General features: G+C 37.0%; 9 protein-coding genes across 15 annotated transcripts; 4 read left to right on the forward strand and 5 right to left on the reverse strand.

Annotated features, from left to right (window-relative positions):
- The first annotated feature begins 12165 nt into the window (after nt 1-12165).
- On the forward strand, nt 12166-30876 carry c19h14orf180 (chromosome 19 C14orf180 homolog). 2 transcript variants are annotated; one of them, XM_028000626.1, is made up of 10 exons: nt 12166-12606; nt 14001-14031; nt 19258-19344; nt 21296-21416; nt 24174-24204; nt 24686-24794; nt 27737-27900; nt 28005-28134; nt 28439-28462; nt 29610-30876. In XM_028000626.1, the coding sequence occupies exons 1-10, from the start codon at nt 12454-12456 to the stop codon at nt 29813-29815; spliced, it is 1056 nt and encodes a 351-aa protein (XP_027856427.1). In that variant the 5' UTR covers nt 12166-12453; the 3' UTR covers nt 29816-30876. The 2 variants fall into 2 exon arrangements, with proteins under 2 accessions (XP_027856427.1, XP_027856428.1); XM_028000627.1 differs by lacking the exon at nt 28439-28462 and having other exon boundaries at nt 12171-12606.
- Nucleotides 30877-31450: 574 nt separating this feature from the next.
- tmem179ab (transmembrane protein 179a, genome duplicate B) lies at nt 31451-35627 on the reverse strand. 2 transcript variants are annotated; one of them, XM_028000629.1, is made up of 4 exons: nt 35112-35627; nt 33749-33886; nt 33589-33667; nt 31451-33512 (listed from the first exon to the last, which is right to left on the reverse strand). In XM_028000629.1, exons 1-4 carry the CDS (start codon nt 35495-35497, stop codon nt 33339-33341), a joined length of 777 nt encoding a protein of 258 aa, XP_027856430.1. In that variant the 5' UTR covers nt 35498-35627; the 3' UTR covers nt 31451-33338. The 2 variants fall into 2 exon arrangements, with proteins under 2 accessions (XP_027856430.1, XP_027856429.1); XM_028000628.1 differs by having other exon boundaries at nt 33749-33889.
- Nucleotides 35628-37873: 2246 nt separating this feature from the next.
- LOC114133864 (uncharacterized) lies at nt 37874-43114 on the reverse strand. Of its 2 annotated transcripts, XM_027999986.1 has the most exons (7): nt 42807-43114; nt 42597-42735; nt 41959-42133; nt 41404-41871; nt 41184-41331; nt 40049-40143; nt 37874-38727 (listed from the first exon to the last, which is right to left on the reverse strand). In XM_027999986.1, the coding sequence occupies exons 2-7, from the start codon at nt 42719-42721 to the stop codon at nt 38623-38625; spliced, it is 1116 nt and encodes a 371-aa protein (XP_027855787.1). In that variant the 5' UTR covers nt 42722-42735; nt 42807-43114; the 3' UTR covers nt 37874-38622. The 2 variants fall into 2 exon arrangements, with proteins under 2 accessions (XP_027855787.1, XP_027855785.1); XM_027999984.1 differs by having other exon boundaries at nt 41404-42133.
- Nucleotides 43115-47639: 4525 nt separating this feature from the next.
- LOC114133844 (photoreceptor outer segment membrane glycoprotein 2-like) lies at nt 47640-51105 on the forward strand. Its single transcript, XM_027999940.1, has 4 exons — nt 47640-48151; nt 48438-49239; nt 49851-50097; nt 50812-51105. Exons 2-4 carry the CDS (start codon nt 48659-48661, stop codon nt 51082-51084), a joined length of 1101 nt encoding a protein of 366 aa, XP_027855741.1. The 5' UTR covers nt 47640-48151; nt 48438-48658; the 3' UTR covers nt 51085-51105.
- Nucleotides 51106-52021: 916 nt separating this feature from the next.
- Nucleotides 52022-57092, reverse strand: rrh (retinal pigment epithelium-derived rhodopsin homolog). The gene is made up of 7 exons (XM_027999939.1): nt 56859-57092; nt 55689-55879; nt 54672-54771; nt 53836-53989; nt 53584-53752; nt 52235-52413; nt 52022-52159 (listed from the first exon to the last, which is right to left on the reverse strand). Exons 1-7 carry the CDS (start codon nt 56968-56970, stop codon nt 52054-52056), a joined length of 1011 nt encoding a protein of 336 aa, XP_027855740.1. The 5' UTR covers nt 56971-57092; the 3' UTR covers nt 52022-52053.
- Nucleotides 57093-58259: 1167 nt separating this feature from the next.
- cox8a (cytochrome c oxidase subunit 8A) lies at nt 58260-60427 on the forward strand. Its single transcript, XM_028001111.1, has 2 exons — nt 58260-58483; nt 60105-60427. The coding sequence occupies exons 1-2, from the start codon at nt 58367-58369 to the stop codon at nt 60198-60200; spliced, it is 213 nt and encodes a 70-aa protein (XP_027856912.1). The 5' UTR covers nt 58260-58366; the 3' UTR covers nt 60201-60427.
- Nucleotides 60428-61651: 1224 nt separating this feature from the next.
- On the forward strand, nt 61652-66030 carry LOC114134481 (glucosamine-6-phosphate isomerase 2). Of its 3 annotated transcripts, none has more exons than XM_028001108.1 (7): nt 61652-61783; nt 61975-62114; nt 62206-62307; nt 63797-63979; nt 64556-64740; nt 64818-64992; nt 65512-66030. In XM_028001108.1, the coding sequence occupies exons 2-7, from the start codon at nt 61991-61993 to the stop codon at nt 65568-65570; spliced, it is 828 nt and encodes a 275-aa protein (XP_027856909.1). In that variant the 5' UTR covers nt 61652-61783; nt 61975-61990; the 3' UTR covers nt 65571-66030. The 3 variants fall into 3 exon arrangements, with proteins under 3 accessions (XP_027856909.1, XP_027856910.1, XP_027856911.1); XM_028001109.1 differs by having other exon boundaries at nt 61662-61783; nt 61990-62114; XM_028001110.1 differs by having other exon boundaries at nt 61672-61783; nt 61987-62114.
- A 16185-nt stretch (nt 66031-82215) lies between these two features.
- gabrg1 (gamma-aminobutyric acid type A receptor subunit gamma1) lies at nt 82216-100663 on the reverse strand. Of its 2 annotated transcripts, none has more exons than XM_028001512.1 (9): nt 100343-100663; nt 94367-94527; nt 94094-94161; nt 92871-93091; nt 92550-92632; nt 89735-89872; nt 89493-89645; nt 87959-88161; nt 82216-87873 (listed from the first exon to the last, which is right to left on the reverse strand). In XM_028001512.1, exons 1-9 carry the CDS (start codon nt 100417-100419, stop codon nt 87595-87597), a joined length of 1383 nt encoding a protein of 460 aa, XP_027857313.1. In that variant the 5' UTR covers nt 100420-100663; the 3' UTR covers nt 82216-87594. The 2 variants fall into 2 exon arrangements, with proteins under 2 accessions (XP_027857313.1, XP_027857311.1); XM_028001510.1 differs by having other exon boundaries at nt 82216-87876; nt 100343-100661.
- Nucleotides 100664-104215: 3552 nt separating this feature from the next.
- gabra2a (gamma-aminobutyric acid type A receptor subunit alpha2a) lies at nt 104216-123269 on the reverse strand. The gene is given in 11 exon segments (XM_028001490.1): nt 104216-110562; nt 111409-111611; nt 112890-113042; nt 113738-113881; nt 114033-114115; nt 115366-115586; nt 118028-118095; nt 120391-120503; nt 122847-122923; nt 123032-123083; nt 123085-123269. Coding segments are annotated over 11 exon segments (1584 nt in total). The 3' UTR covers nt 104216-110277.
- Between the last annotated feature and the right edge of the window lie 6116 nt (nt 123270-129385).

The raw sequence follows: 129385 nt of genomic DNA on the forward strand, positions 1-129385 counted from the left end.
TTACTGAGATTTCTTAAGAAAGTACCAAATAACTGTCAATTGAAAAAAAACTTGGATTTATTTTGGAACTAAAGTTCTTTCAGACTAGATAAAAAGCGTCTGTAAACATCAGCTCTTAGGATTTAGATCTGGACTTTGACTTGGACATTTAAAACAGGATTTTTTTTCTCTCCCTGTGTTGGTATTGCCACCTGAAGAAACGCACCGCCAGAAGTAGCGTCGTAGCACTGTCAGTCAACCTTGTGAACGTGATGCTAAATGTTACACTGCTACAGGAAAAATACTAAGGAAAAATGCTAATGCCAACTAGCTGTAGTGTTCACGGGAGGCTCTGTTGATGGGGAGAAGCTGTAGCGTTGTAGAGGGAGGACAGGTGATCAGAGCGCACATGGGCATGATTGACAGAGGTAAGACTCTCCTCCTGGCTCTGATTGGCTGTTTCTAGTTAGCACTGGGAACACTGGAAGAAGGCAGAGGAGCTTGATGTAGTCACACTTTATAGTTTACCGATTTATGTTTAAAAAAATCTTTGTCTTTACATTTGTTCACTGCTTTGTGTTCATTTGTAGATTGAGGTTTGTAGTTGTAATGTGACAAAATGAGAAATTTTTAAAAGCTTGTGTGTAGTGAGACCAGAATAAGAGTCAGTTTACACATTCATATTAGGTTACATTTTATCCTCAGCAGAGTTATAAAATATAAATTAGCTATAGGGCAACTATGGGTGTGTATTTCACATTTATAGCAAGCAAAAATCCACTAAAAGTGATCTCCAAGCCACCAGATGTTTTTCCACCAAACAGTTTACCGTTTTTATGGTGTTTCTCCAGTTTTAATACATTTTGCGTGTGTATTGTATAACAAAAGAGCAGTAGTCCATCTCGATACTTACAGGCTCAGCATGCTCTCAGGTGCCTGTCAGAATGAGCCATGGCTGAGCAGGTGGGATTGTCCCACCTCAGAGATGTATGCATCAGGAAGCTGTAAATCCTGCACTGCCTTCCATTTGTTTACGCCTCCTGTTTCCTGCCAAACAAACTCCTAGATTTCCCATGAGAGCTGTCGACCCCACACGTGACATCCTCAGCGGACATGCTTTACTGGCGTCACAGCTAGATGAAAACAGTTAAAACCCCATTTTTACAAAGGTTTGCGTGCTGTTCGACGGGGAGCACGGCTTAGATTCAGCTCAATTATCAGCAAAAACGAGAAGACGTGCCATAAATCAGCATACCAATTATTGCTGCCTTACTCTTGTGAATAAAGATCTTGATTTATTTCACCAAAAAACAATTATGCTGTAATTGTGTTTTAATTTATTTACTTATTCATGCATCCAAAGATTTTACACAGTAAGAAGTTAGTTCAGGGTAAAAAAAAAAAAAAAGCTATTTATATAATTCTGATGCTTTATAAATTAAATCTATCCTTTGTCACAATAAAATGTTTGCTTTATTTAGTTTTTATTCAATTTAAAAAGCAAGATTTGTCTTTTTCATACTAGACTCTAATATTAATCTTTGCTCCTTCAGATCTTACAACAAATCAGAGCTCTTTGTGTACAGAATGTGTCCTTTGAGAGTTCCAATTTCACATCAAACAAATGAAAATCTAAATTGTGTCAGAGCCACAATCCCCTGTTGGATTCTATTAATTAGGTGAACTGCAATGTCACAATAAGCTTCTCATTTTGTCGGTTTATCTGGAGCCAAATCTGGTCTAAAACCTTGTTAGAGCGTTTTTGTGCACGCGTGTACACCTAATACTTGAGTTTTATGCCCCTCTGCCAGGATGTTTTATTAACGTGCCACCTCACAGACAAGACAGCATATTTCACGAGTGAAGGACGTGACCCTGATAGTTTATTTCCCATGATGAAATTGTCCGCAGGTTGATGACTTCGTAAATAAACAGTTTATGGAGCAGCAGTTCTTGGCTGGCGGTGACAACAGCAATTATTATTGTGTAATCATCACTGCGGAAGCTTGCTCAGATGTACAACCTTTTCGTTTTTCTTTTGAAGTAGTAACAAATCAGAGAGAGTTGAGAATAAATGTTTTGTAAAATGTCTTTTACTTTAAAAATGTGCAATTATTACACTCCATATACATGTTTTTACCTTTAAAAACATAAACACAACACCAAGTGTTGACCATAGTTACTTGCACCCTAGGTAAAGATGTGTTAAAAGCCTTACTGCACTGAATATTTAAGAAAAATCTGTCTTTTAGTTTAAAATTTCTACAGGTCTCAGTAGGACTCCTGGGAAGAGGTAGATGAGGTGGATTTTTTATTTTATTTTTTTTCCCACAGGTTCCTTATCTCATGTTACATTGCCATGATATAGTGGCAATTTTAAGAAATATGCAAATAAAACATTTCTTAAAAGTTGCCTTCTGCAGCTTTAAGATGCTTTGGCAGATCAGTAACACCTTCTAATCCTTTATGATCTAGTACAGCTCTATCGCTGTTTCAGGTCAAAGATATAATCAGGTGCTTGATAATTTAGAGTCCTGAAAGATAATACCAAGATTTTAAAATGTAAAGGTCAATATAATTCAGATTTTACTTGCACATGGTTTCCAAGTCCCAGTAGTGCTTAGCAAACTCCACGTGTTGTTGTTTGTGATGGTAGGACAGAACAATAGTTTTTTTGGCATCACTCCCAAACAACCAGTTGGCAAGTAGATGCTCCGTAATGGTTGTTATGGAAACTTGGGACCCCCAGATGTCACAGTTTGATGCCACCCTGTCTCTAACATCCGTCCATCCATCTATTTTCTGTTCACCCTTTGTTCCTTATGGGGTTGGGAGGGTTGCCGGTGCTTATCTCCAGCTACGTTCCGGGTGAGAGGCGGGGCACGCCCTGGACAGGTCGCCAGTCTGTCGCAGAGACATACAGGACAAACAACCATGCACACACACTCACACCTAGGGAGAATTTAGAGAGACAGTCATGTTTTTGGACTGTGGGAGGAAGCCGGAGTACCTGGAGAGAACCCACGCATGCACAGGGAGAACATGCAAACTCCATGCAGAAAGACCCCGGCCGGGAATCGAACCCAGGACCTACAAGGCAACAGCGCTACCAACTGCGCCACTGTGCAGCCCCTGTCTCTAACAGTTAGCTTTAAAGATATTTTTGCCATCATGCTCATCCAGTTTGGTGAAAACGAACCCCTATACCATGTAAAATTTTTATCCTAGGGAAACCGGAATTCATAGATTACTTTTCAGAAAAAATATACACAAATTAAACATTGGATATTTTGAAAATGTTCAATGTTTGATTAAGCAACTGCAACACGAAACCTTTTACACACGTTTTCCAACAAATTTGTCCACATCTGTATTTCAGGGACATTTTCTTCTTATATTAAATCATTTATGTAAGTCAGTGCAGTTGCTTTAAGTCGTGTCGTGTCAATGAACAAAGCTGTCGTTTGTTTGTCTGCTCCCAAGACACCAAGTTTACACTTCAGAACAATAAGACAGAGAGGTCATGAAACATTTACAAATTTTGTACCATAGAAAAAGCATTTATTTGTCAATGTCTTGCAACTAAAATACATTCTATAAGTAGACTTGGTCAACAAAGGTTGAATCAGATGCACATAATTTATGGACATCGCAATACCTGCTTGAAAACGACACTGAACAGGAAGTCATGCTGCAACAGTTACCTCCTGTTTCTTCATAAATTCATAAATTCATTTATATGATGCACAGTTTATTTGATTATTTGAAAATATTTTCATTTGTAAATTTATTTAAAGCTCTAAAATTGAGAGTTTCTTTTTAAATTATAATTTATTTATTTAAATTTAGTTAAAGTAGTTTTTTGTTCTGTAAGTCAATATGAGATGCAGTTTTCCATATCAGTCACTTTAATATGCATTGTCAGCACAATTTACTGCCTATAGATTCCCTGTGTAGCTAATCCATAAAGTCCACCATCCACACCCCCATGCCTATATTAGAAACTGTGTTGCAAAGGGAGAAATTAAAAGGTCCAGAAAGCAGGGATCTATAAACATATTATATCCTGTTGTTAATGGAAATGTCATCAACAGAGGTCTCACAGCTCTTATTGAGTGATGAGCCAATTTCCTTGACGCTCTCTAAACCACTCACATGTAAAACGACTAGAAATCCCCAGAATTGAGTGCATTAGCAGCAAACTGCCATGCCACAAAAAACAAAACGACCAAATTTTCCAACCAATTAAATTTTAATGCTCCCCTTTTTTTTTCAATTTTGAACGAACCACAATAAAAAAGCATTTGAGAAAAGCTCCTCTTGGGGTACGATTAATGTCGTAAACATTTTTAGTGTGTGGTCACTCCCTGCTGATCATGGGAGTAATCTAAACACGTTAAGTAATCGTGAGCTGTGTGTCTGTGAAGCCCAGATCAGTGGTTGAATGACCGTGACGCTGACCATAAGTTCTCCTGAGGCTGTGGAATCAAGAAAGAGTCATGATCAAATCAGCGGGTCAGTCAACATGAGACGACTTAACCTTTTATTTAACCACAGGTACACCTTCAAACCCATTAGATGTTTGTGCGTTTTTCTTAGAATAGAAGACATCGGATAATCATTTAGTGCAACAAATTGAAATTCAAAAGCATTTCATCTCTACAAATCTCTCATTTGTATATTTCTTTTGACAAATTATGGATATCCAGATATCCCTTTACAGTGTGTTGCGAAGTTGTATGTTTCCCTTCAACAATTCCACATTTTGTCACATTACAACCACAAAATTTAGTGTTTTCTTTCTATATGTAGGTAAATCCTAGAAGAAAACTAAGGATTCTAAAAGACTTGAGACAAGCATGAAGGTTCACCTCCAACAGGACAATAACCTTAAACATACAGCCAAACCTAAAATGGAATGGCCTATTTAAAGTACAAAGACCTAAATACAATTGTGAATCTGTGTCAAAACTTAAATTGATATTTGTGGATGTTTTCTATTCACTTTGGTTATTTTGCAAAGAAGAATGAGCAAAGATTTAGGCCTGTAGATGTTTGAATCCAAGCGACTTGCATCTTTTATTGCAAAAGAAGTTTGATCTCATTTAATTGATGTTTTTCATATTGATGTTTGTGGATGCAACATACTTTATAGCAGGAAGAGGTTCTGTTTGCTGTCTTCATATATTATAACATTGACTTGGAATTTAACAGTTAAGTTTTGCAGCTGATGGTTACAATGACAAATCAAATTTAAATTAGACAACACCACACTTTAAATGAAAGCTTCAACTCCAAGCAAACCACGAACAGTAAATGAAACTTGGCTGGGGCATATAAGCTGAGTTGAACTATATCGTCAGTGGCTAAATTATGTTGTAGTTTTTTTTAAAGATATCACAAAGGGATGATAGCTTCCCAGAGAACTGCTAATAGAGTTGCTAGGGCGACAAATTAAAACGCTCCTCTCACTACAAAGACCCCTTAGAAGCAGCAACAGACACTGAAGTGCCAATATGATTTTCTACTGCTTACCAAAGACTGCACAGATATAGAAGTAATTTGCACAAAACTGTGCCTTCCTCTCTCATCCACTTTTACATACCTGATGCTATAAAGAGCTGACATATAAGAAGTCTACCAAAGCGTAATGAGCCTGAACACAAACTAAAATTCCTCAAACAGGAACAGAGAGATAAACTAAGTAATTGTCATGTTGGTGTTTGATTTCTTAATGCTATGCTGCTGAGCAGAACCAAATGCACACGTCTTTGTTTAATGTAACTCCTGTGGAGTAAAATATTTTATGACTTAATAAGAATACAATTTGAGTGTAATTTTTCTGAAAGTTGCAAGGTAATTTCAAACTTGTTTTTCCAGCTACAGAAACTTGTAAAAATATTGAGTTTTAGGTATTCAGCTACTGACACAAAATGATGAAAGCATCTTGGGATTATGTCAAGAATTTTTTTTTTTATGTTCAAGTGCCTTATTATGTGAACTTTTTTTTGCCTAAGTGTTTTGCAAATTATAAGATGTAAAAACACAGAAGATAAAACAGGAGGAGAGATAAATCAGCATATACATGTGATATAAAATAAAAGAAACTAATTAAAATCTGAATAAATGTGTCTTTTATACCAAACTGTTATTCCTTGTGATTTGAAGCTTATGGAAATCTTATGAGGGTTTGAAGCTGTTTGTTCCACATATTTCACAATTAGATAAACTAATTTAAACAAGCTCTGTTTTATTAAACAGCTGACTGCAGGCACATTTACTATTTCATATTAACTAAATGCTTAGGCTATTTTACAACATAGTGACAAAAAATATATATACACAATTTAGAAGATGTTCACACATTGTTTTTCTAAAGTTTAATAAAATAAACATTTTACAAAACAAAAATGTTACATTGATTAGTACCTGCAACAGAGATCCACCCTGTGTCTTTTACAGCCTGTCTTTTCAAAGTTGCAAGGATGTTTTTTTTCTGATGGTTCTATTTTGATAGGCCACACTGATCCATGCATAATTTCAAGTTACATTATTTTTCTGAGATCCAAAAAAGGGAAACATGAAGTCACAGTTTATTAAGAGTTATTTCACCTCACAGAAAGTCTGTACTTCTAAGCTGAGTTTTTGCTATTCTGTCCTTTCAGTAACTTGCATAAGAAACATCTGAGGTCTTGGAGCTGCCGTGAAGGACTCAAAGGGGTAAAACTGGTTCTCATCATTAGCGTTCAGGTGTAGGAAACCCTGCACAGATTGTCAGATCATCACTTTTCTCACAAAATCTCCTTCATGTGCTTGAGAGCAGCTAATCGGCTGACAACATTTTGAATGTTGTCAGCACACACATATACAGTGGAACATACAAATACCTCGTTTTGAAGCAACATTATGAACAATTGCCCCCAATGATAAACTAACAACAAAACTGGCCATCAAGACTGCAGGTTTCCCTTTCTTTGTTCTTTTTCTCTTGTCTGTTTTGAATTTCACTCAGGTATTAGTTCAGTGGCCTGTTGAACAACTAGAAAACCCCTTGAATGGGCTGATGCTAGTTGGCATGGTAACCTCATGTGTGCTGATTTTCACTTTGTGTCCTCCAAATGAGAAACAGGGAGCTCAGCATGACTCTGAATATGTTCAGAGTTGTATCGAACAAAAAAATCAAGCTCCTACTGTTCATGATGCTGTAAGCAGCTCGACCTCTCAGCCTAAATGAATGTGCTTTAAAACCAAGATGTGTGTGAGAAGGGACAGATATTCTGTCTGACTCATTATATCTTAGGATGAGTAAGCTGCATCACTGTTAGCACTCCTGTCTCATGCTCTGACATCATGGCTTAAAGAGCAGTAATGCTGAAAACTGACTTTGAAAGTTTCATCAAATAGAAGAAGTAGGAGTTAGACAATCTCAGCCAGCAGTCGCATCCGATTTAATGTTAGATTGGTCAAATTAATGAAGTGAGAGGAAAAAAAAAACTGTTTTCCGACACCGCTGTTTTCTGTCAATTTACCTCCCACAAAGAGACAACAAACCTTCACATTATTTTCTGCTAACAGATGGCTCTGAACTCTCTAAATTGAAAAAAAGAGTGAGCTCTAAAATGTGAGCTTGAACCTCCAACACTATTTAATATTCAGTTAGATGTTTTGGAAAAACGTCTTGCTTGTTAAAAATAATACATATATTCAAGCTATTTGTATATGATGCGGTTATACAACTATGCAGTTATGACATTTAAACATAAATTATAGATGAAGTGAACTGGAATAGCCTTTAACTATGAATCAGCTTACTTTGGGAATCCAATGTTTTTTCAAGTTATTGTTATTATTACCTAACTCTGACATGTTACGAACACAAACTTCAATATTTTATTAGGACTGTGTGTGAGACCAACACAAAGTTGTGTGGAACTGTGAACTGAAGGAAAACAATACATGGTTTTCAGGACTTTTGCCAGATAAAGTGCAATACTTTGTCTTTATTTGCATTCACTCTCCTTACCAAGGATATACATATCCTAGAAGAATTGGATCGGTAACTACAGCAAAAGGTGGTTCTTGAAAGTATAGACTTGGGGAGGTTAGTTCAGATTTCTGGTTTTGAAAAAAAAAAAAAAAAACTTGAAAACCGTGCAGCATTTTCATTATTTCACATTTATCTTCACAGATTTTACGGGAAATATTTCCTGTAAAATCTCAGTCGAAGACAGTGACTGCAACATCAGGAATGTGGAAAAGTTTAAGGTGGTTTTACCACTACAGTGAAAACAAAGCTTTGGTCAAACCCTTTTTGTTAACATCCTTCAATCAGCCACTAGGAGGTGCAAGAGTAGAGCAAAAGATACCGAGCTGTACAAGAATGGTGTGTGAAGCTTTCCGTTTAAGTAACATTTTTTAACACATTGCTTTTAACTCCGAATGACTGAGATGAATCCTCATAAATCCATATAAGTGGACATTTCCATAAAGCTCTGATGTGTTATGATTCAGCCTCTTCTGGACTCTTTATGTCTCTTCTTTAACAGTGGTGAGAATAAAAGAATATATTCTAAGGTCTTTGAATGTGCTGCTCATAGATAAAAGATGCTGAAATTTGACTGGACCATCAAGAGAACCTGGGGATTCAGAAGACTTATAGGGGTGTCAAAATTTTGGCTGAGGGCTTTGCAGTTCTGTGTTTACCTGGACAGCATTTGTCAGTAAAAGTCAGTGGGTCAGATAATTGAATGAAAAGAGACAGATGGCAGCAGCATTTACTGCTGATTACATGGAGGCTGTAAACTTGCTCTCAGTAGCTGGGAGGGGTGCCAAGACCAAGCCTATTAAACCACCAGAGCTTGAATCTTAGAGGGTTGCTGCTGTTCAAGGAAGAGATTGCAACTTAAAAAAGAGAAGAAAAACGGCATCAAAACCGGGAGAGTATTCATAAAATAACTATGTAGTTTAAAGCAATATCTGGCATTGCATTTTGTGAACTTTCTTACCTGTAGGTCCTCCAGGAAGATTTATGACAAAAAGAAAAATCTGTGATTTTTCCTTCTGTGATGACATTTGGAATTCAGCTGCTGTCACTCACACAGAATAAAGCGTACCGATCAGAGACCTCTCGGCTGTAGAAATATTGCACAGAGTGGCCATATATCTGCACAGTGCAGTAAATATAAATAGTATATGCTGATGTAGGGCCATGCGCAGTGTCATAGGACGACTCTGCACAGAAGAGCAAATGTTTCTCTACAAAACCTGCTGGGAAATGTGTTTTAACAAATTTTTCATGAGATATAAAATTTAGCCTTGTAACTAGGTAAGGCACAAACATGTAAACACATCAGAGTCTTAGAGCTGATACCTCATAATAAAATTCTAATATTTATCATCATGCCGAGAATGTATTGTTATATTTACAGCAACTTGATAGGTACACCACAGTAAATGGATTTTACACAACACGTCAACAGTGATTTAATATAATAAAATTTACAGCTCGGCAATAACCGGGTGTGAATGACACACTTTCTCTCCTCTGCATTCTCTCACTGACTCTGCTCCTTATTCATTTACATTAGTCTGATGTATTGGCTCCTCCATGTGAATGTGTGATATGTTTACTGATTATTCTGATGCATTTTTCCAGCAACTCCACAGGACAGACGATCAATATTCCAATTACAGGTAGGTTTCCCTTCTTGACCCGCAGAACAGTGAGCATCACTCAGTATCATTGTCAGAAAGATTCCCTGCACAAGGACGTAAAATTAGTGTAAAGCAAGATGTAAGCAAATTGCTTTTTACAGAGAATGGAGCTCTGTAAAAATAAAGCTCTGTGCCAGACTTTTTTGTAGAACTTTGTAGAAACTCACTTAATTTGTCACCCAAAGAAAAACACATTGTGATGAGTTAATGTATTTGTTTTGCTGTTTTGTTGGAAAGTATAATTTAATCAAGATAAAATAATGAAAAGAAACTTACATTCACACGCCTCTGGTGACATCTGGTAGGCTTCTTAGTTTTTTTGATCTTCTAATTGAGATGTTATTAGTGAACTTCCTCCATATATTCCAACTTCTGCTAAAATGATCCTCCAAGGGCCCCGGTCCTTTAAGCTTGACATGTCTGCAATCATTTTCACCATTAGAGTTGAGCACTGAGAGTTCTTCAGAGAGCTTCCAACTGCATTACATTGAAAGGTTTATTTTCCCTCTCGCTGCATTCTGACTCAACTGCATTGAGCGGACAGTAAAGTGAGTACAATAAACTGTCTGGGGGGAATGAGCTGGCCTGCATCAGCATAATCAATTTCCTCTGCTGGTGCTGTTCCTCCAAAATAAGAACTGTTCACAAATCACAGTGCTTGACCCTAAAGTTCAGATCTAATGCCCTGTAACCTCCCATCTACCATCATCTTTTTTTCGCTCTTTCTGTGTATTGGACACTAATGGAGACAGACTCTTCTCATTTGCTTTGTGTTACCTCGTTTATAGCTTCCAAAATAAGTAGCTTGTTTCTGAATGGAGCAGGAAAGGTTGCTCTCACAGTTAAGACCCATTCATGAAAATCTGGATTACTTAGCAGACCAGGTGTAATAATTTGATTTCCTCTCCAAACTTCCTCTGTTTTCTGTTCTGCTGTTTTCTGAATACATAATGGACCCACAACAATGGTGATAACCATAAAAGACAGTGAGCAAACATCCTGAGGAGGCAAGCCTCTTGAATAAATATTTGCTTTTGTTGTTTGACCTGAGTTTATTTTCTTGCACACATGCAGAAAAGAGACTGTTTAATTACCCCATGTTTGCAGCTGCTGCTTTAATCTTATGTTGAAAATGATGGTGTACATACTTGCATGCGTTCAAATCCTTATTCCACTCCCGTTTATAAATTATTGAAAAGGCAGTGAGATTTCAAATGCACAGAGCAGACGCTTTGTGGGAGGATGGAGCAGTTTGAGCTTTTTGCAAAGCTTACTTAGATCCTGTATCTCGCTAATACCCCTATAGATTTTATCACATATACTTTCACATATCTCCATAGTTTTACTTGAACTCTAGATGATAATTTACCACAAAGTAGTGTGTGATGGTGAAAATAAATTAAAACAATTATTTATTTATTTTTTTTTTTTAAATCAGTACTTTCCTCCACCCTTCTCATGCTGTGTGGATTGGTTAAGGAATGAAAAGCATCTCAATTACTCTGATATCTGGGCTTTAACTGAGTCATTCTAATAAATATGTTCTGATTCCCTTATATCTCTGGCTGTATGTTTTGGATTATTGTTTTAATTGGTTATTTTTGCTAATAGATAAATATTTGCCCTAGTTTCAGGTCTTTTGCAGCCCTAACAGGTTTTCCTTCTGGATTGTCCTGTATTTATTTCCTCCTTCATGTCAACTCCCAGCAGCTTCCCCATTCATACAAAAAAAAGAGAAAAAAAATAGCATTTGCACAGCATGATGCTGCCACCACCATGTAGGTGATGGGTTAATTTTGTGTGACAGAATGCATTTTAAGTCAAGGTGAAAAAGTTGATCTCATCTGAAGAGGACACGTTTTATGTGTCCCCTTTAAGTATTGTGGCTAACTGCAAATGAAACATTTAGTGACTTTCTTTCTTTTTACTACTCTTCCATGAAGCTGATTATGTGGATTGCTCAGCTCACCTGTTTTCTGTAGCTTCTCTTGCAACTATTCTTACTGATCTCCAAGCAAAGTCTGTCAGGTTGGTGGCCTTGTAGGATTGCGGTTGTACCAGACTATTGCTTTTTTCAGATGTTAGACCCTTTTTTAAATTTCCATGCTGCTTTTTCTCTGATCTGTATTCTGTGCTCATCGGTTTTTTGTGCATCTGTTTGGTCTGTTCTGAGATGACATCAACCCAGAATGCACAGCTTTGTGTTTGTCTACCACATAAAAAAACTCCAGAGAAGAAAAAAAGTTTGTTCTTTCACAACATGTGACAAGGTTACAGAGGAATGAAGACTTCCCTTAGGCACTTTGTTCATCTTTCTATCCCCTGGTCATGGATTGGAGAAACACTCGGCACACTGGTGGGGCTACTGCGACAAATCAGAGCAGAGATTGGCTCAGAGCGCTGCCACTCACACAGCAAATACTCTCCAACTTCCTCTGTCCTCCTTTCCTGGTGCAGCCTGAGAGGAGGGAGGGGAATGGATCTTTTCTGTGTGAGACGCCGGCACTATCTCACACTGCTCCTTACCACCTGTCCTTGACTTAGTGAGCACGGGCGGCACAGACAGCAGGCTTCCTTCAACAGCTTTCCTGTTTGTTTGTCTGCCACCAGTCTTTTTTTTTTTTTTTTTAAACAAAAACATTTCCCCCCTGTGGCTGTGCTCTTCTACCTGTGGTGCTTCGCTGCAGAAGTGAAAGACGTTCATCGTCGGCCAGTGAGAGCTCTGATGGGAGGCAGCTTTGACTCTGCCTGGGACTGGGGATGCTGAACGGAGGGAGGGAGGGTCTGTTTGAGCTGGGACAGCAGCTCCAGCAGCAGGGGGAGTACCAGGCCGCCCTCCACTGCTTCCTCAGCTGTCTTTTGGGACTGACCCATGTACAGAGCTTCACCTCTCTGCCCAACTGCCTGCACCAGGTGAGCTGGATGGGAGTGGGACACATACAAGTACAGCTTTCTCCACGCAGGATCATATGTTTGCTCAGCTGTTCAAACACATTTGCATGACTTTATGTATAGATAATGTTATCTTGCACCACAGTAATGGCCATATTTAACCTTGATATCTTTAGCACCAATGTCGAGTTTAACAGAGCAGGCTGTTATGTGCTTACTTGCTGACTCTGGAAGATCCTTTTCATCCCATCTGGAATGCTGCTGAATGATAGCAGGTGTCCAGTGACGGTCTTCTTTTTATGTTAGGAGACTTATGTTTTTGTACTTTATCAACTTTTAGCTGATTACATTTCAGGGTGTTTTACAGGGGATTTTTTGTTTGTTTGTTTGTTTCACAATAGCAAAGCTGTAATTTCTTCCCCTCTCGTAGTGCATAAAGGAATGTGCCTAAAGTCAAAACACTGCCTTCATTCCAGAACTTTACAACACACAGCATGATGTTGACCAGACCTGCCTGTCAACATCTCGTCTGTGACGAGAGCAATATCACTAGCTATAACCTTGCATTTCCCACCTCCAAGCTTGAATATTTTACTATATATATAAAATATAATCCAATAGTGATGACCAAAACAACTAAAACAAATAGAATCTAAAGATCAAAATAAATGAACAAAAAAGTCTGAAGCATCCACCTCTGTATTCATCTTACTAAATAGAAAATAATTCCAAACGAACCTGCCAAAAATTGTCTTATTTGATTTTTCTGAGCCATCCCTGCTCCACGCTTAGATTTTGTTATATTGATTCTTATTGCATTTAGAAATAGATTTAAATTTTATTTATGCTGTACAATCTTTCTTTTCACTATTGAAACTTAAGCATAAATTCTCAGAAATGCAGTGTAGGCTATTTTGCTTATATCTATTGCCTTCTCTGGTCCTTATTTTCTCTTTTTCAAGCAATACTTGAATATTTCCAAGTCATAAACTATGTTTTTTTCCATACATAATTTCAAATCTTTAAAATCCCACTAAGATCTCCTGCTTTGTTGTTGTTAAAAACATGTTTCAAAAGTTTGAATTTTGAGTTAGACTAGAAGGACCAAGAACAAGAAACTTTGTTTTACTTCACATAAAGTAAATTTATATAACCACCAGATTGTCCTATTGTTTGGGGCAATGGTGGGGACAAGGATAGTGTAGGATGTAGTGAGAAGCTCTTTGGGGTTTTCTGGACTTTAAGTTAATAGTAAGTTACGTGTGGTAATTTACCATTTACCATAATTAATTTAAACCCTTCTTTTACAACAAAATATAACTCTGTTGTCTGCAAAAGGCATAAATCGTAAAATTGTTGAAAATTGAATATTCAATACTTAACCATGTTTGTTCATTGTTTTTTATACTTCACAGATTGCTGAACTGTTCATCACTGAAAAGAACTGTATCCTTCCTAAAAGTCTGTCTTGCTTGTCATGTTTTTTAAAATCAAAACTTGTCGCAGAAAGCAAACTAAAATACTATTTTTTACTTTGTGAGGCAAACATGCAGCAGGCATAGCAAATTCCAGGACAATGGAAGATGTAGACCATATATAGAAGGTAATTTAAGCAGAATGGGATGAGCGGATGTCTTTGGACAAGTTCATAATAACCCATTTGTCCCAGAATGCCACATGCTTTGTGTGTCACTCAGAAGGTGTGTTTGTCTCTTAAGAGGATTTGTGGGCTCTTATCTCAGTACAACAGAATGGGAGAGCACTAATTAACCTGCATTTGCGCCGAGAAGCGCATGCATGGATTTCCACTTCACTGCCACTATAAACTACAGCAGTACAGGACACTGAGATAATAGAAAGGTGTTCTGTTTCAGGATATATTACCCTCGCGGCTCGTCTCCTTGTAACTGAGATACTTCTGTGCTTAATTTAGCCAGCTCAGGTTATCCACCTCAGCATGGCTTTACCTATCTCTGTCTAAAACAGGTTCATTTGCAGAGTTTCAGTCTATCAGTGGCTACTGTACTGCAACCTCCCAGCCTGCTCAGGACACCATGACAGAGTTAAATCTTTTGAGTTACAGAAGCTCATTAATAGTAATGGGTTTTGTCAGGTCAGATTGGGGTGTTTCATGTACAGTACAGTAAGGATAGTGTGAACATTCATGAAACTCATGGCTAGATGCAAGTTCAAATCCAAACCAACAATCAAAAATAACACACAAAACATGATAAATCCAGCTTTTTTTTTTTCTGTCTTTCTGCGTAAAGACAGAAAGACATAAGAGAGTAGAGTAACACTCTCTTATTTTTAGTGTAACATTACAGCCATAAGAATGTCCTGTTGTATTAATAATAACAGTTGAAATAATAATAATTATTAAAACCAAGCTACAATGACTTTAAATATAGTGTTAATAATCCTATAGTAGCAACCTGAATCATCTGTGTATTTTACTGAGATTTTATGTTATAGACCAATGCAAAGTGGCAATAACTTCTTCAAAATCTTTGTAAAATAGCTGAAGCTCTGTACAATTGGATAGAGAGCACATTTAAGCAACATTTTTCAATATTGACACAGATTTCCAATAGGATTATGTCTGAACTTTGATTAAAAAAAAATCATGGATACGCTTAGATCTAAACCATTCCATTATATACCCTGGCTTTATGTTCAGGGTTGTTGTCGTGCTGGAGAGTAAACCTTCAGTTTTATCTATAGTATTTATGCAGATTTTAAATGTTTTCTTTAAATTTTTTTCTGGATTTTTCATCTCTGACCACTGTCCGTGTTCTCCACTACGCACCACTGTTTATATGTTGGCCCAAACGTTTGATATTGATCTCATCTGACCGCACCGTCTTTCACAAGTTCGTTGTGCCCCATTAATGGCTTGTGCAAATGAAACTGTTCATCACTTTCCTAAAAAAATCAAAACATTTTTCATTTTTCAGTGTCATGAAAACTAGAACTGTGAATGACCAATGAATGACCTGTCAAGTCAATTTTATTTATACAACATATTTCCTAAAACAAATAAGGCTTAAAAAGAAATGTACAAATAAAAGATGAAAATGATTAAAACCAATAAGTCATCAGAAACTTGGATTTAAAACGGTACAAAGACACAAAACATTCACTCTAATTAAAAACTTGAGATAATTCTTAAATTTTAAGACATGATTCTGCAGTTCCAGCTCTTTGGTTTTGGGAGCAAACACAGGAAAACAGGACCATAATGAAATAAAGAACCAAAAGCTCATTTAAAGTTGATTCTAGGAACTAAAATACATGTGTTTGAGCTTGGGGAACGATGTGTGCTGATATTCCAACCTGAGATGTAGATCTGTGCAGCTTCTCTAGAGTTACCATGTGGCACACTCCTATTCCTACATGATTGATTGAACGGGGCTGAAAAGCTTCTTTAAACTTCACAATTGTATCCCTCCTTTATAGTCATGTTTGTTCTTTAATGTTCTCCAACAAACCTGTTAGTTTTGCTGTATTTATAGAACTGTTGTATTACCTACGTGGACTCTTTTGTAAAAAAAATTATATCACTTTAAAAAGCAACTGTCTACACAAGATTTTCAGAGTAAATGGAGCTGGTTAAATGCATGTCACACTTTTTAGAATGTTGTCTTTAAAAGAAATTGAAAACCATGTACGACTTCCGTTCTGCTTCAAAATCAAGCGCTACTTGAGGTTTATGGTTGTACTGAGAAGAAAAGTGCAAGACATTCAGTTGTCGTGAATAATTTGGAAGGCACTGTAGTAATTTTCACATCCATCACATGAGCAGAAGTAGTAGAGCTGTGCTCTTTTTGCAGCTGCATTCTGGGGAAGAAGGTTATAGGTCAGTTTGCCCAAACAGGAACTAGGATGTGGGAACTTCATAGTTTCACACAAATGTTTTATGAGAGCAAAAATACCAGCTTCTTCTCTCATGTTTCTCTATGCAGGATATACATACATGACTTGGGAAAAAAAGAATTTAAATATTCAAATAACCTAATTCCCTGCTGATGTGAAAGACCAATCTGCACACAAAAATGGGCCACAAATTGTAGCCACTGTGTTGTATTAGAGACGAAAATAAAAATAATCTACATCATTCTTTAGGAATGATTTTTAGTATTAGTGAAATCCAATTTAAAAATCTCTTTATGTCAACTTTTGTTGGAAAACATTGAAATTTGATGGCAAAATCAATCACACTCAGTATATAATACTGTATACAATATTTCCTGTTTAAATTTAGTTTAAAAACTGTTATTTTGTGAATGTGTGAATGTTAAGCATATCTCTACCTTGCAGAGCTGCTGAAGTCAGTTCAGTCTAAAGTTGAGTTCATGAAACTGCCAAATAATTATTATTTTTATTTTAACTTGAAATAATTTCTTTTCTCCACGATGCAACATGGTTTGCATTTTGCCCTATTTATTTAGATTTAAAGGTTGTTTATTTTGTTTTGTTTAAACAATGTTTGGTATGATTTATGCCTCAGTTATAAACCTACTCCTGTTTTTTAGAATTCAATCAAATTTGTTGAGTGTCTTTTAGTTACTAAACCTACATAATTTATGTTCAGAATAATTTTTTTAAATTGTTTCTTAGTTTAAAGTTTAGTTGTTTCCCCAGGAGGTCATTTCAGTTTACACCTGGGTCTCGTGGCACGTGTGAGCGGATTTGCCTTTGAAGTTCCCAGTGTTAATGCAAGCTGTTGTTTTATTTTTTTTTTATTGGTGTCCAATTACCAGTTCAGAGCAGAGGCTGTTCCCAGGAAAGAATTGTGCATGGTTCCTGTTGATGGATTGTTGTGCTTCAGGGAAGTTAAATATAGCAGTCAGAAGAAGTGCGCCAACCTTGGGCAATGCCTCATCCCCTTTATTCTCCTGCACAGATGGCTCACCTTATAGCTGCTGAAGGCCCAACTGCTTGCTCAGGTTGAACAGTACTTCTCCTGGGTCAGAGCTACTGTTTTTCTTACACACCTCACCATATTTCGGCTTTATAACTGTATTTGGATTCTAATTAGGCAGGAAACCTTTGCTTGTACCTCTGATTCATTTTTACTTGATTGTGGTATTGACAGCATATGTGATCTGTTTGCTTAATGTGCTCTTCTTAAGTTTGTTGGTTGTCACAGCGATGAACCACAAGCATAAATTTAAACCCTAGGTCGACCTTGAACCTCTCCAGAACAGTATCTCTGAGGTGTCTGCTGAGTTACATGGTCATCATAATACTGTTCTTTCATGAACGTCTGAGGTCTTCACAAATCGGCCCTATTTATACTGAGACTGAATTATTGTACTAATTAGGTGATTTCTGAAAGCTGTTAACAGGTTTGAAGAAGAGGTATCAAAGTAATGTGGCAAAATGTCAAAATGTTCAAGGATTGTGAATAGTTTTGAACAGCAACGTGTCTTCCATTTTGTCCATTTATAGGCTTGTAGATAAGTTTTGTTGTTTGGATTGTAAAGTTTTATGGTTATTGTTAGAAAAATTATCCTCCTGTTCATTTACTCATGAGTTTATTTTGCAAGTTATGTTTTCATATTATTCTTTTCATATTATTACTCTCATATTATTCTTCTTTTTATATTTACTTGACTTCTCTTTCTTTTGTAGTATATTATTAACTTTGTTTAGGATGGTTGCTTGGAAGCTAAAAACGTTAAACATTCATGTGTTATTAGTTCCATATGTAACTGATTAGTTGTGGTCAGTCACATGCCCTTGTAAGGGCATGTCCATAGGAGGTTCCAGAATGTAAAGACGGTTGGTCAATTCTCTGTGTGACTGTGTGAAGAAGCCCAACCTCCTTTTTCTATACAATAAAGAGAAATGCAAAGAAAGAACTGGCAGAATTGAGTCCAGACAGTGTTTGACAGCGATTCGTCGCGTCTGTTCTCAATTCTCCTATTCTGCAGAAAAGAAATTAAAAGAAACCTAATCTCTGTCTCTGGCTGATTCTTTGCAGGTTATGACAAAATAAACCTATCAGTTATTGTGCATGTAACAAAATCCGACAAGAGAAAATCTATTGTTTGTATTCTTAACCTTGTTGATGTTTTGGTGTAATTTTGATGTGGAGTCACAGAACTGATACAAACTGAGATGTTTTGGTTGTAATTTTTACTCATGGGAAATCTGACATTAAGTAGGACACCTAAAAAGAGACTGGTAGATTTATTTTAAGCACTCTCTATTCCATTGGTCGTCATAATAATCTGATGTGCATCAATGGTGTCTCTTTTCAGTGACAAGTACACTAAGTGCCCTGAATGCTTTTGCAACGTGAGCTATTTTTAGGATGTTATTCATAGTCTTTTTATGGGAACAAAAACTCCTGTCGAAATCTTTTACAAAGAATTTGTACTGAAATTAGAAACTTAAGAGATTAAAACTGGCTTCAAAAAAAGGATATAATGCAGTAAAAGATTTGTTTACTCTTGAAGACAATGTGTGATTCAGACACTAAATCTGAACTTTAAGATCCACATGATGAGATTAACAGCCTGCTTTGGATTGCTACACCTTCTGTTTGGCCTGAATGGCTGTTGTCCAGCGGGACGGAAAAAAGAAACGTGACGGTTGTTTTTAACTCCCACAACTGACTAATCCTGTTGTCATCTGAGACCAGTCCTTTACCTATATAAACAGATGGGAAGGCCCTCCAGTTCATCCAGGCTGAAAAGATGTTCTACGAAGTGGCATTGATCGAGCTCACCGCTCTTCAGGGGAGCCCAGGTGAGTATTTTTTTTAAAGTTCCACCTTTTAGGGAAGATTTCTAGGAAAATGAGTGCACACAGCCTGCGTCCACACAAAGTCCACTGTGCAATAATGGACTTTGATTTTGTGGTGTTTGGCTCTGGCTTCCAAGAATTTCCAATGACCTACATTTCCAAGTAATATGTATGACATTTGGCAGCTCATATATGGAAAACAACACTTTAAAAAGTAGCTTTAAAATGTTTGCTGAATAATAATAATATCATAGAAATTTAGTATTTTGGTGAGTGTAAAAGTGTAAGGATCCACAAGTAACAGATGTGGCTGATTTCTGACATGCCGGTATCAATTTTAGTTGATTCTGATTTCTTTCTTTTAAGAGCGTTCATTTACATAAAAATAAGTTAAAGGTACATTTCACAAAATAGTTTTCATACAAGATCTTATCAAAATCAATAACATAAGATTTAATTTATGTTGTGTGATTTATTGTTAAATCATTCATTCACTGTAACTATATAGGAGCCTTACTAAGCTTTTTTTTTGGTCATAATCTATAGCAGAGGCAACGTCACAGGGAAGAGAAGTTGCTGTTACATAACTCTGCAATTAAAATGTTTTTACTAATATTAGATTCTTTAAAAGGTTAAGACAGAACAGGTTTAGGTTCCTGTTCTAGTGCTGATGTCTTACACTGTTTGTGTTTTGGAAGTTGGAGCTTAAATCTGGGAATGACCTCACATCTGAATAGTACTTGGTCATATCGGATTTCTTAACTATTGTCGTGCTTACTGCTATTAGCTACCAGATGATAACAAAAGACATAGTACAGTATAATGTGTGCTTCTAGTCTCAGCTTTCGAAAACATTCTTCAAATTTCTGACTGAGAGCTGGGAAAATCCAGATTCTAACTACAAACCGAAAAACAAATGTCTGTTCAGCCTGTGATAACAGCCTCCATAGAAAATACAGCTTCATTTCTAGTTTCCTACAGCTTTTGTTCTTCATCTGAAGACTATTTTCAACACCTCACAAAAAACTGAAGCTGGTCAACTTTGTGTTAGTATTTTGGTGAGTATAAAAGTGTAAGGATCCACCATGACATCAGCCATTTTTGATGTCATGGTGGGTATAAACTAGTTTGCTAAAATAAGGTGTGTGATACTACATGTAATTTTCAAAAGTCAACAAGACATTTAAATATTTTAAAGTTGACAGCTTTATCTTTTTTAAGATAAACTTGGGGGTGCCTTGTGTCCAGCATTCAGAGCTAGGCCAGTCATTCATCACCTGCTTCGTTTGCCGCTCCAGACGGCTGCCTGTTCCCCTCCGTCTGCTGCTGAGGCAGCAGACCGGTGTTGTGTGGGATTGGTGGAGGAGGTCAGGGACAGGCGTAGTGGGAGACAAATGGTCAAATTTTTTCATTAGGAACTGTGTCACTTCAGCTAACCAAAGCACCTGAATCAGCACTGACTCAGGTTGGACGGTAGACTTCTCCCGGGTCAGAGAAGCCATTTTTCTTATCCACCTCAGTGTATTTCCTTTCTGACTGCTGACATATTTATCACTGTATTTGGATTCAAATTGAGTAGGAAGTCTTCGCCTGTACCACTGATTTGTTTTCATTCACTTGTGCTATTGATGGCGTATGTGTTTTGTGTGCTTAATGTGCTCTCCTTCTGTTTGTGGTTCGTCACTGTGTGCTTCTCATCGTGGGCGTGGAAACCGTGTTGTTTGACGCCCTTATCTGCTCTGTCCTGTTCTTATCTCTGCTCTCTTGTCTCCGGCTCTCAGTTGGATCCTCGTCACATTTCAAGCTTATAGTTTGCAGCAGTGTCAGACAGGCTGATAGTTGGTTGCTGAAATGTATCTTTTGCACTCTGTGTGGATTGGGAAGACTGAAAAACACAGGGGGGAAATTGCTCATTATTGACTGACTTACTCCATGCCCTGTGTTTCGGTAACAGGGCCTCAGGAGGAGGCAACCCTGGGCTCTGCAGGATGGACAAACCCAGAGGAGCTTTCAGAGCAGGCCTCTCAAGCGCAACACCTCGAACGGCTGGCTCAGCTCTGCATCATGAGCAAACAGTAGGTAAAACTATGTCCTGCTGAGGCCTCAATGTAAAGCAGTTAATGGGGTGTAAGACGTTTTGCAGGTTTAACGACTCAAAAGGCTCATTGTGGGTGGATTTACTGTCACAAACTATATAATTTTATTGTGATACTTAGATTTTTATTTTCTAAATAATGCTAACATCATATGGGAGGCTGGATGGTTCTGTTGCCTTTTCTTATTTGCCTCACAAAACCAATGTAGAACTAGGCCATAAAAATTCAAGATATAAATAATTAGATTTTGCTGTGTGTGTTGTGTGGGGGTTACTGAATTTTAAGATTCACTGCCTTGCAAAAAAGAAAAAATATATATTTCAAGAATTTATATCAATACTCATGCTCATAGTTTAATATTTTAGGAAATTAGCCGAAATAATTCCTAAAAAATTTGAAATTACAAATAGATATAGTAGGCTTTTTATATAATATATTTTCCACTTATGGAGAACTCTCACTTTAATGAGTTGAACGTTTTTGTATATACCGAGGAAAAAGACACTGCTCTCTCTCCCTGTATCTGGTGTCTCCTGTCGCGTCGGTACTTTGTTCAGGCCGTACCATACACCTTATTTTCTCTGCCTCTGTTGTCGTTGCTGAGAAAAGGCCATTTAACCTGATTGCTGTGGAGGGTAACAGAGGGTGGAATGTTTGCACAGTGATCTGCTGGTCACTGTGTTTAATTAATGCAAGCAGCATACAGTAGTTAAACATAAATGAGATGGTAATGACTGAGCATGGCTATACTCCGTCATGGCTCGGGTTTCCACCTAAATAAGGACGCAGGAATTTGATTCTCCTCTTACACTGCTCCTCTGGGCTTTAGAAATGTAACCCAAAAAAGGCTGGAAAACTTGAAAAACATGTAAACTCTCTTTGGCCTCTGCATGTATGAAAATGATCCCTCGATGCTCTGACTAGGTCTAATACAAGTCTCAGGAATTCTTCCTTGTAAATAGAAATCTGTAACTGATCCCTAATATTTTAGAGTAAGGAGGTCTTTGAACAGAGATTTTCTCATGGAAAGGATAAACTAAGTATGGAACACAACATTTGAACATATTTATATTCAGGTAACAACTCAAGTAATTTACACATACGAAGAAATGGGAGCTATATTGAGGTGATTATTATCAAAAACAGGCTTTTATTCAGTATTTAATTATTTATGTAAGCCTATTCTATACTTATTTTTATGTAATTTTTATGTCACTACTTGGCATCCAATTTATGGATTTATATGCACTGGTTTCCTTGTGTTGCTTGGGTTGTTACTGACATCTGGTGAGGATTTCATATCAATCGGCTCATTAGAAACTAATTTGGCTAATTACAATTTTATTAAAGCAGAACTGACCTAAATTAACCAATATGCAAAACAGAAACATAATCATGAAAGATTTGACTGTTATGTAGTTTTATGATTCTTGGACCATAGAAACAAAATAAAAATATTATAATCACTACACATTTGTAGTATAAAGCTTTTGCACTCAGATTTACAGAACATTTGAAGACCGGTGGGAAAAGTATGACATTTTTGAAATGATGAATTTGTATGAACCTGGCATCTGGTTCCTACAAGCTGAACACTAAACACAGCTTGCTCTATATCTACAGGGACATGCTTGGCTATGAGGGCCACAAATGCCCTTGGTTGACTTTTTCAGGGCAGTTATGCATGGAACGACTGGCAGGTCTTCAATGAAACACATCACGTTCACTTAGCTTAGCACTTGACAGGATACCGACAGGGAAGCATGAGACAGTAAACCAACCTGTAAGCAGCATTCCTTCCATAATTCTCCCTGGAGGATAGAAGGCAGCAGCGTTGGCAGAAATGAAAGGTCTCCACGTCCTCAACGAGGCGCCTGCATGCTTACAGCTGTGTTGTCCACTCACAGCGTGCACATGTTTAAATGTCCTGCTGTTATGATCCAACCTGTGAAACTCAAGTGCCCTGCCAGTTGTGAATAACAGCTTTTACATTGTAGGTCACATTTAATTATTGGTCAAACATCAGTGAGTTAACAATATTCTATCTTTATCACTCTAAAGAAGCACAAAGACATCTCTCTATTACTTAAAGATTTTTTTTTTTTTAAACCAATGTAAAAGAAGCACTTAAAATAGAAATCTAAAAACTGATCAGACAAATTATAAACTCAAGAGTCACATGTTTCCTAATTACTAAATATCTGCTCTCTCCTGGTTAACTAAATCAACATCTAAACAGAAGGGAAACAAAACAGAAACGTGACTCTGAAACATTTATGGATTCACTGGAATATATGTGCTGTTTACACAGCTTAATGTGTCGCAATGATCTGCTCAAACAATGTTAGATGATAATAAAATAATCAAGTTTAAGATAAGAGGCAGTGAGCTCAAGTTAAACTAATACCGATCCTACCTGTTGTGCATAATGAAGCTCTTTGTTTTGACTGTTTTTGTCTTAAATGAGACTCAAAACAAATTATTATATCTATTAAGTATTAAACACAGGCTTAACAATGTTTATTGACGCCTGAGTTTGCTGCAGTGGAAACAGGAATAGCTGATACTAAGTAAGCGGTTGCACTGGTTTAGCACTAGAACTGATTTGGTGGTGAAGTTCCTATTGGTAGTGTCTCTGCAAATACTTATTTTATAACAATTTCTTACTGTTATTACAAACAGAAAAAAGATATTGGCATTTTTGTGTAATGGCAATTCTCTCTCTTCTCTTCTTAGACCACATCTTGCCCTAGAATACAGCGGTAAGGTATGTTTGGGATTTTCATTACTGCTTTTTCTGCCTGTGCATATATAAAGAATATTGTTTATTTGGACAAAATCTTTCTTAAAATTATTCTGATACCTCTAAATTAAATCAAGTGACATCAAGTGAGAATGCGACTTTGGAATAGCAATAGATATACATTTTTTTTTAATTTGAGAAGTTCATTAGCTCCATTGCAAAAGAAGGTTTTTTCCAATTGAAACTTTTAGCTAAGGTAGAGTCATTTCTCTCTCCCAAAGATCTCAAAAAAGTTATTCACTTTTCATATCCACTCACTTGTATTAGTGGCACTTTTTGCATATTGATTTAGATCAATTCTCCATTTTCAAAATGCTGCTACTCGTCTAATTACTGGAGTGAAAAAGTATGGATATGTTACATGTTTTGGCTTGTCTACATTGTTTTCTTGTTTGCTACAACATCCATTTTAAAAATTAAACATGCCTTTATTTGTATGATTTAGGCTACAAAGATTAATCAGAGGACCTTTGGTAATGACCATCCAATAACAGCCAGAAGCCTGGAGCTCATGGCAACCGTCTATGCTGAGATCGGCAAGACTGAATATTCAGGTAAACAGTCAAATTTTGCAGAAGAGCAAAGTAAACACAAGTCTCTTTCCAAAGAAATGTTACAACAGAGATGCTTAAAATACACAACTTAATAGCTGCTGTAAATCAAACATGGGTGTGTAACTAGTGGAAGGCGCCTGTTAACATAGTTCAGTGGCACTGCCTGTGAAAATGCACAGCTGATCTGAAGTGCTTCTGCAGAGAATGTCAACCAGTGAAAATGTTAAATTAATAAACACTTGCAGTTGTGTTGAACACAGAAATGGTTTTATGCAGAACAACAAGCAGATATATGGCTCTGTGACAGTTTGAGGCCACGATTTGTTGCGTCGTGAGTATGCTTCTCTTGCACTTGCAAAGCCAAAGACTCTCTCCCTCTCTTTCTGCCTTCCAACTTCTTAACTCTGCATTTTTGTGAGGACTGCTGTGTTGTAAAAAGAGTAATACATTACAATCACCCAGGCTGCTAAGTCAGCTTTCTGTGGGGCCAAATGGTAGCTGTACTTTGTACAGCGTCAAAAGAGACACAGCAATATACATGTAATACCAGAAAGCTTGTCAGAATCCTTTATTGCTCAGAGAAGATTATAAACAAGGTCTTGCTTCACCGAAATGTTGTCTGGTGTTGACGAAAGCACATATTTAGATGAAATAAATAGATGTTTGTTCTATTTTTTTGTTACTGCTTGTTGTCAAAAAGTATTTAATCTTTTATAAATAACCCAAAGATAACCCAAGTTAATACAGCATTAAGTTTTTAGGTCATTATTTGATTAGTTAAAGGGGAAAAAAGTTGTCCAAACCAACTTGTGTCATTCATTTCAACAACTGCTTTTAAGTGTTTGCTAATTTGCAATGATTTTTCCCCACTGTCTGTGCATAGTTATTTTAATTCAACCACATAGAAGAGTGTCTAAACAAACCAGAGTATCTCTATTCTGTTTAAGTCCAGACTTTGACTTGGCCATGCTAAAGCCTTTTATAAGTGGAATCATCATTCTGTTGCATAACTCGTGTGCACTTGAGATTAAAATAATAATAAATAAAAAAAAACATCAATCACCACCATGTTTTCTGCTTGGTGCGCTTTAGCTTTGTTTTTGGTCAGCAGCTGTTTTTACCATGGAACATTACCATTCCATGGTAATGTTCCATGGAATGGATGTTACCATTCCGTTTATCAATTTACCATTGATAAACGGTAAATTCCAAATGCACATGAAGTTGTATACTTCATCATGTTTGTATCCCCATCACATATTAATGTTGGACAACGGTTAACTCCTTTAAAACACAATACGTTGTATTTTTTGGATAATTTATAACGAATCTACATAAATGGGCCCAAAATGGATAAGAAGCTAAAATATGTTTTATTTCTTAATCAATCTATTTTACTATTTTTTTTAACACAAACAGGCTGTTTCCGTAATCTGATTATCTATCTGTAAAAATAAAAGACAACTTCAATTATCATTTTAATTTACAAAAAAAAGAATGATGTTTTCTTTGATCACCTTTGTGTATTTTAAACTGCTCTGTGAATGTAAAGCTGCTGCAAAGTGGTGTAGTTCAAAACTGCCAACTGTAGAGACTGCCACAAGGCTCTTTGATCGATTCAGATTTGTTTCACTCATAAATAGAAACCAGACTCATGTTGCCGAAGTGCCTGTAGCAACATGCAGACTCATTCCAAGCTAAGCTTTCTAGATCATCTACAGGATTTATCATTGCTTGTTTTGGCTTCTGATGCAAGTTTGTCCTTAGTTTCCCTCTGTTATTTTTAGGCTTATTCATCCTAATAGACCTTAGATACAAGTTAACCTAAAGCATTTTGTCAGATTAATTGTGTTTTTATTTTTTTTAACTTACTGTTTTTATTTAAATAAAAATGTGAAGTCTATATGTTTTAGTATAGGCATCACACCAAGTAAATTCCACAAATCAGTACAATTCGTTCTCTAGTTCACTTTGGATAAGCTAAATTCTCATTGATTTATAAAACAAACAATTTAGTCAATTTAGTGCCCAACACTGACCCCTGTTGGGTGCCACAAACAATAAGGAATTGTTATCTGCCAGTTAATTAAATAAATCAACAGAACTTAAAGCTATCCTTCTGATGCAATGACTTCAGTTCTTTTAATCAATGTAACATGACCTCTTGAATCATTTGCATTTTTCAGTCAATAAACAACCCATGGTATGTATTAACTAACACTACATGGTTACCATTAAAGGCGATGTTATAACGGCTCAACATGGAGTGAGAGCTGTTGAAAAGAAAACACAAGCTTTTATTATTCACTGGAAAAAATGAAACATTAAAGCTGCCTCACAATCAGGATAGAGGCACCTAAATACTATAAGGGCTCCTGAGCTGTTAAGATTTCAGTCTGCATCAGTGGATGAAGTATCAGCTAAGAAAATATTATACACCAGCAAGAAAACAACCATAAACATTATGAGGAGTTTTTTAATGGATGGCAATGGTCACTACATCCTAGAAAGTAAAATATTGTGAGATTAAGTTTCTAACACACATTGCACATTGTTTTTTGTTGAAAAATATAGATAAAACTAATTTGCTGCTCAGGTATTTAACAACATTATTAAAGAGTAATAATTGTTTAGAAAATCAGATAAGCTGCTTTTACAATCTTTATCTATAGTTGCATTTTCATTGTTTGTTGATCACTTCCCAAATGTTGAATTGAATTGAACACAATATACTTTATCAATCCCAGAGGAAAATTCACACTTTAATGATGAACAATAGCAGAACAATAGCAGCATGCAAGGGTTAACATCCTGGCTCCTGTGTTGGAACACATTTGCATGTTCCACATTTACCTTCGGTTCACTCTCTCCGTCTTTACCTCAGACAGAAACATTAATCAGTTCCCTGCTCATGCACTGTGTGATCATGGTTTTCTCTCTAGACTCTCTGGGCCAGTGCGTGTCGGCGCTGTCCAAACGCTTCGCTGCTGCAGAGTCCCTCAGAGACACTGTCAACTGTCTTCCTCATTCCCACCGTGAGAAGGTTTGCGAGGTGCGTCACAGAAAAGACGCCCACCACCAACAGGAAGACACGCCAAATCCTAAGGTAAGGGTGGGGACTTGTTCACAAAATACGTGTTATTTCTTGTTTATTTGTCCATTGAACTGTTATCTGTGCAAAATATTCATGTTGAGTTAATTTTAATGTAGGCAACCAGTGGCAAAGTCCCTACCTCCATTCTGAAGAGGCCAAGTCCCTATGGGTCAGACGCAGAAACCAACCACAGACGGAAGGGCGAGCGCAGGGTTCGATTCAGGGAACCAGAGATCACAGTACATGGTGAGAACATTGAACTTATAACCCTTTGCAGAGTTCAGTTGTGTGACTTTTAAAAGTTTTTTCCCTGATGTTTGTCACTGTCAGCTGTACATTCACAGGAATTTAATTAAGTAAATGCACTCAAGTGTAGGAATGCATAAGTGACCAAACATGAAAGAGCAAATAAATCTTGCAATGCAAATGACAGTACATTAAGTCCTGAGTGAAAGTGGACTGTCAGACCACAATAACTGATTTGTAGCTGGTGTAAATCATTGAAGTTGGCTTCTGTTGACTCAAAATCTATTCTCTGTTGGTTTCACAGATATTTACTGTGAGCCTTTAGGTGGTAAGTTTATTCAAAAGGAGCACTGAGTTGCATGGGGTAGCACCAACACTGCAATATTTTTGTCAATATCTACAGAAAATCATTACAAAATTTACCTTTCATAATTTGTTACAAGCTACTTTTGCTTAATATGCACAGTGTGGTCACACTAATCACTGATATTCTCTTGCTTTTAAGAATTGAAGGCACATAAATATCACAAATTGTACTAAAATGGTTAATTTGTAATCAAAGGGCCTGTAACATCATTTTTCAGATTTGGAGGTCATGACAGTTTTGTTCCTTACCCTGACTGATGTCGGTTCAATTCAGAGAAGAAAATTAATTGTACAGAAATAAGCAGTAAATTAAATTTATACAAAATCAATCATACACATAGAAGATTGGATCCCAAAAATTACTTCAACCTTTGAGTCAAGCATTGGGAGAAATTATAACCTGAAGCTCATAATTGTTGTTTTCTAAACATATTGCAGGAGACAGCAATTCATGATTTAATGCAATCTGCAGACATCACCCGATGTTTTGATAGAGAATACGCAGACTAAAAGCCTGTTGTAAAATAAAGTGTTTTCTTACCTGGTAAACAATATTTTTGCAAACAACAGCTGCAGTTGATTTGGCAGCTGTTGATTTCCAGCTTCATGGGTTTGTGTTGTTCATTCCCTTAACAGATAGGGAACATAGGGAAGATTGTTTTTGTTGCATGAGGAGAAATACATCCTCTTCACTTATGTACTTTCATTTAAATTATCAATATAATCTATAGGCAGTCTTCATAATTATCCCACTGTTTTTCTGTCACCAAAAAGTGACATTTAGAAAGCCCATTTTCATAAAGAAAACTGTCTGTGTACTGCAATAACCCATTAATCACTTCCTGTTTTTGAGAAAAGACTTTCTTAAAATTACTTATCCACTCTGAAAATTAGTGGAAAGGTTAATTATGACATAATTAAATTTCATGCTTTTAATATTTATAGGTTTATGGCTCTAAAATGTGATGTTACTTGCCTTTTGATTGCAGACAATCAGCTTTTTTCTATTCTGTGCTTCTTGGATCCAAAAAGAAAGTCTTTTGCACACTTTCATTTAAATGCTAGTCATTTACAAGCCAAAACACTTACAAAGTGCTCTCATTTTTCAGCCTATGAGACAACGCCGGCCCGGCCCCATCTTGCCCTGTTCACCTGCCTCTTCCTACTCATGTCATTCCTCGGTGTTGCGATGTACTGCACCGACCGCAGGCGGCCACAGAGAGCATGCGAGGAGCTGGAGGCTGCTTTGGCTGTCTACCTGGTTCACATGAAGCAGCTCCTGTGGGGCTGCTGGATATGGCTGACCATGCAGTGACTGTGGCAGACCATAGATGGAGACATGGAGCGTTTCTTTTTTTATATATTTGGAGGTGCCTAAAGCCTACAAACAGCTCAGCCATGTTGCAAGGCTCTGCAATGGTAAATCTGCACCTCTTCCCCACTGAAAAGGGAATATGTTTAATCCCAGAAACATGTAGCTTCCATCTCTGTATGTATGTATCTATGTATGCACTACAGTTTGGATATGCCACTCCATATGTAAGTTGTGAAAATATTTTGCACATTTGCAACTATAATGCTCCCATAATCCCCACAATGATTTCATCCTTCAGTTCAGGTAAAAGTCTTTTGCCTGTGAGTGGATGTTTCCAAGGAATGCAAATATTTATTTTATTACAGAACACAATTTGTGTATCTAATATATCCCAAACAAATGAATGTGTATATATGGCTCAAAATAATAAGGTCTATCACTATCAGTATTTAGCCTTGTAATTCCATATTAATGAATGTAGAGCTGTTGGAAAATGCTTCAGAAGTGCCCGTCTGCAGGGCAAAGAATTGGGTGTTTGGTGTTGATCCATTAGAAGGTGAATACAGGGCTACATCACCTCATACTACGGGGTTAAATGAGAAGGAAAACACTTTATTCTTTCTTGTCTGTCTGTTCCTTCCGGGGTGTAACATGTGTAGCACATTCTAGTTAATCGAAGAGAATATACTTAAACTACAGTGCCTTGCAAAAAGCCTTTACATGCTCTTTTCTGTTATGCTTTATCTGTTTATTGAGATTTTAAGTGACAGCAACACTAGATTGTGAAGTGGAACGAGAATAATCAATGATTTCTACATTCCTTTGGATATAAACTTAGAGAGTGTAAGGTACTTTGGTTGCACTTGATTTAATTTAGAGGTATCAAAGTAATAAGGGCTAGATGAGGTCAGATTTATGTCACATCTTGGTTTGTACTAAACTTGTTTTTCTCTGATACTCCTGGCGTTCTTTATGAATATCAGAGTAAAAGGAGCCAATCACGGATTTGCAAGTACTCACCTCCTCTGGTTCTCTCTCAATTAAACTCATCTGCAAACTGACCCTTAGTTTTTCTACTTCTACTTGTATAGAATATTGGAAACCATGCATCGTTTCCTATCCTTTTCACAATACTCTATATTTTGTCGGTCCGCCACATAAAATCCCAACAAAAAACATTAAAGTTTCTGGCTATACAGTTGCAAAATGTCATGGTGAGGGTCAATAGTTTTGCAAGGCACTGTATATGAAAGATTATAGTTTTAACAAATTTCCCCCTCTATACTGCCTGATGCTCCTCACCCTTGAATCTCACCTGTTATGTATATGTCTGCCTACTGTGTGTCTGTATTAATTCAAAAATCCATCCATCCATCCATCCATTTTCTGTTCACCCTTGTCCCTAATGGGGTCGGGAGGGTTTCTGGTGCCCATCTCCAGCCACGTTCCGGGCGAGAGGCGGGGTTCACCCCGGACAGGTCGCCAGTCTGTCGCAGGGCTCAAAAATCCCAAAATATAATTTTATTTTTATTGTTTTCTATTTTCTCACCTGATATTGGTGTAACTCCGATTCCAAACTCCTGTTTATATTTGGACGAGAAGAAAACCCTGAAACAATTGAGGCCAAACTCAGAATTATATCAGAACCAGATACTGAATTTATTGTAGATATGAGTTATATATGAGTTCCTTTATCGAATGTAGCAAAGAAATTCAAAAAAGCAGCCAAACTTGCACACAAATGGATTATACAGGAATCAAAGGGTACAGTGATGCACATCCAACATACCTCTTGTTATGAGCAATAAGACAGTGACAGAACAGTGCTCTCTGTATGACAGGTTTCAGGGAAATCATCATGATCCTGTTTGATTGTGGAGATCTCACATTTGAATTTTGAAGCAATATGGCAAATCAACGCCTGCACAGAAGAAATAAACAAAAAACAAACAAAAAAAATAACACCCGCAGCTCCGTACTGTCAAACTAAATTGTCATTAGCAATAAAAGGATTCCCAGTAAACTCACGTCCTGTATATGCACACTTAGCTGCTTTTTATCTGAACATTTATGGTCACTTTGGAAAAAGTGCCTTTATGGAGGGTTTTCTTAGTTCCTTTTGTTTTATGTTTTCAATTGTTTTGAATAAAACTGTCATTGCCTATCAAAATCAGATAGCTTGCTTGTGCTCTTCCTGACCAATATAGGATGTGATGTAATAGCCACGGGAATGCATGCAGCTATACATACATATGTCACAGCAGTAAAATATATTGTTTTTGTAGCCTATTAAGTGAGAAGAAGCCTCAGTCACTAAACAGCACATCATAAAATATGTTTGTTTCTTTTATATCTCACTGATGCTAAAAGCTTTTTTGGACTAGCTGCTAAATATATTAATGCTTTGAGATGCAATTTGTCATACACAACTCTTGGTAGCTGCTGTGTAAACACACTGCAAAAGCACAGATTGATCTACTTTGCTTAAGCATGCAAATGAGCCTCAGTTCACCAAGATGTGCCTTTTCACAACAAAAGCCTACCTAAGGAGAACGTTTATCTAGAGACCAGAAAACAATAACTACACCTCTTTATATCTAAAACCACCTGCTCAGCTTGTCATGCACTGGGTACCATGCAAAATCTTTACAAAGAAATATGATTTACAAATAAACAAATTTCTCCAAACTCATAAATACTCAGTGGCTAGAAAATTAAGAGTTGAAGAAAACTCAAGTTTATGTTTCAGGTAAATAGTTGGCTTGGTTTGTACTCAATAAGCAATGGTTAAAACCTGCAGATTTTTGTCTGACTATGACTTTCATCCAAGGAAGAAAATGATCCATTTGATTTGATTCTATGACAATGTAAAGCAGAAGCCAATTCATTTTGATTGTCTCCACAGGCAAACGTTGGTGAATCTTATGGCAGATGAGAACCTACAGTTCTGGTCACAAGTAGGTTTACATAAACTCACAACTACTTTCATATTTATTTGGGTTTTTAGTTGTGCATTTCAACAGTTTTTTATGCTAAACTGGTGTTACAACAACTCACTATACTGAATTTTAAAACAAGAATTCTGACAGACAGTCTCTCCACTGTCTTGTCCTTGGGAGAAAAAAAGAAAAGAAAAGAAAAAACATATGTGGTGACTGTTTGATGGAGCTTTTATGAGAGCTTCATTTTTTCTTGTTTTTGTGCAGCACATAAATAAACCTAATTTAGGGATTTAAACTAAAATTGCCTGGCAAATAATTTTTTTTTCCACAACAGTAGTGAAAAATTAAGGCCAGAATTTAACATCTCTACAACCTAACTTGACATTTTGACCAATAGATTAGAGATAACCTGTGGATGTAATTGTTCATGAAATTCTGTGAAGTTGCTTGTTGTATTATCAGTCCACCCTAAAAAACGGTTCAAATGCATCATCAATATCTAAAACGAGATCCATGTGGATGTCGAGCGTATGTGAACTTGTGACGAGCACTGTAGGGCAGAGATGAGAGATTTGTAGTTTCTAGATCAGGCCAGTTTTGAGGTCAGAGCCGCAGCGTGAAGAGCGGCTGAGCAGCAGTTCCTTCTCGTGGATCAGGGAGTCGAGCAGATCCTCCTGTCTGTAGTTATGGTAGACCTTCAGGAAGGCTAACACTGTGATCCCAAGCCAGGACAGCCAGGCAGCCCAAAGGCCAAACTGAAACAAGGACATCCTCCATTTATGACTGCATTTCAAGAAATATCAGATTGATCTAGGAAACAAAAACTATTACCTGAGCTATTACGAACTGGTCATAGAAGGCAGAATTGTCCAGGCCAAGTTCAAGGTCCGTGTCCTGCAGCTCCTCACAACTAAACAAATTAACCGGATGTTAAAAGGGACTATGCGATGCTTTTTGTCTGAAAGTCAGTTATTGTGTGCAACTATTTCACCTGTTAGGCATGGTCCCACTCTCAGTGACGGCATCGCACCACAGGTTGAAACCCACGCTGACAATGGTGCTGGACAGGAAGATGGTGAACATCACCAGGGAGCTTATCATCAGGTTGAGGAAGGCATTGAAAAATGAGCTGCTGGGAGAAAGAAGAAACATACAAAATCGGTCTATGCTGCTCTTGAAGCTATAATACAGCTAATATAAACCCATAATTTTCTTTCTTGGAAAATGTTAATATTGCAGAAGACCAACAGAAAAAAGATTTTTATACAGAAATGTTGTGTAAGAACACTTCTATGGGACAGTTATCCAGAAGACAGTTATTGACACCCCACACAATGAGAATATGCCACAAAAGACAATTGCTAATGAAGCTGAAGGTTATATGAAAGCATATTAGTAATGTATAGTTTAAAGGAAGGAAAAAGTATGTTAGAAAAAGGTGCACCAACAACAGGAAAAGAACACATCATTGAATTGACAGGTAAAATGGTAAATAGTTTTAATTTGTATGGCGTTTTATCAAGTCTGGGGATAGCAAAGCGTTGAACACTACAGTCATTTACATCATTCACACACTGATGGGGGTAAGCTACATTGTAACAAGAGCTGCTCTAAAGCAGACTGACAGAAATGAGGCTGCCATCCAATTGTCTTTGAAAATTCTGAAATGGACGTTGTTTAACAAATCCCTCATGGCTGTATTATTTCTTTTGTAGGTGGACTTTTATCTACCACACTTTTTCCTTCCTCCAAACTTTCCATTTTACATCAGCCTTTTTCGTATCCTCCTTGTGCAGGGTGTCAATGACTGCATGATGGACAGCTGTATTATCCACGATGGCCCAGGCCATAACATGGCTGCAACATAAAATTTCAGTGTGAGATACTTTTTTAAATTGATGTTACATGATATGATGCTTTTCTGAGATAATGAATTTTAGTTTGTTTTTTTTATGAAGTGAAAGCCATAACCATCAAGGTTAGCAGAAATAAACACTTTATACTAAGGCCTAATAGACTTCATAGAATGATTCAACATGGCCTAATTTTGGTGATAATTATGCACTTTATCACACATCCAGACTTAAAAAAATGTTTATTATTGTGGTATACGTTAGAGACTAAGGCGGATTTTTCATATTCTGAAGAGGTACTGCGTAATTTTCCAGTTGCAGCGTAAGATGACTGCGCGTTTTAATAGATGCGGAAAACATTTTGAAATTGTGACACAACATCATAGGCGTTGGATGTAGCCTTTTAAGCAAATTGTTAAACATATAAGTGATGCTTCCATTAAGCTTTGCATCATTTTTCCTACGTAGCTGCTCAAGGGGAACATGTGAACTGCCACTCACTCGTCATGTCCTTTGCACAAAAAGAACAGCAGCCTCCATGCCTGCACTGCGGATAGGATGAGGGATGCAATCCCGATAAAAGTGATGAAGCTGCAGGAGCACTCGGGTCCCCACTCCTCCACGATGAAACGCTGCTTCGACACGGTGATGTTTTCGTTTTGCCACATTCCACGGGTGAACAGCAGACATTTCCCCCCGAAGTCCTCCGAGTTCTCCGACAGCGGCACCACGGCGATGAAGCCGAACACGAAGGCCAGAAAGTAGAGGATGCACTGCGCGAAGATCAGATTGTCGAGGGCCATTTTCCCGTCTGACGCCTCTGCCTTCTGCCCGCCGGAGAAAGTGCGGCTGCGCAGTGGGAGCAGAGACGAGCGGAGGCGCAGCATCCGAGGACGAACTGTGCAGCAAATTAATGAGTGGGCAGAGGCCTTCAGGGCTCTCCATCTGCATCCAGACCGTATGCGATGAACCGCTCCACTGCTGCTCCGGTCTTAAACTGCTGAGAAGGATTTAAGAGCTGCCACGTTTTAGAGCGCAACTACTACAGTTGGAGTGGATTTGACCAAAACTGATTTGCACGGTTCCTTGTGGTGGCTATGTTGGGTTTAACACAATGTACTTGTATCTAATAATAATAATAATAATAATAATAATAATAATAATAAAATTGTATTTTATTTTCATATCTCCCGAAAGAAGTTACAAACTGCATTTTGATAAATATTTCATGCAAGAGAAATAAATAAGCAAAATATAAAAACCAAATAGTTTTATCACCACAGTATGAACTAAATTGGGGAGTTCATGATCTCTTAGACTTTTTTGGGACACATCTGGTGCTCCATACTTTATATTTTTTTTATCATAAAATTCCTTCTAGATTATCTTCTGTACTTTAAGAACTTCAAGTATTTTATACAATTCTGATTGTAGTTTTAGCTTTTCATTGGAAAGACCCTGTTGAGTTCTGTTTTTCAGTGCAGATCTTTATTTTGCCTTCTATCATTTAGTATCCAGTTTTTGTCTTCAACACGTTTTCTCGAATGCTGCCCTACTCTGGCCCAATAATGTGGTCCTAGGACGTACTCCAAATATGATTATAATAATAACATATTAATGATAATTTTGGCATTAAACAATATTTTTATTTAAACAAACCTTGACATGTTTATTATGGCTACCAACACATTTCATCAACTGCAGTAAAATGTTTTAACTACAATGAATACAAATAGACAATTATCAAGTAGAAAAATAATAAAATATCAAATTCTAATTAAAAAATCATGTTTTTCAAAGTACTGATGTTTTACATGAGATATTGTATTCTAATAATATGAGATGTAACATATCCTTATTGCACTGATTATATTTGACTACATTTTGCTATGCATACTCAAAAATAAGAGTAATGGTTTGGGTATACATGGTGACAGTCTTAAGGGAAGGGCAGGTAGCGGCCTGTCGCAGCCATCTGACATGCTCCAATGAGCCCATCTGCCGAGCTGAGCAAGGTGTCTCTGTCCCCTTGGTGGGACGTTGCCTTCTCACAGCGCCCTCCGGTGGGCAAAAATCCCAGCTTCTAGTCTGCAGACACGTTATGAACACCAGCTTTAATCGTAAACCTTTTTGTTGCAAAATGTCAAAAGATTCAAGTTTTACATTCTGCAACAAAAGGGTTTACAAATACAGAGTTATTTTAATTAATATGCCATTAATGTGAACCTATAGCTTTTTCATCATCAGGGGTCTTTTAAAACCAGGATCCATTACTATCATTCTTGTAGTTTGCCTTGCAATATTCAATACAACATAAAGACAAGTATTTATATGTGTGTTTTAGAGATAACAGGAAGCTATTTGTATCCATCATACGAACTGCAGTATTTTGCATTATCTCTCTGGTGTGTGATTTAGGCCTTGTCATTTTGCTGCAGCTCTGCACTCTGATTTTCATGATCTTATCAGCTCACAGATTAGCTTGAGTTATGTTTGTGTGTGAGAGGTTTAGGTTTTAAAGTTGATTTGATTCCAAAGAACTGAGGCAGTTTTATGGTATTGTCATATCATTTTAAAGGCTTCTGAAAAGTATATAACAGAAAAGTGTGGGATGGAGATTTTCTTTTACAGTTTAATTTAAAAAATAAAAATAAAAACAACAAATGTACACCAATACTATGCACTGTACACACCCCATACAAAATTCATCTTTCAGCTGCAGAAGTTGTTTTTTTCCCAAAATGTAACTTTTAATGGATGCTCTGGACTTTAGATTTAGTCAAAACAAAATATGGTTGGTTTTGACGCACCTGGGTCCAATGATGGCTCACTAGAAGGCTTAAGAAGAACATTGACATGCTGAAAAGGTTGTTGCTACCACCAGCGAGACAACTAAAACATGCAGGATGCCGGCCCTCCAGGACCGACTTTGGACACCAGTTGAACGGTCCTTAGAGGAGTCATTCCAACATCTGAACCTCTGATTGTCTTTCCTGTTTACTCCAATTAACCTTCAAGGCTGCTTATTAATTTACTAATATTAAATTTCATTCAACTGGAAAGCAATCCCCATTGATTGTTCATATCATCTTAAATTGATATAGTGACATTTTTGTAATAAAAAATCAAAATCCTGGGAAATATGCATAAATCTGTTTTGACTTTTTAATTATGTAATAGTATCGCTAATTTAGAAAGAGAAGGATTCATCCTTTTTAAAAAATTAATTAAATCGACACAAAAAATAAATATAAATAAATTAAATCAACACAAAATTAACTAAATGTAGTCGAGCTGATGTCTTATCTGATTAGACCTTGGACAACCTCTGGTATCAGAAGTGCTACAACAACCGCAAGGGCAAAGTCTTAAATTTAAAAAAAGCCCGAAGAGCAAATTACATGAGCAGAATTCCAAAGCCCATTTTTAAATAATACAACGTGTGGGCTCGTGAACTGGGCGCCCAGGGGAGATCCGCAGGAGAAGTGTGTCAACCTGAAATATGTGTTAAGTTATTCACTCACCCGAACAAGAGAGGGATAAGGGGAGGGATGCTAACCCAAATGCATTCCCTGGACTCTGAGTAAATATAGAGGGGAATGGGCTGAAGAAAGCATTGGGAGGTCATCCATTTTTCATGAGATACTATGGTTGCAAAGCAAACATCACATTTTTTTCCATGCATGGGGGAAGCCAGCAAAGAATGTAAAGAGTGGAATCACTTCCAAAGATAACATCAGTGGATTTTTAATGTGGTGTATTTGTGTTATTATCTGGAACAGCATGTATCATTTTAATATTGAACAGACAATGGTGAAAATATATATATATATATAATAATGTTTGTGACACTTTCAGATATAGTTCTGAGAAACATTCAAGAAAATATGTACTGCATGTTGCTGGTATGTCCAATGTTTAGTTGATCGGTCAGTGTTACAGAGTGTGAGTTCATGATATATAAACGAGATTCATGTCTTCAAAAAACTCTTTTTTTCATACATTATTTTCATCATGTTCTCTTCACTCGTTTGCCTTTTCTGGATTGTGTTCTTCCACTCATGACTCTTTGTTGTGGAGCCTTCCCTTTCCAACCTGCAAGCTCCTTTCCTTCTGCCTGTAACAGAAAGCAAGAGTGAAAAACAGACACAATTACAGCCTCATATCCTGAGCAGTGATGTGAAGGGCTTAATGAAATATCCTGTACCCATTAATCTTTCCCCTTGAGGGGTGCAGTAGAAAGGATGCACTGGGCCAACCACTGATTAAATGCCCCTAATAGAGACCATTCATCTCACCTTAAACCTTGAATATTTTAACTTGTAGCAGTGGCCAGCACTACATTGCTGCATGTTTCTTTAAGCAAGCAGTGCAGTTTCAATCCAGATTTTTAAATTTTTATTTTGCACTTCTACATTTACTAATTTAAATATCCTTCTTTTGGGTTTTCCAAACCAACAGAAAGTTTAGTTTCCACATTAGCTTACATAAAATCCATTGCAACAAATCTTTTGTAAAGGTCATCTAATCAGTGCAGTCCACTTGCATGTTCATTAATCTCAGTATAAATACAACTGTTTTGTCTAGGCCTTAGAGGTTTGTTAGATAACATTAGTAAGCCCAAGGAATCCAGCAGACAGGTTAAGGACAACATTGTGGAGAAGTTAAAGCAGAGTTAAGTTCAAACATGTCTTTTAAGTCAGTTCAATCTTCACCACATGTTTCAGAATTTTAATTTGTAGTGTATTGTGTATTGTGTGTGTATTGTTTTACTGTGTATTGTTTTACTTCAGCTTAAATATTATGCATTACTTGCAAACAAAATACTGAAAAGATATAATGAAGTTCTTCGATGACAAAATGTAAATTTCAACATATTTTGCAGGGCACCACAGTTAGGTTAATAATCTGTAGTTATTTTTTATTAACCATACAGTTTAATGAACTACAGCTTTGTGTGGACATACTTCTGGTCTCATAATAATACAACATCCCTAATAATTCATTACCCAATCAGCATAAAAATTGAGGTCCACACATCTTAATCCACCAGTGAGTCCTTTAGTCCTCTAGGTCAAAGAAAAAGCACAAAATCCATATGAAACTAGTCAGACTGGGCAGGACACATCTATTTTTTAACAAATGTACAAAAGCAACAATGTGACCTGCACTTCTGTTTGAAAAATGACATCATTGTGGGGGGAGATCTTAAAAGCAGTGATGTTTATGCTGGAGGACAGAAGAACAACGGATGAAGGGGAGTAAAGAGGACACCTGCTGGGCTGTGATGAGGAGAAATCCCAAGGGCCTAAAAATGAGCTCATCCCAGCAACACCAAGTAGCTAACTAGAACAATAGTGCCCCCTAAAGGTCGGATAATGTTTCGCATCGTTGATGACAACGTCTCTGTATATGAAGATCTGAAAAAAATAAAGTACCTGTTTGTCATCTGTTTGCTTTGCAGAGAAATCGGTGACGTTGGCCAGTCTGTTGGTGAATGAGGGGCCAAGCAGACAGGAAGACGTGGTGTTATCTGTGAGCAAGTAGAAGGAAAACTATGAATTGGGAAAGGTAAATGTTGAAGATATTGCTTTTATGCCAGCATTGTGTGAGCATAAAAGTTCCTTTTAAAAGAAACCATCACATAAGATGAACCATTGGGTAAAAAAAAAAAATTCTCATAATTTTTAACCAGTCTCATGTCTTTAAGCTTTGACTTAGCTATTAAGATGTGCATGAGTGAGGGACAACAAGCCCAGCTGTGATCAAAAGAGGTGCATCTGCAGAGCTGTAAGGTACTCCCCCATACACACACACACACACACACACACACACACACACCCACACACACGCATAGAATATGGGGTGGGGGAAATGCAGTGGAGAAATAGGGGGTGTTTTATGGATGAATGGCTGCCGCAGCAAGGTTAAGGAAACCAATCTCTCCCCAGTCCCCATCCTTTTGGTGCTGCTACCTGTATTTCTAACCCTTGAGCAGCATAACAATTTCTCTGTGATTCAGTCATCTCTCAAAAGAACTAATTAGCATTCCCTCAAAGTAATTTATTTTCCTGCAATATATGATTTCACAGTTAAATATGTGTTCAAGCTAGAAGACCTTAAATCTTGAAAGCATGAAACAGATAAATTATAACCAATTTTGGTTTCATTGGACAAAAAAATCTTTTGAGAAGAAATATAATGGTAGAACAGAACAGTGATGGAATGAGCCCTTTGGCTACTTGAGAACCTGTGTATGATAAAGTGGAGGTAGATGGGTACAGACTTTCTGGTGGAAATACTTTTTTCACCCAGGACTATGAAACAATTGGAATTGTTGATTAAAGAGAAGTTCATCATGAGAAACAGTTCATCTGGCAGTGTGGATGAAACTTGAGAAGGGGAAATACAATCAGACTACTTGGTGTTGTTAGAAAAAGGTATAGCAATCTAAAAAAATTATTTATTTTCCAGAGACACTTAAATTCAGAGGAATTCTCAGCAGTCAAGAGAGTAGAAGTGATATGATGCTGTAGGGTGGCTCGGAGCTACAACCTGAGATGTCCTGCTTACCAATTGTTGGTGGGCCACTGTTGTCCTCTGAAACCAACCTTTGGTTTAGGTCAGTCACTGGATCTTGGAGGGTTGTTGATGGTGTACTGGAGAAGTCTTGAATGCCACATCCCAGAGCTTCCTTTTGCTGGTGGTGCTCATCCCCTTTCTGATCATAAAATGTGCAGTAAAAGACAGACAACAGAACATATGCAGTTTCATATTTGTGAGTTGTGCCCACCTGGTCTGCTGATATCACCAGAAAACCATCTGACTGGTCTTCCCTTTTGTGGGAGCCTGAAGTGGCCATTTTGGGAGAATCATCAGCAACTTGCTCTCCTGGTGTGTACTTCCTGTCATCTTCTCCACCTTGCAAAGCATAAGCTGTTACTTTATCTTGGGACTTTAAACTTTTATCTAAGTCACAGAGGGAAAGTTGTTCTGTGGCGCCATCTGGTGACAGTTTTGGCTCCCAGCATTGTGGCAAAGAATCATCCACTGAGGTGAAATTGTCCTCATCGTCTTCATCATCTTCTTTAGTTTGGATCTCCTGATCAGTGAGAAAAGCTGAAATCCTCTGCAAAGTTATGGTGCTGTCAAAGAAGTGAGGATGTTTCAACAGAGGTGCTGATGAGGCAGAGGAGAAAGAAAGAGCAGACAAAGACCTTTGATTCTCAGAAGTCAGAATATCCGGTGTTTCAGATTGATTCTGTAACAGAGACACAAAGATCTGTGACTGTTTCACTTGAAAATACATATGCATTAAAAAAAAACTATGGGGACTTAAACTACATACAGAATGGAGAGCATAGTGTTCCCCTTGGCCATCCTGTGTATTTGCTGTTTGTTCGGTTTCTTTCACAGCTTCCATTGAGAATGGGCTTGGAGTGAGGCGGCGCATAGCCTGCACTGACAGAAATATTTCTCTGCTGTTTGATTTTCTCTTTGGTTTCTTTGGCCACACAACCTCACTGTAATAAGGAACACAAAGCTTTAGTGCTGATCAGAAATTACATAAACTCATGATGGACATGGACGTTATACTAGATGCACCCTAAATTGAGTAAATTGAGTTTTGTTATTTTCATTATCCCATCCTCTTAATGCAGTGCACCACTGAAACCTTTTGACAATGTTACTACCACTATGTCTGGAAGGAGGTTTTGTGTTCTTAGATTTGCAATGCTCTCTTTTATGTCTCCAAGTTATCCGCTTTTCATTTCAACAGAGGATTTGTGCAAATGTTTCCTCACCTAATGTTGTAGTACTCAACCCCATCACAAATAATTCTTGGTTTTGGAGTCAGAGCCATCTGTTTCTGTCACCGTTTGTTGTTTTTTTCTCCTAGCTTCCCCGAGTTTATTATTACATTAGTTATTGACATGCTCCCGTGTCACTGATGTGTGGTTTACGATAATTTAGAAGCCCCAGTACCTTATGCTGGGATTTGGTTTTCTCATTTCTGTCACAGCCTTCATGACCAGTTTGACCAGTTCCTCTGAAGACGTTCTCTCCGCCTGATTCTGATACAGTGTAGCAGACAGTGGGCTGGGTATCATTTCACTAAAACAATCTGAAGAAAACAAGACTTACATGCAATTCACCTTTTTCGACATCTGATGCATTTTTTAAATGTCTTTTTACCTTTATTCTTCTGCTGCAAGATACATACTTCAACTTTGCTGCAGTCTTCTTCACCCTGATCAAGAGTTAGAAAAGCTGTTTTAGCAGTGTGCCTTAGCAGTGTGAAGTAAAGTAGTATTTATGAGTTAATGTAGATTAACCCACGTGGCATCCATGGCAAATGTATTTTACAGCTTCAACATGTAGATTCACACCTTTACAGGCCTGGAGGAAGTACATGACCATATCCTCATTTTCTGTGTGGCTTCTTTTCAACAAAGCCCAAGCATCAGACAGACAACTGTGTAGGTGAAGAAACAGAATGACTAAACAGCCAAGCAATAATTCAAGACATTACTCAGTTGGTAAAGAAGCTAAGAGAGCACCTGCTTAGAAGAAACACTTCTGCACAAAGTTTTGCATCCTCTATGGTTTCTATGAGAGGTTTTGTCCACTGGAGATACTTCAGTGCCATGTGGTGCTGCTTGCTTTTCAGCAGAGAGATGATAATGCATCGATATTGCCAGGAGAATTGAGGGACAGCAGCTTTGGGACTCAACAAGAGCTCCATGGAGGCCTAGGAACAAAGTTTATTGGGCTTTATTTAGCAAATCAAGTTATTTTTAAATATAAATGAAAGAACCCAAAGAGAAATGCATCTTTATTTGTTTCTATTTTAACAAATTCATTGTTCTTGAATGAGTACCGTTGTGCGCCCATGATCAAACATCCAGAAGGCTTTGATTTGATGGGAAAATCTGTGAGGGATTGTGAAAGCATGGCAAAAAGACTGCAGAAGGTTGTCTTTGCACTGTAGGAAGTTAGCCACATCCAGGATGAAGTATAATAGCTGGGATGAGTTTATTAAGGACCATAATCCGTGGTGACTGCACTAATTATTTGCAACATTATGCCAAGCTACAACCACAAACTTCGATGTATTTCATTTTGATTTTAAATGATAGACCAATACAAAGTAGTCCATCATAATAACTAATTGTTTTTCCACATATCCCGCTGTTTCTGTGAAGTCAGTAGAGGTTTATTAGGGAACATCAATGAACCAACAGCATCATAAAGGCCATACTAATCTGAAATAATGGCACATCTGCAAACCAAGATATGACTGTCCGAGGACTGGAATTTCAAACCCTTGACCTATAAGCTGTAATATTTTAGGTCTAAACTCCAGGATTGGATTCCACTAGTTTATTAAATCTAATCTAATCAAAATGCTTTGAGATTTGAGGTTGTAGCATGACAAAATGTGAAAATGTTAAAGTTTTGCAAAGGAATGTACATTTAAATGCCATGTAATGAGTTCTTAGACATATTGCTGACTGGATACAATACCCTGGACCAACATGTTGTCAATACAAGGAACCAAGACAAGCTTCAGAAGTGAGTGAAGAGAAGGTGGAGGGTAGCATTGATCTGTGCAGTCTTCAGAAGTCCATATACACCCATGTCTTTTGGACAGCTGCATCACCATGCCCTTGATCAAAAAGCCACATCTTTCCATCTCTCTCTTATTCCACCTAAATTCAAATAGGGGAAAAAAGAAAGGATACCAAAATTTAAGGATAAATTTAAAGATATTAGTAGAATTAGAATATTTGTAATCTCTACAGGAAAAGAGCAGTGGTGTTACCCAGCAGTTTTAAGACACATTTCCTGATGGCTGAGTTCCATTTCCTTCCACATCTGAGAGATACGTTTCAGTTCTTGGGCTTCTGACAGCAACAACAGGGAACACAAAAGTCTTTAGCGATGTGATTGCTTTCTATCATGTCAATTCATCCATTTACAAATACATCAGTACCAGGTAACCTGGGCAGAAGCCCCATAATGCCCCACCACTGAACCAGCCGACCCAGCCAGATGTGTTGTTTCAGAGTGCAGAGCTCTTGGTTCCAACAGGCATGTCTGCCATTCGATGAGTGCTGTGCGTCCCTGCAGATCATACATGGAGCCTTCAAACCTAATTGGAAATTAGTCAAAAAAGATTACATTAGTGCTGGAATGATTAGAATATGTCAAGCTGATCCGTCTTGTTGCTGAATGGACCTCGTTGTTTTCTCAACCACTGAACCAAGATGAGGAGGTTCTGTAGCCTCTGAAGCAAGATGTGTACTTCAGTGAAGGAGCTCCGATCCAGGAACATCCACAAACCCTGACAACGACTGAAACCTATTGGGTGAAAAAAGAAACTATGAATGTTTTGGATTTATGGGATTTTTTTTTCAGAACTGACATTTGATAAAGTGGCAGTGCCCAGTTACATAACTTGAAATAAATAAAATGGAGCCTTGGCGAAAATTCAAACTGGGAGACTAGACCAGCTTCACCACATCATCTAATCACTACGCCCGACCGCAGCCAATCCGGACCGGAGCTTCACGCTGCTCCAGCCAATCATCGTCCAAAGACACCTTCAAAAGTCCGAGCTACCCTGGGGTCTTCCTGCTCGTCAGCCGTGCTTCGACCCACCTCCTCCTCTTCTCCACCTTCACCATGAGGGTCGTCGTCCAGGATCCCTTGTGCTCTTCCTCTCCAAGCTCCGCTCCACCACCAGTTTCGGTCCCGGGGGGAAGACTATCCCGAGCTCGCCGAGCAGACCGCCTGCTCACGGCGATCCTCGGCTCACGGTCTTCTGCCGGGTCCGAGCGCCAAAGAATTGTACCATTAAATCTTTTTAACTGCTATTTTCTTCTCTGTGTGAGTCTCTCCAGATTGAAATAGGTTTAACACAAAATATTCAATTTAAAGTACTTTTTACTCATTAATTTGGAGGAAGAGAGCAGATTTTTTTTTTACCTTTCCAATCCACAAAATAAGAAAAACATCTTGCCCAAATAAGAGAAACAATAGACATTAATTTGTTTGGAAAGGGTTATAAACATGGAACAGTTGTGAAGCTTCCAAAAGCTGTTGGGCCAAGCAAAATAATCAACTTATCCATGAGAGCACATTAGAACTCATCAAAACCTGAAACACTGTCTGCCTTATTTCCCTTAGTTAAGGTTAGTGTTTATTATTTAACAGTAAAGAAAGAGATTGGGAGAAAATAGTGGGCAGCAGCACACAGACGACTGTCTCACATTTGTCAATAAGTATCTTGATATATTGAAAGCCATGTCTTTCAACATATCTACCATTGAAAATCACATATAAATTGCCAAATACAAAATACTTACACAAGGTTAACAATTCCTTTTTTGTGAATTCTGATGTCCTCTGTAGCCAGGAGCCAAAGGTTTGTAGATGTTCCTCCAAACATGCATCACCTTTGTAAAGTTTAATGAAACAACACACCTTCTACCATAAAATATTTCACAAAGTATATAGAGATCAGAGGTTTCTTCTATTCTTTATGTACCTTTAATATTCAGGTTCTTCAGCCAGTGAAAGATAGTTCTGATTTTGTTAGCACGCAAAGCTTCAGACCATTGACCCTCCAACATGATCTTAAATGTCAGATCTTGGGTTCTACAGCAGGATAAGGAATTTCACATGGTGATTTACAGGCAAAATTAACCCTGAAATAGCCAAACTGACACTGGTCAGACATTTTGATGGCCATAATAATCGGTGACCTTACTATACAGGCCTGTAAATTTTGTCGGAGTTTAAAACAACAATTTTTCAGAGTTCTGCCATCTCTTCACCACTATCTGAGTGTATTTATTACAAAATTTAAGGTTAAACAATGGTCATATGCAATCCTCAAAGACCGAGAAAGTAGAAGGAGATTTATAATACAATTCAGGCACAAGTCCTTCAGGTGTTACAAACCTATAACATGTAATGTTCTTAGACTATCTTAAACATAATTAGATCAATGGCTTGTTCAAGAGCAGATTAAAGCATGGAGGTTGTGAGAATTGTTCTGAAATCTAAAAATGTTATATATTCAGTACTTACTCAGCAATAGAGGAGGTTATTTGTCTACTGAATGTTGATGGAATTTCCTCGGTCTGAGCAGAGCAGTGAGTGCTCTAAGTTGTGTCATGTGAATTTTCAAACAACCGCAGTGGCTGCAGCAATGTTTTCCTTCACCCAAGCTACTTTCTTAGATGTTAATCCACTAATCTCTCTCTGTTAACATTTCATTGGCTGAGTCGCGCCATCTCCGGACTAGTAGTCAGGAGTACTGCAAACGAAGAATCCAATAGTTATAAAGGGAAGGAAGTATTCCTGTTTGACTTTGTGTTTGCCTCTGTGTACTATTTCTCAAAATCTCAACGCACCAAATAGTCGCACAGTCATTCAAAGTACTCTGTTAACTTCCTTCTAGAATATGTCATTAATTTACAAGCAGAATATAAAAAATACTTACCCACAGTACCATAAAAATGCATTGATATTCTTTTGACTTTTTCACATTTGTCATATTTTACCCAAAAACTTCCATGCAGTTTAGTGGCACTTCTTCATAGCTGAAGAAATGCATCCCCACAGAATACTGCTGTCACTATCATCCATCACATAAGATTGAGTACAGGATTATGTACAGTTCTAGGAATTTTAGTTTTGTGTAACAAGAGTACCTTCGCCATGTTTGAGACTGTTTACTATTTAAAGTAGAGGACTTCTGAAGGCAAATCTTCAGGTTAGCAGATTGATCTGTCTATCCATCTGTCTGTCCATCCATCCGTCGCTTATTCTTGTAAAGTCGTGGAGGACCCATCAAGGATTGCCTTTCTCCAGCAATCATCAAGTGATTGCTGAGGTACACCATGGAGAGTCACTGGTGCGCCACAGGGCAACATACAGTAGACACAGTATATTGATATATAATTTCTTTAAATTAATATGAATTAATTAAATATTCAAATATTCAATTACATTTAGATGACATTTGGTGTATTTTACTGTGTCAATTTGGAAATATTCAACATTCAGTGCTTTAGCGCTTAACTATGTCTAACTGAAACTCTCGACCACACTTTTCACCTTCATAAGAATATTAGGAATGAGTAAATACAACATGCTTATTATTTAGCACAAAGTATGTCTTGGAAACAGAAAGACAAGTGTTCAATCTGTTCTTGAATTTTAATCTACATGCTTACCCGCTACTTGTTATTACTTTCACAGAACTGAGACTGTCAGATTTGCATAGGTGGCAGAAGGTGGGTGCAAATCCCTAGAGGGGCCCAGGGCCGATTAATGATTAAAAGGAGATTATGTGGAGAGTCAGGTGTTGGCTGCCGGTCTCATTCAGATGCTCCCGTAGCTGCCTTGTGATACCTGTGTCAGTATGACCACTCGGCTCCCTCAACAAAGAATGAGGACATCATGGAGAAAATAGGCAAACATGAGGATGCCATCAAGTGTTACTGACAAAAGCAGAGAACATGAAGGTGAGCATAGCTGTAGATCTTTTTAAATATTTTTAAAATATTTCCTAAATAAGAGTTTGTGTATAATATTTAAGTAAGCATAATGGGAATGATTTGTTTTTACACATTTAATAGAATTAAGAGATACTGATCTTATGTTTATGTCTTATGTTTATCATAGTTATGGTTGTTATGTTGATAATCCATGCTTATAAAAACCTTGTCAATTGTCATTCTGCTTATTGATCACTATTTTCCTTTCTGAGACAGTATACTTATTTGATAATCTATATGTTTTTTACTATAGCCTTCTTCAGTATGACCATAATGCAGCGTCTACACTATATCAATTACGACGACTGGAGTAAGCTGCTTATGAAAGGACCGACAGAGAACCTACAACCAAACCCCCTCCCCTCAGTCCACTGCCCCCTCTGGAGGATAAACTGTTCCTTTTCCAAGATCTACTTACATCCCACAATTAATCCCACCTTCACCTTTAAGGAATAACTACAAAATATAGAAACAATGGCAGTTTTAAAGGTAAAGTTTACTAAGACCAGGAGGGATAAGTTGGCCCAGATCCTGTGGATCCTCAACTGGATCTCAGTGGTTACAGGGGTCATCCTGTTCAGCCTGGGGCTCTTCCTCAAGGTGGAGCTCAAAAAGCGTGAAGAGCTGATGGCAGAGAAGGACATCCAGTATGTCCCCAACATGTTGATAGCTGTAGGCCTCATTGCTTGTATAATCAATTTCCTGGGTGGGAAGATCTGTTATGACTGTGTGGACTCCACCAAGTTCTTGCGCTGGAAGCTGATCATGCTGCCCTACATTGTGTGCACCTTCTTTTTCACCCTGTGCGTGCTTGTGGGGGCTCTGATGTGTTACAGCATGCACTGGGAGCTGGAGGAGGCTCTGAACCTGGGCCTGATGCAGGCTATGAGGTTCTATAAAGACACAGACATGCCAGGACGCTGCTTCCTGAAACACACTGTGGACACACTGCAGATACAGTTCCAATGCTGTGGGAACAGCGGCTACAAAGACTGGTTTCAAATTCAGTGGATAAGCAACCGTTACCTGGACATGTCCAAAAAGGAAGTCATAGAGTAAGTAAAGTATGTCGTTGCAACATTTTAAAAACTTGACAAAAAAGACAGCAATACAGAGCTGTTCTTCAGAATAAATGACAGATTAATGTTGACATTTTACAGTTGAACCATACCATTCTTTTTTCAATAGTTGAAGATTGATAGAAGAAACAACTTCATTTTTAACAGTTGCATTTAATTCTAGTGTTCTCTAAACTACATATGAATTCAGACTAAATATTTTCTAGATTAATATTTAAACCCTTCTTCTGGAAGAATTGAGAACTCATGGTTTGTTTCCTGACAAAAATCTGGCTCTTAGGCATAGTATCTGTTTAGTAAGGCAAAAGTTGAGACTATTTCTTACATTGATACTCTATCCTCACCACCTGTTTTATTCTTTTTCCAAAACCAGCTGTTTATTAAACATGTGTGTTTGAGCCCTTCGACTTGTCGTAGCACCCCAACTGTCTTAATCACAGTTTATTCATAATTAAACAAGGAGGCTTTTTTGTTCACACAAGTTCAGGTTAGTTTGCATGGCTTTTTTTTGGCTGCATAAACAATCCGAGAAAAATGCACCAAATTGACCAATAAAAACTGAACTTTATCCCTTTCCTGCTCTCAAGTCGACTGAGAAGTAATGTAGAGGGGAAGTACCTGATGGATGGAGTCCCATTCAGCTGCTGCAATATCGACTCACCTCGGCCCTGCATCCAGCAGCAGATTACCAACAACTCGGCCCATTTCAACTATGAGCATCAGACCGAGGACCAAAACTTGTGGATGAAGGGCTGCCGACAGGCACTGCTGGAGTACTACACCCACATTATGCAGTCCATTGGCCTTACAGTCCTCATTACCTGGCTCTTTGAGGCAAGGAAACACTATATAGCTACCTTACCTTGAAAATATATTTGTCCCTCTTGAACTTGTCACATATCAAAATCAAACATTAAGCATTTTATTGGGATTTTAAGAAACAGGCAAATGAAAGTTGTGCATAGTTGTTTGTAGAACCAGATTTTGCTGCCATTACTCAACATAGAAGTCTTTTTGAATTTGTCTGCACATCTAAATACTGAAATGTTGCCCATTCTTCTTTGCAAAATTTCTTTAGCTCATTTAGTCTGCATGAAGAGCATCTGAACTTTTCAAAATTTGCCACTTATACTGAGTAATAGATTTGTGTCCTAAATATAACAGGCTGACAGGAACACTTTTGAATGTGCTTTGAAAGTGTTTCCATATGCCCCAGTCTCATGGCTTTTGTAGCCTCTAACTGGCTCTTTTTAAATTAATGCCTGATTACAAATCTCATTACCTCTGTTCCTGTAGAAAACAGATACAGATTGATACAGATACAAAAAAATAAACTCTTTGGGACTGTAATGTGACAAAATGTAAAAAAAAACAATAAACAAAAGTTCAACATGGAGTAAATATACTTTCCCTGTACCCACAGTTGTTTTAGAGAAATCTTTACATTTAGACAATCTTAGCTTCTTCTAGAAATAATTAAAGCATACCATATCCAAATTTTATCTTTATTTCATTTTTGTTACTAATTGTATTTCTGTTTTGTTTTAGCTGTCAGTGCTGACAGGTGTTCGTTACCTCCAGACCTCCCTGGAAAACATGCTGAGGCAAGGAGACCCTGACTCTGAATCTGACGGTTGGCTGCTGGAAAACAGCTTCATGGAAACGGCCCGCACCAACCTGAGCATCATAAAGAGCCTCGGCAAGAGCAACCAAATAAACACAGCCAACAATGGTGACCCCAACATTGATGTCCCATCCACCTCGAAGGCACATTATGGGCCAGACAATGTTCCCCCAAAGGAGAAGATGGAAACAAGCTAAACAGATCAGACTTATAGACCGTACTGAAAAATATCTCCAATACTCTGAGCTGTTGTTCCGCTGTCAGCAGAGGTCTTAAGATAACATATTGTCTACTTTTCTTTAAGATCTGTTAATGGTGTTATATATTATATTATTTATATTAGAATATGATCCATTTTACTAGTCAACTACAATTCATGGACTAATTTACTTGTTGCCATGTTGGATTATTTTGGTGACAAAACATAGAGTGAAAAGGTTTGCCATAGCCAAAGACTGACACAATGTCAACTTAACAGAATAACTTGTCAGCGAAAGGGGCCTTGCCATTAATAATGTTTAATCATGCATGTTTTATAAAAATCCAAACTTTTGGATGCAATGGTGAAGTAAAGTATTAAATCTGTAAACATGCCTAATAGTTTTGCTACAGGGAATTTTTAGTTGTTTACTTTTTACATGCTTAGTGTTAAACCAATGTTTGGGTAGAAGATTTGTTCTATGCGTTCTATTGATGACTTTAGTCATCTATAGTCATATAGTCACTTTTTGTTGACAAAATGCAAGGCGCCAATCTACAGGAGGTTTTGGTTGTCACTTCAGATTTAGATTCTTGAGCCACATTTATCTTTATTCTATTTGTGCTGGTCACCATACATAAAATTTATAAAAATCCTCATGTAACAGAAAAGCAAAGTTATATACACTGCAAATGAGTATAAAATCTATGAATTGATTTAAATGGGACAAAACAGCAAATAATAATGGTGATAATGGTAATAATTGTAAAATTTCTATTTTATAAGTGAAAATAGAAAGTGTATTTGAATACAATGTATCCAAATACAGTGTATTTGGTTATCCACCAAGAGAAACAGCTGCAATAGTCAAATACTGTTAAATGGATTACATAAATGTTTATTTTAAGGTTTTAATGTAGGTACATTTAAATAGCTATATAGTTAGATTAGGTATATAGGCCTTAAATTACTGGGTCAGAGGCTGCTGGGAGATTGTCATTGGAACCTGTGTACTGATTGTAATCCTTTGCCTTGTTTGACATCGAATCATCCCAGTGATGGCTCTCCTGAACCTGCAGGAAAAAAATATTTTACAGTGCCAGAACACACCCTCAAATATAATCTTGTTCAGTCAAGAAAAGACTCACTTTTTGTTGGCGATAACATAGATGCAGGGGTTGTAAAACGTTGAGGACTTTGCGAAGAGAGGAGCAATAATGGCCATCGGGGCAGGAATGGTCTTTGGGTCACCAAATGATGCCCAGAGGCAAACCAAGGAGTAGGGAGACCAGGCAACCAGAAACATGATGATCATTATAATAGACATCTATAGGCAGGAACACAGATAACAAAAGTCTTAACTTTAACACTGATTTGGTTTCCATGTGAATAAATGCCTGTTTTTACCAATTGAAACATACTATGACTTGTTATAGAAAATAATTGTGATTAAAATCACTCTTAATAAACATTTTTCACACAAAAAAAACATGTCTAAGTGCTACATATTAAAAAAAAAAACTAAGTGTAGCATAGTTTGCTAGGAAGAGGGAGTGTCAGGATCTTTTTTAGTTGCTGTAGTTACTGAACTGCAATGAATTTGTTGAATTCAAAACCTCATAAATTAAATTCTTAGGAGTTGCTTTTTTAGTTCACAAGTTTATGACAGTGACTCAAATGATGGTCTGCATAATTTTATTAGTTATTATTTAGTCTTCTACTTATAGAGGTAAAAGTTCCAGCAACAAAACACAGGCATTTGTTTTACCAGACGCCTCCACTTTGGGAACCCCTTGACACTTGACCCTCCAGTGTGTTGTAGGTCTGCCAGGGGCATCCAGATCAGTTTTCCAAACCACCTTGACTCTGAGAGCCCATCCAGCCTATGCAGTGAATATTTCATTTGGTTGTGTCTGGGGTCTTTTCCTTTTACTCTTTTACACAGGGCTGGAATGTAGCTAATTTAGTAAATCTAGAGCTTAATCTTTCTGCCCAGCTTCTTATACAACATGACACACCAGAACAAAACCAAACTACTAATATGGATGAATCACAAATCCATTCTTCTGCTCCATCCTACCATTTAAAAAAAAAAAAAAAAAATATATATATATATATATATATATATATATATATATACACCAAGACACTTTATTTCATTACCAGCGGAAAATTTTCCATCTTTTCCTTGTTGATAACCATGAGTTCAGACTCAGACAAGTTGACTTTCTTTTGGCTTACTTCTCCCCAATCCATCTTGAAATTCATTGATTTAACAAGAACAGAGCAGCACAGACTCTGAACTTCAGTTTCCTTTAGTTGATTTGGGATAAACTGAACAGAAAGGTAAAAAGACCACCACACATTTGTGGAAACATGTCTGAAATTCTAAAATAATGTCTGCTCACAAGTGATTCATCACCTTCAATACTCACACAAAATAGTGTCCATGTTGTGTATTTAAAACAGGCTGTTAGGAAAAGCAAAGCTGATTTACCTTGGTAACGTCCATCTGGTCAGACCAGTCGATGTTGATGCTTTCCAGGCAGTTACTGGTTTTGTACCTCTTCACGGTGACAGACACATTGTAGTAGCAGTAAAACATGACAGACAGAGGAACCACAAAGTTTACTGCAATCACTGCCATCGTGAAGGAGATGAAGGAGCTGTGAAGGAAAAGTAGAGGTGTGTTATAGAGAAATAAATCTATGTTACACAAAAAACAAGATATGCACTTCTGAAAACTCACGCATCGTTTTGTCTCCAGTTGATTGTGCACGTTGCTCCAGTGGGGTCAGGGGCATAACTTGCCCAGCCTACTATAGGCATGGAGGACCAGAACACAGCATTCAGCCAGGCAGCCAGAATAAGGATGTTGTAAGACCTAGCAGTCATTTTCTGACCTTTAGAGACAAAATCAAAGAACTTCAACAAGAGCGAGAGGGAAGAATATAAAATCTGGATTGTTTATTAATTTCAAATCTTCCTTTCTATTTTGAAACTTTTTGAAAGTGGGATTTTTGTTTTGATTAATTATTTTGACTGATTTTGTCTACAATACCAATTCTGTCGACAACTTCCAGTTTGGCTTTTGACATGATGTAAAAACATAAATTAGTGTAGATCTCTCTGATTTTAAAGAGAGACCAACTTTGAAAAGATTTAATCGACATGCATACTTTTGCAAGGCTGCAGATAGGCTGCAGAGTAACACTAGTTGGAGTTGCCACTGCCATCACTTAACATGTTCTATGGCATCAAATACATTCAACAGGAACCAGAATGTCCAAAAGCTTTGTTATGGACATTTTGCCTATTATAGGCATGGAGGACCATGCCTAAAGTACTAAGAAAACAGTACAGTAAAAGCTGTCCCTAACTGTAATGTGGAATGGTAAGGACATTCTTGGCTTTATTGGTTTTAGTTGTATAACAGTAAAATGTATTTTGCCCTTCAAATCATATAATTTGACATCTTACTATTTTTTTTGTTAGGTTTGGATGCTGACAAAGGGAGTTTCTTCCTTCTACATGGCTCAACTAAAGGTAAAAGTAACAGTTGGAGAGGAAAAAGTGGGCTCGTACTGATGTCTGGTCTGCAGATGGTGAGGTAGCGGTCAATAGCAACCACAGTCAGTAGGCCGATGCTGGCCATGCCGAAGAAGATGTTGAGGGCTGCATATATCTAAAATCAGAAGCAAAATAAAAAGTTCAAACTCGGATTTTCTACGTTGATGCTTATTAGGACATTTTTACTGAATCTGTTTAGCATCACTTAACAGTTCATAAGCTTGTTTACTAAAAATACACACAAACTAGTTTTAGCTCTTCATATGGCAAAGCATGCTTGCATCTTATGGCATGTGTGTTCCTGAAAGGAATAAAACATAAGTTTGACTAAATCTGCACAAAAACAAACATAATCTGCAGAAAGAAAGTCCAAACACGTGACCTGAGCTGACCAGCTGAGGTGACAGTCTGCTCACTGTTCGGAGTCTTGGTAGCTTAGAATAAACCCAGTTAACCATTCTAATTTTACATGACGAGACAGAAAAAAAGGGCTGCACAGTGGCGCAGTTGGTAGCACTGTTGCCTTGCAGCAAGAAGGTCCTGGGTTCGATTCCCGGCCGGGGTCTTTCTGCATGGAGTTTGCATGTTCTGCATGCGTGGGTTCTCTCCGGGTACTCCGGCTTCCTCCCATAGTCCAAAAACATGACTGTCAGGTCAATTGGTTTCTCTAAATTCTCCCTAGGTGTGAGTGTGTGTGTGCATGGTTGTTTGTCTTGTGTGTCTCTGTGTTGCCCTGCGACAGACTGGCGACCTGTCCAGGGTGTACCCCGCCTCTCGCCCGGAACGTAGCTGGAGATGGGCACCAGCAACCCTCCTGACCCCATTAGGGACAAGGGTGACCAGAAAATGGATGGATGGAGACAGAAAAAAAACATAAAAAAATAATTTTTGTCCAAAAGAAAAATCTGAAATAAAAAACCAACAAAAATCCAGAGAAACCCTTGATCAAAACCACATCAAAAGATTACAGAAAAGTAAAGTAGAAGAAACTGTGTGTGATGTGTGGGTGAATTTCTGGTTTTGTTTCCTCACCTGGCATCCGGTGTAGCCGAACTTCCAGCTTCCATGAATATCTGAGGCAGCAGACATAGGATAACCAATACCAGCCACTCCAATGTCAGTGAAGGCCAGGTTGATGATGATGAAGTTAGTGGCTGTGCGGAGCTCCCTGAACTTTACAAACATCAGCAGAACTACGATGTTACTGGCCAAACTGATGACACCTGAGAGTGGAGGAGGCAAAAGCTTTCTATGAAGGTAGTTTTCAGCATACTGAATTTTTAGGTGACATTTTTGAGCTCCGAATTACAAAGCTTGACAAGTGTTGCCTAAAGTGATCCTTTCGTAATGTGGTTTTGTCTGTTGTAATTGAATTATGGTTCTTTATGCATGGCCATGTAGGCTTCCTTCAGATTTGTGTTTCATAATGTCTAACATTTCAAACATTCAAATACAAAGTAATACTCCTTCAGTTGGCCTTTATAATCTGTATGTTTGTTAAATCATGTAACGAGACAATGGTGGTTTTCTAAACAAGTTCAGATATGATAATTGACAGATAAAAAATCTAAATGAAATTCAAATCAATGCAAGAATCATCCTACTGTTTTGAGATTCTTCTTAAAACTTTCTTCTTAAATTGAAGGAATAAAATCTTAATTTTCAAAAGTTTTTCCCATACCCCAGTTTCTTTCTCCATTCTATCTAGAGTTAATAAAAGCACACTTGCTACTTTTCCAGAGGTTTTGTGACTATGTAGGAACCATGGCTTTCTGAAGGGCTAGAGATCAGTTATCCAGCTTGGCTTGAGTCCTAAAATTCCTCCACATAGCTTAATAATATTCTACACTGTATAAAGAGAATGTTCCAGTCGTTTTTTGAGGAACCTTATTTTTAATCAGTTTAATTATTTTTGTCATAAATTTGTTAAAGGGGAGAATCAATTTTTTCACAAAGAGTCGATCTGGCATGTATTTAACATTTAGACCATAGGAGAATAATAAACTTTAGTTTCATGTTATGTGGAAACCATAGATATTCAACTTAACTTTTTCTTTGTTTTTCCAATGACATGACCGTTTTCCATATTGTTGAATAAACTCATTGCCTTCACACAACATATTGTTTTCTCTGTTTCTGCCAGCTGTTCAGTTTATCTAGCATTATATCTATGAAATTCCACAGATGATGTCCATTTCCTACCTGCAGTTATCAGATATCCAGCCACGATGTTGTGCTCCATTTGGCTGAAAGCACTTTTTCCTCCGTATGGTGCAACATCACCAGAACTGTTCACCTCTGAGTCCATCCCCATCTTTTGACTTGTTTTAAAAAAATCAAAACCAGAACTAATAGTACAATCTAAAGAGCAGAACAGTAAAAACTCTTGAGATCCTGTTTGAACAGAATAAAGAATCAGAGAGCTGATGTTGGGAAACTAAAGCCTGTTTCTCGGTGGATTATTACATTCCAGCTCTGTTCTCTGCTGGGAGCCAGTATTTCGTACAAAAGTAAGGATTACTGCTCATGTGGCCTGAAATCTGGGTTCTGACACTGACATTTCAACAAAAAAATAACATTTTAATTGCGTCACACCCCAAACATTACAGATACTATTGCAACACCTGACATTCTTATACCTCAGTCAGAGATTACATGTGTTGTCGTCCCACACAAGTTTTTTCATCACAAAGCAAATGTATATGACCAAGAAGACATAACATGAGTGCAGATTAAAAATTCCTATGCTGAATGAGGTAAAGAGGCATTTTAGATCTAGGAGATATGGCTCACCCACCAGGATGCTACTTGGTGTTAGACATCACAAGCAGTCTTTTCAGCATCATAGACAATTCTCATTTGTTATTCACAATCTAATTACTACAGGAAGTGTTTCCGTACACTAAAGTTTATAAAGGACATTGAAAATGCTACTTGGTGTGTTTTCAAGAAATCTGGATTTCATTTGAACGTATAATTTAAAATCTCAAATAATTAGACCTGTTTAATCTGAAGTAGATCGTCCTGCACTGGACATGGATTCTTCAAAACCCATTGTAAGAAGTCTCACATTAACATAAACTGTTGGTGTGTTAATGTGAGACATAAAACATTTTTCATAAGACAAAAAATTTATTATTTAATTTAATTTTATTTTATACTATTATATTCTAAATAAGTTACTCAAGTAAATGTAATTGAGTAAATGTAGCAATATACCACCTACTTTTTCTAATTAGAGATTATTCGGTGCAAATCAGAAAGTGCTAATTCCCTCCCCAAATTACATTATTTAATCAAAAAGGTAGGGATGAATCCCACTTTGGTTCTTTCCCAACATGACTGGTCCATAAAGCAATGAATGACTGTTTAAAATGGAGAAACTTGATTTACTTGATTTTCTGGTACTGAATCCTTACATAAATCCTAAAGGAGGCCTTTGGAGTGAATAAAAAATAATTGCTCTATTGTATATTTATTTTAATTGTTGAAAAAGTACATTGTGACCAGTTCTGTCTTAGATGCTCTTTTTATGGTAGCTCAGTCCTGAAAAAATACAATACGTCATCCAAGACAGCAGGTGGCGCCGTAAGCATTACTCTTCTTGTAATATATTAGGTAAGACCGAATGAGCATTTCCTCACATTGACTCGCCACCTTCTCTCTGTTACGGAAGATACTTGACATCGTGTCAAATAATAATAAAAAAAATGCCGGGGATCTTGCGGACCGTTGCCAGCCGCGTCGCACCCGTCCTGCGGGGACACACTTTCTCCCAGACGGCGAATTTGTACACCAGGCCGCCAAAAGAGAAAATCAGCTTCGTTGTGAGTGTCTGAGCTAATGGCTAACTGCTAGCCGCTAACGATTGTCCTTTTGGAGGTCATAGTCTGTGCTCTCTCTAGCTATAGATTATAAATTTTTTTCAAAAACCAACTTGATTTTGGTGACTGATGGTGGATTCGCACACTCTTGTTTAGTGAAAATTTTTTTCGATTTATTTTTCCGAGTTTGGCATGAAGGGATTTGGAGACCTGATCCCTATCAGATTAAGAAACTGTTCAGAATAGTTGTTTTGCCTCTTCTAATCAATTATATAGTCACTTTAAAGGTCAACTAGTTTAAACAAAACTACTTTTAATGACCTAATACTACACTGAATCTTAATGAGATTCAGTTTTAAAATAACTTCATTTTAAGTCATTTAAAATGTTTAACTGATTCTGAACGTCAAAGTAAACTCCCTGAACAAATCCAAGTAGTAAAAACCAAAGAACCAACACATATTACTATTATTAAGGTACCGCTATTTTACTGTTCTTCTCTGACTAGCAGGTTTCTCTTTAGCAGCTTGTTTATTTTAAATAAATCCCTCCATCTTTAGTATGAACAGCAGGACATGTATGACACAATGTGCAGATACTTCTGAGACTTGTTCAGAGCGCTCTGTCGGGGGGAATTATCTGGAATAGAGAGAGCAGTTTAAACTTTATTACAACTACAGAGGAGCAACATAAAACAAGTTTACATGTAAAGGTTTCTGATGAGAGCTTTGTTTGCAGCTCAAAGGTGGCTCTGTTTTCTAACTATAGAATCACTAGGAAAAACAACTAACCTATTTTGATCTTTATTTCAGGATTGGATTTGTTAACTTTATGGATTTTATTTATTTAGTTTACTTCAGTTTGGCTAGAAAGATCAATATGTAGGTAATTCCTTATCCAGAGTAGGTATGGACAAGATGTGCTTAAAAATAATCTCTATCTTCAGAAATTTGCTGTGATATTGAATAAAAGCTCAGTTTGCTATAAATATCCAACAGAGCCTCGATGACAGAACTGGATAGTTTGCCTCACCAACTATGGGTTTGATGCTGATTGTCTATTGCATCTAAACTGTCCATATGTTTAGTGTTCAAAGATATAAGTTGGATAGATTTACATGTTTGGTAAATTGAAATGCAGACTGAAAGCAGTGCTGATAGACAGTTCTATCACTACCACTGAAATTACTTTTATGTTCTGTCAACTCCTCACATCTCAGTTGTCTCAGGTTTGTGTTTCTTTACGACATATTCTCCTTCCTGAGATTAATTCCTTGTTTTCTTTTTGTTCAAACCGGGAAATATCCCTACATGATTGTCAGGCTTAAGAAAAGTCAGTGCCATATATTTTTGCCTCAGTTTCACTGAATTCAATTCAAAACACTCCTTACTGTTTCGTCTATAAGATAAATTATAGTTCCAAAGATTTATTCAGTGTCTGTCTGAAGATAAATGACAAACCCTTCTTTGCTCCTTTAGCTTGAGGATTGTATTTACTCTTTTATCAGTCACTTGTTTGTAGACCAGGAGGTGATATCTGCTCTCCTGCCTGTTAGCTCAGTTTGATTGTATTGTTCTGCACTCATCTGCTGACTCATCAATCCATCTCTCTGTCTTTTGTCCAGGAATCATCAATTGCGTGGGTTGTGTTGTCTGCAACGGTCCTTGGACCCTCTGGATGGATCCTTTCTCACCTGGAGGACTACAAGAAGAGGGACTAAAGTGGAAACTCTGTCAGATGTGGCGCATCCAGCCTCCGTCTTATCCTGGGATAATCATCTTAATCTAATTCTGCAGAGATGTTTTATTGACCACTCTACCTCTGTTTCTTGTCCCTGTTACAACTTCACTTAAAATAATGGCTCTGACACGTCAATTATGCTACAATTTTGTTGTCAATCTTTCCTCATAAGGAGTGTTACAGAATTAAATTTTAACCTTAAATGATGCTGTTTGTCTATCATTTTTGTCAAGGTTTTACAGATTTCTGTCACAAATCTCAGGAACCTCAGATGACCCTGAAGAAAAAACAAGTACTCTAAAACCTGCTGGTGTTTAGAACAGGTTCAGTTAGTTTCTGAACATCTTTGGCTGATCACATGACTAGCGTAAGGCATTCCTACACCAAAGTAGAGTCAAAAACCTTATATAAACTAGCATGGCTAGTTGATATAAGCTTGGCTAGCTTACATCAAGGTTTTTGACTCTACTTTGGTGTAGTCAACACCAAAGTAGAGGTTTTGGTGTAGACTAGTATCAACTAGTCCTTGATATAAGGATTAGTTGACACTCCAGTAAGTGAGAGCAGCAACAATATCAGTACCAGTCCAGTTTATTGATGTTTATACTTATTTCATAATGTTTAATTTTGAATATTTTGGTCTTCCATATATTCGGATCTCAATGCGATTTTGAATACAGTTACATTTCTGTGTGAGAGAATAGCAGGAATGACCAATTAATATGCCTGCTTAATACAAATTATGTGCGAGGGAAATGCGTAAGTCAGGTAAAGAAGTGAAGTAATGTTTTTTTTTTATTAAAATTGACTCATGTGGATTTCATCTTTATCTTTACTCTGTGAGATGAGAGCTAAGGTCTTTGTCAGATAAACTGAGCCTGAATAAACAGTGCTCAGGAATTTAGATATATTGATCACTAGCTGTTGCATTAAAGGTAAATTACAAAAGTTAGATAAAGTCATGTTATTGGACTAAGAATCAGTGTTTTAAGATGAAAAAATCCATATTGAGATTTTTTTTCTAAAAATGAAAAATATGTAATTCATTCTGACTGTTTCATTAAATGACTAGTGATTCTTACATTTAATCTTAAACAATTGACAGCCTATAAGGAAGAACAATAAATGATTAAGCAGATAATAAAAGGAATCTGTATACAGCATATTGTTTTCCAGTGACAATTTTAAAGAGATTATTAACCAACCATCTCCCTCAATGTAGTCATATAGAAGCAGAAAAAATGGGTAAAGTCTGTATAGAGTCCATAAAGAAATGCAGCATTGGAATCTTTCCCTGACCAGATGTAAAAACCCAAAATTCACACATCCACCTTAAAATAAACTTGCAATGTTGTGGAGCTTTTTTTTAAACACAGTAAAAGTCTATACTTCATTCTTTTTTTCTAATGTGCGTTTTTTTGTTTTTTTTTGCTTCAGATTTTTGACACTAGCGGACTTCCATAGGTTCCGCTTTAAACTCACTTAACCCGCTGTTGGTCATGTGAGTTAGGAGGCTGCAGTCTGCTGTGTACAGTTTGATTAGAACCAGCGGGATTTTAGCAGGTAACGCTGCTCTGTTTTATTATTCTGGTGTTGAAAACAACTAGTAGCTGCAGAATAATGACGGGATAATTAACAACAGAGAATAAGTTAACGTTGAACAACTGCAGGAGTTTCCGTACATACTAGCGTTAGCTCCAATATCTGTTCTTGTTTATGGTTGTGATATAAGTGTATTCCCTTTGTTCACTGAGGGCTCTTATCAGCAGCATGAGGCTGGTGATTCTGGACGATTATGAACTGGCCAGTGAGTGGGCAGCTAAATACATCCGAAACAGGATCGTCGAGTTCAAACCTTCTGCAGACAGATACTTTACTTTGGGTTTACCCACAGGTAAACAGACTCTCTTTTACTGTATTTCTCTCCGAAGCCTTATTTGTGATTTCACTGGCTCTAATGCGCCATGATTCTGGCTTTGTTTCAGGCAGCACTCCGTACGGCTGTTACCAGAAGTTAATAGAGTTCCACAGAAGTGGAGACCTTTCCTTTAAGTATGTGAAAACCTTCAATATGGATGAGTACGTAGGTGAGTGCAATTTACTGCGCCTGTCCGAACACAACCAGTAGAGCTGGAAGTACAGGAAAATGTGCTGTTTTTTTCTGTACATGGCTATTCTAGTTCACTAAAATAACGGAATGCACAGCCTGTATGAAATGGTCGTGTTTGATTCAACCTAAACTCTCCAGAAAACATGGACTGCACATAAACACACCATCTCCTTTTGTGATATATGCCTATGGCAACATCATGCTGTGGGGATACTTGTTCATCAGTTGGAAAATAGGCAGTGTCCTAGAAGAAAATTGGTTTAAGCAAAAACACTTGAGGCTTGGGTGGAGATCTGCATTCCAACAGGGCAATATCTCTAAACATACAGCGTGAGCTATAAAAGAACTGTTTAAATTAAAGCATGTTTATGTGTTAGAATGACACTATCAGGGCTCAGAGGATATGACCTGAAAATTGATGTTCACGGTAATACTGCACGATTTTGGGGGAAAAAAAGAACGGTGATGTATGATGATGTTGGCAACAGCTCCGGCACACATAAATACTGTAGAATCTAAATAGAGAATGGTGGTTTGGGATTCTGGGAGGAAACACGACATGCTATAACTGTATCTCAGTAACATGGTTTTTACTGACCATGTTGCATCTGGAAAGATTTGCTTTTTCAGCAAAAAAATAAACAACTTTGTTGTAGCTTCCTAATATATGAACCAGAACATTTTAAAACAATTTCTTCTTCAATAAGCAATAAGGAACACATATAATAATATCAAAGAGCACCTGAAATCTACTTAAATGCTTATCTAATGTTTTTTGCAGTTCAAGCAGTTTTTTGCATCATTGATATTTAGTATTTTGCAACAATGATACATTTGCGAAACATTGTACCGCCCTTGCTCAGGCTCTTTCCTACTTTACTCTCTTACTACTTTGAGGGTATTTTGCAGAGAAAAATGGGCAGAAATCTCAGTCTCAGTTTGTAAATGGAAACTTCTAAACAAATTGTATTATCTATATCATTAAACTTTTAGTAAAAAGTGGTTGGCAAAACATGTAAATTGAAGTTATTTCAGCCATTCTGATTTTTCATTTTTCCCCCTCATGTCTGTTTTGTTGCTTGGATTAAATCTGTTGTCTGAATAAAACCTTTCAGTAGGGTTTTGTTTTTATCTTTCTCTACCTCCCCTCAGGCTGACGTTTCTCTGCTGACAGAGACAAGAATTCTGCCGTCTGTGCAGCTGAATCGATTAGATCAAATTTCAGTCACAAAAGTTAGTGGGGAAAAAAACAAAATACAGGCGGTTTGAAGCAAAATTACCTGATGCTTGCAAAATTTTCTTAACACCCTGTTAATTTCTAAAATTTATTTGCAAAAACGCCAGATTTTTATGTGACCATAACAAGATAATTCCTGGAAGAAATCAAACGTGTATTCCTCGAGTGTTCACCAGCTGGAGACTGTTGGTCGTCTTCTCTTATTGACACAAACGTTTTCGTCCTGCAGGTCTGCCTCGTGTTCATCCGGAGAGCTACCACTCCTACATGTGGAACAACTTCTTTAAGCACATCGACATCGATCCGGCCAACGCTCACATCCTGGATGGGAATGCAGAGGACCTAGAGGCTGAGTGCAATGCTTATGAACAGAAGATCGCTGCGGCTGGAGGGATCGAGCTGTTTGTTGGAGGTGAAAATTAAAGATTTTTTATTCATGGTTGTGCAGCTAATTTTCATTTTGATACAGATTTTAACTGATTACAATTTCTCTACTAAAAGCTGTAATTTAAAATAAAATGGATCATGAAAATATTTTTTACAGTCTCTTAGGTAAATTAGGAGCATAGGAGAATACTCACATTTTGTATGACAGCAGTTGTTGAAAAACAAGATTTTTCAGCTTCAAAACAAAGCTGATAAGACTTCAGTTAACATTCAAAACTGTTCTTAAAACATTATATTAGCTGCCAGTGCAACTAAACAGTAGTCTTCTTCTATAAACCTTAAAGATCTAGATACTTGGATACTTAGCAGGGATTTCAACAAGATTTCCAAGTCCAGGATATTTAACTGGCTGGCCATAGTTGAAACATCTGAAAATGGTTGACTTTGATTCTTCACTCAGTAACAATGTCCACACCAAAGAGTGGCGCTTAGATGATGTTTAGTGGCTTGGTATGTCTTAGTCTCTTGCATTTCCTGATGTGTTTTTGAAAGTTTTCATGTTGACATGCGGTGTCTTGAATCTCTCATCCCCTCCTCACAGGAATTGGCCCTGATGGCCACATTGCCTTCAACGAACCCGGCTCCAGCCTCGTTTCCAGGACCAGAGTTAAAACTCTGGCGAAGGACACCATCGTGGCGAACGCTCGTTTCTTTGGCAACGACCTCTCCAAGGTTCCTACCATGGCTCTGACAGTGGGAGTGGGAACCGTAATGGACGCCAAGGAGGTCAGCCCACCCTGTCCCCCCAGACATGGAAGCCCTGCCTCCACCTCATTGGGTTTTAATCTCCTGTTCTCCTTCAGGTAATGATTCTGATCACAGGAGCTCACAAAGCGTTTGCTCTGTACAAGGCCATCGAAGAGGGGGTGAACCACATGTGGACGGTGTCGGCCTTCCAGCAGCACCCGCACACTATCTTTGTGTGCGACGAGGACGCCACGCTGGAACTACGTGTCAAAACTGTGAAATACTTCAAAGGTACTGGCACATCCTGTTTATGTAAATGGGATGGACGATGTCTCTATATTGGATTTTTTCTGGGTTCTTGGAGAGCTTTGTATACAAGAAGAAACATTTCAGACTTCATTTTGAGTTTAGAGAAGCTAAAATTAGATTATCTGATCTCTCCTTGTAATTCTCACCAGAACTGTTTTTGCAGTTTTAGATTAGCTAAAGGCTTTAGATTTAAATTATTCAGTTTTATGATTTCAAATAATCCCAACACACCAGCCTTAATGTAACAAATGCAATGGGGTAGTTTTTCTATATCACTCTAGAATAGAATATTTAATATTTTAACAATATTGCAGAAGTGAAAGATTTTTTGGATACATTTTTAATGAGATTTAAACAGCATGTGCTGGTCAATAAGTTTACAGTTTTCCTGTAAAGTTATCCTGTAAAGAAACATGTCAACCATGTTTCCAGATTCAGTAACATTTTTTCATCTCTGCTACAGAACTATGCATCTAATATTTGTGGTTTTTTTTACTGTAGGTTTAATGCATGTTCACAATCGACTGGTGGATCCAGTTCTCAGCATAAAGGACCAGTGAAATAAAGAGAAGATGTTGCTGGATGATTTATACTGGTAGAGTTCCACAACCAAGGAGCTTTTATTGTTACTGCCAAATAGCTACAGGATGTTACTGAGAGCCAGCAGGTCAAGTGTGTTTGAAATCCAATTATGAAACTAGTTTTGTTCTGTAATTGAGGAACTAGAGAATTTTAAAATCAAACACTCCCTCTTTTGTGAGTTATCAACTTCTATAAAGACTTTTCTATTTATCGTTCCAGCATTCCTTTCATGTTTTTCTCCTTAAGTTACCTTCCCACTTGGGCTTTTTGCACACACTAGTACTGTAGTCACTTCATATTTTACAATAGGAAAAAAAACAAGTTTGTTAATTAGGATTTTACTCATTTTTGTCTTTCAGAAATGCAAAATAAAAGATGTCTTTATTAAATCAAGAGAAATGTATTTCTTGTAATAAAATGCTTTGGCATCTCTCTCTATATGTTGAGGGGCATTTAGAGTTTTTCCACAGGGGGCAGTAATCTGAAAGCTTTGAGAACATTTAATTTGTTTCGTTAACTCAACCACTAAGCAAAACCCATAGAGTTTAGTTACACAGTGATGTTTTTAAGCCTTTTTTTTAATAATTAATTTAGATTTTCTGCTTACAGCTAATAAAAACATAATGTTTAAGATAAAAATTTATCATACATATTTTATATATGTGGGCTTAATTAAAAGTTTAATACTTGCTAAAAGCTTATTTTCAGAAGGTTTGTTAATAAGCTTGACAGGAGCCTGCAATTCCTTTTACTGAGATGAAACTGCATGTCTTGTGTGATTTTGTGTGGCAGATTTTGTTTTACACACTTATACATCACAAACTCTCAGTAACAGGTTTCAGAGGAACAAAATGAAACATTAAAGCAGAGTTGGATTTATGCCTAATTTATTTCCATAAGTTTTTATACTTTAGTTTAATATAATTGTATAAAATCCTTTTTAAAATGACTTGGCAGAAACATAAAACTGCAAAGGAGGGAGAGGTGATTTGTTTTAATGAACATTATGGTATTTCAAATACAAAAACAAATATTGAACATCAGCAAAGTTATTTTCATTTAGTTGAGTATTAGTTGAGTATATTAATGACATTAATATTATTAAAGTATTACATTTAGTTGAGTACTTAAATTTCTTCTCACAAAACAAATCTGATATCAAGACTGAACTGCCTGAAATCTGGCAAGGCATAGAGTTAAAGATCAGATGGCTAAGCAGAATGTGATGCAATTGTTCTAACAGTCTGTGTGAGTGACGAGCACGTTTACAGATTGATGATCTATCTGCTACAATGGTGCTGTTCATTTCAGCAGCTTGTATCCAGAATACTGTTTGCTCTTTAGTGTCTAATTCAAGATTTATATTGTATGACCATAGAGTTTTGATAAAAGTGTATGTCAAATCGCCAAGTGGGTTTTAAATCTGGAAATATCTTTAGATATCAATGTGGCCAGTGAACACGGTGCAACAATGAGCCATCCTCAAACACTATTATACACACCTCAGTGACTCAAACACTTTGTAATCAGAAATATTGTATTCTGTGTTGTAGACTGAATATAATTTATGCAAATTAAAGACACCACAATGAGCATCTGTACTCATTAGTGTTGCACTGATAAATCATTATGTTCACTAAGCTGAGCCCATAGAAAGAGTCTGTTTTCACTGACTGTGTTAATTATCAGCTGCAGCTTCATCAGGACAGAGACGTCACATCAATAGCTGGCATCAACACCTGTTGAATTCAACACAAAGCAAAGCACAGCTGAACTCGTTGCAGCGGAAAATGACTTATGTAGTCATCTTAAATGCAAAAATGCCAGAAAAAAGTTATTTGTAATGATCTTTGATGGGGTTTTTTTTGCTGTTGTTTTTTTTAAGAAAAATCCAGCAGAGATTTTATATTAATGTATACTGCCACAAAGACCACATCTATTTACCAGGGCTGTCCATTAATTTTTCACCTAGAAAATGAAAATCTGCATTCTGCACTTAATGCAAAGGTGTGGCTCAGAAATCTGAGGGCTTGACTTTTAAACTGACCTCAGTCAGAAAAGTTGGATTTAGAAATCAAAATGAAAGCCTTTTAAGGTGCTGCTGAGCATCTTAGAATGTTATATCTTATGCATAGAAGATATGTCTTATGATGATTTCATTTAGTATAAATTAAATTAATTAGCAGCTTTGATGTATAGAGCGTAGCCTATAAAAAACACCAGCAGACAAAGGGAGTGAGATATGACTTAAATAAACATCTATCTTGAAAAGTTTGTTCCTAATTACTGAACAGAAAGAACACAGTAGCTTCAAGAGTTCGATTAGAAAAATACTAACTATGTATTGTGGTCAGAATTTCCAGATGGAAATCTTTGTCTTGACTAGAGTAACATTCATGCAGGAACCATCACTGACTTCAAGACGTGTTTGCAAGATGAATTGAACAATATCTGAAAGATAATGACTTGGTTTTCTTAATGTCGGAACATTTTCTGTCTAATGCAGGTACAGATGGAATATTGACAAATTAAATGGATTTGAAATATTTAATATCTTAGGTCCGTGTTGTTGGCAATAAATTGCAATTTAAAATTCTTTAACTTTTCCACTTACTCTGAAGTTTCCTTTATTTGTCGAAACTAAAATGAGACCGGCTCTAAACACTAGATGGCAGCAGAGTATCATACCGTCATGGTGAGCTTTTGGCTCATTTGAACCTGGCAGCTGATGTTATAATGGAGAAGCGTGATCTGTGGTTTAGTGTTGGTTGTTGGAGATCAGATGAAACTCCATTCACATTACAAAGACCTCACACTGTCACATTGAGTTTATCTTCAGGATGATCTCAGCTGTTTTGTGTTCTGGAAACACGTTTTCCAGACAACTGGTTCATCAGCTCAAAGTTTCTCTCAGAACGAGCCTGATCATAAACAGGCACCTTTTACATTTTGTAATAGCTGAATCCTCTGCAGATGATTAGATATGACATGGATGAACATCGAATAATGACTGAATGTGGTGAGAGCTGATTGAATGTGATAGCAATGTTCTTGCACTTTTGTTCATTTTCTCACATGGACCAGTCAGAGTCTGGTGACTGAAATAGATCAATAAACCCGTAGGGATGTAAATAAACCCAAAGAATCAGCAGGAGTTGATGTTAGCTGTCTCTCATTACTTTCTGGGCCAGTTTTCAGTCCATTACTTCTCACTGATGACCTTCTTTTCCTAACAGAACTTGATGTAATAATAATCAGCCCTTGTAACAGTGATTTATCAGCAGGTGCTGTTCTTGATGGTCCACTCTGTTGATCTGTAGTCCATCTGTGTAGCTTAGCCTCAGGCTGAGACAGTAAGTGTTCACTGCATGTGTCATTTAAAGTTAGCCCATGTCATATCTGTTTTCTATTGGAAACTAAACACTGGTACACATGATTATCAAGATGAAGTAAACTTTGAATACTTCTTGCCAGAAATTCATCTGACATCAATTGAAAGAAACCCCTGAAGAAAGAAATTATGATTCAACATGCAACTGCAATGATGCTTAAAAAGTTTAAAATAACTTGGAAGGTGGATTCCAACGATTTGTGCTCCGAACCTCAGATATTGTCATGAGCATATGAAAGAAAAAAACCATGTATTCAGAAAATGTCAGGGATTAGATTGTAGAAAAAGTTTAAAGAATGGTTAAGTTCTAAAACAATATTCCAAGTTTTGGACATCTCTTAGAGCTCGATTTAGATTTTCATTTCAAACAGAAAAGTTATAATCTATGAATAATTTTCATCTTACCTCAAAGCTTTGTACTACCTTGACTTACCCAATCACATAAAACTTTTCACAAAATCTGAGAAATTTCAAAGTTCCAATCTCCAACGCCCTGTAGATGTGGCACACATTGTTTTTTTTTCTCAAACATCACTATTATCAAGCCTTCATAATCAGATCCAACATGCATATTACATCCTAATAAGTTTATTATGCCTGGAAATCATTTACATAATGAGCAAACTGATGAGCATCCAGGTTGATGAAGATTGGTTCATCTGAATGTGACATTTCTGCTCCTTTTTATTCAAATGAGACTCTTTAAAATGGAAATTGGAAATTGCAAAGCAGTCTGTAAATATATGTAAGACTAAATGAAAGCGAACAAATATGCATCCATCTTATTTTTAATCATATAGCTGATATATGAACAGCTTTTTACCAAGCTCCTGAGAGGCATGGAAACTTTGACGAGTCTAAGTGTGAATAATGGGAAGCTTCAGGAAGCCTCCTGAGGCGGAAAGTTTAGTTTGATTAAACTCCAAGCAGTCAAAGATGACGACTTCTGACAGCTGGAGACTCGATTCAGTTCCAGGCAGCAGCTAAAGTGGCTCCTTGTGGGTTTCACGAGCTTTCTCAGAGGTCTGTCCTGCAGAACTAAATCTGCAGCAGATGTTCGGCTGATGCCCAGCTGATATTTACTGGTGCATCAGGGGGAAACTGCCTCATCAGTTTATTTACACCAGAAATAATTAGTGTTCTCATACTTCAGGCACATACATTGTACAATCCTGAGTACACTGGATGAGGTGGGGGAAATGAAACACATTAAATAGAAGACAAGGTCTAGTTTTGAAATATTTGTAGCTGTTTTTGATATTTTCCTGTTAGGCTTCAAATATTCTCAACTATTTCCTGTGATGCCTTCCGGCTCTGTACATCTGTCTCTCATCCACAATCAGTGCACCTGTCTTCAGTCAGTAAACCATGTGCTAAGTTCTTAAGTTCCCCGGTTTCCAGCACTTCCTGCTACTTGTCATTATAATTTTGGCTTTGGATTTTATTACTTTCAAGGTTGGACTAAATGGCACATAAAATGTACAAAACTCTTTTAATTTAAAGGGCATTTGCCAGCATACTTACTAGCATGAAAATCTGTAAAAATGAAAGAAATGTATTAAAAAAGTACAACTGAGATTCATGAGACTTTCAAAGATAAATAAATTTAAAATGAACATTTCTGAAATATAAATAGCCTTTTGAGGCGTTCCCACTAAAACAGGATGCATTTTCCTGTATTGACTGACCCAGCTTGAGGCTCATGACTCACCATGGTTTCGGACAGAAAACAGATTTTCTTAATTTGATAAAATCTTTTTTAAAGTGGATATGTTGAATGAATGTGAAATACATTTGTAAAGATACAGATATATGTCTTAATCTTACATACATCATTCCACATAGCACAACTCTTTAGCTCTGGCCTCAATTTAAAATGCTGTATTGATCAAAGCCCTCTTTTTTTATTAAGAGAAGAGTTCTTTTGTTGCGCCATCTGTCTTCAAATTAGACATGATCTTTCTGTTATTTTAAAACTAATTTTTGATTTGTAAAGCATCTCTTCCATGACGCAGATCCACGCTGCGTTTTCACTTCTGAGAAATAATTTTAAAAAAAGCTCTTGAATTTCTAAGATTATTTCGGTAAAACCAATTTTATCCAAACAGATATTTTTCCACCTGACTGTGAATCATCAGCACATCATGTCTGCTGCACATGTTGACGCAGGAAGCCGGTTCTGACCCGATTGCAGCTCACTGAGTATGCTATTCATGGTCAGTGTGGCTGTCTGGTCTGCTACCATGGAAACTGAAATTTCTGTGATCAGGAAAATGAAAGTAATTCTACACATCTGACACAACACATCAGTTTTACTGCAGGAGTCTATTTTTTTTTACCAGTTTCTCCTCTCTCACTAATTGGCAGATGTTTGAATGTCAACAACAATCTGTTTTCAAAGTCTGTTTCATCACAGGAACACAACGAGGCTGCCGTGTCTCTACATTTGTACCTTTGTACAAATAAAGATTTGCTTTGCATCATGAATCGATTGATGTCCACCCGTTGAACTATCTAAGATAGTCAGCCCAGCATATTCTTATTTCCAAATTTTCATAGAGACCATTTGAAAACAAATTGCATGGGACTTCTTCGCAGACACGCCGCATGTCTACAGCGTTGTTGTGAACAAACAACCAAAAATAAAAAAGGAAAACAGAACAGAGGCAGGTGATCATCACCAAACTCATCCATAAGCTTTGCTTTTTTTGTAGTCCTACATGTCACATTAAAGGTCCTGCCGAACTCTTTCAAACACAGACGCTACGACCACAGACTTTGAATAGGCCAATGGTAATTAGTGCAGTTGCTGAGGCTTTCACTTCTGCACACTGAAATCTTTGTCCAATCTTTTTTGCAAAACAGTTCAAACTAATTTAGATTACGTCTGTTGTAAATGGTTATTTTAGTAATAGAATAATCTATTAATTATTCTGACTATTAGTCGAGTAATAAACAATTTCAGCAATATTGGTAAATTCTCTCAGATATTGGCACAAAGTTTCATAATGGCGCATCCTTAACAATTACACTTCTGTAGCTTGAAAAATTTACCAGTCACAATAACAGCTCACTTTTTAAGTCAACCTGAACAAAAAATACACAAAACTCTAAAATTATATTCAGTGTAATAATAAAAATAAAAAAGCATTCTCACAAAGTCACTTAAAAATAGGTGCATGCTTCAGTTTTTAGTTCATGCAAAAAACTTAGCTATACAAAGTGAACCTTCCCTTTGCATAGCTTTTGTGTTCATGTGAGCGACAGGAACTAACACACAGGAACACATGCCAGCTTTGTAGTAGTGTTCGCCACAGTTCTCTCTGCTACCCATTTATTGCAACCAGGATAGTAAGAAATTCAATTTTCAGTTTTGTCCTAATATCCACTTGAGCTTAGCATCAGCTACAGTGCACATACATACATTCCTGAGCTGAGTCAACCGTTGGTAAGGACATTGGAAGAGATACACATAGTGTTAGAGAGACAAGCTGACACATCATTACACTCTGAAATGGGTGAAGCAGGAAGGAGCACCTGAGGTCTGAGATAACACCAACAAGGGTCTGTTCACAACCCCAGACATATGGACTGAACAGTAACCACCACAGGAAGAACTGACAGGAGATGGTAAAATGGGACAAGAATCCACAGTTAAAACCCTAAATACTTTTACAAGATGTAAAAACTCTTTAACTTGAACTGTTTATCGTTTGATTTTGACTAAATATTTATCTGAATATTGATAAAACAATATTTTATTGATTAATGATGCAAATACATTTTACTAAATTCATAAATGAGAAATTGTATTAAAATATACATGTTCCATTATATTAAAGTCTAAATGGTGTAAATATATTGCACATTTTGCGCTAATTTTTATTAAAAAGTAAATCAAGAAAGGCACTGAGGCTTAAAATATACAACAACTGTCACGATACAAACATTTTCACCTTTTCACTAATTTCAGGTTTTATGTTAGTGGCTGAATCTGCATTTGTGGCCATTACTGCAGCGCCTACATACTGAGAAATGAAACATCTGCTCTCCTTTTAATTAATTTCTGAAATCATACCAGTGGATTTAATCTTACTGAAGACATCTGTCATGTGGATGATTGAGAATCTGAGAAACTTTTAGTTTGTTGGACAGACCGCAGGAAGAGTCAGGGAAGCCAAACTTCTCGGTCCACTGATAGAAAAAATAAGATGGAAGACCCAGAAGGATAGAGTATGGAAAATCAGTCATTAGTCATCAGTGATTAAAAAGAGTCTTTGTCACTATATTTATCTTAAAAATCTGTTTACTTTTGCTTGCATATCCCTGAAGGCATCCCCTGCAGCTAGACATGAATAACTGAGACTTTGCTCCTGAAGGGGATTTATGATTCCAAACCTGGAGAGACTCAGCTTCCATTGTGTTGCACAATATGCTTCTTAAATAATGAGGCTTGTTGCATTAATAAATCATGTGGCATCTGAAGGAGTGCAGATTGATATTCTATGTGTTTAACCGTGAGGCGGTGTGTTGATTGATCTAAAATCGCTGGTTTTACAAAATAGGAAAGAACTCAAATAAACCCTACCCTGGTAAAGTATTCACACCCTTGAAGTTTATCCACTTTGTGTCATATTACAACCACAACCATCAGCCTATTACTTGGAGATTTTAAGTGATTGGCCATCATAAAGTAATGTATATTTGTGATATGAAAAAAAAGGAAACGTGGCTTAAAGCTTTCTACACATAAAAATTTGAACTTCTTCATTATTCCCAATTTTACTTTCAAATCTCAAATCTGGTGTCATATCATCATCACATCATCAGTGGTATTTGACACCTTTCTGAAGCATTCACTAAAAATGAAATGACAGCCTTCGAGCTTCGATGGTTAAAATCCAACCTGCAGAATAGAATTAGAAGATGAACTCTTCTTGCAGACACAAAATGATTGCTCAGTCAAACTTCATTGGTCTTTGATTGACAATAAAAACACTGAGCCTGTCACTGTGCTACATTAAAATATCCCAGAGGAAACATTGAATCTGGTTCTCATCATTGTTCTCCATGTCACACGGTTGGATAAACACCTTTTGTCAAGAAGAAATGGAAATCGCATGAGAAAATAGACTTTGTCCTGTCTATGATTCATTCAAATAAGCCTACATATATTCAGTTATTCCATTATGGATTAAATTGCCAGCATTTTTCTGGAAGAATAAACCACAGACGTTTTCTCGTCTCAACTGCAGTGGTCTCAAACTCCAGTCCTGAAGGGCAGTTTTGCCATTTAAATCCAGTGTGTTCGACAAGGGACACATCTAAAAGTAAAAAGAATGCAGTTTGAGACCACTGCTTTAAGTCAATGTAGAGATTATGCTCTTATGACAGAAGTCTGTTACATATTGACACATTTCAGTTAAGAAAACATTGACAAACCTAAAAAGGATCTTTTGTGAAATCCACTCATAGTGCTATATACAGAAAGATTTTGATTTTGCATTTGGTTTGAGTTGCTAAATAGTTAAAATCTGCTGAAACAGGACTTAGTTCGACTACTTATTAAACGTCCAGTGCTCTACTTTTTTCTCTTCAAACTCAACGTGACATGATATCTATCTCTGTTCTTAGGCCATTTAGCCTATTTTTGGGGGTAGCAAGCCAAAGTCAGCATCCTGTGTAAAATCTCACTGGATCAAATCAACCCTGACTATTGGTCCATTTTGAGCCACTATGATGTTTTAGAAAACAAACCCAAATTAGATTGTTTTGTACCAAGCTGTTTTAACAGTTGGTGGCCTCAAACGTTTCATGGTGATATTCACCTTGAGACTTCCTGAACTGTTTAGGTGTTTTGTTTGTGCAGGTTCAGCTAAATGGCTAAGAGTCTGAAAGTCCTTCAGACTCATATATATCCTTCAATATATATGAGGGTAAACAATGTAGAAGTTGCTGGGACTTTGACTATTGCTATTTGTCTCCTTCATAAATTACCACTTAGTCTGTTATAAGGTCCAAACCACACATTAGGCTGTTACCACAAATGTAAAGTTTGGAAAGTCGATGGCAGTTTAAATCCATATTTGGGTAAAACAGAAACATGCTATTACGATCTCGTGGTTGGTCTGGGTCCAAACGATGCTCTATTTGGGCCCAGCTCCTGATCTTTAGTTTACTTAGCTCACTTTGCCACTTCAGGTTATCTTTCCTGCACAAAGTCGAGTTTTGTCGATACTTTTTGCTCAGTGAGGTAATCCCTCATGCTGTCAAAATAAGCACCCCAATTAAGCAGCACCTAAGGCTTCAATGTAGAGGGAAATTAATGTAATCTATTGCTTCCACACCACTGGTTTGCAGTGCTGCAGAACATTTGGTGGAAGATTGGAAAAATGGTACATTTCTTCTTCATTCTTTAAAAAGGCAAAGGCCATCAAGTAAAGTATTGCCACGGACATATATGTCTCATACATTTTTCATTATGCATTTCAGTGAACGAATGGCATGCCACACTTCCCCCCGGGTGCCTCATGGATCTGCAACCAGAGAGATTTCTGCTAGGGCTGCTAAGATTAGCTCTATTATTTATTAAAGCTGATAGATTGTAAATGTCTCCATGACAATGTCCCATGTCTATCTTTATCTCCCTGATCTCTGTGTGTGGGTGGATAACTACTTGTACAACAGATCCTGTGAGACGAGAACTGAGGTTTTAGATAGCAGAAAATCTAATTTAGATCCAAATTCTACGTCCCGAGATGCATGTCAAACCAGAATAATGACCTTATTTCTTTCAGAACACATGCATAGAATGCAAAGACAGGAGACTCCTTATATTTCATTATCTGAAAGAAAAAAATCTTGGTAGGCTCAGCTGGTGAAAGGCTCTGCTAGGAATCCTCAAAGGTTCCAAAGCTGGAGACACGTGAGGATGCATAAAAAGGGATTTATCATCCTTCAGGAGGCTTAAAAACAAGTGCTTTTGGTTTAGTGCCTAAGGGTGGAGTCAGGTGCTTTACACAAAGCAAAGTGTGCTGTAAAATATTTAACTATGTCCGAATCTTACTGACTGCTAGTCCAACTTTTCTACTAAAAGGAAACAAAGCCTGTTGTTGTATTCCTCCATTAAAGCTTGGGTACTTTTATACAATTTTATTTACATATTTTTAAAATCTGTCACTATGTCTTGACAGGCACATAATTTGTAAAAAAAAAAAAGACCTCCTGCTTCCTCCCTGTTGTGCCACTGCCATCTGCAGATTTAAAACACCGAAATAAAAACAACCAAACAGAGCCAGGAGGAGGGTCTTAGCACTGGCAGTTATCCTTGTGTATACACTGCTCACATTCTGCCCCTTTCTCTTTCCTATCCTACAGCTGGTTCACCACAACATAGTGGAGCTTGATTTTTTTTTCATGGATTATCTATCCCATCTTATACTGTCATGATGTAGCGTCAAATTAACAAATATAGAAAACCCCAACTATTTTGTAAATTTACCTACTGCAGCTAGAAAGCTACTGTAAAATGCAGAGATTTTCAAACAGATTGCATATTAAACTTTTCTAATAAGTTAGTAAAGTGCCATCTCTTTCTGGCTTGTTACTAGTCAGTGTTAACCTTGCTACCTCTGAGTGATTAACTTCTTTAATGGTGATAACTGAAAGGCTACTTGAAATGGTTCAACAGCACAGTGCTGTGAAGGAAAAAAATAGTTGTTCAATCTGAATGCAAAAGAGCATATAGAAGATTTGGTAGAAAATAAATGAGTAAGAAAAACATTATTAGCAGCAAGGTTTTGAATATAAGGCTAAGAAGCAATACAATGTCAGTGGAAAATGTGTCTCACAAGCTTTAGAAAGCCTTCAGAATGTTGTAGATGTTGATTTTCTTCTCCTTGTTCCTTCTTTTCTTAAAAATAAAACTCATACCTAGCACTGACTCAGTGTGGCATATGGGGAGTTTGTTCTTTTGGCTCTGCAAAAATACTTTTAGATGTGTTGTTGTGTTGCTGGGTCACTTTGCCCTCCAGCTGATGTCTTCTGCTACTTGCTAGGTTGCTGATAAACATCTTTTCTGTATGTGGTAGATGATAATTTTTTGCAACGAATAAAAATGGCTTTAGGGTTTGAAAATACGTTACGTTTTTGGGTGCATAACTTTGCATGAAGTCTGATGAAAGCTATGTGAAACTGGACAGGAACAAAAAGCATTAAATGGCTCCCCACATCTCTAATCTGCATATACTTTAAAAAGAGGTGGGCAGCAGCTGATTAGCTGCTGAGTTGAAGCTGAGGAGCTTTGATTGACCTTGTTTAAACTGCTGATGCCAAAAGAACAAAGCTGACACCGAGTCTGACCCTGAGAGCAGGGCTCACCCAGGCAGGACAAACTAAAAATCTTTACTCCTGTCATTTGAAATCTCCTTCTCTGTGTTCGGAAGCAAACTAAGGTCAAGTCTGACTGTGTGCACATTCGGTGTGAGGTCAGGGTGGGGAGTTGTGTACAGATCTTTACAGAAATATTTGGTGTTCATTTTGAGGAAGTGGAGGGACCTGGAAGAAACTTATGACCTGTTAGAGATTATGAAATCAAAGGAGTCTGCAGTTAAGTCTACAGTCTGAATCAAACCCATAAAGATGATCCCATAGAGCCTGTTTCTTTCCTCTTTTTTTCTTGCTTTCTTTTAATCCTACACAGTTCTCTTAAGGTTCCACCATTGTATTTCAAGGATATGCAATTATGGCTGTGACACATTTATCACCTTTTGTTCCGTGCTGTTGTATATTTGCTGTTATGTTTGGGACCACTGACCCAGTCCTTGTTGCTTGTTGGACATATGGCGTTACATTTGACTCGAGAAACCTTTAGTGCCCTGGGGATTTGTTGCTCAACTCAATGGTTTGTACGATGCCCAAATACTTATGCTGCAAAACAAGCCTGATATGAGGTCATTTTTAGGAAAAAGAGACTTTCTCCTTCAAGCCTTGAGAGCATGCAATTTATGTTCAGTCTTCTTCTATTTGTCCTGTCATGAACTTTATAATTTAACCTGTTACTCATGTCTGTAGCATCTGAGACTGAACTAGAACACACTCCAGCAAAGATTGGAAGGTGTCTGATGTGTTTTCTACTTTCTTTAAAATGTCAGGTTTTAAATATTTGAAAATAGCCTTATAACACTTCAAAGACTGATGGGAATGCACCCCTATTTTCCAGAATAAAACAAAGCTGCACCTTTGTTAGAGATGATAATCCATCAATCAAAAGATTTGATCTGCAGAACATGGCTGTTACTTTCCCTCCATAATCCTTTGGAAGCACTCTGGGTCGACTTTTTAACCTGACTGTATAAGTAAAGTAAAAGCGGTTTAACAACTTGATGTAAATAGGGTCTAAAGTGAAGGTGTGTGTTGTTTCAGCCTTTAATTCACATCTAATGCTCAGTGTGACTTTCCTGGAGCTCAAACAGTCTTCCCTTTCAGTCAGTGATTATAACCCTTTGCACAGCCATGTTTACCTTTGTCTTAATGTTAAAAGGTTTCCAGATAAACATGTTATTTCTTTCTGTTTTCCTTCCAAGCCTTTTTGTGATGTTTTATAGTGGTTTTGAGCAATAGCTTTTTCAGGCTTTCTGAATATCTTTTAATCTTTCTCTTTGAACTTTGGTTATTTTTTTTCAATCATTTTGAGTCTTTGAAGTTTACCCTTTAGGTTTTTAAACCACTTCACTTTAAAAGGGCTGTTTGGTTGGTTTTTTAAAATTGAATCTGTATATTTAGATGTTGAGTATTTGAACTATTATAGGAGTCTATTTTGCAACAATTATAAAAAAATATTCAAGAAAATTCAATTGCGTTGACCCACATTGAAGAATAAAAACCAAACTGTTTTTATTTTATCTTTTAAATAAAATATAATCTATTTCACTCAGACTGGTTGTAGAATCCAAAATGACTGGCTGGGAGCTGCAGAAAGGTTTTATTTGTTGCTCTCTGACGTTACTAAAGAACAGATGGTGACAGACAGAAACTTTCCTTTTCAAATACAAGGTGAAGATGATGAGGAGTAACATGAGAGGAAAATTGTCTGAGATCCATTATTCACATAGCTTGTGACATTTCCGCTCAGTTTCCCTCCAGATTGAGCCCTTGAATGTTGTTGTTTGTCTTCATTTTAGCATAAACTGTCATCTAGATCATTCAGACGAGAACAAATCAGGAGCATCTCATTACGTTTGCAAACTTTGGGAGATGTCATTAACATTTCTGTTGAGCTTGTTTTGGGGTGTTTTTCCTGAAAATATTTTTGATCAGAAACTGGTTTTAGGATAAGAAGATGCCACAAACAGGTCACTGGTATGTCATAGGCTACATTTATATTCTAATCTTTCCAGCAGGTAGGGCGAAACCCACAAACGTACATAATTTACTCAGAGATAGAAGACCAGAGGGTAAAGCATTGAGCCATGAGAGCAGAGTTAGTCATTCTGGGCAGCCTGTGGGCTGTAGTGTGTTCCTTACATGAGTCAAAGGCAGTTTCTTCATCTATGAAACTGAAGAAAAATATGAAAACATATCTGATGAATATGAACACCTGCAGCTCTACATTAAGTTAAAAATACTCTTTACCCAGGCATGTGGGGGAATCGTAAAATCTGAGGAGTCCTTCTAAAAACTTTTTAGCATGGATCCTTTGCCTTTTCCCCCTCCAGAACTGTGACTTTTAAAGAGTTGAGATGATCACTTGGAGTGTTAGCCTCTCTCCAAACAGCTTGATCTCATCGGAGACAGCCAGGTGTGAAGAGAAAACCCTCTGGATGCCCAAAGAGCCTCATTCACATCTAATCCTCTGCAGGCTTGAAGGTCACATCCTCTGCTGTAACAGAGCTGGCGGTTAGAGGACTCCGACCGGCGGTGTTAATGATTTTGTCGAAACACACCTGAGAGGCAGACCAGACTTTCAACAAAGTCTGGCGATAAAAGATTCTTCTGGGATGAAAGTTGAACAAAATTTTGAGGCTGCTGTTTGCCTTTACGGATTTTTAGCACATAAATTAACAGTGGAGATTTTTCAATGTGACTCCTTCATTTCTAAAACTGCTGCGGAATGTGAAGGAAAGAAATTGATAAACAGCAAAGGAATTTATTTTATTATTTATCAAATTAAATTTTTTTTAATGTAGTTAATCATATTTGGCAATTAAATGTAATAAGTGGAAACACGTACCACAATTATAATACTTGAATGCTAACGCGTATTGTAATCTGAATTGGAACCAGGTTGCACACAACTCAGGTATGGAGAAATAACCATAATGCTGCCCAGCTTTATATAAAACATTTCAAGGACTATGGGTGGATTTGATGAAAAGTCTGATGTGTATACATGCTTTGATTGTTGTAAATTGTTCTGTTACCTCTACCAAGGCTTTCTTACAAAATATTTTAATCCTAATTATTATTATTTATTTATTTTTTCAGTAAAAATCTGTCACTCTGTTTGGACCCAAATCATTCAGATAGCAAAGTCTTCCTTTAACAAAAAAAAACTGATTGATTGTTTTCAGGGCCAGCACTTAACTCTTTCCTTGCTGTTACTGCCCATTTGTAGAAACACCATGTTCCTGTTTCCAACATGTCTCTTCCCTGTGTGAAATTCTTTGGTCAGACTTCAGGAAAGATTAAATTTGGTTTGACAACAGGCATCATATCTGCAGAAGAAATGGATGGCACATAGCTACACTTCCTTCAGTCTCTTAAAACAACATGTGAAGCCAATTATACCACAGTCGTCCAGTTTTTAGGAAAACATGGACTGTGTGCATCCATCTGATCCGAAGGTGCAACACTGCGATTGCAATCCCCAGACAGAAAGTGGGAGCTTTTCACCTTCCCATTTCTTTGTACCCTGTAATCACGTTGCAGCAGGAAACGACAGTAGGCTTTATTTTCATCCACTCGTCAGCACTTGCTTTCAAGCAGTTCTGCGTTCCTCTTTCAAGGCTACATCCTAATTGGTACTTGCTGTGGTAGAGGGAATAAAAAAACCCCCCAAAAAAACCAAAACCTCACTGTATGTTTGGATTTCTCATCAAGCAGAAAGTAGGGAATATTAATTTTTTCTTGGAATTTAATCTTTTTCTCTACTTGAATAGCAGTACATTTACATTCAGCTGAGAAATTACAAACAGCAGGAGATACTTGTTGTTTTCAGAATTATCCTAGAAACCATCAGAGTCAGCTTTGTGAACACAAACGAGGAATTTGATTTGACTTCGGTTCTGCTTTTTCTCTGAAATAGCACATTTAAATATAAATATATATAAAAAGAACACATTTTTTTCTTTCTTGTAAATACGTATGCATACTTTGTTTTTACAAAAGAGGAAGGCAAGGTCAAATCCGTGCAGATTTGCATGGTATCAGTCTAGGCACTCTGCTATTTGTCCATCAGACAGACAGATGGCTGCTTGTTTTACAAATAAAGTTCTGCAGTGCTGATTTTAAGATAAAAGACTAAACAGTGAGTAAGCAGGATGTGTGGGGTCTGCAGAGATATAATCTGCCCTTTTCCTGACCTTAGACTTATTCAAGTCTTTCATCCTTAGTCAAGGATGAAAGGAAGGTTAAAAGTGAATGATGATTGAAATCCTCCTTATGTCACACATGGTTGCTTCCAAGGAAACATAAACTGCCATCATTACATTGCATAAAAATTGCCTCATACACAAGGACATTTCTGCTAATAAGTTCATAGCTAAGCCAAAAATGTGAAAAAAACAAAAAAACTAAATATCTTCAACGGTAGATATTCAGTTTTAGGAACATGGAACATGTGAAAAAATGACCAAAGAAGGCCATGAGTCTTGCATGATCCATCCATCCATTTTCTGTACACCCTTGTCCCTAGTGGAGTTGGGAGGGGTGCTGGTGCCTATCTCCAGAAAACGCTTCAGGCGAGAGGCGGGGTGCACCCTGGACAGGTCGCCAGTCTGTCTCAGGGCAGTCCTGCATGATGCTAACTGTAAATGATCTTTTGAGAGGAACTTCAGATCGAGTCGACTCACTCTCAGTTTTGCAGGATTTTTTTGCCCAAAACATGTTGTGAGGGTAACATGTAACATTGCCCAAAGATTGTCTGTCATAAACCTTCAGGCCATCAGTTTATTCAAAGGGAATAATTAAGCAATGCAAATACATCTGGTAAATAAAGTCTGAAATAACACCAGTTGGATTTTATAGGCACTGTTTTATTTTGTCACAGTGTATTGAGTTAGTAGTCACAATACAACATGAGCAACATTTACAGAGAATGATTTTGCACACATATATATGACCAACGCTTTAATATGGCTTGAGTTTTATGAGATTTTTAGCTCTTTGCAGATCGTTAGTGCGATGAATGATCAAGTTTCTGAAGATGCTGGGCTGACAATTACAGCATTTGATTTTTTTACGATACTTGCAAAAAGGAATATGAAAAAAATGACATGATATGCTGGAGTTTCAGAGTAGCTTTTAAATACATTTTAAAAAGTTCAGCTGGCAGTCATTTATACAGTTTTTAAAGCCTGACATGGAGATGAAAGCTTGTTTTTTTAAGCCGAGGCAAAGCGGAAATAGAGTTGCAAAGAAAATGCTAATTTCACGGTACAACGACAAATTTGATTATATTGTAATTTCAAACAAGTTGGCCATATTGATGTAATATGATTTCATTTAGTTGTAGTCTAATTGAGATTATGCCTTTAAATCATTACCAGATTACCATTGTAGTTTGGAATATGTCACAATATAGAAATAAATACAAAAACAAAACGGTACCATGGTTAGAGAAGAGTTTCTGCAATGTAACCAAAAATATTTTAGTGCATCATCATGATAAGACTTAAGAATATAAGTTACATCTCTACAATTTATTTCAACAGTTTCAGTTTCAACAAATCTGCTCCAAATGGTAGGAGATTTGATATGTTTTATTATTTAACAATTTAAAGATTGTAAGATTTACACATCCTCAAAATCAAGGACTAAGAGTCTGTCTAGATCCCGAAAATTCCCTTAAAGTCTTATTTGATTAGTTTTTAATTACGCTCCACCCTGACATCCATACAAGACTTAAGCTCTTTACCATCTGTACATAAATAAAGAATTTAATGCATTGCTTGTGTTTATATGAGGTATATAGCGTCTACTGTCAAAATCAACATTAGCACCATCTGGACCAATTACTATCCAGTTGGATTACCCCTCTTGTGGAAATATTGTTTCTGTTTCTTGCATTTGTGAAATCTGATGTGATTTCTTATTATGTGTGTATTATTGTCTTAATTGAGAACAAAGAGCCTGATTCATACTATCTCTGGTAAACAAAGCTTTTATTTATTTATTCATTTTTATTTTGTTGCATTACCCAATAAAACAAAATAGCAAAGCTTATTCTATTTCCTGAAAACAAAATTCATGTTGTATTCCGAATAAAATACAGCTTGCATTGATTTAAGTTGACATGACCTTGTTAGTTTTCTCTTTATCTTGTGGGAACATGTTCCTGTTACCTCTAGAAAACATCTAATTTCATCTTGTCGAGAGAAACAAAGCTTTCTTTATCAGCTAGTGAGGAGCAGTGTCTTATTAATGTCTTATTTGGAGGAAACAAAGCTTGCTTTGTCTTATCTCAATGAAATATCTCGTATTTTCCAGTAATATCCATTAAATAACATGTTTAATTTTGTTATCTTGCCGTAATAAATGTATTATTTCTCACGTCAAAATAACCACGTTAGTTTTCTCTTTATCTCAAAAAATAGATTGTTTTTATGTCAGTATTGTTTTATCTCATTAAGAAGGAAAAAATGCTAAAAAAAAAACAACCCACTTCTGATTTAGATCTATACTATAATACAGAAATTAATTGTTCAGTATTAGATCCAGTTGAAGAGCATTATCCTTCCGTCAGTGGATGATCTGTCCCTGCAGGCCACAGCAGTTAACAACATTTTCAGGGTAATCAGTTGGCAGCATAATTGTCCTGGCTTCTGATATGCAAACAATTATTTTATGTTGATTTTAAAATAATTTATTCCTCTCATGAGAAAATAAACTCTTTAATCTCATAATAACTTGATAACATGGCTGTATGTTAGCTAATATTAAATTATAAATTCCTGTGAGAACAAAAGCAAATATTATTTAATACAAGAGTTACTTTTTAGCAAAACCAGAGTAGTTTTGTAGAACATCACTCGGTTCTACACTTCATGCTTGTTTCTTGCTTAATTTTGCAAAATCACATTTTTCTACACTTAAAATATGTTAAGTGTAGCACTGTAGCACTGAAACACTGTATAAATAAGTGTTCTATAGATAAATATGAATAACACAACAAGCTTTAACTCATGCTAAGAAAATGCCCTCTTGTGCAGTGGTAATATACTGCAGCCTGCACCTGTAGAGGACTGTTGTTAAGTCTGTGGAAGAAAATCAAAAAGTATAAATCACGTTCTGTGCTGCATGGATAAAGTATATGTGCCTCATTTTTTACGCAAGCTATTTAATCAGTTTAGTGTTAAAGCTTAAACCAAATAAAGTGCAATGGAAAGCTAAGGGATGCACCGAGTGAAATGAAGAAGACATGGGATGAGACACAAACTTGTCTTTAAAGTTTAAACTGTATTTTCAATTAACTTTAGTTTAGATGCTCTTTTCCTGACTTGTCCACAGTCAGTTCATGTATCACGTTAACTACCAGTTGGTATGCAAATAAGATATCTGATTAATGAGTTGTGCAATATTCATTTTGACCAAATGAACTTGCAGTTTTCCTAAAACTATGTATGCTTGCATAGATGCCAGTATATTCCTGATTCAATATCTCTGTTTTACTCAAGAACATTTTGTCTCAGGCAACATGAATTCTGTCTAATGTTTAAAACCTTTCATATTCTGATTTGATTTAATCAGAATGAACAATTTCCCTTAAAGATGGACAAATCTGACTTTTTCTTTGTTCCATTTATAAAAAATTTCACTTCAGTCCTGTTATCAAATAGTTTTGTAGTTTAGAAAAAAATAATAGTCATTGATGGCTTTCTTGTTTTTTGTAAAATACGTGAAAGAGTTCAGTAGCCTGGAGACCTAACGAATCACCACCCAAGATGAGCCCACCATCAGTGATTGTGAAAGTCTTACATTTTTCCAAATAATCATTTTTTTTACTCACAAATTTTACTACACTTGTGTATGTAGCTGCCAATGGCTCCAAAAGCCACTTAAAGTCAATAGAAGGGAAGTGAAAATATTCAAAAGTAGGCCGCAGTCAAATTTTCTCTCCGTCATTTTAGTTCAGGTATGTCTACAGCAAGTTATTATTGGCAAACATTCAGGAGGAACATTTGGAGAGGTGACTTATTGGTATTTTCAGTGAAGTGATCTGTGGACATCAGAAGACAATTTTAATGGCGCAAAGAACACACAATATCATCACACAACCGGTAATTTGTGGTTTGGCTTTTGACTCCTTGCAGAAGCTATCTCTCTCTATGTTCTGTGTCATCTTCACTCAACTTTTGCTTATTTCTTTCCTTTCTGCTTGTCATCTAAGGAGGATATCTGAAATGCAGATGATTTTGGAAGCTGGGGAGAAATCTGGCCTCTTCATCTATTTACTTCCACGTAGCTCACCAAAGTTTCCTGTGTAGATTATCCTTGGATTTTCTCTGTTGCAATTAAATGCCACATATTACAGTTAACAAAGTCTATTTCTTTATCAAAGAAAACAATGGTTGTATTGATTTAAGTCATAGTTACAAGCTTCCACAGATAATGGATGGACAGATGTCATCATCCACAAATAGTAGTGCTTTCCTGTTTCTAAAAGGAAATGACTCAAAATGATTTTTGTCATAAAACTTTAAAATTGCTTATCTGGTCAGAAAAAAGTGGAAATGCAGATTTATTTGCATCTTATGTCATTTAAAAAAAAAAAAAGTTGTGGTTATGTTGCTTTTAATATGATAATAGTTGGCCATTAAATGCAGATTTGTAAAGTTTGCATACATTTTACAGCTGCATGCTTAAAATGTTTTCTAAATATTTACAAGAAATTATCATTAGGTTTAAGCAAATAATAAATTCTCACTTTTTGATAATAAAACAATTCATATTAACAAGGCTTGAAATTCCATTACCATAGACAAATATGATTAGAGCTCCTGTGCAACATAAAAACCCTCATGAATTCAGAAACAAATTTGGTTGTATTTTGGTTTATAAACCAAAACTGTGACAACTGCTTACTGTTGTCACCTTAGGATGAATTTGTGGACAAAATGTCACCTGAAACTTTTCATGGCTTGATATCCATAATGTCTCCAATGACTGAACATCTTTTAAGTTTTTGGAGGTTTTTTTTTTAAATCACAAAGTGGGAAAAACTACAAATTAGTGTTTTACATTCTAAGATGTATGAATGCTTGAATAGCACTGAATGCATATGAGACAAAGCATAAAATGGCCTTCTTGTGATCCCAACTTTTCCTCTCTCAAGGTACATTTTATAGGAGTAAACATCTAATTAATTTCAGAATGAAGAACTGAACTTAATCTTTCTGTCCTGCTGCCAGACTCTCTTCAAACTAAAAACAAAAGATGAATAAATGGAAGATGTGTAATCTAGAACACCAATCTACAAGTTCATTGAAGGAATTTCTTACATTTTTGAAGAAATTACACCCTTTTTTTAAAAATGCATGCATTTGAAGGAGAAAATTATCCAGACATGTATCTGTTCTCGTAAACAATCTGCTACTAAAAGCTGCCTGTAAAACTCTATTGCTGTGCTGAAGTACAATGTTATTGAGAAGTGCTTAAGATGCCACAGACCTTTATAAAATGATGTGCAGCTTTTTTTATGAGCGTCTTCAGTAAGAAAACAATCAGTTTACAGCTGGAAAGGTTAAATTACCAGTTGATGTGTTTGCTTGAACAGGACTAAACTCAAACCTTTTTTTGCAATATATAATACATGAAAGTATAAAATCTGTCTGTCATAAAAATAACCATCATCACTCCTGACAGCCTGCAGGAAAAACGCAGAAAACAATTAAGGTGTATTTGTAAAGGTACGATCCCTGACTATTCTGAACACAATTAATTGGCCATTGTTCAGATAAGTTACTGGCTTTTCGAAGAAAAATTAAGGAACCTGTCTTCAAATTATAGGGACAATATCCCTCAATTGCAGATGCAAAGTGCAAAGCATGATATCAATGCACAGTAGCAAAGAGAAAATAAACATTTGGGCTGTTGTATTAAAGACTGATGGCAATAGTTCCTCTGTGGAGACTGGAGTTTTACATGTGCAAACACTTTATATTGCGGTTAATTTCACAAAAAGATCAGCCTAACATTGAGGATTTTTCCTGCTTATTGTGCAGGATCAAGATGTTGGAGCTGTTATCACTAATATGCCATGCCTCTCTGCAGCCAGGCTCTTTATATTTTCAAAGCAAAAGTTTGCAAAGTTACTTCTAACTAGTCTAAAAGCAGCTGATGCACCTGCAAATGTTAAACTCCAGCTGATTTCAGTTATAAATAAACATTTTCTTTTATAAATAAAGATAAGCAATCCAGTAAACTAGATTAAAAAGGCCAAAAGCAGTCGGAAAAAATATCCGCGAGTAAGAATCAATCTTAGAAACTCGAACGTGCATCCTGTTTTCTCTCCAGGCTCCCGATCGGCAGTCGTCGAAGCAGCAAAAGAAGCTGGCACAGTCTTTTCCATCTAAGCAATCGTAGGCGTAGTCATCGTCCTCGTGATATGGAACGATGTTGTTCATCTGCAACAGGGATGTTCCAGGTCGGATATTTACCATGCTGGGAACTCTCTGCTGCAAAGAAAACACGGTTACTTTCACTGCTCCGTTTAGAAGAATAAAACCAGAGCGAGTCAAATAAAAGTTCAGTTTGTACCTGGGCACTGCTGTTGGCTTTAGACTTCTTGGTCTGCCGGTTGCTGGTGAAGTAGTGCAAGGTCCCATACTCCATGAGAGCAGCGAAGGTGAAGATGAAGCAGACAGAGACGAACAGATCCATGGCAGTGATGTAGGAAACCTTCGGCAGGGACTTCCTGGAGATGGTGCTCAGAGTTGTCATAGTGAGGACTGTAGTGATTCCTACAAAGGGATAAATGTAGGAATTAAAAAAATTATATACATGGTTAATTTTTTGTTTAACATGAAACATGAAAACAGGAAATTTGCTGAATAATTGAGCAAAGCATAGAAACCCAACAAAAAATAGCAGCTTATTGGAATTGTCCATCAACACCCTGATTAGTGATCGGCAGATTGAAAAATCAATTTTTTCTGATTTGAAAAATTCAGTTTGCCATTGTGTGCTGGGACTCTAATTTGATTCAAAAAAGGTAAAAAATAAATATGGTACAAACATTATGAAACCATGTAGTTTTAGTTTATCCTGACTTTTTGTGATCTCTGAAGATATCCTCTTCAAGTCTTTCAAAGTTTTTCTTAGGATTTTGGTTGTGTTTTCCTACAGTTTTTTTAAAATCATGTTACACTTTTCATACTTTCTGTCAAACTGCATTATGAACAAAGTTTAGGACTAAGAAGAAATGGTTGTTAGGACACTCCTACAAAATCGTCTTGGATTAGGTCCATTAGAAGGTTTCTCTGCTTTTTCCCCAGTCTATTCGGATAGTCCTGCTTTCTGCTTTCCCATCTCACCTGATCCTCATTTACTAATCATCTGTCCCTTGTTTGTCTTTAGCTTTGTCAGTATAAATACTCCCTGGTTTCCTTTGTTCATACGCTCAGACTGTTGTGCATTAATTCATATGTCCTCCAATTAGTTGAACGGTTGTTGCGTTTAAATCTTTAGTCACAGATGAACATGAGAGCAACATTTTTAAGTTGGGGTCATTCATCATCTCCAAAGACATTATCAATTCCAATTATTTTTCAAACAATATCAGTACCAAAAAACAGGTGACCTACCAAGACAATCATGTAGCTATATTAAAAGAAACTAATTAATTTTGTTTTTATCTTTTATCCTTGGGAAAACATTATCAGTTAAGATTAAGGTCAGCTTGATAACCAAAGCAAAGATTACATGTGGGATTCCCCAAGGCTCTACTTTCAGATTATCTATATCTACGTGCCTCTCTGTTAAGTGTATGGAGTACTACAGGGCCTCTTATCAAAATTGTCCTGGTAATGCAGATTCATTTTTTTGTTCAACCACATAACAGTTCAATAAAATCACATAGTGTCTATGATTTCAATGAGTGGATGAGTCAGAATTTCCTCCAACTTACTGCAGAAAAGGCAGAAGTTATTGTTTTTGATTCCAAAACTATAAGATCGAACGATTGTGGTTTGTCATTTTGCCTTATTTGCTCATAAAGAAAGAAAACTTGCATTACCTCAGTCTGACAGGATGATAGACTTTCAAATGGTAAAATTTTGTTAAGATTTCCAACCTAGAGATGTCCGAGCTGGGACGGCATCCTTGTTAATCCAGAAGGACACCCAGGACAAGACCACTATCATGCTGCAGGGAATGTACGTCTGAATGGTGAAATAGCCCATCCGTCGACTCAAGTCAAAAAATATTGTCATTATGACATATTCCCCTGAAACAGATTAAGCAAATTAAAGGTGAAAGGGGTTTTTCAATTTAGAGCACTGCAAAACTAGAAACAGTAAGGTGATTCTGTCTTACCTGACTGAGTGTGTGCCTCATCGGTGGTATTCCTCATCCCTACAAAAGCAAACTGGTAGAGTCTCCAGTAACGCTGGTCGGCCACCTCCACTGCCCGCCTCTGCCACCGATATGTGATCTCGTTTTTTGGATAACCATCTGCAGAACATCCCAAAGCAGATGAAACAAAAGCCTGCCTCATTCCTACAGCATCAGATATTTTTCACCGTAGCTCACACATAGACTGTACAAAAAAGATGGATGTAGCCACAGCACCTTAAAACACAGCTAATCTCAATGATTTATGTAGTTATCAGTCACAGCATCCATTTTGGCCTAAAAATGGATGCAGTATCTGACTTCTATTTTATAGAAAAGTATCTGACATAACTGTCCAAAATATTGTCTAAATTAAAGTTCGATAAAAGCAATTAGTGTTGGTGCCTACTGTAATGAAGTTTCATTTCAACCTGAGTCAGTTCAATATGTAATTTGTTACCATCAAAAATAATGAGATGCAGCTGTGAACAAGAGACATTCAAGAAAACTTGTCTTGTGTTTACCAGTCTCAGCCCTCCTGTTGTACTATGGTCTAATGATGGCACAGATTATACAGATAATCTGGAGTTTGTTTCAGCAAAGAGAGCAAAAGGTATTTTATCTGTTTTGATGAAAACTTGCAGAACAGGATCTTGTTACTGTGAAAATTGTCAAATTTTTTGTAAACTAGTTTAGATCAGAAATATTTGTCTTAAAACCATTTTAGTGCTGTCCAGTTTGTGTTAAAGGGTGACTAGTGCAGTTGAATTTTCCTATTGGTTACAAATGATGCAACTTGGTCGATGTCTATGTCACAGCCCCGATTTGAGTATAAACTTATCTCATTCAGACACACGCTACCATGGTGAGTCAGGAGTTGGAAATATGAAAGATTGAGCAATAGCGTTTTCAACTTTGCACAAATCTGATTCATTTGCAATGTGGACACAGAGTGGAATGAGTCTCCTCTCTGATCTACCTGACTGGGAGACTGCATAGTCTCAGTCGTTAATTTGGCAACAGTGCTTTTGTTCATCCTTACCACACCCTAACGCAACACTCATCTCTACATTTGGCCTTGGCCATCAGTGTCTCTTGGCACGACCCGCTATGGAATTTTTCAAAATTTGCTTTGGGTGAGATTTTGCTTTTATGCTTTCTGGCTTAGTCTACTTTAAGTAAGATAAGCCATTAAAGAGACTGACTGTATGGGATGTTGTTCCATATTAATGCAGTAGAAAACAAATTATCTATAGAGGACAAAAGATGAATTGTTATACATCCCCTCAGTTGGAAAGGAAGGGCAGGCTGTTTTTGATCTAATAAAGTGGCAAAAGGTCTTTCCTATTAAATCCTTTCTAAAGAGCAAGCAAGTTCATAAGCATATTTGGCTGCTATGGCACTGAGTGAATAGCAGATTTAGTATATGGTGGACCCTAAAATGAATAAGACTTCTGACTGTTACTACAGTATTTTCAAGAATAACCCATAAATATAAATACTTCAGTTAGGATACCTAATGCAAAAAGGCATGTATCTGTCACCTACTTAAATTATGTACTGTAGAGTGAATAAAATCAAGATTGTGATCTTTACTTTAAATCAGAGTGGCTGCATCCTTCCTTTACATAGTCTATGAGTGGTTGTTATTCACAGGAAACAGCATTAGGGCAAAGAAGATGGAAGCATTCAAAATGTCACTGACCTGCTCAGTCACAATAAATTTCTTCAAGTTTGCAAATTAAGTTTGATTCCAAATAGTCTAAACCCCTTTCACGATCCAGTGGGTACACCTTTTTGTACCCCTGCAGTCAGTAGTACTATGTGGAAATATTTGCTTCTCTTTTTGTAATTGTTTCTTGATCCTGCTCATTAGTTTTGAGATTTTGGAACTTCTCTTAAAAATGCAGAGTGGCACCTTAAATGTTTTAAAAGAGCTGAGCTGAAAGCTCTGGCTTAGGGATAAGGTGAAGAACTTCATCATCAGATGGGAACACAGAGCGGAGCCCCTGCTCCTCTTCATCAGAATTACTTGATGGAGGTACTTTAGGCATCAGTGTGCCACCTCACAAGGAGACCCAGAACTCACTCTCCCCTGGTCTGGGAATGCCTTGAAAGAGCTACAAAGGGATTTCCCTGTTTTCCTTCTGCATCTGTCTATGTCAAGTTTTACTCTGTAATCTTTTATATTTTCTAAATAGTTTGCCTTTATTTCTGGCTTTTCATTACCATGATAATATTCTTTTAGGAAAAAAAATATTTTTTGGTTACCTTAGAGACCAAATATTACATTGATGTAAAATATCTTTTTTTCTGAAAACCATATCCAGCGACTACTGTACTGTAACACAAAAGGTTAGTTTAGGCTTGAGTTTATCACAAACTTATGCTGATTCGATGACATTTCCTGTGACTGAACTGGCTCTGACATTTGACATAAACTCAATGGAACATTCTTTGTATTTTCCACTGGTGTGTGGAAGATTAAGAGCATGATAAGTCATGAGAGGCAAAAGCACAATACAAGAGACAAATGAAGGATAACAGACAGCATGAATCAGACTGGGGAAGGGTGCAGAATTCATTAAGTCTGTCAGCAAAATGGTAGTAGGTGACCTCCTCTTTCTGCTGGTGGAGCAGATGATAGATTGGTACAGCCTCAAGCAGATGGGCTCTCTGGCAAGGAGAATGAACACAGGTGTTGCCATTGTGCTAGTCCCTTGTTCTAGGAGAGCTAGGAAGCTGAAGTCAAGATGACAGGTTCGAAAATGAAAGAATGTTACGTTTGACAACCTACAGCTCGAAAACTCCAGCGGACACGAGTGCTCATCCATTGGAAAGTTATGCAGCTTAAGGTAACACTCCGCATTAATAGTCAACCTGATAAAACAGAATTGTGACAGAAGAAAATCAAGTCTCAACATTCTTTTGTGTGCTTTTTTCTCACTCTCTCTGAAACACCAATAAAACAGACAGATCATGGTTTGACAAACTGGAGTTACTTTAAAAAGAAACACAGATGTGTACACTAAAGCTGCACAAACAACAAATATCTTTAGAGTTAACATTAAATATGTTAACAAAATCAGTTTGAAAAACTGTCCTGCAAGTGTCCTACCTCAGTGTGTACATGACTCTTCCATTACTCCACAGCCTCAAAAGTCGGTTGGGAGTTGTGATCCAGTGGGCATCGGATTTGCGGGAATTCCTGAAGAAGGTGTCGGGAATCCAGATTTTCCCTACCATGTTACTGTTAAGCATGAGCAGCTTCATCGAACTGTTGAACTTCAATCGGCTGTCATACCATGTTTGGGCAAAGAAGATGTCAATGGTGTATTCCTGCAAGAAAAGGTCATTGCAAACATTGGTATCCATTTTCCAATTTGTGTTAAGTTTTCAGTATGCATACATTGTGTTTTCAATTATCAGAACGTCTTTCACCACTTTTCAGTTGCTTTATGCTTGTTGAACAGAGACACATCTATCTAAGACATGAAGGACACAAGTTTAGCAACCCTGCAATAACTCAAATTGCAGGGTGACAATGGATCAGAAGTAAAAGGCTCAAACCCCAACTGTCCATCTTAGTTTTTGTGTCCTTGGGACAGACTTTTTCCCTACATCGCTTGCTGGTAGTGGTGTTCCGAGGGTCCAGTCTCAACAATTGATTGACAGCCTTGCTGAGTCTGTCAGTTTGTCCCAGCGTAGCATTGGCTACAATGTAGCTTTCTACTATCAGTGTATGTGTGACTGTGTGCTATTGGGTGAATGACTGATTGCAGCATAGAGCACTTCAGATATAAACCTTTAGCTAAAGTGTTGCACAAGTACAGGTCATTTACCATTTACTAACAGGATCATGTTAGGCTGCTTAGCATGCACATATAAATGCAGAGGTCCATTCATCTTTTGGCAAAAGAGGAGGAAGGCTTTCATATCATCATGGTCTGGACTTAGAAGAACGGCTTATTGTCATTTCTTCATGGGAGCGAATTTTACTCGTTCTGCCTCAAGCCAACCTGGCCAGATTAATCTCAATTAGCAGATTCTGTGTGGATCTCCCCATTTTTTGTAACTACGTCAGGTGTAGTACAAACTGAACCAAGCCTTGTACTGCAAGCAATTAGCAGATTGCATTCATTGGTTGGACCACCACTCCAAACACAAAACAATTAGCAAAACGTTTTCATTTGACTGATACGTCTACTATTCATTTTTGTTCACCTCTTGGTAGGTTTGGTCAGATAGTTGTCCATCTTGATGGTTAATCCAACTTTTTAAAAGCACTAAATGCATGAAAATGAGAACAAGCTGCAGCTAAATTGACGGAAACTGCCTCACCATGTTGATGGGGTCCACTGGTCCGATACTGTTGACATAAACTGCTGTTTCAATCACTGTCGGCCTCACTGAAACATAACGTAAGGACAGGGATTTACATGTAATGCTGCAGGTTTCTGTCCTAAAACAACCAAGCTCACAATAACAATCCTAACACTCATTACAATAAATAAAAATAAACATTAAATATTAGAAATCCTGTTTGAATATTGAGAGCATGTTTCCTCTAATGCAGAAGGTGTTACGTGGAGATGAGAGGATTTTTTTCCTCACCTCCGATGTCAGGCCGCAGTTTGTTGTCGTAGCCCTGAAGCAGTTTATTGAGGATCAAAGTCACGTCACTCTCATAGACCTTTGGCGATAACACCCAGGTTTTATTTATGGGTACATCCTCGTAGTCTTCATCTTCCTGTTTACTGGGCCCAATGGCTGAACTGTGAAGAAGAGAGATAACCATAAAACATCAACAGATATCCACAGATTCCCAAATTTTCCTCTGGTGTTTTAGCTCTCATTTGGCTAACACACCAGAAGGAGAATGAGTGCTTGATTAATCTTGTGAACTGAAGGTGAAAATTACTGTGCAAGGAAAATCAGGCAGCTATATGCACTTTTTAAACTTTCAAAGGAAAGTAGAGGTGATTTGTGGCCAGATGATGAATTGGATCACATGGACATCAACCATCTATTAGACTGAGAACCTTGACGAGAACAGATGCATTTAAGATTTAAAGTGTTTGAGCATATACCAAACACATTTTAGTTATATTCTGATGGAACATCTCGCACACATCTAACAGATTAAATTGGATTTGATTTCTCATTTAACAGTTGTCAGCCTGCATACATGGTTTTATTCATTAAGCTGCTTATTCTGCTCTTTATAAAATACATATTCTTGGTAAAATAATTTACTCTACTTCAGCACTAGGGTTTTACATATAATAAAATTAAAATGATTGTATTTTTGTCAGGTTCTAAAATTGAGTATCAAGCATACAAAAAAACACAACACGTTACTCAATATTATGTTTTTGAAAAAGCCAAAATGTATAGCAATTCAGAAGGAATAACTCATTGTAGTCATTTGCTGTTTGAGTTTATTAGGTCCCTCATATCATTATGGAGGAATTTTGACTCATGTGACTGCAAACCAAGTGCTTCACCACAGTGCTTAAAAGTTGGTATGCTCTGTTTACGCTAATATCTCGAGTTTGATTTTCTTAAAACAAGGTGCTTTGCACAGTGACCAAACAGCTCTACTTTTGTGTCATCTATCCATTGTCCCTGATCTCTTCTGACTCATTAAAAAAAAAAAAAACATGTTGCCTTGTTCTTTTTTAGGACAAGGCAGCATTCTGTTTGCTGGGGCATCTAATATTAGGAAAAACTGCAGCTGTTTTTTTTTGTTTATTATTATTTTTATTTGTGAATAACCATTGTTTCAGTAGAGTGGTGGATGCCAAATAGTTTTTAAGTGGCCTGATTTCCCTTCCAAGGCTTCTTTAAAGCATTTGTTGTTTCTTGATGGTTATTGCTGATGTGTTTCAGTCTTGACAAACAGACAAAACTTCTATTTTATTGTGGAGGTGCTGATTCTGATCAGTGAATCAATGCATTTGATCAGCACCATTGAGCTAGAAGATTACCTCTTAAATTTTTCAAAAGCAGATGGGATGGGCTTTTACAAAGCTCTTCTAGATTAGCTTCTTTGTGGTTAAATAAATGTATGAAAATGTGGCATTAAATTACTGGAAAACCTAATATCGATCTGATTATTTTTATTATATCTTATTATCTAAGACACTCGATCTGAAAGAGGAAGTGAATATCAAATTTGCAGTTTGGCTAACACAAGATATAGAAGCTGAAGAAATGCAGAAAATCAAATACATTAATAATAGCAAAATAAACAGGCTAAAGGATGGACTTCCGTTTTATGATTGTAGCATCATGACAAAAAACTAGAATGTTTTCAAACTCAACTGTCAACAGAGGTGATGTAATGAATAAATTAAATCTGCAATAAACATTGCTGTGCTGGAGATGTAAAACATCCAGAACATCTGTTTTCATCAGTGATGCTTCACCCTTGAATGCCAACATTTCAGAACTTTGGACTAACGACTCTGATATATGCTAAATCTTGCTAGATTTCTTTTTTGGCTCTGCATCCTTAAGAGCAAGCTATACAGAAAAGCTTGTTTTTAAGAGAAGATTTATAGCAGTGATTTTGCTTTTGTTAATCGATTTAAATCTTCCATCCATGACATGCAAGCAAGCTGTTCAAATCTGTAACCTCATGTTTCTTTTCAATTCAATGGAAGGGTTATTATTTTCTTTGCTTCTAAAATTAGGATCAAGCTGCCACTTTTTGCCATAAATATGGAGTTTATTTTTAGGCCAAACTGCAATTCTTAAGCAAACAGAAGAAGTAGTCCCATGCAGTGCACCTGGACAATATTCAGAGCACTTCACTTTTTCCACATTTTATGTTACTGTCTTAATCCAAATTGTATTCCTTTGAATGCCTAAAGTACATTTTACAGTAAAAGTTATGAGTTTTCATTTATTTAAATGAAGATATGTGATCTAAGTATGATTTTTAGTTTAAACATGTAACCTGTATTAACAGAAATCAAGTAAGGACACAGTTTTACGCAAAAACATACTTCACTTCATACTGTTGGTTCACATACAGTAATCTTTTACACCTCCTCTGTCCACTTTAGTAACATTGTTTAGACATGTATCAATAAAAATGACAGCATTTATATTCATGTTATATTTTAAAATCTAGCAGAAATCCACAGAAACTGCGTTCTTGCATTATTTTTGATACTTTTATATAACGGAATTTGTTCCTAAACCATGTAAAGTAAAATACTGTATGTCCAAATATAAGAAATGGGCTTCTTGTAACTCTAAGCAGAAAACCTCTAAAATGAATCCTAGGTTAAATGTGAAGCTTTAATAACATACCAGGTTTTCATCCCAAGTGAATAACTGGTTGTTTCTTTGTTTCCTCAGAACAAACATTCCCTTTAATTGTTCCATAGATTGTGCTGTGTGGGGATGTTCAATATTGCTGGGACTCCCCAAGGGCAAAAACCAGCTTTTAGCTTATAAAGCATAGTTCTGACCTGTGCTTTTTTTCAACACCGAAAATAAAAGATCAGCAGTTTTTAGCTCTGCACAAAAAAAAATAAAATATTGGTCTTGTGTTTGCACAATCAAAGCACAGGGTTGTGTCAGGTTGCATGTCAAAGAAAGAGCGCTTGGATTCAGTGCACACAGCAGCACTTCTGGAATGCAACTTAAACAGAGCTATAAGCAGTTTTATGTGTCTGCTATCTGATGAGTCCTGCTGTTTCTATTACAGGCCGTTCCACATGGTCGAATTCTCAGCTTGTGCCAAATGACGCTGCTGCTGTAGTTCCCCGCTAATAAACACAGACCTGATACTATAAGGATCCCTGCGGACCTGGCGTTCAGCCCGGGATTTGAGCTACTCTTTCCAGAATAATTTCTAATAGGCATGGTCCCCCCCATGACACAGTGACCTAATGAATAGACAAATATGTCTGTGTAGTCACCTTAAGGCCTAAATGATGATGTGATAGGGATACGACAAAGATCTAAAGTGCTGATCATAATCTAAAAATAGACTCATAATAAATCTACATCTTTATTAATAAAATAACTGAAGGCAGGACAGTGGAAGAGTAAAAATTGGAAAGCAAATGTTGAAACAACAAGAAAAACACCCCACTATGGATTAAATAAATGAAAGAAAAGTGAGGGAAGAAATCAACAAATTCAACAAGCCAATGACCTTAATTATGAAATTACAAAAAGAAGTCTAAATACAGTTTTTGCCATTTCTAGCCTTCATATATGAACAAAACTTCTAGATGTTTTAACACATCAGGAGAAAACTAAACCATCATTCTCCTATGGCACGAGGAATAAATACATCTTTCAAAAGTGTTCATCAAACTTTGATTTCTCGCTCTAAAAGACCAGATTGATGGAAACTCTGAGTCTCATCAGGCTGCCTGTGGTTGATGAAGATTTTATTCACATCCCAAATAAAAATTACACTCATATCAAGTTTAAATCTGTTCTCACCTCATCATTGTTAATATGACCAACCATGCACTTAAAGTGTTGGTAAAAGACAACAGCCTGCACTGCTGCAGACATTAAGACACTAGTAATATTTTCTCATTATATTTGGGAGTTTTCATGGGGGTGTCATTAGAGGCAATGGAGCTTGATGTAGCCCACCAGGGGCGCTGCTTTCAGCATTAAGCTGCAGCCCCAGTTCAGCTTTGATCCTGGAGAGACTTTCAATGACGATTAACTGATTGCTTGGCAGCTCTTTCCGTCTCTGCTTTTCCTGTTCTGACTCTCATTGAGCTTAAATCAACAACAGTTACTCTGCCAAAACTAATCAGTAAAGCTGTGAAGAAACGAACTGCAACACTGACTGTTTCATAAATCTGTTAAATCCACAGACAGGAGTTTGTCGTTTTTATGTTAATTTCCTTACAGTCTTACACAGAAACAACCTGAGCACTGCTGAAGAGACACATAGCATAGTTGCATAGCATTTGTCTGTTGCAAGCACATTCAGACATTTAAAATGTGATTTGACAGTTGTTTTTTAATATTTTGAATCTCTACCTAAAATATTTTGTCCATGAAAGACATCTGGAAAATTTAAGAGTCTAAGTTTAAGTTTAAAGCAATATTTTCCCAGGAAAACAGTAAGTAATACATTCAACCACAATGGCCTCTATGCACACTCACTGCACAAGACTACAAGATGGAAAAGAAGAATGTTGAAGATTAGTCACTACAATACGGGAAAAACACATCATAGTCAGATGAGACCAAAGCTAAACTTTTTACAAATCACTGCCCTCACAAAGTTTGGAAGAAAAAGGATTCTGCACACCACCTAAAAAAAAACTGTGCCGAAAGTGAAGTTTGCAGGTGTGGGCTACATTCCCACATATGGGTTTCATGAAAACTGAGGGAAGGATGCATGGAGAACTGTACTAGAAAATTCTGGATTTGAATATGAAGATGATACAAGTACTGATTTCCAAATAACAGTCCTTAATACACAACAAAGGAAACTTTAAGTGGTTTTAGAGTAAAACTGTTAAAATGGCCCAGTCAATAACTTGACATTTATCCACTTTTTCCACAGCATCAATAAAACCTCCAAGATTTGGAGACTGTTCATGTGAAAGAAAATCACACCAGCCAGAGAAACACGTACTGCCAGTTTCTCATAAATTTAAACTATTAAAGTTATTACTAATAAAGGATTCCTCACAAAGCAAGCTTTTTCAAAAACTTTGTCATTCCAATTTTTTACTCAATTTGCTGACTAATTTGCTTTGATTTTTGTGTGTGTGATGGTTTGGTTGTTACAAGTTCTATTGGGAATTTAACTTCACCAATGATATACAATATGTCCTTTACTTGCATCTGCACAATCTAGATCCTAATAATTGTCCAATGCAGTTAAAATAAACCATTAAAATTCCAAAACTGAAGTTATATTCACAAATATAAGTTCTCATCCAAACTGTTGGTGAGGGAAGGTTTCAATTTGAGGAGTTTGGTAAAAACTTCGCCAAGAGGCACCAAACATTCAGACTGTCAGGCAATAACTGGCACCTTCAAACTGAAAATTAGCCGAGACTCTTGGACTGCAGCTGGTAAATGATGGCATGATCGATCATGGCTAAGATATTTGTGCTTTTATCACGCTTGACTGGATTACAATGCCTTGTAAGATTCACTATTAACCTTTTTTTTATTTCAGCGTGCAGAAATAACAAAAATGACATGTTTGCCTGCTGAGAAATTCCATGTTTTTCTTTTTATAACTTGAAAATAACTCCCTAATCTTAATAGTATGCGTTAAGTGTCGCTCATGCCATGAGCTCATACACATTTCTTGAACAGTGGGGACCAAAATCACCCAATCTGCAAATTTCAGGTAGATAAGAAAAACACACACACGAAGCAGTCAGTCTCAAGAGAAAAAGCATCGTCAGATTTTAAACTCCCCAGCCACAGCTCTCACAATTACCCGCTGTAAAAAAAAAAAAAAAAAAAAAAAAAATCTCACACACGCACCCCCCCCCACACACGCAAAGACACCTTCTGCGGTCATTTTCACCCCCTCTTCCCATCACGACGGGCGCATGGAAGCGACTCACTCACCAGAGACCGAGCAGCGCGAAGAGCAGCCAGGGATTCATGGCTTTGTCCCGCAGTGCCGAGAAAAGCAGCGACTTCATTCCGCAGCTGGATCCGCACAGATGTAACAACTGTGATGTGAATAATAAAAAGCAGCGGTAAGAGTGAGAGGAAATCAGGTTGATTCTGTCGGTGGATCAGGGCTGAATGCAGAGGATGATGGTGAGGCATGGATCCATGGTGTGTGTGTGTGTGTGTGTGTGTGTGTGTGGAGGGGAGGAGGAGGGGAGTGCAGTGAGTGAGGCTGCTTTAGTCCATCTGCAGTGCTGCTGTGACAGATGTTGTTCTCTGACTGATGTCGTTAAGAGAGACGTGTCGTAGCGAAGGAAGACACAGCAACATACGGGTTAATGTTTTATTTTATTGTAGTTCCTTTATAGGAACTCTGTCGCTGTGCAGCTCGAAAGATGATTGAGTACCTTGCTCAAGGGCACACTGACACAGTGCACTTTAATTTTCGCTTCATGTTTTCGCTAGTTACAAATTGCGTCCCAAACTACTGCAAAGTAATAATGTAGCTTCTTGATAGTTCTTTCCATCTATTATTTGTGACATGAAAAGTTTCAAACAGGTTTTAAATCAATGACAACGTTTGTATTTACAAAATACCATCCATCCATCCATTTTCCGTGCACCCTTGTCCCTAATGGGGTCGGGAGGGTTGCTGGTGCCCCTGGACAGGTCGCCAGTCTGTCGCAGGGCAACACAAAGACATACAGGACAAACAACCATTCACACACAAACACACACCTAGGGAGAATTTAGATAGACCAATTAACCTAACAGTCATGTTTTTGGACTGTGGGAGGAAGCCGGAGTACCCGGAGAGAACCCACGCATGCACAGGGAGAACATGCAAACTCCATGCAGAAAGACCCCGGCCGGGAATCGAACCCAGGACCTTCTTGCTGCAAGGCAACAGTGCTACCAACTGCGCCACTGTGCAGCCTATTTATTCTGCTAAAATACAGGCAGAACATGAGAAGAATACCAACTTTTTCTTTTAATTTGATTTTCATTTCATTTTTTCAAGTTGTGTCATCCTGGACATCCAATTTACTGCAGAAAGATTTTTTTCCAGCATGAGGCAATACAAAACCTGCATCTCTCAGGTTGCAGCACCACATCTGTCAAGTTATTAATATTCATGATGTTTCCTATTGTTTGGAAATTTACAAACATTGCTTCTAGATGATAGTTTCTGCACTGCTGTAGTTGTTCTGATAAAAATCAACCTTCCTCTTAGGCTTTCCTGGAGATTACTGTGAGATTATTCTCTGTTTGCATTTCCTTCAGGCAACATTTGCTGACAAATGCAGCCGGCGGCCCTAAGGTAACCAAGGAAGGGGATTAAGCTCACATAAAAAAGAGAATTGTAGGGAGCCTTGCTGATCATTGCTAAAGCTATAATTATATATATCTGATCAGAGTAAAGCTGTTCTGCAGGGAAAACAGCTAATCAGAGAGCTGCAAGGTGGCATTTTGCTTTACATGCTGATTGTGTCGGAGAAACAGCGTGTGACCAGAGCTCGCTATTAATGCTAATGTCTTTTTACTGCCTTCAAACCATGGAGGCAGGTAATTAATATGCCAGTGAGGCAGAGATGTTACTGACAAAAACACATTAAGCCTGACACTTTGAATTACAATAAGCGGCTCGGTCTTCTCATTTAAGTAAAAGGGTTACTGTGAGGTTACAGTTAAAATCTGGATGAAAAATCCAGGTTTTTACATGAAGGGCAAAGTAGATAAAATGCATGCAAGCTATTTAAAAAATATAGCTAACATTGGGTTGTTGAGGATACCCAGATATCCTTTTCAAAGTGATCCACTTCAGCTCTTTCTCGAGGATCCGAAGGGACATGTAGTCCCTCTCCAGGGTTTGGACCCGCTGTACGCCCTCAGCAAGAGATCAGCCAGACAGGTCAGCGATAAGAGCATGGAAATGGCTGAAGCAGGTGTAAGTTATGAAGCAATATCCAAAGATTTCAGGAATTTTAAGCATCTGAAAATGGATGTTCAGACATGGACATCTATTTAAACCAAGTGTGGATGGACTTTAAAAGGATTGCTCACAGCTGACCCCCACACAATCTAACAGAGCTGTAACAGTTTTGAAAGGAAGAACGGAATAAAACTGCAGCATTCAGACACTCATCCCCACAAACTCCATGTGTTGATTTCAATCTAAGGTGCAGCTACTAAGTACTGATGTCAAGAGACTGAACATTTATTCAATATCTTCTTTTTTTCATTAATTTGAAAAAGTCAATTTTGACTTTGCCATTAAACGTTTTTTTTTTTTGATTGAATTGTAAACGCAATAAAAAGGGCAAAACACCCAAGGAGGTGAACACCTTTTATAGATGATTCCGCACTCAGTATCTGAACAACAACGTGTGTGGCTCCTTAAACCTCTTGAATCTGACCTGCAATCACTACACAGACCTTTCCACACCTCTGAACGTGAGGTGTAGCTTCTCTGATCCGAGTTGCCAGCTGCAAACCGGGAAGCTGAGGCAGTCGACCTTCTGGCAGAGGGGGCGATGGGGCAGAGATGTGATGAGTAAAGCGATGAGTGTGGACATTTGTGACCTCTGGCTACAGCCAGACCTTCTGAAAGCAACCCCACCTCTGAGATGAAGACACTCGGCAGAGCTCTGGGCTCTCCATGAGTGTTATTAAATAATCTGAGCCACAGTGACAGCTGCAGCATTATCTCTACATGACTTCTCCTTGTAAATCTGCAGTATGTATTCACTGCTGTGGAGAGAAATAATGCACTGTACAGGTTTACAGTGATTTCTGTTCATGAGCGATTTGTTGAATTCCCTGAATGCGAGGCCAGCAGGAAGGATAAGGTGATGTTTGTGTGGATCAAAGCCAGGTGGAGGGGAAAGTACAGATATAAGGGTAAATGTGCTGATTTGATGTTGATGTTGCTCTGAGATGGATTACAGCCCCTTCAGCTGCAGACACTCAGCAGTTGATCTAAGCACGCCAAGGATCAGGATGTCACGGTCGGAATAGTTGTACATGCTGTAATGCAAAAATGGATTTAAAGATGCGTATTGTGCAGTTTTTAGCAGGAAGGTGTTAAGATAAAGCGCTGCTCAGTTGGGTTCATCAAGTTCAACTCTCATATTTGAACACTTCTGAGCAAACATGATTTAAAGTAGAAGGAGAATGCTGGCTAAATATTTATTTCAGTCTAAAAAGTATTTCTGGGGAATTCTAGTGGATTGAAAAAGGAGCACCTCCAAAAACCTCAGGTTCTTTTCTTCTGATGAGGTTTTATTAATTAACTGACATGCTGTTATCAAATTAAAATAATCTTTTCAATTAAGCTGTTTTAGCTTGAGTTCCAGGCTGGATTCATAGATGTTTTTAACAGAAAAAGATCATTATGATTGTATTTATGGTAGAGATATTTTCAGGTCTTCGATCATTAATTAAAACAACCACAAATAAGAATGAGTTATCGAAAAGACAGTATGGAAGGGAATTTCTTAATGTGTAATGTAATGTTGTTTTTTTTGCACAGTAAAATAATCTGGGGTAATTTCCAGAAGCAAGATTAAGTTGGATAGCTGTGTGATCTCTAATTTCTCTAATGGCACTGTATCAAGAAATGTTCATCAATAAGTGCTAGAACCAAATGGACAAGAGATTACTTTGTATTACTTTTCTTCTCTGCAATGTTGAATTGGATAAACATATGCAGGATTAAGAGAACAAGAAAAGGGTTACACATTATTTCAAGAATTTCCATTCTGGCAAAAATAAATTTCCCTTTTCCCAAGATAAAAATTGAGAAGAAAAAATATCTAGCCTGAGTTATTTGCATCATCTTTATTACAGAAATATTTAGTCTTCTTTGAAAATACAACAGCACAAAAAAGACTCCTATTTTGGTAATCATACACAGAAGTTTCAAGCATAAACAAAATATCTTCACTCCTCTAAAATACCAATAAATTGTAAAGTATCTCAAAAGCACAGTGTTCAAATAGCTACACATATAATAAATGCACAAAAATTGCTTTCAACGAAATGTAATTTAAAAGGATTGCAGTTTTACACATACATAGTATTCAATATATTTTAGTGCTAACACAGTGTTCTTTTGTTGAAGGGAATGTATAGGAGAGTAAGTCCTTCTAAGTGCTACATTTTTTATAGAATAATGTCAATAAACAAAAACAATGACACCACAAAGACAAACATCAAGACAGCAAGTACAAATTTCATAGAAACGAACACGTGCATCCAATCAGAACAATCTTTCGTAGTATGCAACTTAAAACTAGGGAAGGAAAGATGGATAGCATGCGCTTTGAAAAAGCTACAGGCTGAGCAGTGAGGTCTTAAAAGAATTACCAAAACAAAATTGGTAATCCAGGGCTACATTACTGTGACTCAATGAGCCAACATCTTATTGATTTTTACTACACTTTTCACTTTCTGCTGCCTCATGAAAAAGTATACATTATACAAAACTAAACAACTAAGATAGCACACATTGATTTGCAACAGTTGAAGCAGAGAGAAGAGCAAAAATTACCAAATGAACATATTGTTGGTGTGGTGAAGAAATTTCAAAGCTTGGTTTGTTATTATGGCATTTGTCGCATGACATCATTGTTTTCTTCATAGAAAGTAAGGAGGTGACAAGAGTAAACTCAAACTTCTATTAACACTAGACTGATAACTACAGCATAGATGTTGGAGAAAAAACTAGATCGTTACATCTAGAAAAACTGGGTCCATGTCATCCCTGCAAGTGTTAACAGATACATCAAAATACAAAAGCCACAAGCGCAGACAGAGGATCTGCAGCTGTGCCATTGGGAAATACTGTGAAAAACATATTTTCCACATATATTTTTTTTCTTTCCTGAGAGATTAGAACATCTTACAGCAACACAACAAAATATTCAATCTTATTTCATTGGTTATCACATCTATAAGTAGCACAGCTTATGTCACATGATATACTGTGTTGTCAAAAAGTATTTACCCTCTTATAGATTTAAACTGTGTGCCTTTTTAAGCCAGGTTCTATGATTGTTTGAATCTACCTAGTGATTCTGTCACTGGTAACATTTACAGCAATTGGCAATTATTTTTACATCACTGTGCAGAAATTATAACACTCTTCTTTGAAAATAGCCCCTGTAACATGGGGGTTCAGCTTAGATAACTGTGTTCCTAAATGCTGTTTTTAACATTGTTGGTTGAAAACTGTTTTCCATTTGAAAATCAGTCTTATAATTGGAAATATGAAAGTGTGAGAAGAAACAAAAACAAAAAATCTGTAAAGGGGGAAATGCTTTTTTGCAGAACTGCAGAACTTGTTACATAACATAAACTATCTACCTTCACTATAAATATTGATCTGATAACCACAGCAGTGAAATAAAATATTGGGACAGACACTAGCTGTGCTGCTGTAAAACAATCTAATTCAGATAGAAAAGATGACTATTTTGTAGACATTGTTTATTTGCTGCCAAGAGTTAGATGGTTGAATCAGATTTCTGGATTACAAGAACAGCACTGCCAAACTGTCAAAAAGACAATTAGTGAAGGTAAAGTGTTTGTAATGCTTCAGTTAGGCCTATTCTCAGCTTTGGTCTATCCTGCAGGCTGGGTAATTTAGCTTATTTTACCAAGCAAAAATACCTGACATGGTGATGAGGTATTGGGATTACTAAACTCTGGCAACTTCATAAGTACTCCTCCTCTTTAGCATCTTTCTGTTTGGCAGTGAAAACTGAAGATGGATCTTCTCTATAATTCAATATTGGCATCACAGTAACACATTGTCCTGTCTCACTTAAAACTAAGAAACATTCTTGATGGTCTTACCCTTTTTATGTTGGCATGCTGACATCCAAAATGGCAATATAAACATCACTGGGAGAAGTGATGTCACATAAAAATCCTTAACCAGCTTTGGAATCTGCCTAACTGTTAAGGACACTGTCTTGCACCCACAACAAGGTTCTTTTCTTGTCTTACGTAAATGGAAACGAGGACTTAACATCAATTATTAAATTAAAGTAAAATACTTGGATATGCATTATACCAGACATTGAATGCAACAAAACATGAAGTCAAAATTTAAAATCCACTGCCAGACAGCCGAGAATTTCATTAAGCACTCATTTGCTGGTTGATTAAGGCACATGCTCAAATTGCCTGAGCAGTATTTAGAAAATAAATCAGGGCTTAAAACACATTAGTACCAGTGATTTCTACATCTTCAAAGTAACTGTTGGCTTGTAGACTCTGAGCAGTTTTTCCAGAGGCAATCATGCTACCTTTGACCATTGTTTCTTAAAGCACAAGATGTCAAGTACTCTGTTTCCCCGTAATGACTTTCACTTGAAAGAACTTGCTTCCTTGTCAAATCTCTGTTGGATATCGCAAATTAATCCCCCTTTTTGAATTTAGAGTTCCCTTAGCTTATTCCTGGACCTTTTCATGGGGATCCTAAAGTGTTCCCAGGTTAGAAAGGACATTCAGTCCCTCCAGAAAGTTCAGGTTCCATTTCAGGGTTCTCTGTTAAACGGACATTCTGGAAAATGTTAAATTTTGGGGGTAAAGATCATAGGAGGTTGGGAATGAAATGGAACAATACTGTTACTACTACAGATTAAGCCACAATTAACCAATCACTCTGATTTACTTTCCGTTCACCACTTGTTAACAAGAAACAAAGATATATGGACCTTCACGCTTACAGAGGTAACCTCCATATGTAGAGAAAACATCATTCTTCATTACCAACATATAAAATTCATCCAGACTGCATTTGAATCTATGATATCTTTACGTTTCAACTGAGTTGCAGGTATTAGCTAGCCATAAGCGAACAGATGGTTTGTAAGCTGGTTTCAACTGCTTTGCTACATCAAACAGCTGTACAAACTGTAACACAGTGAAGTCTCCAAACCTATTTCTACCACACTTCATCTGAAAGTGTCAGCAGAAGTGAAAACCTAATATATTTAAGTCTGATGTTGAATAAAAACTTTGTTGGATTACTTATACAATATGTAAACCCTTTGATTTCTCTTTTTACAGTTCTCAAAGTATCACTTTTATTTAGTACTTATTACTAAGGTTTATAAGGCCTATTATTGTTGTTAAATTTTCAGTATAGTCACAACTACAATGGATGAGAAAAACTCTTCTGTCCTGTAAGGTATTGATGTGCAAGTGTTCAACTAGTTGTTAAAGTTTGATATGTGTGCGTTTTATTTATAAACATCATTTTAAAGGGAATCTCTTTAGTCCACTGCCACCTCCTAAAAAAACACTGATAGCAACATTTCCACCAGGCGGCGGTTCTGGACCAAATTACAGTTGTAACCAGATACTTAAAATCACTGAATAAAAACATAACATTTTGTTCTCACTGATATAAAATCTGACTAAAGTTCTTATTTCAGGTCAGTTAGGGAAAAGCAAAATCATTTTTATTTGTAAGATTTTTGAATTACAAGTAAGATAGTTTAAAGAGGGAATTTATATTTTTCTATTTGTTATAATTACCTTCTTTTAAACCTAACTATGTAAAAATGTTTCTCATGATATTGTGTTGTAATTCTTCATGACAGAACCAATGTAACTGAGCCAAGTTTGTAACCCACTTTGTTCATACACACCTTTTCAACCACTTAGAATCTTCTAAGTGGTTGAAATCAAGGCTTTGTAATGAACACTCCAAATCAGTAACTTTATCTACTTAAGACACTTTATGATTAATTTGGCAACATGACTCAGTCATTGCTTCGTTGTCAGGCCCATTTGCACCCAAACCTTAACTTCCTGACTGATGTTTTGAGATTTTGAATCAATATTCCCACATAATGCTATTTTCCTCCCCTTCTATTCCCTCGTTTCTTCCAAATGTAATAATCGACATTTTAATCATTGGGCATCTTTCCATTTAGTGTTCATCAGACAAAAGCACATCTCCACTAATTAAGATTTTTGTCCCTGAGTGTATTTGCACACTGTGAACTTTTTTATTTTGCTTTTTGAGTTTTGACTTCTTCCTCTCTGAGTAGCCTCGCAGCCCATGGAGTAAAAGATGAGTTTCATTGTGGAAAAACCACTATTAGCTACTTTAGTCACCATATTTACAAAATGTGTTCTACGTTTGATTCAAACATTTAGCACCACAATATGTTTTCCTCTGGGAACAGCATAATGGCTGGACATCCATGGTGTTTATACTTACATAATTGTTTCAATCTGTTTTCTACAACATGACATCTTCAAGAATCTCAAAATTGTACCCATGGAAGGACCAAACTTAGGAACATCCACAGTTCTCTTATTAATATCTTGGCTTACTAATGTACTTACAAGATATTAGTAAATACTCTCTTACTAATATCTCGACTGATTTATGTTGGCAAAAATAAATCTGCCAAACTAAATCTTGGCTAATTTATTTTGACACTGTGTTTGAGATGTTGCCTTGACACACATCCTCATGTGTTTTTCTGTTTAATTCAAATGTTTTACATTAAGAAATCAGAAGCTTAGGATGCCTTGACCCCATGCTCTCAGGGTGTACATGAGGGAGTTTTCCTTTCCATTTTCCCCACATGTATGAGTGATTTCTGCAAAGTTAACAACTTGAAGCAATTGCCTAGGTTTCCTTTCATAGAAAATGTTTTACCAATTGACCTAATAAACTGAACTTTACTGCTTTGTTTTTGTAGGATCAAACAGTTATTGTAGTTAACTTTAAATCTGTCTATGTGATGGAGTGATTTGACTTTATATTTCTGTCAATCAATGGGATTTGTCTATTTTGTAAAGTGCTTTGACATGGCATATGTTGTGAATCAACATTATAGAACTGGTGCTATGTTGGTGCTATATATCTAAACTGATCAAAAACAAGAAAATTTGGTGTTAATGTGAGACAGTGAGAAAAAATTATTATATGTCATTTATCACATCTATCAATTATCTGTACCCACCTATCCTTGCAGGATCTGGGGGTGCCTACCTCCAGCAGTCATCAAGCTGGATTGATAGCCTGGGGGGAGTACACCCTGGAAAAAGTCACCAGTCCATCACAGGGCAACACAGAGACGAACAGGACAAATAACACACAGACATATACATTTATAGAGGCTATTTAGAGTAACCAATTCACCAAAAAGTCATGTTTTTGGAATGTGCGGGGAATCTGGAGTACCCGGGGAGAACCCATCCATGCACAGGGAGAACATGCAAACTCCATGCATAAAAAAAAAACTGAGACTGGGCATCAAAACCTGTGTTATAGTGTTAACAACTGTGCCACCATGCAGCTTCATTTCATAAAATGTATGTAAATATTTGGGCTAAACTTTATATCAATATATATTGTCTGAGTGTGTTTACACATTATTTGAAAAAATTATCAGCTATTTGTGATTATTGTAGTACTTTTTCTTGGAATGCTCATTCCCATAAACTGCGCAGCTCACCTGATATCATAAACATCTGATTACCTCATCTTTCTGCTGATTGGTTCCAAGCAGATTGTGGACAGCCATTTTTCTAAGAGCTTTTGTAAACTTAGTAAAGGTGAAGAGAAAACGCCTCTTTGAACCTGAGGGGAACTGCAGAGCACTATACCCTGCAGCATTTCAGTTATCCTGGTTTATGCTGTATTTCATATGATTACATCATAATATATCTTTAAAAAAGATTTAATGAAAATTCTCTGTGATTCTCTCTAAACTTATTTAGAAATGTGTATCTATACTGGCCGAAAACTGTGTCCAGTAATGAGAGAAGGTAGATTTATGTAACCAAAGCAGCTGTAATTAAGCGTTGTTGTCCTGAATGTGTGACGTGTTGTTGTGCTGGGCCCTTGCTGTTCATTTAGATGGATCCAGGTCTTTGATTACTTTTTCTCTATTCAGGTAAGTGGCCCAATAGACTAGGTTGAAGGTGCCAAACAACACAGGGAACATAATACGGGAGATGCGGTCGATTATGCTGACGCTGTTGAAGGTTTTCTTGTTCTGCTCGGGCTTCATCTTGTTGGGCTCGTTCAGAGTGCACTTGGAGATGGTGGGCAGCGTTGAGTCTTTAGTGATGTTGGGCTTGTAGTTTGCCACAGCTACAGCGTAGGTGTTCTTCTCCTTCTTGACAGTCGCTTCCTTTTTTAGCAGGTAGATTAAAACAGTTGAAGAAATTTAAAACTATGAAAAAAAGGTATGTTACTTATTTATTAATGAATGCAATAGATTGGAATTGATTTTTTTGTCTTGATTTGATCTTTTTTCCAGTTCAATCAGAATGTAATCTTCTAGTTTAATGGTGTAAAACTAGGAGATTAAGTTGCATAACTAAAAAATGGAAACCAAAATGAAGCACTTCTAAAATATTTGTAAAAGGAGTTTTGGTGAGGATACCTCCACACGTAAAATTTAAAAAGGGTACATCAATGCAATCACATGAAATTTGATTGCATTTCGGTTGATTATTGTTGCCTAGTATTTTGAAATTGATTTCTCCTAATTAAAGCTCAGATGTTTAGTTTGGTTATTGAAGTGATAGTGAACACCATGGAAAAATAGAAAAAGGCCTGGAAAGGTCGGGGAAGAATTTGAAATGAATAATTCCTCTCTCCAGAAAAAAAGGTTTGCAAGTAATGGACATTTAAAGCATCTACCAACATGCTGAGATGTGTTTTCAAGAAAGCTCAACCCAATAACAGTCTGCAAGATGTGAAAGCGGCAATATTATGTACTTTCCGGGCATATATTGCTATTTTATAGCACAATCAAGTAATTGTCCTACCCTTAGATGTTATAAAAATGCTGTAAATATCAAAGATAATTTAATAGAAATTTGACTTTGAAATTTGACACCTTGAAATTGGACACCTGTCTCTTTAAAAATCTCCTACCTACTATCTGTGATTGAATCTGACTATAATATGGGTGAAATAACACATGACATTTAATGGGGTGTCCACAATTTTTTCATATGAATGCACTTACCTTGTCATTGACAATACTTTTTCCATCCCAAGCCCAGCCTCGCTTGGTGAAGTAGTTAACAGTGGCAAACTCAATGAGAGCAGAAAAGACAAATGCATAGCAGACTGCAATGAACCAGTCCATGGCAGTAGCGTAGGCCACCTTTGGCAGAGAGTTACGGGCACTAATACTCAGGGTCGTCATTGTGAGAACTGTGGTTACTCCTGAAAAGAAACATAAAATGAACCGAGTATTTTATTATATGCTCTCTGGCAAATGCACCCAGAAAATATAGACCCCAAATTCCAACACAGAAGACCCAGAGTGTTTCTAAATTTCTGTAACCAAACACCAACATATCATCTATTTCATGTTTCTTTCTTACAGTGTATAATGTGTAATGTTTCACAGCTGCAACATTGTTTCTGTGCTGCTGCCCATGTTGGCCAGGAAACTTTTGGAAAACAAGATCTTTGATTCTAAGAAGAGTTTAATTCACTAAATAAGGGTTTAAACATATAAACAAATAACTGAACTAAGACCCATAACAGACAGACACATCTGATCAGGGAGTACTTTGGGAAATCATTTAGAGGTGAAGTTAGTGGTGTGCTGCAGATCAAATTGTCATTCTCCCTGATCTTAACCCTCCTGTTATGTTCCGGGTCAAACTGACCCGTTTTAAAGTTTAAAAATAAAAAAAAAATAGTTGGTAGTGTTTTTTTTTGCATGAAACTTTTTCTATTTGTCTTAATAGGTGCACTCTACATATAAATTGAAAATGTATTCATTTTACACATTTGCACCAACCCCTAGGTCTACATTTTACATAGATACTGTTCGGGTCAATTTGACCCGGCAGTCAGGTTAAAGTGCAAAAAAAGATTTAAAAAATGTCCAATTCTATATGTTTCCTTGCAGCTATGAACCATATTTCACCACACACACGCAAACACACGCCAACACACCCCCACGCCTCCACCCCCACACACAGAGATATTTATATTGGAATGTGGATGTAGTTATTTTATACAAAGATAGTTTACATCCATAAAATTTTAAAATATTAAGTGGAAAATTGAGATTTCCACAACAGAACTGAGCTAACACTCAAACCTTTATCTGAATAGTTGGTGTTGAGATTCAGACAACGACTGCAGCTGCTGCTGTTCTGCTTTCCTGCTGTGCACACTCTTTTTGTAGACACGATTGTAAAGGGTTTTAATGTGCTTTCTCTTTTATGTTCACTCTGAATATAACCATGCACATTAAAATTTTTAGGAAGAAATTGAATAGGGTTTAAGCCTCTACATCTCCTTTGCTTTTGATTCACTATCACCAAGATTTGTGAAGCAATACTGACATTAAGATCTTGAATTAATCTGATTCTGACATTTATTTATTTTTTTCACCTCTTTTGATGGTCAGGATCTCCAAAGTGTTTGCAATCTTGAAATCCTTTATTTCACTTAAATAACAGATTCAAAGTCTCAAATACTCACCAAACACAGTTCTAGCAGGCACTGATTCCCGGTTGAGCCAGAAGGAAACCTGGGATAGGATAACTGTCATGATGCAGGGCAAATACGTCTGGATCACAAAGTATCCAATCTTCCTCTTTAAGTGAAAATGAGCCGTCATCACTGTGTATTCACCTGAGAGTCATAGGAACAGGTTCACTTTACATAATAATATATTCATGTGAAGAACAAAGAGGAAAATCATGCAGAGGATAGTTATCGTTTATTTATTATCACCTGGTTTTGATTTACTTGTATTCACAAGAATACAAATGTTGTATTTGATCTTTACTCGTTGGAGTGTTTGCTGCATTTATAACTACGGTTTGCAGAAAACTATTTTCTGCCTGCTGAGTTAAATACATATTGGGATTATCTCCAGCCTTCATTCTTCTTGTTTGCTACAACACTTGAAAAGAAGTCGATTTAATCCCATTGAAGGAAAGTGGCTAAAAGAAAACACTTCAGTAACTGTGAAATCTGAAATCGAAACACCTCCAACGCAAATGAAGATATGGTATGAAGATCGCTTCTCCTCCCACCATGTGGTCCACCCACACTGGCTGGTGGATGAGTATATAAAATATTTGGAACATAAAACTGCATGAAATGAATACCAACGATGAACTGGTGAATAAATTACACTGCCAAAAGCATAAAATTTTGATTAAAGAACTTTTCTGAATTGCATTATTTACATGAATTTGTAATGTATAAAAGACCAGACCATAAAAGATCAGATTATGAGTTCACAGTACTACAGAAACCAATGTAGGAATCACCAGTTTGAGTGTTTTTGATAGTCTTTGTTTGTCTGATTATGTGCCTACCAGTGCTGGATTTAATGGTCTCCTTTCCAACAGTCTGTCCAACCAAGTCATACTGGTTGAGCCTCGACCCATCATCTGCTACATCTACTGACTGGGAGGCATTTCTTGTCCAGATGTAAGTTACCTCTGTCTTTGTGTAGGCATCTGATGCAGAGATAATACAAACCGAAACCAATTAGAAATGACCGTGGTGATTAGTCATTTCTAATCACCATGGCTAAAGACTGAAAATCCATTCATCCTTCTGTCTATCCATTTTTTATATGAGTTTGATTCTGCAGATTTTAACACTTACAGCTGCCAAACTTAAGAGGACATGAATGTGAGTCCATGGGGAAGTCCTCCAGATGCATGGGACACTCAGCTTGAACTGTTAACCTGGCAAAAAACATAAATATCTTCATAAAGCATGTTTGGAAGTTTGTGTCATACACCAGAAGACCTGTATCCTAATGTCATTGGGTATCATAATGAAATTGCAACTGACTAACTGTAGAAAAGATTGCAGTGTCATGTAGATATGTAAACATTTTATGAAGTACAGTACAACTATGAGTCCATAAAGATAACTAAATATAACTTCAAAATTGGTTATGTTTTAACAAGATGTTGTCGTTGTGGAGCCCAGACTGTTATAAACATCTGCAGTTGCTGGGCAACAAGCAAATTAGGTGGAAGTCAACTGAAGTGAAGCTACAAGCTGATGGGTGAAGTCCTTAAATTAGCTCTATCAGACTGAAAGAACCCAGATCTGTTGCCACCTTTAAGGTCAGTAGATGCCTTTGGCAAACAGATGGAGTCTGTCTGAGCAAACAACCCATACTCACTGGGATACTTCCTGCAAGATCAACAAGCAAGATTGTGCTTTTAGTGCATAAAACTATGATTAAGGAAATCCATTTTGATAAAATATATTTATGCTTTATGGATCAGAAACTACACCAAAGTTTAATATATATATATATATATATATATATATATATAGTGACCACTTCCAACCTTCTATGGACTGAATATCTAGGCTGGGATTCTTCTACAACAAAAGGACCAGGACATGTTTTAGTCATTATGTTAAAATGAACTGTACACATGGAGGATTTGGAGTCAAATGTGAGGACATTGGTCCAACAAACTCAGTCAAGAACAGGACAATGACCCTACACACAGCAGTAAATCAACAGCAGACTCGCCAAAAAAGTATTAAAGGCACTGAAATGCCCCAGTCAAATAATGTAAGTGTAAATACCATGCACTTTCACTAATTTCAATCTGAACACAGTCAAAAATCTGAATTTTTTTCCCGGTGAAATTGTGTCAGAGAGCTAAGATGACAAAACAATTCTTGAAAATATTTTCCACAGAAAAGATGTCTGTTGCATTGTGGTCTCAAATCTCCCTTAGCATTTGGAATTAGTACATTAATGCACCAGGGAAGAATAATCTGAAAACACAAAAAGCAGCAATAAATGTCAAGGTTGTAGGAGACTGACTTTAATGTAGAAGCAGCTCACCACCAGCTCACCACCAACACTCCATCAAAGACAATTCTGCCCTAAGGAAGCAAGTTGAAGCTTGTAACTTGACATTGGTGTCTTCAAATAGAAAAACAGAGGTGAAAAGCCAGGTACCTCATAGTGTAGAGCAGCGTTCCATTCTCCATGATCCTCAGAAGTTTGTTGGGCATGGTCATGTTGTGGGCCACAGATTTCTTGCCATTATGAAAGAATGTGTCAGGGGTCCAAATCTTACTGGCCATCAGATTGTTGAGAGGAAGGATCTCCATTGGTCCATGGAACTTCAGCCGTTCGTCCAACCAGCTTTGACGGAAGAAGACATCCACTGTGTATTCCTGAAAGAAGGGCAGAGGCAATTGGGTTTTACTGAGGCACAATATTCTAAGAGACCAACAAAGGAAGACCTGCATAATTAAACAGTTTAGCAAAAGTAGTGAAATGTCAAGAAGCCTGACAAACATGCTGTATCTCATTCAGTATAAACTCAAAGGTTTGTAACTATGTCCCTAAAAACAATCTAACATTTTTTATATTTTTTCAACAGTTATGCAAAAAAATGTTTAGTAACAGGTTACATGGACTTTTATAACCTTTTAGAATTTATAGATGGTCCATTTGGACCCAAAATAACAAACTACACCCTGATCTTATAATGTTGATAATGTCCTTCAGAACTCAGTCCAGTTCTGTCATGACTGAGCTTATTGTGAGATCGCAGCTTGACGCCGTGTGACACCTGGGTGGGTCCAGCCACATCTGTCAGTGTCAGATCCAGCTGTTGCCTGAGGCGAGTGCCATCCCAGGTTTACATCAAAATCACAGAGACCTTCCCCTCCATCTAAGTGGAAGCATCTCCAGTTTGCTCCGTTTCCTCTTATTAGTCCACAGTACTTCAGCAGGAACTAAATTTGTTTTCAAATGGGTCCATCAGATCCGGCAGTAACTTTCAGAGACAAACTTTGGTACAAAACTGTCTGCACAGTGAGAGGTTTTGGTTATTTTTTGCAGCTTTGAGAGTCTCGATTTTAAAATATTACCTTACATTTTTGACTTTTTCTTTCATACATGGTTGTGTACTACTAGTTCTCCAGTCTGAAATAATACTACAAATGAGGTTTTAATGGAAAATTTAGTTAATATGGTATTACACAGTTGGCAAAGTATCTATTATCATCAGATAAACAAGATTTTGCCTCTAACCCGTCTGCTACCAATTCAAATCCTGAAGGCCTTTTTTTTTCTTAGAGATGACCGAGCATGTTCACAGTTGTTCACTGAGATGAAAAAATATCCACCAACCACACAGCTCTCCTCTCTTCAGTGTATATATTGTAAGTATACTGTACATGTAACATGCATTGTTTTCCACAAAGCCTTAGCTATGTAATTAGCAGAGGCATCCCCGTGTCAGTGAGAAAATGCAGCAATTTCCTGGTTAGCTTTCCAAAGCAACTCTGCATGTCTGCTTTTTGATGAGCTCAAATAAACCAGCGAAGACAAACATCCACAAACAATCATGCAGAAAGATCAGCGGGGGAGCATCCAATCTGAAGGATGTGTATCAGAGCGCAACTATCAGAGACACAGAGAGGAAATACACACAGTGGTGAAGTGCAATTATCTGCTGCAATTTTGATGGAGACATGGGCATGTATTAAATATGAGACACTCTTCTTCCTTTGAAGGTGCAGTCTTGAACACAGCCACTTCCATCTTTGTGCTCTGTGTCACTTAAATATTTGAGGAGAACCAGGTGGGCTCAGAGAATGGGCTCAGATTGTAGTGGAAAGCAAAAAGAAAGGCTTTTAAGGCAGGGAGGATGGCTTTTATACATTTTTATGAAATGGAGCTGCAAAGTGAAGGGTCTCCCTGACTTGAAGCCAAATAACTTTCAGCAGTAGTATGAAATCATGTTATCAGTCAAGTCACAAAAACTTAAAATCACTGCTAGAATCTGAATCTAAGATACGTCATGTTGTCACTTGTGAAAATGCACCAATTCTTACATTTCATTCCAGGAAGCCAGTCAAAGATGTTGGGATGAGTGAAACTTTGTGAATAAAATCTATATCCCTAAAATTCTAAGTCTCTGAGGAGCAAAGATCTTCGGTGGGCTTTGATATACAGTACAGAATATCAAAAAACCATTTGAGAAATTTGAATGAAATGCTGCATCCGACTGGAAACAAATCCCTTCGTTTGTGTCAGGCTTAGATGAAACCACGCAGCAGGTTTGGAGCTGGTAAACAATAATGACCGGCCATATATTAATATATGACAGATCAGCAGCTGTGTATCAGAGCTGGATGGAGGTGGATGTTCAGATATCATTTTAATAACACACGCTAACCTTTGCCATGTCGGCGCTCTTCTGATTGGATTGGCTGAGTTTCCAATGGCAACAGGACCAGCAGTACAGACAGCTACCTCTCTCTATGTCTGTGTTTCAGTCTGGGAGATTTTATCTGAATGTGAATAATCACATCCAAACTGGCTCAGGAAGACTGGCGGGAGATTTATAGCGGATTATTTGAACCAAAAGCAGAATTTCTAGATAAACAACAGCTTGTGTTGATTGTGGTAAGACGGTTCTAATAAAGGACACAAATACTATTCATGGACTGCACCACAGAGACAATTAACAGTTTGCTTAGGCTGTTAACTCTGCTTGGGCACACCGTTTAGTTTTATACCTGTAACTATTTTTGTGATGATTAAAAGTGAAAGAAAAAAACCTATGCGTTTCAAAGTACAATAATAGTGTTGAAAGACTTACCATATCTGTGTCAGACACTGGTCCAAAACTGGTCACATAGACGTTTGTCTTTACTTCTGTCACTCGGTCTGGAAAGGGGAAATAATTGAAAATTCTCAGACAACAAAGTTTCAAAGGTTTTCAGCCACCCATACATCATGCACTCAACAGCTTGAGCAGAAATAAACCTCCCAAGACAACACAAAAGACGTAGTTGTAATTTTCTAAATAATGAAGCCATAAGCTTGACGCTCTCCGTCTTTCCCATTCGGTCCACTTGATGACGAAAACGACAAAACCAAAAAAAAGGGATTGGATCCTCTTAATATGGTTTACTTCAGAAATAATAATAAAAACGGTACAAAGGTTACCTTTCCACGAAAAATAAAGAGAAACAACAATTTAAAAGGAAAGAGAGTGAGGTCAAAAAACTGTGTGGCTCCACTCCAACTGCCCAACTGACTCTGGCTAGCCACACCCTAAAATCCTTAATTCCAATTAGATATGCAAATTTTCAAGACTTTAGTGTAGTCAAATATAGTAAATTACTATGCAATAGATTTAACTAGTTATCATTTTTATCCAAATAAACAAATTATAATAAGAAATATGAACATAACTTATCCTAAAGTCTGAATGAACAAAAACTGAATTTAGGCTTCTACAGTAGTCTAAATTGTTCAACAAGTCAACAAAACTCATGCATTTTTGTCAGGCAAATTCCCAGGCACCCTGAATATACTTGAAGTATTAAAGAGATGGAACTGCTCCACAGATAAGGCCAGGATTGTTTCTTTTGAATCTGAGCTAAGACTCAGTGGGACTCTCCTCTCTATTTCATTGGATTGTTAGTCACTTTTATAAACTTGTGTGACATTTTATTACATCTATAACCTTGTTAGGAGAAATTTCAGTTGCCAAAATTAAATAAATCTTTTAAGGATCACAGCATAAGAAGAGTTTTATTACTGCAATCAGTTCACAGTGGTGCTTAAGGTGACATTAAGACTCCAACAGTCTGAATAAAATCAGATTGATGGTCCAATCACACTGCTTTGATTTTTTTTTAAACAAAATTGTATGTTTAGATGTTATAACACGAACAGTCTTTCACAGTTATTTATTTTCTTGCCAGAATGTCAATGTCATACAGTGATAATTTACTTATATCCCTTACATTTTTTCATGTTAGTACCATCAGCGTTTATGTATTGTGTTAGGATTGCAGGTAATAAACTAACAGAATGGAGTGGATCATTTTAAATTGGAAGTAAATTCTACATGTTTTTCTTTTTTTTTCAAAATTAAATCTAAAATGTGGTGTGCAAATGAAATTTTCAGCCTTTTCTGTTATACCCCAAGCTAAAATCCAGTGTTATCATTTGTCTTTACATGTTACCTAATGGTTAAACTGTTGCCTTCATGCATTAAATCCAATTTTCTTTGCCTTCAGAGAGAAGGCAATGATCCCCATTCATCCCTGTTTTTCTGTTTTTCTGTTTCCGGAGCATCAAATCTTAGACATCGAGTCCAATAAGAGAAACTGTTCAAACCAAATGAGCTCAATCATTCCAGGCCCAAAGTCCACCAGCCTCAGTGAATGTGTTTTATTATTTCCAACCCAGACTGATATTCTCACTGAACAAATTATTCAGATTTGAGATACACAGAAGCATAGCTCATTACACTCAAAGCTGCAGAGAGCCCAATAGGTTCACCTGCAGGCAGATTTATTTTTAAAATGCTGTCTTTAAAGAGCTGACAGGGGCATAAAGGCATTTTCTGACGGTATCGCAGATCCTTTCATTGTAGCGCAAAGGAGGATGAACTGCAGCCTGCTCTTCCACCACACAACAGGAATCCTCTCATAATTTACATTTTCGTCTAAAATATAAAAGCTCCTTTTTTTCCCCAGTGACTGACACCGGTAGATTCAAAATACTGTTTCTGATCTGTATTACAAATTTGATCTTAGTATCAGATTATTTGAATATTGAGTGTTGTACTAGGGAGAGCTTGAGAGCTAGAAGCAGACTTTGATTCTTCATAAATAATATTGCTCTTATTAAAGCACCACTGAGTGTTCTTCACTGTGGACTTAATCTCAGTTACTTAACAAAGATACAAAATCCATCTCAACTGAAATTGTTGCATCAGAGGTGATATAGTCATGAAAAAATAAATAATTGTTTGGCATTTAATGACTCATTTTTTCAGGATACAATTGTAATATCTTTGTCACCATTTGTGAAACAAAAGAACTGAGTGCAAAAACAGATGTATTGTACATTTTCTCCAAAGAGGAGTCATATTAACTTGAAAGTTCTCCAGTTTCCGTCTGTGTTGCTTTGATTTGATACTTGCTTCAGTTGCCTGCGTCTTACCTCCAAGGCCAGGTCTGAGTCTGTTGTCATACCCATCTAGGAGACTGTCCAGGATTTTGGTGAATGTTGCAATGTCTTTGGAGTTCTGTGTTGAATTACCGACTGCTCTCAACCTAAATGGGAGAAACATATCTTTATGCATAAGAAAGTCTCAAACGTTTTAACAGGATTCTGTAAACACAACTTTAACAGCCAAAATGTCAAATGTCCTGTTGCTGAAGCTGTCAAAGTGAGAAAACGTTGGATGTTGGTAAAATAATTTGTTTCGGAATTTGATGTGACAGGTCATGCACCCTTTGACATTTCACCTGCTGAAAGGGCAAATATTTATACACTAATAATCTGATGTAAAAAGGTATTTCATATTTTATAAACACACTGATATAAACACATTTCCTGACTCTTCTTACCAAAATGCAATGCACTCAGGCAGAAATTTCACAAAGCATGGTGTCCTATAAACATTTATATCTGGCTGTAATTGTTGATGAGGAAGAGCAACATTGACGCCTCAACATTTTAAATAAATCCATTAGATATTGATGTTTTTTGTACATCAATATTATTGAAAGTGCTATAGTACAGTATTTCTGTACTATAGTGTCCTCTAAACTCTGACTCCACCTGTTCAAACAGATTTTCCACCTTAATCTTCACAGAAACAATTGGCATCAATTTTAAAATAATTCTAGGAAGGAAGAGGGGTTTAATGTTACTCTGTAATAAGCAGGAGTCTCTGAATCAAAGGTAGGTTACTTAGCAACTCTTTGGTACATAAGGACCAAAGATAAAAATGCGAGTTTTTATTAATTAAACCTACCCAATCCTTCCTCATTTTAACATATTAAGTTGAAATGGAGTCTAACCCTAGAAATAAAGGTAACACAGATCTGACGTATTTGTTATTACTAAAGCAACCCAAATTATTTCCCTATCACAGTGGATGAAGATGCTTTCATCTAAAAGAAAAACAGTCAGAAGCCTTCCCATGATCTTGTCGATTTGTTCGATCAATATTCTGATTCTACTCATTGTGGAAACCATAGCTGGGTCTTTGAATAGACCCTTGGTGTTCACCCAGTATCAAAATTTGAAAAAAAATTAACAAATCCTGATTCCATAAGAAACAAATTAATGTAAATGGGCTCATAAAGTTATATCTAATGAGAGTTAAATGAGTATAAGGCTCAATAAAGCAATGGTTGTATTCGCCAGGCAATAATACTTAGAAAATATGGGGTTATTCATGTTATCATTTACTCATGATGAGTACTATGCTGCTTTCGATTTGCGAAAGGTTTTCTTATTAATATATATATTTATATCTGTCCGGCTTTCATCTTAAACAATGTAGCTCTGAATGTATCCAATCTGTAAGAAAAAATGAACAAGGTTTCAGTTTGGTGCTGCATAAAGTGCTGACTTTTAGCAAGAAAAGTCCCTTAGATGACGAAATAAGTGGAGAGAATTGGGTAGCAGCTGATACTCTTCACCCCCAAATGGATTTCTCAACTTAGTATTCTTCCATCAAACTTAATGTGCTCAAAGGGAAAGGAGCTCTAATGCAGTTTATATTTAATCAAAACTTGTGACTCAGAAGAGAGTTATATGCTATTTCTTCTGGTGTCATTTTGAATTTTGGCAACAATGGTAACTTCATTGGCCAAAATCCAACCGAAAAGCTGATGCTTTGTCATCACGCTTTGACTTAGAAATGCAGTCGAACTTACACGGTCAAGTTTTCTTTTCAAAGATGAAGAGTGCAGATCAGAATTTTGTAGTTTTTTGAATTTACTGGTGAGGTTAGCCAAAATTTGAGAGGTAGCCTTCCTACAAAATGCTGCCCATATGTAATATTATCAAATCTTGCCCAAAGGAGCACAAACTGATGTGAATGAAAGTTACAACATGAATCTATGTTAGATTGGGTTGTGCTTAGTTTTCTGTAGGCAAGGATGAGAGGAGTAATTTAAATGATTATAAGTACATAATCATTTCATAATTATGATTTTATAATTATTATTAAATTAATTTCTACATCGGATTTTCAAGGTATTGGAAATTATTGTTTAGAAATAGCATGCATCTTTCACTTTTCTTTAGAAAAAAAATAAAAATAAACTGTCGTCTGATTAAACCAGCTCTATTTCCATATTCTCAATTTCCTGGAAGTTTTGAGATTTAATTCTACACATCAAATTCTTCCTGCGCTTTTATTAGATGTTCTGTGATTTGAGCTTCATTGTGACGGTTCTCTGAGATTACAGAGTCATTTTCTAATAACTCAAGGCGCTCTGAGCGCACGGAGAAACTAAAAAAAAAACAACCATATTCAACTGTGTAAGAAACCACGTCCTTTACCTTGCTATAACTGAAACGCTCCTGTGCGCAACATGCAGGCAAAAATCCATTCAGATGAATTAAAAACGCTCAATAGGTTACCGTCAGAAACTTACCGTGTTTGCCACAGAACGATGAAGCAGACCAGCACAGACAGAGGACGCGAGCTTCTTTCTCTTCTCATGACTGGAGCCTGAAAATCAGAAAAAGCTTCAGAGCGCGTTTAGATCTCCTAAACCCGCTTCATTTCCACTCAACATTTCGAAACACAGCGCAGCTCTGCCAGAAACCGAAAGCCTACCTGAAGCTCGACAGGTGTGCCCGCCGTTGCTAAGGGAAACCGTGATGCGCGCAGCGGAGATGTGAGGAGGTCTGAAGGCGGTCAGAGAGCTTCCATCCTGCCAGACTCTCCTCCAAACAACCAAAGCTGAAAACAAAAACTGCGCGGGGAGAGAGGCTCCCTGCTGAGGCGGACGAAGTCTGTGCGTGAGAGCGCGCGGCTGCGCACGGTGAACAACCTCTGCTCTGACGAAGCCCATTCAGCATTAGGGAAAGCGCTCTAATGCATCTGAGCTCATTCTTTTCCGCAAATATCATCAGAACCAAAGAGGGCAATACAAATGATTTTAGAAAAAAGGGGAAATTGATTGTTATTATGACTTCCGTAAATAAAGAAAAAAAGAAACTCGGATTGAACAGGACAGGAGGCTAAAAATCAAACATCCATCACACGTTAGCCTGATATTCTCATGATGAAAGTAACTCCCAACTGTAACTTCTTACTCATCCTGAATGAGTCATATTATCCTCCCCATGGTAAAATGATGACCATGGAGTTACTCATTATACAGATGGATTACATCACCTTTGCATTGCAGGATCTGTCTATCCTGCAGGATCTGTCTATCCTGCAATGCTGCACTTAAAATGAAATATTACTCTGATTACTTACTTTGCAGAGGGTTTATATATTTTTCTAAATATTTTAAAATAACAATAATGTAGATCAGGGATCTTCATCTCATAGATGATTTCCTGTCCAAGGAATGATTTGTGTGGTCACATCTACATTTGAAAATTTGTGCAGGGATATTGGATCTTAGCCCAATAAGGCCCTTATGTCATTCTAGCAGTGTGAGATCTTGAAGTTTGTAGCTGCATCCATAAGCAGATTATGGTAGCATCATGTCGAGAAGGTGCAAAAAAAAAAGAATACATGAGAGAGAGAGAAGGAAAAAAAATATGAAAGAGGTTTTCCAAGTTACCTTCCACCTGTTCAGTTTACTCGATTAATGACTAGAGGAAATTTGAACATCTATATGTAAATGGCATCATATAAACAGCTTTCTGTCTTTCTATAAAGAGTCAATGAATGATCCAGTTGAAAGAGTTTCAGTTTCAAAATACCCCCAATTATAATGCAAACTCGTTTTGACTTCAGGACCAGAACAATCCACTGCTATGAGATAAAAACGGTGAACCTGGGAAAGGTCAAATGCTGTGTCATTTAGATAAAGTCAGCTCTGCATCTGTGGCATTTAATAAAAATATTTAAGGTCATAAACTGCAGCTTCATTTCCAAGGAAACAAAGCTCCCTACTCAGTTGTACGGTAGCTGGATAAATAAAAATTGACAAGACATTAAAGCAATAAATAAAGAATGATCAGAGACATTCTAATGTTAGGCTGTGTGTGTTTGAGCATTTGCCTTGTGTTTGTCTCCTTATTATCTGTTTTTCATTACTGAGTCTCTAAAATCTGTTTTCTTTAGTAGCTCCTCAGTACTTTTGATCCTAAGTAATTTTGCTGGTTTCCTTTTTTTCTGGTCCATTTGAAACAATTTGGATAAGTAGTTTTATTCTAGTCACAGCTGCAGGTTTTGGACTAGGTTTAGATTGTTTTTTAATAGAGCTTGTGTTTTAAAAAAATATCAGTTTTTACATCTTAATATATGTAATGATATTTTAGATTCTGTGTGAGACTGATTTGTCACAGAATATAGCAGAGGACAAGCAAGATTCAAATCTAGATACAACAGTAACGGCCTAAAGTGACAGCTTGTAATCATTTCACTGAGCTGAAAATATCTTGTTTTGTAACGCCATCTTGTTTGCAGAACAACAACCAAAATGCTTGTGCAACATATGCAAAAAAATCTGAAAATTTTGGAGCAAACAGGCATCAAAAGAAACATAAACTCTTCTGCAGAGAGCTCTGTTCACAGATTTTGATGATGACAAATATGAATTTGATGATCACTGAATATGTGAGACTCACTTAATATTTAATTGCGTTTGAAGAAACTATTGCAGATAAAAATCCAATCAGCTGACATGTACCCTGATTAAACAAAGTGTATTACAACTGCAAATCTCTTTGGGATCACATACAGAAAAGTGTGTAAAGTCTGAAGATAAACTGTGCTTTTAAACCTGCACACAAGTTTTAGATCTGGTTCAGCCCCATTTCACTACTGATGACTGTTAGCATTCTGAAGTACAGGTTTCTGGCTTCTCTCGGAGTAAAGCTTTACTTCCTGGGGTCAAACATTGTGGATCCAGGCATCAAATTTAAACACTTGATCAAATATACAGTTACAGCGACCTGACAAAAGACAGCAAACACTGGATGTGAAAGTGTTTGAATGTTGAGGCAGTGATGGAAAGATATCCTAGGAAATTTCTTTTGAACTCATCTAGAAGATGTTCCCTGTGGTAATAAATTCAGTTTTATTCATAATGAGCAGCTGAAGCTGAAAATGTGATTCCGTTTGACATGATTTTTAATATTTATACTTGCTGTCTACCTCAGCGAAACACAGCTTCATTTCATCTTGAATATCTACACTCCTCACACAGAACAGATGTCTTCGTGTTCACCATCAGAGTCTGAATGAGTCATTCAAACAGGAACACAACACATTTGCATTTCCCCACATTATTCAAGTTATGTTTAGAATCTTAATGTTCTATAAACTGAGAACGGGTTCATGCAGAATCAAAGCTGCAGAAAGTATATTGACTTTCTGCCAGTGTAGCAGGAAGTCAATATAGTCTTTGAGACTAAGACTAAGACTACCTCAGGTTAAAACTTTTCATTCTCTAACATGTAAATGATTGCTTTATTTACCGGATAAAGACAAAATGAAAGTAGTTTTGTGATTGATTATTAGTTAATGCCATTTGTTAATAGATACATTTAAATAATTTATTTATTTACTTATTCCTTTATAGAGTTTGTTAATAATTTTCTATATATTTTTATCTACTTGTTTGGTCTTTTGTATTTGTATTCAAACAAACTGTACTGTTCTAAATGTTTTGAGTTTATAGTCCTTTTTTAATAATTAGTTGTCTATAATAGTCAACGTTTTCTTTGCTTATTTTTGTTGTGTATTATATTATCTGCTGTGATGAATGAAATGATTTTTCTTGTTTCTGTCCTCCACAGGCTCTCTCACTACCACTGAGTCATGTATTTACTCTGATCATCTAAACATGTTTGACCTCTAGTGGAGATTTAACGCCTCCGCATCTTTAGAGCCATGTGCATTTGGTCCACTTTACCCCAAACCAGATGAAATCCTGCTCCTCTGGGCTCTAAAAGTTCACATTCATGAAAACAAGAGGTCCCCAAAGGAGGACAACACAAACAGAGAGAGAGTCAAGAGTTACTTACAAAAACTGGACAGTATGGAGAAAATTTTAACTCTTGAGGCTGAATTGCAAACTCAGAAACTGCTTTCTGACTCCTCCGTGAGATGAAAGTAAAAATTTTACCCCATCTTTGATGGCCTTTATCTACTGCATTAAATCGCGATCCGTTAGTTACATTTACGGCACTGATGAGCTCTGATTTCTCAATACAGCTCATCACACTCCCGAGCAGCAGACAGATGATTTTCTAGTTATAATCTGTTTATGCAAAGTGGACATTTTAAATGAGCTTTATGTTTTTAAAATGGTTTAAACATCATTTAGGCCATATCAGATTTACAGTTTTCCTCAGTCGCTTTGGAACATTTTTCAGAACAGATTTGAAATGTTCAAAACTGCTTTTTCAATATCATTGTGCCAAAGAGAAGAAAAAGAGGAAAATGTGTGAGGCTGTGGTGGAGGAATTAGGAGGCAAAACAGAGGAAGAGGCAGGAGAGGCTGATGACATAATGCCAGTTTCCATTATTCCATCATTATGATATGGTTGGTGACCCACAAGACACCCTACTCCTTATTTCTTAAACCCACTGAGGAATTTTACTCAGCATATTTATTGACACATATGATTACTTTTGATGATGTAAGAATTTTGAGAAAGAGGCTTTCTTTTGCAAGTAATTCGTGGTGTTTTGATGTTTGTACCAATTGATCTGAGACAAGTACTCACTGTTTTGTAAGTGTCGAGGATGATTTGAGATATTCAACAAAGCAACTGAGAAAAAATTTAATCAACCAAAAAGGACTGAAAACTGGATGTTAACTGGACTAAAGCACTGTAGTGGGACCTTCCAGAAGCTGTGCAGAAACAAATGTCTGCCAGATTCAATCAATAAGCAATTTCTCTGGTAACAAAAGCTCTGGTAACATCGAAGATAACAACTACTTGGAGATTTTTCTGCTGAAGGTTGTCTGCAAGCTCTTGCATTGTGGTGTGCACTTACTTTTTCTCTATTATTATATTTTTTTAGGTCCTATATTGATGTATATTACTTACTAAATAGTAACACATAGGCAGATTTAATTTCATTCCAAAAAGCAGCGCTTCTTCTGTGAGCAGCAACACTGACGTCATCTTAAAATGAAAATCCCACAATTTATTTTCTGCCCTGTCTGTTTCCCCCTTCACACACACTCTAAATTTTGAACACCTTTTTGCAAAATAAATTAATTTTACATTAGGAGCTGACTCATAAACAACCAAGGTTCATATTGCACCACGAGGTCCACCTTTTTTCTTCTTTTCTCTCCTCTTTTACTTTTTCTTTCCCAGACACTTGAATCCCTGTAGATTTTCTGAATGGCACTGTATGTGCCCTTCGTGTGTCTGCATAAATAGTCATTCTGCAAGTTCTCTATGGTTTTGCTCTTCCACAAACATGTTTACGTAAGAGGAGTTGTCATGGAGATGGATAGATCCATGACAACATGTTTTTAGCTTTCACATAGTCTACTCTAATTTTATCATGCTAGAGTCAGGCCAGGAATATTTAGTGATTCACCATATCTGTGATAGATTTATGGCCAACACGGACCAAATGGCTTTGTTCACTTCTTCCGCTGCCATTTCTAAAACTACAGGCAGACTACGGCGAAGAAAATCGACGTCATCGTTCACGTCTTCTCTTTCCGTTCGCTGATTGGCCTGGTCAAAAATCGTCCGTAGATAATCCGGGGCCAGGGGAGAAAGTAGAATGTGCTGGAAGCAATATAATTTTTATTTTTTTTGAGCGGAATTGCTCAAAGAGGCAAGTAGATTATGAGTGTCCACTTTTTGGAGACCATTTGTGATACTTCTAGGATTTTTATGCAAACTCATAGATGACATGTTTCCAGGTTATTGTTATTACTATGACATGTTTTCCCTTACTTCTGATAGACTCTAGGGGGCGTGGCTAAGCAGGGAACCTGTGGCACACCTGAATTTATTCACTTCCTCAAGCCGCCTGCATATAATGAGCAGTCAGACAAGCCCTCTTCGTTTGAATGTCGAACGAAAGCGGTCGCATCAAGTTACTTGTGTCTTAGAGCAGTGTTTTTATGACAAGTCTTTCAGGGGTTCAGTTCTCAAAACATTATGTGCAAACAGCTACCCCTGCTGGACAAAGACGGTTTAACATCCAGAGACATGACGGGTAAAATGTTTCTTTAACACACTGAAGGCTTTTAGATATGAAAACTACGGAAAATTAAGGGGAATCAATTAATCTTAATAAATGCTATTCGTGGTTCGTTCATTCATGTGTGCAGAATGTATTACTAAATTTGTCAAAGACCTAGACATAGTTTAGGCAAGGTCAATTAAATAAAATTTTGTTCCATCTGTTTTTTTTATTTCCTAGGAAGAAGTGATTTCGTTGTTCTTGTTTAGATGTGCTTACCTCACTGTGTGTAAACCACACAATGCCAGTGTTGCGTAAGATCTTAACGTATGGCAAAATTCTTTAGATGAATGTGGGTTTTGAAAAAAACATTCTTTAGATAAATAAAACAAACTAGCTGACTAAATCTGGAAAACAATATTTCTAGCACTGCAGAAATCTTTAACAAAAACTGGACAAAATCTGTTGGTTAACTGTAGTGAGCTACTTTTATCACAAGATGGCACCAACAACGCATAAAATTCCACGCATTTATTTTTATCACCCATGAAAATGTAATCATGTAAAAAAATCTTGTACATTTCAAGTCAGAAGTTTTGAGTTACATTTAAAAATTGCCAGACAAAGTTAAACATTTTAGCAAATCAAATTTCTTTTACTTCTAACAGACTGATTTAGCTCTAACACATTTTAATTTGCATAAAGTTGGACATATTTAAAATTAAACTAATCTGATATTTAGGTTCTACAATTATGCAATTCTAAATATTGTTGAACAAAAACACAAAACAGATTCGACGCTGTCGTCATTGAATTAACAATGATGAAACCACAAGTTGA

Source organism: Xiphophorus couchianus, chromosome 19 (assembly GCF_001444195.1).
Source record: "Xiphophorus couchianus chromosome 19, X_couchianus-1.0, whole genome shotgun sequence".
NCBI classification, from domain to species: domain Eukaryota; kingdom Metazoa; phylum Chordata; class Actinopteri; order Cyprinodontiformes; family Poeciliidae; genus Xiphophorus; species Xiphophorus couchianus.

Bases quoted from the DNA above. Each gene is read 5' to 3' on its own strand.
- c19h14orf180 (XM_028000626.1), top strand. From the start codon at position 12,454: ATGCTGAACGGAGGGAGGGAGGGTCTGTTTGAGCTGGGACAGCAGCTC. The intron at 24,205-24,685 runs GTATGTTTGGGA...TGTATGATTTAG, and splicing joins CCCTAGAATACAGCGGTAAG to GCTACAAAGATTAATCAGAG. The intron at 27,901-28,004 runs GTAAGGGTGGGG...ATTTTAATGTAG, and splicing joins AAGACACGCCAAATCCTAAG to GCAACCAGTGGCAAAGTCCC.
- tmem179ab (XM_028000628.1), bottom strand. From the start codon at position 35,497: ATGCTGCGCCTCCGCTCGTCTCTGCTCCCACTGCGCAGCCGCACTTTC. The intron at 33,890-35,111 runs GTGAGTGGCAGT...TCTTTCTCCCAG, and splicing joins TTGTGCAAAGGACATGACGA to CAGCTCATTTTTCAATGCCT. The intron at 33,668-33,748 runs GTGAAATAGTTG...TAATTTGTTTAG, and splicing joins AGTGGGACCATGCCTAACAG to TTGTGAGGAGCTGCAGGACA.
- LOC114133864 (XM_027999984.1), bottom strand. From the start codon at position 42,721: ATGATACCCAGCCCACTGTCTGCTACACTGTATCAGAATCAGGCGGAG. The intron at 41,332-41,403 runs GTGGGCACAACT...TTTTATGATCAG, and splicing joins TGGTGATATCAGCAGACCAG to AAAGGGGATGAGCACCACCA. The intron at 38,728-40,048 runs GTACTTTATTTT...TTTCTGTTACAG, and splicing joins AGCAAACAGATGACAAACAG to GCAGAAGGAAAGGAGCTTGC.
- LOC114133844 (XM_027999940.1), top strand. From the start codon at position 48,659: ATGGCAGTTTTAAAGGTAAAGTTTACTAAGACCAGGAGGGATAAGTTG. The intron at 49,240-49,850 runs GTAAGTAAAGTA...CCTGCTCTCAAG, and splicing joins TCCAAAAAGGAAGTCATAGA to TCGACTGAGAAGTAATGTAG. The intron at 50,098-50,811 runs GCAAGGAAACAC...GTTTTGTTTTAG, and splicing joins TCATTACCTGGCTCTTTGAG to CTGTCAGTGCTGACAGGTGT.
- rrh (XM_027999939.1), bottom strand. From the start codon at position 56,970: ATGGGGATGGACTCAGAGGTGAACAGTTCTGGTGATGTTGCACCATAC. The intron at 55,880-56,858 runs GTAGGAAATGGA...CTCCACTCTCAG, and splicing joins TGGATATCTGATAACTGCAG to GTGTCATCAGTTTGGCCAGT. The intron at 53,990-54,671 runs GTACGAGCCCAC...TTGTCTCTAAAG, and splicing joins CATCTGCAGACCAGACATCA to GTCAGAAAATGACTGCTAGG.
- cox8a (XM_028001111.1), top strand. From the start codon at position 58,367: ATGCCGGGGATCTTGCGGACCGTTGCCAGCCGCGTCGCACCCGTCCTG. The intron at 58,484-60,104 runs GTGAGTGTCTGA...TCTTTTGTCCAG, and splicing joins AAGAGAAAATCAGCTTCGTT to GAATCATCAATTGCGTGGGT.
- LOC114134481 (XM_028001108.1), top strand. From the start codon at position 61,991: ATGAGGCTGGTGATTCTGGACGATTATGAACTGGCCAGTGAGTGGGCA. The intron at 62,308-63,796 runs GTGAGTGCAATT...TTCGTCCTGCAG, and splicing joins CAATATGGATGAGTACGTAG to GTCTGCCTCGTGTTCATCCG. The intron at 64,993-65,511 runs GTACTGGCACAT...TTTTTACTGTAG, and splicing joins AACTGTGAAATACTTCAAAG to GTTTAATGCATGTTCACAAT.
- gabrg1 (XM_028001510.1), bottom strand. From the start codon at position 100,419: ATGAAGTCGCTGCTTTTCTCGGCACTGCGGGACAAAGCCATGAATCCC. The intron at 92,633-92,870 runs GTAGGACACTTG...CTGTTTTATCAG, and splicing joins AGAGTCATGTACACACTGAG to GTTGACTATTAATGCGGAGT. The intron at 88,162-89,492 runs GTTGGAAATCTT...ATCCCTTTGTAG, and splicing joins CCCAGCTCGGACATCTCTAG to GAATCACTACAGTCCTCACT.